Source organism: Hibiscus syriacus, unplaced genomic scaffold (genome assembly GCF_006381635.1).
Source record: "Hibiscus syriacus cultivar Baekdansim isolate YM2019G1 unplaced genomic scaffold, ASM638163v2 tig00110548_pilon, whole genome shotgun sequence".
NCBI lineage: Eukaryota > Viridiplantae > Streptophyta > Magnoliopsida > Malvales > Malvaceae > Hibiscus > Hibiscus syriacus.
Window position 1 is genome coordinate 6242104 of NW_024062775.1, and position 144179 is coordinate 6386282.

At 35.2% G+C, this 144179-nt stretch overlaps 11 protein-coding genes, 2 long non-coding RNA genes and 5 pseudogenes across 15 annotated transcripts; 8 read left to right on the plus strand and 10 right to left on the minus strand.

Annotated features, from left to right (window-relative positions):
- The first annotated feature begins 5371 nt into the window (after nt 1-5371).
- On the plus strand, nt 5372-11910 carry LOC120130922 (transcription factor bHLH155-like). The gene is given in 12 exon segments (XM_039148070.1): nt 5372-6118; nt 7293-7463; nt 7736-7820; nt 7919-7960; nt 8301-8360; nt 8931-9050; nt 9173-9523; nt 9525-10352; nt 10435-10536; nt 10793-10933; nt 11280-11405; nt 11644-11910. Coding segments are annotated over 12 exon segments (2217 nt in total). The 5' UTR covers nt 5372-6008; the 3' UTR covers nt 11725-11910.
- Nucleotides 11911-17012: 5102 nt separating this feature from the next.
- Nucleotides 17013-18590, minus strand: LOC120130497 (cytochrome P450 94A1-like). Its single transcript, XM_039147733.1, has one exon. The coding sequence runs from the start codon at nt 18573-18575 to the stop codon at nt 17061-17063; it is 1515 nt and encodes a 504-aa protein (XP_039003664.1). The 5' UTR covers nt 18576-18590; the 3' UTR covers nt 17013-17060.
- A 1971-nt stretch (nt 18591-20561) lies between these two features.
- Nucleotides 20562-23174, minus strand: LOC120130700 (probable myosin-binding protein 4). The gene is given in 5 exon segments (XM_039147881.1): nt 20562-21397; nt 21400-21602; nt 21894-22259; nt 22322-22877; nt 23073-23174. Coding segments are annotated over 4 exon segments (1860 nt in total). The 5' UTR covers nt 22875-22877; nt 23073-23174; the 3' UTR covers nt 20562-20659.
- A 585-nt stretch (nt 23175-23759) lies between these two features.
- LOC120130576 (histone H1-like) lies at nt 23760-24873 on the minus strand. Its single transcript, XM_039147789.1, has 2 exons — nt 24585-24873; nt 23760-24498 (listed from the first exon to the last, which is right to left on the minus strand). Exons 1-2 carry the CDS (start codon nt 24783-24785, stop codon nt 23860-23862), a joined length of 840 nt encoding a protein of 279 aa, XP_039003720.1. The 5' UTR covers nt 24786-24873; the 3' UTR covers nt 23760-23859.
- A 7462-nt stretch (nt 24874-32335) lies between these two features.
- On the minus strand, nt 32336-33375 carry LOC120130808 (probable WRKY transcription factor 21). The gene is made up of 3 exons (XM_039147965.1): nt 33089-33375; nt 32877-33002; nt 32336-32573 (listed from the first exon to the last, which is right to left on the minus strand). Exons 1-3 carry the CDS (start codon nt 33373-33375, stop codon nt 32432-32434), a joined length of 555 nt encoding a protein of 184 aa, XP_039003896.1. The 3' UTR covers nt 32336-32431.
- A 2387-nt stretch (nt 33376-35762) lies between these two features.
- On the minus strand, nt 35763-37845 carry LOC120130807 (probable WRKY transcription factor 21). 2 transcript variants are annotated; one of them, XM_039147964.1, is made up of 4 exons: nt 37641-37845; nt 36656-37439; nt 36444-36569; nt 35763-36140 (listed from the first exon to the last, which is right to left on the minus strand). In XM_039147964.1, exons 2-4 carry the CDS (start codon nt 37402-37404, stop codon nt 35999-36001), a joined length of 1017 nt encoding a protein of 338 aa, XP_039003895.1. In that variant the 5' UTR covers nt 37405-37439; nt 37641-37845; the 3' UTR covers nt 35763-35998. The 2 variants fall into 2 exon arrangements, with proteins under 2 accessions (XP_039003895.1, XP_039003894.1); XM_039147963.1 differs by lacking the exon at nt 37641-37845 and having other exon boundaries at nt 36656-37626.
- Nucleotides 37846-42152: 4307 nt separating this feature from the next.
- Nucleotides 42153-42845, plus strand: LOC120130737 (PRA1 family protein E-like). Its single transcript, XM_039147901.1, has one exon. It carries the CDS (start codon nt 42238-42240, stop codon nt 42781-42783), a length of 546 nt encoding a protein of 181 aa, XP_039003832.1. The 5' UTR covers nt 42153-42237; the 3' UTR covers nt 42784-42845.
- A 1011-nt stretch (nt 42846-43856) lies between these two features.
- Nucleotides 43857-51935, minus strand: LOC120130834 (annotated as a pseudogene).
- A 3896-nt stretch (nt 51936-55831) lies between these two features.
- LOC120130573 (probable galacturonosyltransferase 6) lies at nt 55832-60409 on the plus strand. Its single transcript, XM_039147786.1, is given in 10 exon segments — nt 55832-56002; nt 56195-56229; nt 56327-56368; nt 56474-56618; nt 56693-56769; nt 57396-57583; nt 57740-57936; nt 57939-58090; nt 58541-59062; nt 59829-60409. Coding segments are annotated over 10 exon segments (1746 nt in total). The 5' UTR covers nt 55832-55890; the 3' UTR covers nt 60105-60409.
- A 323-nt stretch (nt 60410-60732) lies between these two features.
- Nucleotides 60733-61443, plus strand: LOC120130574 (photosystem II reaction center W protein, chloroplastic-like). The gene is made up of 2 exons (XM_039147787.1): nt 60733-60915; nt 60989-61443. The coding sequence occupies exons 1-2, from the start codon at nt 60831-60833 to the stop codon at nt 61312-61314; spliced, it is 411 nt and encodes a 136-aa protein (XP_039003718.1). The 5' UTR covers nt 60733-60830; the 3' UTR covers nt 61315-61443.
- A 1156-nt stretch (nt 61444-62599) lies between these two features.
- LOC120130726 lies at nt 62600-64326 on the plus strand (annotated as a pseudogene).
- Nucleotides 64327-65069: 743 nt separating this feature from the next.
- LOC120130701 lies at nt 65070-67089 on the plus strand (annotated as a pseudogene).
- A 6-nt stretch (nt 67090-67095) lies between these two features.
- On the plus strand, nt 67096-67742 carry LOC120130727. The gene is made up of 3 exons (XR_005516853.1): nt 67096-67221; nt 67318-67604; nt 67663-67742. It is a non-coding gene; the product is annotated as an uncharacterized LOC120130727 (long non-coding RNA).
- Nucleotides 67743-71103: 3361 nt separating this feature from the next.
- Nucleotides 71104-73579, minus strand: LOC120130725 (annotated as a pseudogene).
- A 23276-nt stretch (nt 73580-96855) lies between these two features.
- LOC120130951 (auxin-induced protein 22D-like) lies at nt 96856-98306 on the plus strand. Its single transcript, XM_039148096.1, has 3 exons — nt 96856-97364; nt 97447-97728; nt 97911-98306. Exons 1-3 carry the CDS (start codon nt 97177-97179, stop codon nt 97981-97983), a joined length of 543 nt encoding a protein of 180 aa, XP_039004027.1. The 5' UTR covers nt 96856-97176; the 3' UTR covers nt 97984-98306.
- A 182-nt stretch (nt 98307-98488) lies between these two features.
- LOC120130952 lies at nt 98489-99955 on the minus strand. Of its 2 annotated transcripts, none has more exons than XR_005516879.1 (5): nt 99628-99955; nt 99381-99518; nt 99200-99272; nt 98985-99091; nt 98489-98794 (listed from the first exon to the last, which is right to left on the minus strand). It is a non-coding gene; the product is annotated as an uncharacterized LOC120130952 (long non-coding RNA). The 2 variants fall into 2 exon arrangements; XR_005516878.1 differs by having other exon boundaries at nt 99191-99272.
- Nucleotides 99956-101619: 1664 nt separating this feature from the next.
- Nucleotides 101620-109006, minus strand: LOC120130950 (annotated as a pseudogene).
- A 1535-nt stretch (nt 109007-110541) lies between these two features.
- On the minus strand, nt 110542-111836 carry LOC120130826 (protein ELC-like). Its single transcript, XM_039147980.1, has one exon. The coding sequence runs from the start codon at nt 111746-111748 to the stop codon at nt 110687-110689; it is 1062 nt and encodes a 353-aa protein (XP_039003911.1). The 5' UTR covers nt 111749-111836; the 3' UTR covers nt 110542-110686.
- Nucleotides 111837-144179: the final 32343 nt, after the last annotated feature.

Here is a 144179-nt window from a genome sequence, read left to right on the forward strand (position 1 = left end):
AAGATCCCACTATGTTGACCTCAGCTCTTGTCTCAACATCAGCACAACCAATGCCCCCTAATTTATTTTATTTTCTAATTTAGGCTAAATTCTTGTTAGTTTAGGTTAAATTAGTGAATGAGTACTATTTCTACATTATTTTCGCACCATAATATACCGATTTTCACTGAAATTTTTTCAAAATTTCATATTAATTTTGAATTAAAAAAAATATTGTTTCAATTTTTTTCTTGTTTATATGATTTTATAGATACCTACGTGCATATATATAATATATATATATATATATATATATATATATATATATATATATATATATATATATATATATTACATTTTTTAAACATATTTTGTTTTACTTACGTATTAAATATATATAACGTTAAATCCATTGTTTTTTAATTTTTTAATCTTAAATACCTTGGCTATTGCGGACTCTCTTGAATTTTGGAAATTGATGTTAACGTGCTTGTGTATATTACTTTTCTTTACAGATTTCCCTATCCTGATTTTTTCCCTAAAAATGTCTAAACGAGCCCGTTCTTCTCGATATCCTCCTCCTCCTCCGAATCCTAATCATAACCCCATTCCTAACTCAAATGAGCTTATCATTCAAAATTTGTGCTTTAATGAACCTGGTCGCCAAAACCTTTTGCATCAATACTATGAGTTTTTCGAGACATTACCCCTTAAGAATGAGTGTATGCCCTCTTTTTCTGCTATGACTAAGTTTAATTTGAAATACTTTCTGCAACTTTGTTCTTGGAAGGTAGACAATACCTTTAAGATCAAATCGATTGTCTTTCAATAACTTGTTCGTATTTTCTACTCCAATGTTGTTTGTGTTGTTGATGACACTCTAAATGCCACCGTTAGTATTCGCTCCTATCTCACATGACAATACATTCATATTGATCTCTCTTCTATAGCCAGAGATTTAGGACTAGAGGTCAAGGGCATAAATAACGAAAGATATTTTGCAAATCCCCTTATAAGGTTGGTCACACTGAAAATACTCTAGATATTCATGAGCGCTTCTTGCACCTTATTATTTCTTGGTGGTTTCGACCATCCGGTGGTAAATTCTCTACCTTTCGCACTATAGATATTTGGTGGATCCATTGCTTTCAAGACTCTGATAAAATCATTTTTGGCAAGCTTGTCGACGTCATTAATAATTTCTAATCTAAGAAATTCGATACCCTTGTGTATAGTTGCATTCTTAGTCATATCTTTCTTAAAGTTGGTATCAATATCTCTCTCAATCTCGCTATTCCTCTATCCTCCTACATTGATATTAAATCTCTTCAGAAATCGGGATGGGAAAAGATTGGGATACTTGGATAAGGAAAGGGAAGTAAGCCCTAGGCTCTACCTCTGCTGCTCATTCGCCTCTAGATGATGATTCGATTCGAGACGTCGATGATTCGGTGAAGTATATTCCTGTCGATCCCCCTCGAGTCGGTGGTGACAATGCGAGTGCGATTCTACCTTACTTCCAGATATTCATGGAGACGATGGACATGAGGTTTACCACTATGGAGTCTCACTTCTCATATTTAGGGACTTAGGTTTCTGATATTGATCCTAGAAAATTATCTTTAGAGGTGATTTATTGGATTCCTGACACGATCTTCATGCTAGATTCAACACGGTGACGGATAGGATTGACGTTCTTTCTCGCGACTTTGCTCCATTCTGTGCTTTATCTTTGGATCATGATCCTCCTCTGTCGGATGCCTGATCATTTTTCCTTGATTGATTGTTTTCTATTTGCTCATGTTCGATTGTGCATTTTAATCATTTGGATGCCTTTACGCTTTTGGATGTTATCCTCTGATACTTTGATGTTCAGTTATTTAGATTATGTTATAATTGGATGTTAATTTACTTTGCTTTTGGATTAGGCTATTTCATGCACATGGATGCTTTTATTTAATATTTATGTTAGTTTGGATGCTTATTATGGTTAAAAATGTGATGTTTAAGACATGTTTTACTTTATGACCATTATAATTGCTTAAGAATATTACTTGTGTTGACTAACCTTGTTTCGTTCATTTGATCTTCACTGTTCCTATTTATATTTTGGTTTTTTAACTTTTTGATTTAACAAAAAGGAGGAGAAATGTTAGAGTAAAGGGGGAGTAGTTATTTTGAAGCAAATCTTAAAATCTTTCAAATGTTTTGTTATATAAGAAGGGTGAGATTGTTGAACCATGCTTTGAGATTTTGATATACCAAAAGTACATATTTTTTAAGAAAATTTAAGATTATTTTTAATACAATTCTCAAGTTTATATTTGATTCAACCATTCAAATATAAAAAATTCTTTTTAAAGTCAAAAACTCTATCTTTACTCCTTACTCTTTTGAAAAACTCAAGTCATATACTGGAAATAATTTTCAAACATTTTGCAAAAGGTTTCAGATTTTAATCGAGTTAAAAATCAAATTTTAACCTTAGAGTATAGATATTGCAAGAACAGTACCAATATTGTTATAATGGTACCAATACAGGTATCGATACCAATGTGTAAAAATACACAGGAGTACGATACATATATTTATACTAGTGTGAAAATTAAATAGTAGTACCGATACATGTATCGAAACTCCCTTTAAGTTTTTAACAAACACGATTCCAATAGTCTATTTTCGTACTAATACTCTCTGAGTATCGATACCGGTACCGATACTCTATATGGAGTACCGATACTCTCATATTCTTAAAGGTTAGATTTTTATAATTAACGCATGTAGTACCGATACTCCAAGCCCGAGTATTGGTAAATGACTCTATTCCCATAACAACCTAAATGGCTAGAATTGAATGAAGAGATATAAAAAAAAAAGATTTCAAGTCATATGTGAAGACAATAAATCATAAAGAAAGCCAAAGCAATCAAATTGAGCAAAAAATCAAGTCAACATTCTTTAATATTCTTTTTACTTTCAAAGAACACTTTTGTACTCATTTGTTTCATTTTGTTGTGTGTTCTTATTTGTTCTTGAATTGTCCAAACACATCCTATGAGATTTTCTAATTGTAGTTTATTCTTAGGAATGATTGTACACTTAAGACTTTGGGGGTATAAGTTTAAGTGTGTTGTAAGGTTACACCTTGTCCTAAATGTTTGAACAAATTAGTGAATTTGTTGAAATCCTTAGTGTGAAGGCTAAGGTAGTGGATGTAAACTTCATTGAGAAAGTTGAACCACTCTAAAATTGTTTGTGTTCAATTTTTCATTTTTCATGTGAAAAACTTCCATCAATTTTTATTTGCCAATTCACCCCCTCTTGGCTATTTCATTGGTTCGATTGACTCAACAACACCGCCGTGAATCAAGCTTCGACCAACGCCAATGGCCACTGGAGATGCTAAAACTCCCCCTAAACATTGTTTCTTCTCCAAAATGTTATTTCCTTTCGACCAAGACCCCCGAGAACCTACTGCCACACACAAATCGACCCCCTTCGACTTTCGACCACCGCCTATGGTGGTCGGTACACTAAATCGAGTCCTAAATAGAACCCAAACTACTTTTTTCTATTCTAAACCCCGAATTAATACCCACAAATGACATGCAAGCCCCAAAACGACCAAAAAGCCCTAACTTAATGCTTTCCGATGACTTTCTACTCTGGTGAGACCCGATATGAAAACCCAAAACTAAGATAAGTCCTCTACTTTCCTTTTTTCCCGAAAAACCCAAACACATATGCACAAAACATGTAATGAAAATAATAATAAAAACATACCTTTAAAATATTTTTTTGGTATTATGTTTTTTGACTCTTTGTTTTCCTCTTTTACATTGATTTGTTTCTTGGGTTTTAAACACCCATGTTGTTACAATAAAAATGGAAATCTAAAGCTTTGTTTCTTTTCTTATGTCTTGGTTGAAAATGGAAATGGAAAGGCTCGGCTCAACGATTAGCGGTGCGGCTCAGGATGTGATATGGTTGTTTACAGCGGCGGTGCGAGCTAGAGGAGGCCATGCGGCGGCTGGAGCAAAGGGTGGCTATTAAGGTTTCTTTGCTTCAAAATGTATTAGGCTTGATGGTCTTTAGGGTTTTCTAGTTGGGTTTAATATTTATATGTATTATCATTTTTTATATTTGTTTATAATAATAATCGGATAAAAATTTGGTGATTACAATTTTGAATTTAGAGGTTTAGTAATGACATTGTATATAGATAAAATAATAATATTTCTAAAGAAAGTAAAATAAATTTTAAATTTGAAAAGTAGTTTTTATGTTGTGTGAATATTTACTTTATTGTTTAATTACTTACTAAAAAATTCAAAGACAGTTATTTATTGAAAATAAAAGTTACTATTTCATAATTATTTCATAATTGATGAAAAAAATAATTTCACAAGTAATTTTTAAATGATGTAAGTATTGACCGTTCAATTAACCATTAATCAATTAATCGTTTTCATTTAGAAAAAGTTATCTTGACTAAAATTAAAACCTTAAATGCTAAAATTAAAAAAAGCAGAGACCAAATATATTATTTCAGGCAATTGTAAGGATGAATTTTGACATTATGTATTTAATAAATCAAATATCACCTAAAATTATATAATATATTTATAATATTATTTTTTAAAGAAAACAATCAATGAATTAATGAGAATAAATATTTTGAAGAAAGTTACAAATAGAGGAACAAATTGAATGAAATATAAAGTTAGAGATCAATTTAAAAAAGAGAAGATTACTTTCGAAAATAGAATTTGAAGTTACACCTTTATTCTCTAATGGTTGAGAAACACGTGGTTCATACTTGATCATAATAAACTTAAAAAAATGAAAGAATTACACGAACAATAAGATCGGGGACTCACTAAATGATCAAACAATTAAATCACTTAACAAAAGATCAAAATGACACTTTAATTTTTAGTTTTTTCAATTTTTTAAATTGAAATTTAAACAAAATATATTTTAGTTGAATCAAATTATTTAAATAATTTAAGAAATTTATTATAATGTTGTATTTGTTCATAATCTTTTTAATTATTAATAACACATACACACTTTACGGATACAACTGATTGAATCCAGAACATATAAAGATTAAAGAGAATAACATTTCTTTTAATTACTAAAGTCGTTAGATAAAAAATTTTAGAAAAATATTGTTAATTAGGGTTTTGAAGTTAAAAGATGGAATGAAAATTTATTTTAAAAAGAGTGAAAATTAAAGTAACTAGATCAACCTAGTGAAGGGAGCTAACATGCACCGGGTGCGTAGACTAATAAAGCAGCCCAAGGTCGCGCATGTTATAAAAAGTCACTCAGCGCCCATTTTTGTCAGATAAAAAATAATAAAAACTTCAGAGTTGTTGAAATCTGCTCTTTCCCACCACTCCATTAAGCTTTGATCGTCCGATCCCTTTTTTTCTCATCTTCTAGTTCAGTTCTTTGTTGAATCTCGCGTTCAACTTAAAAAAAAAACAATTTTTGTCGAAAAAAATCGATCTTCAAGGAGTTCAATTATCCATGTCGTCGGATATAAGCTAGACTTCTCTGCTAAATTTTCGTCGTTCTCTGTAGTTTTTTTCACTTTCTCTTTCCGACGACTCGAGGAGATTTTCGTTCTAAAGATGGCTGTACGCAGCAACGACTTCAACGGAGTTAATTGCGAGGAGAGTTTCATATTTGATCTCTCGAGTTTGATCTTGTAATTGGCATCTGTGAAGAAAACCTCTAAAAGGTCATTTTTTTCTTTTTTTCTTTTTGTTATTGGACGCAAAGGAATGGGAACGGATAGTTTGTTACTGCCAACGGTTGGACCGCCAATTAAACCGCGAGCAGGGTTGAGGAGAAAACAGGCTGGAAGAGGCTCTTACAGAGGAAGCTAGGGGCTTTATTGCAAACAGAAGATAGGTTGGGGGAGTGCTTTTGAATTGAAAATTTTGTTACTTTTAGTTGGGGGCGGGGGCTTTTCGAACAAAAAAAAACTTTCTTTCTGTTTTTGAGGAGAGATAGGGATGGGCAGCAGTACAACTAGCAGTGGTTTGCACCAGATACTGAGAAGTCTCTGTCTCAATACTGAGTGGAAATACGCCGTTTTCTGGAAGCTTAAGCATCGAGCTCGAATGTCAGTAACCTGCCACTTTCTTACCTTTTTGTTTCCTTTTAAGTTGATCGCCATTTGCTTTCAATTGATTGATTCGCAGTATCTTGTTTGTTGCGTAGTTTACAAAAAAAGAACTTGTGAATATTTTGTCCTGCTCCTTGAGGTCAGCTAATTCGATGTCTGTATGCCATCTGCATCTAATTATCTGGATTTTATGATCTAAGATGATTTGGGGTTTTTGTTTAATTTTGGAATTATGGTTGGCATGTTATTTAGGTTATGATGGAATGGGTTTGACCCCTGGATTTGGCATAAGATAACCTATTTTCTCCTTTCCATTAGTATTACTAAATTGCAATCTGCCAATTTTTCAGAAGTTCTGGAAATTAACATACTTGCCTTTTGTGTTCTTCTAATTCTCTTTTGTCTTTGGATATGCTTTTCTTGCATTAATAGAAGGAATCAGGTAAAACTGTTACTTGCAAACAGCCAAGTGATGCTATACAGAGATTACTCAAGTATATCTCATGCTATACAAAGATTTATATTCACACTTTCATTCCTGTTTATCCTTTTCCCACTAAGTCTTATGCTAATAGTATTCTTTATCAGATTGAAAATCTCCATTTCACTAGCACCAACCTTTGAAACTGTCTTTTTGTTCCAAATTTTCCATATAAAGTAAATTAGTGCATTCCAGGACAGCTTTAATATCAGAGTAATCAGCGACTTACCGTGAAATTTGCTGCTCACACACTGAAATTCCTGCAGCCAAGCAAGCATTCTCCTATTGAGATTACAGTGTTGCAGAATCAATTCTCTAAATTTATTTCTAAAAAAAACACCCAGAAAATAGACGATCCCTGTTTTCTAAATGACCTTGACACAAAAGAAAAAGGCCATCATTGCCATTCCCAAACTGTGTTTAAGGATTTTCCTCCAACTCCAGGCATAACCACCTTCTAATTACCTTTATAAAAATAATTTTAGGAGAGAAAAAGTGGATCAATACCAATTGATTATTTGGAGATTGTTTTTCTTTTTTTAACTTTTGAAATATTGTCCTAAGATTATCAGGAGAAAACTAATCGCTCTTCTGTTTTACCTTTAATTTTGTGGGATGTTACGCTGGTCCTTGCGAAAATACTTTGGCGTGTTTGGTTACTTACAATCCTTAACGTTGAACTTATAACAGGGTGCTGACTTTGGAGGATGCATACTACGACAATCATGACCAATGTGATCCTTCAGGGAACAACAGTTTCCGAGATTCATTAGAAAACTTGCGCAGTGGACATTGTTCACATGACCCCCTTGGTTTAGCATTGGCAAAGATGTCTTATCAAGTATATTCACTAGGGGAAGGGTATGGCTCAACCCATTGATAAGTTTGTTGTTTCATTGTTTGGAATGTTTTTGGCATTGTTACTACAGTAGTTAAAGAAAAATGATACAAGGATGCAACTGATTGAAAGTAGTGTCTTGTTACCCTTACAATCTTCTTGCACCTTTAAACAATCTCAGTATTTGATTTTAATTATGATTATGATAAGTATCAAATTTCTGAATCTGCAAAGAAGTGAGCACATGTAGCTTATGCATAAAGGTCCCATTTAATATGTATTCCTTGTTATAAAGGATTGTTGGACAAGTGGCAGTTTCTGGAAAGCATCAATGGATATTTGCAGATAAGCATGTTAACAGCTCCTGCTCATCGTTTGAGGTGAGGAGCTTTACCAAGCACTGATGTCTAGCATACTGTTTCAGAGTAGATTTTGTTTTCAATACTCACTTCACTTTATGCCTTGATTTGAATTGCAGTTCTCTGACGGTTGGCAAAGTCAGTTTAAAGCAGGGATCAGGGTATGCTATGCATGCTTTTACTCTGTTTTTTAGTTGTGATGATTTCCATGGTTCAACACATGGAAGTCAATAACTGATCATGTTTCTAGGTTAAAGGTCCATATCTTTTTGGTGGAGAGTGAAGGCATTTTATTCCAATTTACTTTTGCAATTTATTGGGCTAGTTTGTTTGACCTTTGCGTGAAGTGAAAATAAGTTTCAGCTCGCTTAATTTGTATTCTAGGAGTTTGGAAGCAAATGCCTTCCATAATGTTGCCTGCAACAGTCTTTTGCCTAAAGTTTATTTCCTTTCCTATACGTTTATGCTATTAATAGAAATATTTGTCATTTTTCCTTGTAGACCATTGTTGTTGTTGCTGTTGTTCCACAGGGAGTTGTGCAGCTTGGCTCCTTAAATAAAGTAAGATGAGTTCCATTGTTTTGGCGCCTTTCTACTTTATGAATGTTTATCAATGTATTTACTTTAAGTTGATGTTTGTGCAACTTCTTTTGGGGGTTCTGGCATGAATATCCTTAACCTCATAAGATTTTTGTTTTATACGAAAATGTCTTGCTCGCTTGAAAGATGTTATCTACTACTGTAGTAGTGTTAATAAAGGATTTGGCCTCTAAAAAAATTAATATTTTTGTGTGGATTTCTCCTTGTAATTTTTTGATACTTTTTCTTCGGCACTTTTACCACTGGTTGAACGATTTTGATTCTCTGAATTCTCAACTTTACATTTATGTTTATATTTGATGGTACACTGAAAATTATGTAAGAAAACTCGCGCCTTAATAAGTTAAAAGCATTTATAACATGATAAGGAGTTACTAAAGCATGTTTTAGTATGGCCAAGTCCTAGAAGCCTAACTGGATTTGACATTTAATATGATTGGCAATAGTCTGTTGCTTTCTGTCCTAGTTCTTTTGAGCTGGTACTCTAGACTGAAATATGATATTCAAGTTCTATTTATCTGAATGGAGCAGGTATTTGAGGATGTGAAGCTTGTGAGTCTCATCAGAGATATGTTTTTTTCTCTTCAAGATTCTTCTCTAGGGCATATTGCCAATCCAATAGAATGTAGCATGAAGAGATCAGTTTTTGAGGTATATTTCAGTTTCTCCTTCATTTTATGTATCGGTATGTGTACATGCATGCAACCTTGCACAACACTACATGTGCATTTGTTTGTTTATGTTATTAATACTTTTGGATCTTCATTTTTCAGCCTGGATTACATACAAAACTATTAGATTCAGAAGTTATTTCTTTAGATAAAGCTGTATACAAAGAAGGACCAGATTTTTCGTTGCCTGAGTTTTCACATCGCCAAAAATGCAGTGATAGTTCATTTGTTTTTCCACTGGCCAGTAATAATCAGAGAAGGGCAGTTGATGTGGAAAATAAGCATAAAGGACATGACCTATCCTCAGCAGGGAGTGATGAGACTGCTAAATTGCTGACACCAAGATCAAATGTTTCCGACTCGGAGCATCTAAATCAGTTGGGGAGGAATTTGATAACAAATGGGGTATGCAAAGGGGAGACTAGTGGGTGGAAAAGTTCAAGTATGAGACCAGGAAAATGTTTACACAAACCATCCCGTTACCGACAGTACAAATTTATTTAATGTTGCACTTCAAGCTGAACAGTATGAAGCTGATCATACATTATACTCAAACTTCCTTCAATCTGCAATTAGTGATACTGTTAAGGTGAGTGGTTTGAATTCTTATCAAAATGAAGTGTGGGACACTCCTGAATCTTCAGATGTAAAATTTCAAAAGCACTTGAAGTTGGGGAATCAAAATGATTCAAGTGACTTGGACTCTATAAACACTTCTTCAAAGTTTTCTGTTGGGTATGAGCTTTACGAAGCACTTGGACCTGCTTTTCTGAGAAAGAGTATCAATACCAACTGGCAGGTAGAGAATATGGAAGTTGGAGCTAATATTGAAATGCTAGAGGGGATGAGCAGCAGCCAGTTAACTTTTGAATCTGGTTCAGAGAATCTCCTAGAGGCTGTAGTGGCAAATATTTGCCATAGCGGAAGAGATATCAAAAGTGAGAGGTCATTTTGCAGATCAGCACCATCGTCAGTGACTACTGGAAATACACCAGAGCTTTCAAGCCAAACAAAACATACTATTAGTTCAGCTGATTATTCAATTGATCAGTCCTCTTTCAAAGAAAAAAACACACATCAATGCTTGAGTTCGTCAACTTTAATTGGTGCATTGTCTTCAAGAGGGTTTTCTTCTGCTTGCCCTGGCAGCTGTAGTGAGCCAGCTAAGAACAACAAAAAGCGGGCTAGACCTGGTGAAAATCCCAGGCCTAGGCCGAGGGACAGACAACTCATTCAAGATCGTCTTAAGGAGCTAAGGGAGCTTGTGCCTAATGGAGCAAAGGTAAAAGTGTTGGGTTCTGATATTTTACTTTTCTGTCCTTAGAAATGTCAATATGCTAAAATTTATAGAAAAAAATATGCAGTGCAGTATTGATTCATTGCTGGAGCGCACAATCAAGCACTTGGTCTTTCTGCAAGGCATCACAAAGCACGCTGACAAGCTCAGTAAATGTGCAGAATCAAAGGTAAGGCAGTGTACTGGTTAATGATTGTTTTGGCTCAGTAAACTAGAAACCAAGAAGATTTCACTGACCTGATTGATTATTGGGGTAATAAATGAAATGATCTCATTCAACTTCTACTAGAATTTTTGGGAGCTTGCACCTTTTGGGCTTTGTAGGCATATATTATAGATTCTTGTTGTTTGTCATGAAATGGCAGCATAATTACTGTACACTAGCTGTATTCAAGTGTTGTTACATATTCGTGCCGAATTTGTAGATGCATCACAAGGGAGCTGGCAGTCTCGGATCATCCAATTATGACCAAGGTTCAAGCTGGGCAGTGGAAGTGGGAAGCCATCTAAAAGTTTGCTCAATAGTAGTTGAGAATATAAACAAAAATGGGCAGATGCTTGTAGAGGTATGTACAGAGTCTGTCTAGGTGCATGATACTGTTCCACCTGTTGACATGATTATTGGTAATTGTTCACTGTGATTTCATGGTGGGTTCGCTGCTTGGTGTATGATATTATCTCACTGATTATAGTTATTTTTTAACTAAGTTTATGATTACATTGGTGGAATCACCCAATGTAATCACCGCTTAGAGTATGTTAGTTTAGGATATCTTGTTCATTAATTCACCTGTGACAAATAGAAAATTAGGAAGAATTAATTGAATATAAAAGAACGATAATCTGAAAATGACAACATGATAGCTTTTTGTTTGTTCTTGGTTTTAAAGTTATTTTAGTTGATCCATGCAGCTGTTGTGTGAGGAATGTAGTCATTTTCTTGAGATAGCAGAGGCCATCAGAAGCTTGGGCCTGACAATTTTAAAGGGGGTTACAGAAGCACGTGGTGAGAAGACTTGGATATGTTTTGTGGTTGAGGTAGGCTTTATGATATTTATGATGTTTTAAGCTTGGCCATCATTTGTTGTTTCCATTTTGTCTTTTCTGCTGTGTTTTCCATATGATATTTATACGTTGGACGCATTATAAGCTGTACCTCCGAAACTCCAGGCGTGCTTGAACTGCGTTATAAGTGCCAAACGATTCAGTTCTTTAATCTCCTTTCAAATTTGTTTTCCATTTTATAATCTAACACCCAATTTTGAAAACATTGTAGGGACAGAACAACAGAGTCATGCATAGAATGGACATCTTATGGTCACTTGTGCAAATTTTGCAATCCAAGGCTACAAGCTAGCTGCAATTGCTTGCCACCACTTGGAAGTAGTTATATTGGCTCCCACTATAACATATTGTGAGTGTTTTGTGATTTTAGATTGGCTTTATGGTTTTTGCCTATTGTCTTTATCTTCCAATCCCCTAAAAGAATATTTAAAGCAGGGGAAAAGAAGAGAACATCCTTGAGAAACATTATGTGAAGAGTTTTTGCTTCTGTTCTTCATCATAGTTTGTGGAAATGGCATCTACCATTTTCTTTTATCCTTTCCCAATTTATATCAGACATCATCAGCTATTTGCAAGTTATGATAATAATCCAATATGGGGTGCCGTTGCTGGATATTCTCCGGCAGTTTCTGCAATAAACTTTGTTTCCCTAGTTATGAACATGTAGATTCAACATTCACCATTAAAAGGAGAAACTGTACATGAGAAACAGAAGATTGGATATCATAGAATGTTATTAGCTAAATTACATACCACTTTATATGCGTACTCCTTAAAACGGTGATCATGTAGTATCATTGCACCATAGGTTTATTGCAATTTGAAGTGAGGAAGGCTCGAGTTCCCATCCAGGCCTTTGGCCTTGAAATAGGCCATATATTAAGTGATATGAGTTCATTGGTAAATTACATACCCTTATATGCGTACTCCTTAAACGGTGATCATGTAGTATCATTGCACCATAGGTTTATTGCAATTTGAAGTGAGGAAGGCTCGAGTTCCCATCCAGGCCTTTGGCCTTGAAATAGGCCATATATTAAGTGATATGAGTTCATTGGTATATCGGTGGATTATGTTCCGTCGGAAGCTCTCTTATTGGTGCACATGGTGTATGTTTATTTGCAGTGCTTGGATAGAAAAACCATGCCACTGATTCCCGATTCCTCTGCCATTATAATTATTTGTTCTGTTTAGATGTATAAAGTATTTGCTAAACCCAAGATCATGGATTGTTAATGAAAAGATCTAAGTTTATATACTTCATTTCAAAGTATTTCCATTCTTTTTATTCTTTTTTTCTCGGGTATGTTGAATTTGAAGTTCTCTTATTGGTGCATATGGTGTATGCTGAATTCTTTAATTCAAAGTATCTGATAGCTAATAGTATTTAATTTTAAGTTGGATACTGATACTCGAACCCTTTAAAATAAAAATAAATAAATTTATGAGTTTAAATGAAGATAATTCAAAAAAAAAAAAAAAAATCCCCGTCCCACACATTCTTCATATTCCTTTCTCTTCCCTCAATCTCCAAGGTCAAGCTGTTTGTGTAAGGGTTGGAAGGTATTCGGTCTATGGACACTAACCCCACGTTGAAGCAGACAGTCATTTGGAGGGGATCTCGTCTTCTCTCTTTCCATTGTCGAAGCTTCAGTGTCTCTTTCCTCGTTTATCCCATAGATTCAAAATTTTCGTTTATTTGAAAGCTTCATGAGCCATGCAAACAAAATCTTCATCAAACACCTTTAATTAAACATGATTTTTCTCATGAGATCTGAAAGCTTACCATAGGAAACATGTGACATAAAACGCAGAAATGTTCAAAGAATTAAGCCTGTAAGCATTAATGGAACAGATATCGTGTGGCTCATTCAAACAAAATCTTCATCCGAACCCAGTTTATGTGTACTGTTTAGAGTCTTTGTTTCTCGATTTATAGTCCCATCACGAGGCCACCCACACCCCATTTTTTACTTTTAATCTTACATGGTTATTTTCTCTCTCTTCTAAGTCAAGGCCCACTTGTTGAAGTCGTTCAAGTTGCCAGGGCTAGATCACATATAAATACGCCTTGCTCGCAGCCTTATTATCTTCAATTTCAGGACCGGATCGATCCTGGCTATCTACAATATATTTTCTAGCTAGTTTTGCATCATATACATTACGATGAAGAACCTACATCATCTCCTTGTCATTGCAGCTGTGATTTTTCTTGTCAGCAACCACTTGTACGACGTTTCTAGGCGGATTCTGAACAAAGACGATCTTACGTTGCAGGCTGTCCAAAAGGCCAAGGGAGTACATATCCCTCCCCCTGGACACAATGGCTGCACTCACTTTCGTGGCCGCAGAGGCCCGCCTTGTGTCGGAGAGGAGGCCTTTGCAGGCCGTGTTGCGGCCAGTTCCAGTGGCTCCATTTCATGATGCAGCTTAGTCTCAAATGAGTCTCTCCTTTTGTTATAGATAGCAACTTATTAATACTTACTAAGATGATTATATTTATATTATATTTTTTAGTATTTTATTGATTTAGCTAGTGATAATAGTTCATGAACATGAAATAAGTCCCCCAAATCCCCGATTTGTTTTCTCTCTTTCTTACGATCGATATTAAATAAATTAGCATACTTTATGTTACGTTTCTCCTAGGTTAACTTTTGATTTCTCCTAGGTAGGGGTGTATTTGGTTCGGTTCGGTTCGATTTTTTTATCAAAAATTAAACTAAACCGAATCAAAATAAACGGTTTTTCAAAATTTAAACCGAAATCGAATAGTTAAAAAATCGAAATCGATTTTTTCGGTTCGGTTCGGTTTTTTAAACGGTTCGGTTCGGTTTATCGGTTTTTCAATGAAAAAATCACTTGAAACTATAATTTTTTTAAAAAAATTGCCTATTCGGTTCAATATGGAATAAATGGGTTCCATATGAAAAACTCGAACTAAACCGAATCAAAAGAATTGAGACTTTTAAACCGAACCGTATAATACCAAATCGAACCGAACCGTTTTACTCGATTCGTGTCGATTTTTCAATTTTCTCGGTCTCGTTGCTCAACCTTACTCCTAGGAATGTAACAGACCCTAGTCCAATCAATCAGATCATGAACCATATCCATTAATTGGGTCCACGAAACAAACTTATGGGCTAGATATAAGGGGTTTTTTTTCCAAATACCCCAAGCTGTTAATTATTTAGGGTATTAGGCCAATATAGATTTTATTTTGAAAACTATTACAATTCTCTCTGATGAACATCGAACTCGTCACCTCGAGGTGATAAGTTCCTCAAGAAATTATTTTTAAATTATCCTCGTGTAGTGGGTTTTACGTGGATCATTATTTTATTACCATTAAAATGACTCGTCACCTAGTGTGACGATCTCATTTAAAAAATATTTTTTAATTAAAAAATAAAATAAAATAAGTATAAATTAAAAAAATTGCGTGAAACTCGTCATCTTGACGTGACGAGTTCCTTCAAATTTAAAAAATTAGTCGTTGGTCAACGGCTATATGGGCAACGGTCATGGCCAACGGTAAATTGGAACTCGTCAGGTGAGGAGTTCGGCCGGATAAAATTTTAAAAAAATTAAAATAAAAGTAAAAATGAATTTATTTATATTTTAAAAAATACAAAGTAATTAAATAATTGGAAAAAATAAATATTTACAAGGAAAATTTATCTATATTTCCTAAGTTCTTGACGATGTCACGGAGTAGTCGAATGGTAATGTCGTAGGGCTCATCGAGTACGCCGGAGTCGTAGGCGTTGATCACCGTCTTTATCGTTGTCATCGTCTTCCCGATGAGGTGTATTTAACACACTTTACGATCCACCTTCAAAATACGGTGATAAATTTATGACATTTAAAGCCATCATTGTCGTAACTACGTCGACTTGGCTTCAAAATGCGGTGATAGATTTATGACATTAAAAGCATATTATGTCGAAGATGCTTGAGTGCATTGCGATGCATCCCATGAGCCTCCAACCCAATTCGATCGAGTCTCGGTTGAATTATGAAATGGAGGATAAAAACTGAAACTAGCGTGAGATGCATAATAGTACTCTTCAACTGCAGATGCTGAAGCAAAAGAAGACGATGATGTTTTATTCTTGGACTTGGACTAGGCGCATGTAGCCTGATGATGTTACCATTCTCCCCTCTCTTCCGGTGTCGTGAGATATGGTTCCTCATTTGCTTCGTAATTTCGAAGATAGAGAGAATAGTCGAAATCTAGGTCCAGCGGTGTAATGTCGAGACGCGGGGGAGCGATTGTTCATTCTGGTTCCATGCGTCAATGTATATAGCGTGTTTCACAAGCCAATTTTCGGTATGTTTCCCACGCGTATCAATTCTATAGAGCACATCCATATCAACCACCTACGTAGGAATCAGCTGATGCGACGGAAACTGTCGCATCACTCTATTAGCAGCGTGTCACTCAACAATCACATAATTGAATAATGGCGTCACGACACACCATAAGTGGGACCCCTCAAAAATCCCCTTGGTAATAACCGGTTGATCTCCTCGTCAACATACGGAAGCCAAGAGAACTGTAAATATTATATATCAAAATTAGTATATATTAAAAAAATTGAATATATATGTAGACGTAAACAAAACTTGACTTTAAAAATCAAATTTGATTTGACGCCAAAAAGATTAATTTGATTAGACTCGTAATTTTATAAATTCAGTCAGAAAAGATTTTAAATAAAGTTCGAGTTATAAAATATAATTCATCAATTTAATTAATTAAAATATGTTTAGGTAAATTAGACGTTTAGTGTATAAACTATCAGTTTTGATCTATTTTTATACCTAAACTTTTAAATTTTTAAAAATCATACCTAACGTTTAGTTTTTGTTTTATTTTAGTATCTCGTCATTAAAAACTTAATGGATGGTCTCGTCGGTCGATGAAGCTCAAACTTTATATCTCGCACCTTTTTCACCCCCTGAATGTGATTCTGACCTCCATTTCACCGAAAATGCCTCAATCTCTCCAGATCGACGACGGACTCTTTGACTTCTTTATCCTCCGATCTTCATCGTCAATCGTCTGATGGTCCTGAAATCAGACTATGTTAGTGGCCTTGTCATTCTCTCTTGGTCCACTGGAGCTATGTCATGCCAACCCATCCGTTAAGTTTTTAATGACACTGTACTAAAATGTAACAAAAATTAAAAGTTAGATATGATTTTAATTAAAAGTTTATATACCAAAACGGACCAAAACTGATACTTTAAATACTAAACTCGTTATTTACCCTATTTGCTTTTACTTTACTCAATTAAGTCAAATAATCACCTTTACTTTAAAATAAAAATTCGAAACTAATACCGAAATTTTTTTAAAATTTGGATTAAATTAAGATTATTATTATTATTATATTATGAGGCTTTAACCTCCATAAAATTTAACAAATAATCAGCACAATAAACACGATATGATTATGATTTATAAATTTAATTGTTTAATTAAAAGTAGTTGTTCTGCTTATTACATCCGTACTATGTTTATAATTTATAAATGGCAGTGGAACAAAAAGAACAAAGACCAAAATTAATATAAAAAAAATTAAATTCACTGGCACGTTAATCTCAACGCATTATTAGCTACTCGACATCTCCCCTTTCCTCAATCCTCACTGGGAAGCCACCTTTCATCTTCGACGTCAGGGAAACAACAAACGATGGTTCAAACCCATCCTCCACCGCCGGCACAACCTTGAACCGTCGTAGAACGCCTGCCGCCACCCTCTTCATCTGCAGAAACGCCATCTCCCTTCCCAAACAAACTCTGGGTCCCGCCTGGAACACTGGATAAGTGTAAGGATCTCTCCCCACAAAGCTCCATTTCCCTCCCTCGTCCCTCTGCAACCACCGCTCCGGCTTGAACTCTGCCCAATCCGATCCCCATAGCATCTTCATCCTCCCCATTGCGTAAGGATGATACGTCACTATCGTTCCTTTCTTCACCACCGTCCCGTCTGGCAAAACATCGTCGTTCTCCGCCGTCTTGCCGTCCACCGGAACCGGAGGGTACAGTCTCATAGTCTCGCAGAGACAGGCATGCGTGTAAACCATGTCTTTAACTTCCTCGAACACCGGCATGCCGGATTTCCCTTTGATTTCTTTGAGAATCTCTTCTTCAACTCCAGGGTTCTTGGACAATAGCCAGAAAAACCACGTCAAAGCAGCCGACGTCGTGTCGCGGCCGGCGAGTATAAAGCTGATGACAATATCCGTCGCGAAATTCTCGTCCGTGAGGCCGGAGCTCAAAAACCTCGATAGAAGATCAACGGATTCCAAAGACGATTTATCAGCTAATTCCTGTTTCTTTTCCCTTACGATCTTCATCGCAAAGTCACGAACTCGAGAGACCGCAATTCTCAGTCTCTTCTCCGATCCCACATCGAAAAATCGCATGATTTTCCAGGATAAACTAAACAAAGCACGGAACCTTGTGCCACTTATTTTAGTAGCATCTTCAAACGCTTCAGCGAACTCCGCCGCCGGTGACGACGGCGAAACACATGCTGGGTCAAACCCGAAAGCGATCTTACAAACATTGTCAAAAGCGAATCTCTGAAGAATATCTTGCAAGTCAAGCACGTTCTCATCAGCAGCAACACCGGAAAACATCGGGATCAAACGCCCATTAAGCTCGGTATCAACAACGTCTTGAATAAATTTACGAAGAGACTTGGTGTTGAACTCGTGGCTGGAAACTTGTCTCTGGAACTTCCACGACTCGCCGTCGACGTTGAAGATTCCGTTGCCGAGAAAATCGAAGAGAACGCTGTAAGACGAAGGGCCTTTCTGGTAGTTGGAGAATTGGGTTTTGAGTACGTGCTGGACATTGGCTGGATTCGCCGTGAAAATATGCCGACCACCGAATAAGAGGTGGAAGGTGAAAGTTCCAGAGGGAGAGTTCTGGAGGATTTGTGCAGTCCATTGCACACGATCTTCTTCGTGGGATTTGAGGGCTAAAGAAGAACCGATTATCGGATAATGTTTGGGGGGAATTGAAGGATCAGATTCTTTGGATTTTGATGTTTTGGTGATGATTTTTAGGATGACAAATGGAAGAATGAGAAGAAAAAACGAAGTAAATAGCTGAATCAACATCTTGCTAATGATCCTGTGAGGGTTTGCTTCATAAGATTCTCAACATGTTCAGCTCTATTTATAGACCAGTTTTTCTCTGTTCCATATACGATAAAGTTTCTAGAATCATGAGCATTTCAATATACATAACAGGGTAAATTATGTCAAAATGAAATTAATTATATACATTAAATTATATTAGTTGACATGGGAGACAACAACTTTTTTCTAGGATAAAATATGTTTGATCTGTTTTAGTATTTAAATTTTTTTAAAATTCATAATTAACGTTTACTTTTTTTTTATTTTAGGGTATCGTCGTTAAAATCTTAACACAACTAGTACTTGAACTATTAATTTTGATCCGTTTTAGTATTTAAATTATTAATTTTTTTAAAAATTGACGTTAAATTTTGAATAGAGTACTAAAATAAAATAAAAGCTAAAGTCTTTAATGGTGGTTATTAAAATGAAATAAAAATTAAAATTTTTAATATTAAAATATATCAAAATTGATAATTTAGATACTAAATCCGTAATTTATTTATTTTTCCTATCAAAGAGACCAAGGCAACCTCTTTTAATGTCAAAAAAATTAAATTGTTAGCACCAATCCGCCGGCCTCTAGCTTAGGTAATTTAGAAGTTTCTTATAGCTTTTTTGTCGTGTTCAGGGAGGAACCCTTTACTACCATAAGCTACGCAATAAATAATTAATTATTTCGATCTCAATAAATTATTTTTCTAATGAGTCCTCCATCTAAAATTTCGACTCCACATTAAATTAGTTTTTCTTCCTTAAAAATTGAAAAATAATTTTGATGTCAATAATATATTAAAGGTTTAAGGGTTGTTTTATTACTGTGTATACCTAATTTATTATTTTTTGCTTATATCATATTTTCGTATTTATTTAACCTCCAAAGATGTTTAATTACATCATTTTATATATTGCTTCTAATTTAAAACCTCAAATTATAAAACTTAAATTAAAATTTAGAGTTTATGATTTAGAGATTGAAATTATAGTTTAGAGTTTAAGGTTTATAATTTAGGGTTTTAAGTTAGGAATACGATATAAAATAATATAATTAAACAACTGCGATGACTAAATTAATACGAAAATACGATACGATGAAAATGATAAATTGAATGTGTTACCCGAGCAAAAATTACCCCTTTGCCGGTAATAAAAAATAAATTAATTAAATTTGATTGATATATTTATTAGAATGCAATTTTATAATCATATTTCTTGGGGGGGGGGGTTAATACCTAATGATTAGGAACGTTCATGGTGTGAAAAGTGTTGATGTTTTTTAATTAAATATCGTCATCGATGATTGAGTTTGAGAATTAGAGTACACAACAACTACGTCAGTCTTCAAATTTTGACTCGGTGTCCATGTAAAAGGAAATTTAGGGCCGGCGGACCACTTTAAGGCTAAAACGAGTGTGAACAAAAGAATGGCGGTCGGCGATGTTATAAACGTAAGCAAAGACGTATACTTAATTAAATTATTAAAATTTTAATTTTATTTTAATCAAATTATGAACCTTTATTCGTTAATATTTAATAAAAGTGTTCTTTTTATTAACCGTCAAATTAAATTATATATTGAGATTTTCTCAGTTTACAATTGAAATTAAAAAAAATGGTTGAACAAAAGAATCACGCCAGTCTACAACTTAGCCACACGCGTGTTTCAGAAACATGGGTAAGTAATCACTTTTTTACTGTTTTACTCCCATATCTGATCCACTCTAGGGCGTTGCCTTGTGTGTAAACTCATGCCCTTCTGCTACTAGCCAGTTACCCTCAAGTCTGGGATGCACCTGTAATACGGTGAAAAATCAATCGGATTATAATTCAGGGTTCAGAGGTTTAGGGTTTAAAATGGCATACCCTTTTACATAGAGCTCACAGGAAGACGGGTCCATGGTCTTTAACCCCGTTTTATTTACTTCACGTAATAGTGAAGTATCTCCTGCGTTAAAACCAGCCCCTCCTTTCCTTGTTTCAGAGAGCTTAATGAATGCTGAAGAAAACTACTACAGTCTGCCTCTAGTGCTTCCAACCTCTCATTCAGCTCTGAAATTTCGTTTTCAAGAGAATCCATGATTTTCGTCGTCGGAGTGTTCGTTGTCGGAAAAGTCTCGTGAAGCCCCATACTGAGCAAGCCTGCTAAGTTTCTTCTCTAACTTTTGCAACAAGTGAGAGATGTACAACTTCTCGTCTTCGATTTCGGACAATGCGGTTATGACTACGGGTTCATCGTCGACTAAAGAAGCCTCGGGAAATCCTGTTTCTAAGGAATTTTCCATATCAACTTGCTTGGAACATGTTGCATTCACCATCCGAACATGTTCGTTGTCTAAGTCGACACTAGCGTCCGGTCCCGGCTCGTCCGGTGTTTCATCAGGGAACTTCCGTCTGTAATAATCAAGCTCAGCTTCAAGATCTTTTAATTCCCTTTCCTTTTCTGTCAGGAGATCGTTAGCTTTCTCCAAGGCTTCAACGTCGTATTCGGCTTGCTCTTCAATCATCCTCAGGTACTGCAGGGCCTCCATGCGGAGAGATGCCTTCTCTTCTCGCAACCTTGTGATCATTGCCATTGCCTGATATGCAGCAATTGAAGAAGCGTTTCTTTCTTCCTCTAATTCCTTAGATAACGCATTTATGTCCTCCCGGGCATTTTCGAGCCTATCCTCACTTTCACCTTCAATGACACTGCTTTCATCGAAAGTTTTGAGGCCAGGGGATTCACTTATTGCCTCGATGAAAAGGTTCTTAAGATTCCGAACCTCAATGGAGTTCGAATTGGTTCTCAGCAATTCAGTTGCACACGATCTTGTAACTTGGGACTTAAATAGTTCAACGAAATTTGATTACCTTCTCCGGTACAATTATGTGCCGGCAATGACTTAACATCTTCATTAACTCCCTTGTTTTTAGTATCATCTACTAATCGATCAGTATCGAGACCGGTGCTTATTGACTTCGAGATTTCATCGTTCTTGATGAGAGAAATATTTTCACTTCTATTTGCTGATGATGATTTGAGGTTTCCACTTGCCCCATTAGTGTAAGGTAGCATATATATTTTATAACAAACTCGGGTGCACTCCGATCCCCAGCAATTAAATTCAGCCTGGATGTATTGGTCACCACTCAGCCAGATTCGAGACGTGCTCCAGTTGATGTGTTCATGATTTTGTCGTTGTCGACAGAAATATTTTCAGTATTACTTGCTGCCATTGCAAACCGTTCCGGATATTAGTCATAATAACATAAGACCTACAAAACATAAACACAGGGAAAGAAACAGAGAGTGCATACAATTGTCTGAAAATGGTTCAATAGCATCCTTACTATTATCGGGATTCGAAGTTTCAACCATAGAAATAAGATCAGCCAGTACTGCAGCACTGAATCTCGGATCTTTCGTAAGGTCAAATGAAGGACAATCATCAAGAGAAACAAGCCCAGGCAGTTCATTGAAATTACCCTTCTCATCTTCCAGTTTCTCTTTATTCACACTCTCTGGAGCCAAACATCTCACAACACGAGATTCATTAGCATCGGGTTCGGGCTGTTTTTTAGGCTTGTTCTCGATTACATCACGAACTACGCTGTTGCTGTTGAGATCATCGAACGACGGAAAACAGAATTTGAATTCAGAAGTGATCTTCAGCTCAGTGTCTCCTACTTGATATGCCAACACATATGGCTCATTTTTTTCAAGTCATTTGAAAGACTTAGGCTACGATGTATGTTCAACTTCGGAACCATCATGTCATGTGATTTTAATTGAAGTAATCTATGTGAATCTGATCTTCCAGCCCACGGTTTGTTGCAGCACAGGCATAACCTTATGACCCCATCGAGAACCGAGCTTCGGGAACCAAATTTTCCATCATACCCTAGTTTTCCTCCAATGAGTCTTCTGCATTCCAAGTCGGATTCATGTCCCCTGACATGTGACGACAGACATTCGTCACACAATCCGCGACCATCGACGAGCTTGTCGTGGATGTTGCAGGAAAGCAAGAACGAAATTTCCGATCTATGGTGGCGGCAAAACAGATTCCGATAAAATCCATCTTTTAGTTTCCCGAAAATATGATCGGGCCGCGTGCATAGAATGCAAGGGCTTTGCAGTTCACAGTAATTTGCAAAACTGGTGAGCATATAAGATAAGGCACCATCAACAAACAGCAGAACGATGAGAATCCATTCACAAGCAGCATACTTTAGGACCTGTGTAAACCCCTTCAAATTCCTTTGTAAATTGGGAAATGAAGCGGCGGTTGCAGTCATTTTCTCGAATTGCTCTTGGGACTGGATGATAATCCAGAAAACCTAGCAATGCAAATCTGAGATAAATGCACCATAAACAAACCCAATTAAATTGGAATCCAATACCCAAGATCTAACCTATTAAATTCGAAATGAAAGAAAACCCAATTATGAGAATCTATTGATTCAACCCTAACAAATACAATAATCGAAGATGATTCAAAGATGAAGAATACCTTAGTTGGATTATCCAACGCTGATGATCACTGTTATTGAGATTCGGGATGACAGTGTCAGATATACATATACATGCAAATATGTTTATATATACATATATATCCGACACCGGCAATGTTTTCGTATATTTAGAAAAGCATCACCGTATCCCTGAATCCGAATGAAATTGATACGAAACATCCATCTCGTAGATGTTAAATAACGAAGAAGAAGACGGAGAAAAGAGAACGGGGAGTACTTTTGTCCGGGGAAAAATGATTCACCGTTAAAACTAACTGTCGCTATTAGTCTTGCTCCAAATAAAGAAAAAGCTTTATGGTCTTACATTTGTTAAGCTTTCACGTCGTATATTAAAACCAAATCTCTTTTGCTTCTTTGGAATATATGTTGAATCCATTTTATTGCCAAAACTAGAATTAAAAATTTAAATAATTGAATAATCTAAATTGATGTACATATATATAATTATTTATTTTGGTTCACTTCATATTTGAATACTTAATACTATAATTAAACTAATTATATTTAGATTAAAATATATGATATGTTAATCCATTGTGTATTGTACCATGTAGAAGACGATCGGAAAACATAGAATGCAAGAAATCAGAGAAAATTTCTCAATAATACATTCCATCGAAAATTACATCTAAAACTGTTTCGCAATCATTACGTAATAAGAAATCTGACTAAAATATATAGAAAATCACAGCGGGATTAATTGCACTCTAATTTACAACACTAGCGCCAAATTAACTAACCATCCTTCTCATTTCTTCCCCCTCCTCGACGTGGCTTTCTTCGCCGGTGACTTGACGCTCTTTGGCTTTACACTCTTCGCCAGAGCTTTTTTAGGTGCGGCAACCTTCTTCGGAGCAGCCGCTCTCTTCCCCGGGGACGTCCTTGTTGAAGTCCGAGCAGCTTTGGTCGGCTTCTCCGCAGGCTTGGCCTTAGCCTTGGTCGTAGCTTTTGGCTTTGCAGCCGCGGTTTTCTTCGGCTTCGCGGCAGCCGCGGCCTTTGTTTTTGTGGTAGTAGACTTAGCCTTGGTGGATGGCTTCGGTTTAGCCGCCGCTTTGGACTTCGCCTTAGATACAGATTTTGTCTTCGCCGGAGCTTTAGGAGCCGATTTAGCACTCTTCACGGACTTGGCAGCAGGCTTAGATTTCGCCTTGGTAGCAGCCGGTTTCTTCTTCGCCGGAGCAGAAGCAGTTGTCTTCGCCGACGGAAGCTTAAATGAGCCCTTGACCTTAACCAGTTTCCCAGCAGCTACAAGCTTCTTCAAATGAAAGAGCAAAAGCTTCTTGAAATTTCCAGGAAGATTCTTCTGTTTCTCTTCAATGAATTTAGTAATAGCGTATTGACTTGAACCCGTCCTCTCTTTCAAACTAACGATCGCTTCTTTGATCATCTGCGTTAAATCGAACCGTTCAGATCCAAAAACACCAAGCAGAACAAAATCATACGAAGCTTCTGAAAATCGAATTACGAAAATACCTCTTCGTAAGTAGGATGAGCTCGTGGCTTCTTAGAAGCCGGCGCTTTCTTGGCTTTAGGTTCTTCGGCTTTCTTGGCTTTAGATTCTTTGGCTTTCTTCGCCTTGCCCGGCTTCGAACTGGCTTTCGTCTCAGCCGGCTTGTCTTCCGCCGGTACGGTGGCGACCTCGACCACGGCGGTCGTTTCTTCTTCAGTGGCCATTGCAGCCAAAAGGATGCGCAAATAGGGTTTCGGCAATTGGGAAATTAGATTGAATCTAATTTCAGTCGACCTCTATTTCCGTGGTGCGAGGAAGGTAACGGCAATGAAGGGATTTAAATAGTTAGCCTTGAGAGAGCCGGTACCCGTACGATGAAATGTGATTGGCGGGGACAACTAGCACGCGGATCACCATCTTTCGTAAAATTTAAATAAAAACCGTTGGATAATGCCTTTATCTACGGTTCAAGACGAGGAATTGAAGGGAATGAGTAGTTGAAGTGTGTTTTTGGTCTCGATTGATTTCATAATAACTTGAGCTATAGTTGATTAAATTTTATAAGGTTTATTCCATCATGTAGGTTATTTTGTAAGCTTTCTAACGAATATTTTCATGCACATTTTGAACAATTATTTTGAAAGAATTTTAATTTCTAAGCTGCGTTGGTCCAAACGAGAGTCTAATTCGATACTATGGTAGTTCTAGAGAATTTTAAAACAATGCTCGATATAAAATTAAATTTTTTTCATCACATTTGATAATAGATTAACAAAGGAATCTAATGCTTCAAATCTTTTGAAAATCAAATAAGAATTCGATAGAAAAATATTACTCGAGATGGTGTTGAAGTTGAACATGTCCTATTGATGTTGAATGTGTGGTATCACATACAACACATGTAAACTAATTTATGAAAATAAAAAACTCGTGCTATGTATTATTAATACGTTGCATACATTAATCATCGATGTAAAATCAATCAAATAAAATTTTATGATTATTAATCGATATAAACATAATTAAATCGTGTTTATTTTGATTTACGAACATTTGCTTTGTATAATTTTCTGATGAAGTTTAGTATCATATTTCTTATATTTATATATTCGTTTAATTAAGATCTAATGATACTAAATCATCATATTTAATCATAATCAATCATAAACATATCAAATTATTCCGTTAGAATGTATATAAGAGATGAAATGATTTGATTTGTTATGTCATTCATTCTTTGATGGTACCATGACATCATATCTCATCGAAATGGCCTAAAAGAATGTATTATTATCATCATTGATCAACTCATTCAGTTTTCGATCTAAAAAATTTACGTAAAATCTTATAAACCACGACTCCCACCTCAACAATCTCGAACATAACACTTGACTCGAACTATCGCGAGCCCCCGGTTAGATCAAACATGTCATTGCTTAATTCTTTGCCTAATTGCAGGCATAGTACAAATGAAAGTAGGTAACAACATATATAATTCTTGCCTAATTGTAGGCATAGTACAAAGGAAAGTAGGTAACAACATATATAATTGTGTAGGCAGTTACCGATACACCCTTACTCATTCACTCAATTTGCTTAGCAAGACCAAAAATTTTGCATCTGTTGCGTTTATCTTTATCGTCGTTCAAAATATTTCATGATCATTTATAAATTTTAAAAATTTAGTGATATTTTATATATGTTATCTAAAATATTTCAATATTATGATAATCAAATGGATAACTAATTAAATAAGGTCTCATAAAAGGAAAAAAGATAAGACACCACATGAGTTATGAAAATGTGAAAATATGTGTCATACAAACACTTGAAAATGTGGGATCCTGAGAATGTAATTGTTGTATTACCAAAATAAATGAAAATAAATCCTAAATGATGAATTGTATTTTCTTTGATTATCATATTCTTAGAATCATAGACCGATGTTAGTTGGAATTTTATATTTAAAATATCTATGGCACAAGTGAATATGTTTCACATTGGAAAGAGAAAGTGTCATGTAAATCCGCTAACCTAATGGTTAAATCGAGATCAAGTTGAGAAAACATCTAAATGAATGTGACTAAAGCTCATAAAATTTAAAGGTGTTATGTGAAGGAAAACTCTACCTTGTTGATTGGAGATATCGAGATCTAGGTTCAAAGGGACAACCTAATTGCATAATTTGTGTATAATCACTATAGGAGTTCCTTATCCCAAGTCAATTTCAATGATGTAAACAATTACCAAAGTGGTATAGGCTAAGCAAAAAGCTTTTAATGATCATTGTGTGCTTCGATGAGCCGAGCAACATAAGTCACCTATGTGAGAGTGTAGTGGGTCTGCTTCAAAGAGACTATTGGACATAATTCTTTCAAACTCTTACAGAACCAAGCAGATGTTCATGACTTTAAGGACATACCCATGAGAACTAAATTCCTGTTAGAGGGATAGTTATGTGAAGTATGTCGTCGTTTACACAAACGGTGGAATAGTTCAAGGACATTGCATCTACTGTTTAACCAGTAAAGTAAAAATAATATCACAAGGAAAGGTTCAAAGGATAACACCTACATATCCTATGCAACTATTAATTGTAGAGGCTATAACCACATCGTGCCGAAATGTTTTTGATTAAATCATCAATTTCATTCAAGTGGGGGATTGTTGGAAAATGAGTGAATTTAATTGATGGATTTAATATTTATATTAAATTCATAATCCCTTTGGCTATTAAAAATTAAAAGATAATTTTTAATTTGAATATTAGTAAGATAATTACTCTTTTAATAAGTTAAAAAAGGTATTTGTTATCATTTTATTTTTGAATATTAAAAAATAATTATATAATTTTTGTATATTTCAAATTAAAATGATATATGTTTAAGTTTGAATAGTAAAAGGAGTTTATCTTTTGACCATTGTAAATTAAATATATTATTTAATTTGAATATTAGTAAGATAATTACTCTTTGAATATGTCAACTTAAAAAGATATTTGTTATCTTTTTTACGTTGAATATTAAAAAAATTATATATTTTTGTATATTTCAAATTAAAATAATACATATTTAAGTTTGAATGATAAAAGAAGTTGTATCTTTTGAATATTTCAAATTAAAAGATATTGTTATATGTTTAATGTTGAATATTAAAAGATATTTAGTTTGATTAAATCTCTTTTGAAAATCTCTTATCAATAGTGAGCAAACTTGTTAGATTTTTCACATTTTAACATATCTCACAACTCAGTTTTCAAGCATTTCTCTTATCTTGAAACTTTTTTCTTTTTCTTAGTTTTTTCGGTGAAAATCGAAGGTGATAATTGTTCGTGATCTGTGCAGATATGTTACTATAGTTGGTCATTAGTTGTTGTATATTGTGAGACAGATGACCAACGAACTCTAGCACTAAATGAGTGGCTGAAAATCTGTCTTAAAGAAACTGTGCAGTTACAGCCCTCAACTGATTCCGATCGATAGATCAAAATAAAAAGAGTATTTTATTTCCATTTATTTTATCTCTTCTTCTAAGAAGTTTAACATTTTTTATTTATTTTATCGAGATTAATTTTATCTCAAATTATTATTTTAAATAATAATTTCAAGATAAAAATAAAATCGTTCTATCTCTTATCCCTTTATTCTCTTTAACTTTATAAAAAGGGATCGACTGTACAACCATTTGCTCTCGTTCCAACATCTTTGCTTGGTCCAAGTGAAGATGGGTAGGTCTATTCCACCGTCTGGTACTAATAAAAGGGAAATAGGCCTATCCCACCATCAGGTCCTAATAAAAAAGGAAACAGGTTTATTCCACCATCTGGTCCTAATAAAAAGGGAGATAGGCCTATCCCACCATCAGGTCCTAATAATATGGGGAATAGTCCTATCTCACCTTCAGGTCCTAATAAAAAGGGAAATAAGCCTCCAATGTAATCCTAAATATGTTAGTCTAGCAATGATTTAAATTTTAAAATACTGCAAAAGGAAGTTTCTATTATACCATCTACTTTTTTTCTCCTTTCAGTTTTAAAGTTTAATCTTGATTAATCTAATTCGATCTAGGTCGAACATTTAATTTTAATAAATGAATCTTTCGACATTGATTTTCTACATATACAAGAACTCGAACCTGAGACATTACTTAAGCGATAGTCAATCTGTTTAACAGCGGGAGGATTGTTCGGCTTTTCTTGCAACTATTGTAAAAAACGATTCGTTACTGGATTGATTAATGCATTTTGGGCACCCTTTTTTACTTGTAAAAACTCAACCTTGTGTTGGTACGAGTTTTTAAGAGACCGCTTTAAAAAAAAACATTGTATACATTTTCAAAATTATATTTAAAAAATAAAACACTTGCATAATTAAAAATATGTATTTGTGAAATTATTTTTATGTGGATCTAAATACAATTGTAGTTCTCAATTTTATGTGTACGAGGGGATTTTGTTTGTTTGAGCTTTAATCGAATCAAACTTTATATAAGATCGTATAAAATATAAAATTATTTTATTATACTATAATAGAAATTGAAAAATATGCATGATTTTAGTCCTAATTTAACTTTCGAATTATAATATTTTCTCCATTTTAGTATTTAAATTCTGCAATTTAATCTTGCATAATTGTGTAGGCAGTTACCTATAAGCCCTTATTCTTTCACTCAATTTGCTCAACAATACCAAAAATTTTGCATGTGTTTCATTTATCTTTATAATCGTTCAAAAATTTTAATAATTATTTTATAAATATTTTAAATTTAAGGGTAAAATATACATTTAGTATCTAAACTATTAGTTTTAGTCCATTTTACTACCTAAACTTTTAATTTTTTTTAAAATCATATCTAACATATAATTTTTGTTTCATTTTAGTACTCGTGGTTAAAAATTTAATGCATTTAGTATTTAAATTATCTTATTTGATCTATTTTAGTACCTAGACACTAAAAAACGCACCCTCATTCTCCCCCGGCTTCGAACTCTTGGTGCCGATCACTGCTTCATCTTCAAGCCATGGTCTCGCCATCGTCTCTAGCTTCGCTTCTCTCTCTTTACTTCCAATGTTGCATGACTTCCTAGATCGTTTTCTTCTAGTTTCTCGGGATCCAAACACGGTCATAACACCGGTGCATTTTCTATGTTTTCGTCTCGTTTTTGTTTAGGCGGACGTGGATGCCGATGCTGCTGGACCTGGTGTACCAAAGAAGAGAACGTTCAAGAAGTTCAGTTTCAGAGGCGTCGATCTCGATGTTGCTTTCATGCGATTGACTAGACATATATAATTGGTATTGACGGTCGTCTACAGTTTCCGAAAGCTTTCTAGATTCAATAGCCGGTGGTCTTTTGTTCTTAGAAGTTTTTGATGTTCACTTTTGTTATATTCCAAGGATCTGGTTTTCTGTAGTTACTACCCTTGGTAACGTATTACCATATAATTTAACAATGCAGTCGTTTTCCCCTCTTGATTGGTTCTCTTGAGTTGTGAACTTAATTGAGTTTACTGTTGTACGAGCAACTTGTTGGGAAGCTTATGATGTCAGGGACTCATGGTTGTAAATTGTAATAGCTTGATCAGTGATGGATCCACTGAGGCGTCAGGGTAGACATCAAAAATTTTATGTTGTTAATATATATTTATGCGTATATGCGCTTGCACGTCCACCCAAAATATTTTTGGCACCATCAGTGAGCTTGTTTGCTATTTTTTAGATATCATGGTACTTAAAACTATAATTTTATGAGTATCTTCCTTTCTTCCTTGCCCTTCTTTGAGCTATTATTTAGTATCATCTTCAGAATCTCAGTTTTATGAGATTTTTGGCTTCTGTTGCAGATATAGTCAATGATGTACACAGATAGCCTCATAGCCATGAATCATGATTATTCATTGATGTATTATACTGATTTAAATTTCCAAGTAATGACCAAAGTAAGTACTAGTAATAGATAGCACCATATACTGAGACTATTATTCTGCTGTCTTGAAATAGAAACGTGAGGCTCCTCTACTTGTGAGAAACCTGAGCCAGTTAGGACACACCTCCGTTATATGATTATAGTTCCCGAAATGATCGGCAGTATCATCGGTGTTTACAATGGAAAGACCTTCAACCAAGTGGAAATTAAGCCAGAAATGATTAGCCACTATTTGGCTGACTTCTCAATCTCATACAAGCCTGTAAAGCACGGAAGGCCTGGTATTGGTGTCACCCATTCCTCCAGGTTTATTCCACTCAAGTGAAGGTTATGCATGTGTTATCATTCTCGGTCAATCTTCAAAGTTGATGAATCTCGCGTTCTGTAAAAAACGAGATCCTTAAATTACGTTTTGTGGGACTCGAGGTAATCTTATGTGTATAATTTAAGATATTTTTCTAATTAATGTTGTTTGATGTTATTTTTTCAATAAAATAATAAACGGTTTTTTTATATATAATAAAGCCTCAAACTTTTTTATAGTTCGTACCCAAAGAAGACTTGGGAAAGCCAGCCCACATTGCCCAACCAGAAACCAAAGCTTCGTAAGGCATTCCATACGTGACTTGATGTTTTAGTTGACAGATTTGACTCGTGTCTTCTGATTGGGCATCATCTTATTCTACAACTAACCCATTGGTAGCTCGTCTCAACTCATTTACATGTTCGACCCATCTTACTTGTTATCTAAGTCTGTTGCATTAGGAGTTGTTTGAACACCAAGTTCTTTACCCAAAATTCAACCCTAAGTGTTACTCCCATCATCATTCCTTTGACTAACAAGAACCAGACTGGTTCAGGCTGGTTCGGTTTCAAAGCACTCAGTCAGGTCGAGTTTTATCTTCTCAAATTTAATAACCTCACTCGAAAATCGAAAGGTTTTACTTATTCCGATCCGATTTTCTATAATTTTTCACCCGACTCGAATATGACCCAAAATTTTAGGATCAAAATCCACCTCGACCGACCTCAGCACAAAATTTTTTGATTTTTTTTCGTTTTTTTTTTGTTGAAAATAGAAAAATATGTAAACATATGTGAAATATATATATATAGAGACATTATAATAGTTTACCTAAATAATAGAAGAGAGTTATATTATTATCCCAAATTGGATAAAATATTTTAGATCCCAAACTCAATTCCAACTCGACTTTATCCATCTGAAAATCCGATCCGAACATAAAATTAAAAGGGATCATTCATATAAGATTATATCCAATAAAAAATTAGGATAATTTGATCACTCGAGACATGCAATTGGAATGTGTTGTCGAACCGTGTTGAGCTCACATGCATTGTTGCAAAGGCTCACTAGAGTTTCACTTGCAATTATATATATATATATATATAATTGGAGGTGGCTAACTCAGCCAGCCAGTTTCGTGTACCCTGGTTATGTCATTTTCATAAGTTTCCAGCTGTACGTGCAAGGTTCACACAGAGACAAATATAACCCAGAACGCGAACAGAAAACTTCAAAAATTCTGACCAAAACTGGTTAGTTGGGACAATTTTTCCACAATTTTAGTTTGGTTCCAAATATAACCCAACTGGCATGTTGCAGATGAAAGAAATCCAACCCCACGAAAGAAAAAAAAGACCAATAATATAATCTTCAGAAGCACCACCAATGGCATTTCAATTAATTCAAAAAGTTCATCTCTTTTCAAGCTTTGATTGCGGTTCTTTACAATCTAGACCCCCAATTCCACAATTTCTTTTGGTTCGGCACTCGGCTTAATGCCGACTACCTCATTTGTTAAAATGGCTTGAAAAAACCTGCTCCGATATGCCCCATGCGAAATATTTACACGGCCGAGTCGAGCCAACCATAATAGATTGAACATTGAAGACTTGAATTCTTCAGCAGAGTTTCCATCGAGACTATGCCGTCGTTTGTGACGGTAACTTTGGGTGGTTATGCTCGCCTTCATAGGTAACGGTAAGCATGGACGGCTCTTCCAGGCACCTCTCGACGTGCTTCCTTGCAGGGCAACCTCTCATACTGCTACATTTGTAATATCCCCTGCACCAGTTAAAAAGGAAAGGCCTCTGAGTCGATATTTTGCAGTGGATTCGACAAACCGCGCACACGACAAATTAACAAGCTTCCTATGAACATTTTAAACAAGGAACGGAAACCAGCACCGCCATTAATCAACGACATAAACACTAAGAAGTTAAAGGCATTATATGTGGTATGCTTAATGGAAGTGATAATCAGATATCACAGACGCAAAATTTGTAATGTCATAAGCAAAACCGAACAGGCAACACCGAAATTCGATTTGACGATATATCATACCATACATAAGATGATAATGATTACCTAGGGTGAGGAGAACCCTTGATCGGCTTCTGCCCGTATTTCCTCCACGAATAATCATCGGGAGGGATATCGGCAAGCTTGTTACTGACAGCAGGCACCGTGATTGATCTCTTCACTCTATGTTTCCTGCCAATATAATGCAACCAATAAAGCTTAAAAACAATTATGAGAACTAATATCAAAACCATAATTCTATAAAGAGAGGATCTAACCTCTTTTTCGAGCAATGGCATTTACCACTAGTCCCATATTTGATACTCGCATCTTCACCCTTGACGATACACTTCTTCTGGTGTCGGGAACCCTGATCCGGTGATCGAGGTGCCCCGATCAAACGGAAGGCGTTCCCGTTGTCGAAATTAGCCACACTACCATCTATACTAAGGGAAGAGATGAAAGACCTAGTGGATGACATGGTAGGTGTGCAGCTAGAGCTATCAAAGTTCAAGCTGATCCCACTATTACTCTTCCTAAACAACATTTCAGCTTGAGGTTTCATTTCCTAGTGGATGACATGGTAGACGTGGATGCCGATGCTGCTGCACCTGGTGTACCAAAGAAGAGAACGTTCAAGAAGTTCAGTTTCAGAGGCGTCGATCTCGATGTTGCTTTCATGCGATTGACTAGACATATATAATTGGTATTGACGGTCGTCTACAGTTTCCGAAAGCTTTCTAGATTCAATAGCCGGTGGTCTTTTGTTCTTAGAAGTTTTTGATGTTCACTTTTGTTATATTCCAAGGATCTGGTTTTCTGTAGTTAACAATGCAGTCGTTTTCCCCTCTTGATTGGTTCTCTTGAGTTGTGTACTTAATTGAGTTTACTGTTGTACGAGCAACTTGTTGGGAAGCTTATGATGTCAGGGACTCATGGTTGTAAATTGTAATAGCTTGATCAGTGATGGATCCACTGAGGCGTCAGGGTAGACATCAAAAATTTTATGTTGTTAATATATATTTATGCGTATATACGCTTGCACGTCCACCCAAAATATTTTTGGCACCATCAGTGAGCTTGTTTGCTATTTTTTAGATATCATGGTACTTAAAACTATAATTTTATGAGTATCTTCCTTTCTTCCTTGCCCTTCTTTGAGCTATTATTTAGTATCATCTTCAGAATCTCAGTTTTATGAGATTTTTGGCTTCTGTTGCAGATATAGTCGGTGATGTACACAGATAGCCTCATAGCCATGAATCATGATTATTCATTGATGTATTATACTGATTTAAATTTCCAAGTAATGACCAAAGTAAGTACTAGTAATAGATAGCACCATATACTGAGACTATTATTCTGCTGTCTTGAAATAGAAACGTGAGGCTCCTCTACTTGTGAGAAACCTGAGCCAGTTAGGACACACCTCCGTTATATGATTATAGTTCCCGAAATGATCGGCAGTATCATCGGTGTTTACAATGGAAAGACCTTCAACCAAGTGGAAATTAAGCCAGAAATGATTAGCCACTATTTGACTGACTTCTCAATCTCATACAAGCCTGTTAAGCACGGAAGGCCTGGTATTGGTGTCACCCATTCCTCCAGGTTTATTCCACTCAAGGGAAGGTTATGCATCTGTCATCATTCTCTGTCATCATTCTCTGTCAATCTTTGGGACTCGAGATAATCTTATGTGTATAATTTAAGATATTTTTTCTAATTAATGTTGTTTGATGTTATTTTTTCAATAAAATAATAAACGGTTTTTTTATATATATAATAAAGCCTCAAAGACTTGGGAAAGCCAGCCCACATTGCCCAACCAGAAACCAAAGCTTCGTAAGGCATTCCATACGTGACTTGATGTTTTAGTTGACAGATTTGACTCGTGTCTTCTGATTGGGCATCATCTTATTCTACAACTAACCCATTGGTAGCTCCTCTCAACTCATTTACATGTTCGACCCATCTTACTTGTTATCTAAGTCTGTTGCATTAGGAGTTGTTTGAACACCAAGTTCTTTACCCAAAATTCAACCCTAAGTGTTACTCCCATCATCATTCCTTTGACTAACAAGAACCAGACTGGTTCAGGCTGGTTCGGTTTCAAATCACTCAGTCAGGTCGAGTTTTATCTTCTCAAATTTAATAACCTCACTCGAAAATCGAAAGGTTTTACTTATTCCGGTCCGATTTTCTATAATTTTTCACTCGACTCGAATATGACCCAAAATTTTAGGATCAAAATCCACCTCGACCGACCTCAGCACAAAATTTTTTGATTTTTTTTCGTTTTTTTTTTCGTTGAAAATAGAAAAATATGTAAACATATGTAAAATATATATATAGAGAGACATTATAATAGTTTACCTAAATAATAGAAGAGAGTTATATTATTATCCCAAATTGGATCAAATATTTTAGATCCCAAACTCAATTCCAACTCGACTTTATCCATCTGAAAATCCGATCCGAACATAAAATTAAAAGGGATCATTCATATAAGATTATATCCAATAAAAAATTAGGATAATTTGATCACTCGAGACATGCAATTGGAATGTGTTGTCGAACCGTGTTGAGCTCACATGCATTGTTGCAAAGGCTCACTAGAGTTTCACTTGCAATTATATATATATATATATATAATTGGAGGTGGCTAACTCAGCCAGCCAGTTTCGTGTACCCTGGTTATGTCATTTTCATAAGTTTCCAGCTGTACGTGCAAGGTTCACACAGAGACAAAAATAACCCAGAACGCGAACAGAAAACTTCAAAAATTCTGACCAAAACTGGTTAGTTGGGACAATTTTTCCACAATTTTAGTTTGGTTCCAAATATAACCCAACTGGCATGTTGCAGATGAAAGAAATCCAACCCCACGAAAGAAAAAAAAGACCAATAATATAATCTTCAGAAGCACCACCAATGGCATTTCAATTAATTCAAAAAGTTCATCTCTTTTCAAGCTTTGATTGCGGTTCTTTACAATCTAGACCCCCAATTCCACAATTTCTTTTGGTTCGGCACTCGGCTTAATGCCGACTACCTCATTTGTTAAAATGGCTTGAAAAACCCTGCTCCGATATGCCCCATGCGAAATATTTACACGGCCGAGTCGAGCCAACCATAATAGATTGAACATTGAAGACTTGAATTCTTCAGCAGAGTTTCCATCGAGACTATGCCGTCGTTTGTGACGGTAACTTTGGGTGGTTATGCTCGCCTTCATAGGTAACGGTAAGCATGGACGGCTCTTCCAGGCACCTCTCGACGTGCTTCCTTGCAGGGCAACCTCTCATACTGCTACATTTGTAATATCCCCTGCACCAGTTAAAAAGGAAAGGCCTCTGAGTCGATATTTTGCAGTGGATTCGACAAACCGCGCACACGACAAATTAACAAGCTTCCTATGAACATTTTAAACAAGGAACGGAAACCAGCACCGCCATTAATCAACGACATAAACACTAAGAAGTTAAAGGCATTATATGTGGTATGCTTAATGGAAGTGATAATCAGATATCACAGACGCAAAATTTGTAATGTCATGAGCAAAACCAAACAGGCAACACCGAAATTCGATTTGACGATATATCATACCATACATAAGATGATAATGATTACCTAGGGTGAGGAGAACCCTTGATCGGCTTCTGCCCGTATTTCCTCCACGAATAATCATCGGGAGGGATATCGGCAAGCTTGTTACTGACAGCAGGCACCGTGATTGATCTCTTCACTCTATGTTTCCTGCCAATATAATGCAACCAATAAAGCTTAAAAACAATTATGAGAACTAATATCAAAACCATAATTCTATAAAGAGAGGATCTAACCTCTTTTTCGAGCAATGGCATTTACCACTAGTCCCATATTTGATACTCGCATCTTCACCCTTGACGATACACTTCTTCTGGTGTAGGGAACCCTGATCCGGTGATCGAGGTGCCCCGATCAAACGGAAGGCGTTCCCGTTGTCGAAATTAGCCACACTACCATCTATACTAAGGGAAGAGATGAAAGACCTAGTGGATGACATGGTAGGTGTGCAGCTAGAGCTATCAAAGTTCAAGCTGATCCCACTATTACTCTTCCTAAACAACATTTCAGCTTGAGGTTTCATTTGCTGTTGGAGCTGTAAGCTTTGTTGAAACTGCTGCCGTTGTTGGTGGAGGAAATGATGGTGACCGTACGGTGACCGTTGAGCGAGTTGAAGAGGGGTTTTGGCATTTGAACTCAGTTCCAAAGACGAGTTCCCCAGACAGAGAGAACTCTTGGCATGTAAACTCAGTTCTTGAACTGAGTTTCCATGGAAACCGAGCTGCAAATCCTTGAATGGATGGTGTTGATTATCCAAAAGGATGCTCTGAGGAAAAGGGGTTTGTAATTTCCTTTGCTTCCTAACTCTTGCATGTCCCAAACCAGCGTTTAAAAGTGAAACTACTCTTTTGAACCTGAAAACAGCTTCACCGGTTTCAGCCATTAAAGTTCTGTGATGAGCTTGATCTTGAGGATGAGACAAAAAGCTCAAAACTCTATGGCAGATCTCAACTGCTGCCTTGTTAGCTTCTTCAACCTCCTCCATATCACCGCCAACCCCAAATCAGATCTTTTCAAACACTAAAACAAAACAAAAGAAAGACCCATCACTCAAGATTCAATCTTCAGATCACCCAAAGGCTCAAACAAGGATTTCATCAACAGAATCAATACCAAATTTAGCTTAAAAGGCCAACCTTTTTTTTCATTTCCCAGTACAGAGAAGGCCAAGATATGAGAATAAGGAAGCTAATACAATAAAGGGGAGAGAAAAACCCAGACCTTGTTGGACTTTGAAGTTGTCAAAACCTAAATTCTTCACACACACACCACGTTTTATTTTTTATTAATTTCCTGAGATTGAAAGGTGTGAAAGAAAAGACTTTGTTTTAACCCATTGAAAGAAATCACAGACGGCCACAACACAAACAAAAAACTCCCATCTTTTTCTACTATATTATATTACTAAGAAAATAAATTCTAGACAGAGAAGGAGACTCGAATGAGAAACTCAATGGAACGAGAGATTTAAATAAGATGGAAGATGAAGCAATGAAACTGCCGTCTCTGTCACAGATTTGAGAGTGGGACCCAATCAAAAACCTTGGCTTCATTCATTCTTTGTTTACTTATTTTTTTCTGCCATTTCTGGGTATTTAATCACTGCTCAAGACTACCATTTCAAGTTCCAGTTTTTTTATTGCCACTTGTTCCGGAACCAGACAAGCTTTGGTGGTTCCTTGTGGTTTGTCTTGTACTGCCGTAAATCTGCAGAGTTGTTGAGAAACTGTTCAAGACTTGGGGACATTGAGGCTTACCCTTCAATTCTCTTCCTTTGTTCTTTTTTACTTTTTACTGTTGACATTATGTTTTAACTATTTGATCCATCTACACCTTTACTCTCTGGTAAAATCAAATCATTTTTATAAACATTTTTTACTTTGTGTTGTTTTATTTAACATTGTTTTATTTATTTAGATAATAAAATAATTATTGATATTTTTAAAATTTTAAACTTGAATATTAATGATATAAATATTTACTATCAAATAAATAAAATTTATCTTTAAACAAATATTATTATATTATGTAACGTTAAATAACACGAACCAAACTTCCCTATTTTGTAAGCTTTTCAATATTTACTTTGCTTCGAAGCGTTTTCTTTTTATTTTTTATTTTTATATAAAAGGGTCTGCCTCAAAAATGGGCCCCAGATCCGGTAGACGAGACAGCATCCGAATTAGCCGTTGATGCACTCGCCCAATTGAAGCCTGACACGTGTCCACGTTCTGCCTCTTAAGCCTAAACACGTATCCCCAAGATAGCGGCGCCTTTTGATCGCTGGGACGATCACGTCGGATAGCTAACTTGCGCCCGGAGGACACTGCGAGAAACCACATGTGTAGGGTTAAGATTCGATTCATTAAAAATTCAAGGTAAAAAAATATCAGAGCATCGTGTATTTTTGATAAAAATTTAATGTGATATTCATATTATTTTACTTTTTAATATAACCCTTTAAACTTAGAAAATAAATTTAGTATGGTCTTTTAATTAATATTTTTCGTCTTCGATCTTTATATTAGTGGCATGTAAATTCATGATGTTAAAGTGGTAGTCCACGGTGCTGATATAACAGTTAATTTGTTATGTTTGAGTTATCAATTTAACTAATCTATCATGTCATCCGTCACGTTAATCTGCCACCTTAGACTACCATGTCAGCACCGTGAACTGTCATGTTAGTATTGTGAACTGTTATATTAGCATCGTAACGATTAACGATGAAAAGCGTTGGTAAAATGACCACATTGAGAGATAAAATAATATGAAAGTCATATTGATTTTTTTTAAAAGTACATAGACTTTGAATGCATTTTTTACCAACATTTAATATAGTGATAAGTAGAATCTATTAATTGTAAAAAAAATATATTATTTTGTAGGATAAAATATACAAATAATTATTGAACATAAGACGTTACTTTATTGTGACTATTAAAAATTATGAAATAGTCTATCGATTATAATACATTGTTTTGTTGAGTTCTCCAATTATTAAAAATTATAAAATAGTAACCTGATTATTCATATGTTATAAACTCATCTTTTGTGTTAAAAATTTGATGTCGGTCTAAGCTGAGTGTTAATCTGCTGACTGTGATACAATAAATATGATATCAAAATCTAAAAAGACTATTGTATCTTAGTTAACAGGTTAACGTCCAACTTAGATTGTCATCAATTTTTTAACGAAAAATGACGAGTTTGAAACATATGTCATCAATTTTTTAACGAAAAATAACGAGTTTGAAACATATGAATAGGCATGTGACTATTTTGTAACTTTTAATAGTTTAGAGACTTAACAAAATAACACCTCATAATTAGAGATCATTTTGTAAATTTTGTAGTCGATAGACTCGATAAAACAATATTTTATATTCGAGATATCATTTATGTATTTTACCCTACTTTTAAAAGAATTTTGGTCATAAAGCGATTCTATATATATAATGCATCATCAGTAATTAAAATTTATTTTAAATAAATATTATTTTATAATCAATTAAAATATTATATATATATATATATAGATAGATAATATTTATCAGTAATTAAAATTTATAATAATGGTCATTATTATAACTTGCTCTCATGTTTCAGGTTTTGAACCAAGCTCCATGCCCTCTTGTCATTCATCCTTTTTCTCTGAATTTTCATTTCAGCCTCTGTTCTGTTCTGAAACCAACACAAATCAGAGGCAGAGCCCACCGGCTTGCAGGGATCACAAAGTATAGTACATCGCCCTGTCCATTGCCAGCCGGCGTCCATGTTCAGTTTTCACCATCAATCGGCCAGAAAGATTCGACACGAGTCGCTTTTGAACCTCTCTGAACTCATAGTTTAGCCCAGATAAACCAGAGCAAATTGACCACACTGCAAATACACAGTTGTTTTCTGTCATTGCTGAAAATGAAAGGGATCGGATTTTTTGGCTCTTTTGTTTTCCTTTGCTGGGTCTTTATGACTCTTGTGCCAGCTCCAGAACAGGCTGAGAATTATTTGGCCCATATGATTAATGTGTTCCATTCTATCTTTTGCAGGCTGTTTACGAGCACTATCACAAGCATGGCACACTCACCCTGCAACATTTTATTATTTTCTTTGGGGTTTTTGAGCTCTTCCAGTCTCAGCTACCTGATATCCACTCTTTAAGATGGGTGAACGGGATATGCACTTTCAGCACAATCGGCTTTGCCGGTACAACCATTGGTGTCTCAATCTACAAAGGTAGTCTCGGGACTCGATTCTTGTTCTTAGATGTGATCTTCAATATCGCCTCTAGGATCGAGTGCTAAATTTCGACAAATTTGTAGGTAAAAAGATCGATAGGGAGTTGATCGGTTACGGTTTGCAGGGAAGCTCATCTGCAAAGAGATTTGCAGCATTCAACGCTCTTGGTGCAATTGCCTTTTCATTTGGAGATGCAATGCTTCCCGAGATACAGGTTTAAACATAAACCATTATTATCCCCGGAATACAGTGAGGGAACCTGCACTCAAAAATATGTACAAAGGTGTATCAGCAGCGTACAGTGTCACTGTGTCAACATACTGGCAGCTTGCTTGCATTGGATACTGGGCATTTGGATCACAAGTCCAGCCTTATGTAGTGGCTTCATTAACCGTCCCCAAATGCACAATTGTCATGGTCAATATCTTTGCTGTGATTCAAATATCAGGATGCTATAAAATTAAATAAGATTATAAATTAATCATCGTATTTTATAAAATTAAATACAAGTCACTCAATTAACTAATTATAATGATAGAATTAGGAATGGAAATGGATAGGATTAGTAGGGTTTTTGACTCACCCAAATCTAACCCGAACATTATATTCCTCCACTGTCATCTGACTTGGCTTGGATTTTGAGAGATCCTAACTAATCTAAAATCCGATCCGATTTTTTTTAAAAAAACCAACCTAATCCAACTCAATAAAAAAATATTAAAATACGAGCCTAATTGAAATTATCACTAATAATTTAAAGATAATTAGATTATATCTCGAGTTAGATCAGGTCGAGTATTTTTCACCTAAACTTGTCCCGACCCAAATTCAATTTTTACCTAAAATAAAATACTATACAAATTTAAAACATGCATTAACTTTTTTAAAAATAAATTTGAGATAAATACAATGTAATATCTGCTTAAAGATCGTCAATCATTTGATAATGAATGCTCATACCTTTATATATGAGGTGTTTGAGCCCAAAACAACAACAACAACAACTCCCTTAACCACTTAGATAACGTAATTTGTGCTACATTAATTTTTAATTATAATTAAATCACTCTGTTTTTTTAATTATAATAATTAAATCATTTCATTTCATTTATAACTAGATAATTAACATCCATTATACATTTAACAAAAAGTAATCTGATTAATTACAAATGGGGCCATTCTATTTTAATAGTTTTTTTATAAACATATAGTACTTTTTAGGCATTAAAGTTTTCGTAAAGATGTCATATTCTGTTAATTTAATTTAATTGCCAATTTGCCATCACATTTTTTAGGTTTTTAACAGTATATAATGGACAGGTCGACATGTGAAGATTCCAAGTGAAACGGTGCCGTATTAGAAGATCTCACTCAAACGAAAAATAATTAGAAAAATACAATACGTAGAAAAGGTCAAAGTAGTCCCTCTGCCCTCAAATATCTATCGCTTTACTGTGTTGTTTTTTTTCTTCCTCGCGAAGCGAAGCTTGGAAATAGAAAATCAGCTGAAATTACTTATATTCAGTGCCTCTCTCCTGTCCTGTGTTTCTCTCTGAGTAGGGATTCTTTGGCGCCAACGATGACCTCGCAATCCCCTCCGACGACGGCGTTTTTAACGCGCGCTACTCTCTCGATCTTCACTCGCCGCCCGTGGCGGGAGTTCCTTTCCCGTTCGTCATTCGCGCGGCCCATGTCCTTCGGCGAGGCCACCGCCCGTATGAAGCGGAACCTCAACTACTTCCGAGTGAACTACGCCATGATAATCCTGGTAATCCTCTTCCTCAGCCTCCTGTGGCACCCGATTTCCATGATCGTCTTCTTGGTCGTCTTCGTCGCCTGGTTCTTCCTCTACTTCTTCCGCGACAATCCCCTGGTCATCCTCAACCGTCGGATCGACGACCGTATCGTGCTGGCGATCCTCGCCGTGATTACGATTGTAGCCCTAGTTCTGACCGACGTTTGGCTGAACGTGTTGGTTTCCGTTTCGATCGGGGCTCTTATAGTGGCTCTACACGCTGCGTTTAGGGGAACGGAGGATCTGTACTACGACGAACTTGACGGTTCCGAGGGTGGACTGCTTTCGGTTGTCGGCAGCCCCATTGGAGCTGGATACACCCGCGTTTAGACCCAAATCGTTAAATTTCATACTGATACATTCATTACTTTAGTATTCATTTTTTTTCTTCATCCTTATAAAAAATTCTGTATGTAATGCTTTCAAAAAGAATAGGTTTTCAAGTCTTCAGAATGGTAATTTTGTTAAGCTTAGTTTAATAATTTTCTTTCTCTTTCTGGGTTTTGTTTAGAGTTTGTATTTATGTCTTTACCATTGTCTTAAATTAACAGAATCCGGAAGTATAGATGTTTTTTTATGGATGTAGTAAAGTTTGAATGTCTTGGAACAGGGATCCCTGTATGAACAATGTTTATGCTTGTTAATGAGCGATATAAGGGCCAGTTTAGTTGCCAATGAAGGAGGCTTTCATTCATTTACGTATATTTATGTTATTGTGTGTGTTTATGTAGGCCCGTAAAGGAATTGAACGAACATAAACGGGTATGTTCATATTCTTTTCGTTCAAGTTTAATTGAACAAATGAATAAACACGAATATAAATTAATAAAATATTTCTTATTCGTGTTCGTTCGTTAAGGAATATAGTTTGTTCGTGTTCGTTCATTTAAATAATAATTGAATATAAATGAACGAATATAAAAGATGTAAAAGAACACAATAAACGAACGTAAACGAACATAATAAATGCACATAAACAAACATAAATTAAAATATTTTTTTTCTTCTTTACTAATAATTTTAAGATTATATTTTATTTAATTATTTTAGGCTTTTTTTATTTGTATTTAAAATTAATTGAATTTTAAAATTATTTATTAGTATAAGATGAAAATTTATTGGCCTTTAATATTTTAAATGGATCTAGAGAGATTGGGCTAAACAGAAATGAATTCACGTAAACAAACATATTATCGAACGTTCACAAACGTAAATAAATGAATAAACCCTCTGTTCGTTTTCGTTCATTTAATTAAACAAACACAAAATATAGTTCATGTTCATTTGTTTGATAAATTATTAAACCACAATTACGATAATTTTTTTCTAGTTATATATAGATCTAGTTTTTATCTGATCATATTATGTTATGTTAATTCTGATTATCACTGAGATTTAGGGTTTAATCTATAACAAATCATTACTTTTTGTCTTGATTGAGATTTTAGCTGATGCTAAACCAACTTATAGGGCTTTGGGTTGGTGTAACGTTGCCATCTTTCTCTTCTTTTTGTCTTGTCAAATTTCTCTTTAAAAAAGGCTTGATTGTTGGTTTGGCAGTTACCGTAAACGATTTTGTTTAATTACACGTACCGTATACTATGCGATGTGGAAACCACATGTTGTCCCATACATTTGATGTCAACCTGCAAGAAATGCATGTCAAAATCTACTTATTTTAACAGCTATTAAGGCATATGCATCAAGAGTTATGGATCATATCAATAGGTTAGATAATTTTTATGGACCTGCAGTTGGAGACGTGGCTATCAGAACAGAGGATGCTTCAATGAGCTGATCTCTCTCATGGAGACTGCTTTAGAACTCCAACGTGCACTTATGGGGAGCACATAAAAATTTATGAATAAATTTGAGATTTATTCCTGTTCTTTGTTATCTTCCAAGTAAAAAAGAACCCAATTAGTATCAAGCAACATCCGAAGTATCTCATATGGGTGTTTGTGTATATATGGCAACATAGTGATACTTCATAAGCTTATCTGTCAAATGCAATTACCAATAGGAGGAACGCCCATCCCCTCCCACGGACCATATTGTCCACAAATCATGATAAATTGATAATATTATAGCATGCAGTGGTTCACCTGATATTCACATGACTAAAGCTTCACCCGGCTGCACCAAAATATAAACGGTAAGGAATTCATTTCAGTTTTACTTTATCTTCTGGTGCATCTGCAAACACGGCCGTGGCTTTATCCCGATCGACAGCCTCAAACTTATTCTATGCGACTTCAAGACCCAATGAGACCCTTGTGTCTTGCGTAGGACATTATCAATGTGAATGTCGAAGTGCATAGTAGTCCAGTGAGCATGACCACCTATGTTCAAACAGCATATTTTTTACTAAAATTCACGACAAAGAAAGCGAATACTTTGGGGAGATATGAAAAGAAATGTAATAGTTTGGTTCTGGTATTATATACTATGGTGATCATAGGAGACATACCCATTTAAACATGTATACATGGCCCTCCCTCCATGTATAAGGAATGCTCATTCCAAAGATTGCAGCAACCAAAGAATATATAGACAAACAAACAGTCCCAGAACTTAAGAAGAGCACTTGCTGCCACATACAGTGATAACCCGTGAACGGAAATACATGCAGATGGAAATATTCTATATCGATCGAAACCAGAACATATAAGTGCTTGGAGGCTAATTTTAGAGAAGCACCTGAATAAGCTGATTTCGATGGTTGTCAAGCTGCAACAGAATGCATTCAGAATTATCAAGATCTCATACTAGGTCCTGATATTTGAAGGCGGTAAATTGCCTCAGGGAATTTTGAAAGCTAAAGAAAACTTCCAATCAACCATCAAAACCCTCCTTCAGCAATCTTTCCACCTTATTCTTGTTTACAATAGTAATTTGTTTAGCTGATCACCTGGATATTGATATAGTCTTCTGTGTCATCAATGTGTTCACGCAGCTGGTGAGAAAAAGAATAAATATATAAGAGTATCTTTGGGATTAGAGCAGGCGTAAATGTTAAAAGTAAGGAGCATACCGTGGTCAATTTGTTCAATGTACTATCAATCTGTGTAAAGTAAGCCTGCAGAATCCAGAAAAAAAAATAAACATTTGATTTTGCATTAACTAACCAAAACCCAAGACATCAATAACCTCCAGCAACATTTCAAGCTCCTCAACTTGTTCTTGATATATTTGAACCTATAGTTGGCAAGGATGGATACCAATATGGAGCACCAGAACCACTTACAGGAGAACATGCTCCTGCCAACTTTCTCGATAAATAAAGGCCTGCCATATCATCATCATCATCATCATCGTCATCTAAAAGTTGTTCAAGTTCATCCCTGACCTAAAATATCAGAATACTTACAAAGAGTAAATCTTAAGTGGATAATCTTTCATCTATTCTTTTTATCAGTCATTCATGCCCAAAGGATTGTCAATGTTGAGTTCACTGGATAATTTATTTTAATTTTCATTCTATAATCAGCTGGACCATTATACATATTTGCCAATAAGAAAAATCTTCTCATGTTACTGCATGGGTGATGTTTATCAAAAGTCATCTGGTCACCGAAAAACTTAACCAGCTTAAAATATTTTGGCATTGAGCCAAATCAAAAACCGACAAAGAAACTATTCATCCACCAGGAGAAACTGAAATTGCACTGATGTTTAGCTTCCAGAAACCTAAACATAGTCACATACCTTTTGGACCCGATTTGTCAGCATGGTCATTGCACTTTTCAGTTTACGCACATGGTCCAAGTTACGACTTACGACTGCTAATCTGCACATAATTACAGTTCTTGCATGTAATTGAACTTATCTTACAAGCAAACCTAGAAACCATTGGCATTGAAATATGAAACTCTTGGCTATTCATTCAATAGCATTAAGTAAAAACAAATGAAAAACTATAATATGTATAACCATATTTCCATGTTATATACAAGTGATCGTTAAACAACTGAATTGCAATGCTTCATAGTATGTTGTAAGACCTTCTCTTCAACATTCTGGTTATTACAGGGGGGAAATCAAAACATACCAGTCATATCTCATTGCATTAGTCATTGATGCCTCTGCTGTTAAAACAAATTATGATCCATTAAAGTGCAGCTTGTTCCGGTGACAATCTAGACTTGCAGGTGGTAATAGTCATTCTAGCAGCTACAAAGGAAGATAACCTTGACACTGATAACACGTTTCATTTTGAACTGATACATGCACCTGCTATATTAACAGCTTTTTGCTTTGATTTCCTCTATCTCACTTAGCCTCATAACTCCAATTAAACTGCTTAGGTACCACCATAGAAAGTAATCATTATCATTAGTAAGGCAGGTTTGACAAAAGGAACAATAGAGCATTTGCTCTGACAAAAAAATACATGCAATCAAGACTTCTGCTGCAGAAAAATCATAAGCATACCCAAGTAGCTGATGAATGCTTCGACTTGTTACAACCTAAAGTCGTTATAGAATTTCACTTCTGCATAGAAAGATTGATGTATTTTCTATGGTTTCATTTATTCATGTAATACTGACTTTAATCCTTTCATCACTTTCACAAAGAACAAGCATAAAAGCATTAACACGATTACATTTGTTGAATAATAAGAAGGTAGAAAATCGATAAAATAAACTTTGCAGAACTTCGAGAGCCAAAATTCTACCTCTATAGATATATTGTATGTTGTATAAAATTCACTATTAGCTTCAAATGAAATATTTGAAAGAATAATCAGTCAGCAATGAACAAATCCAGAGAGAAAAGGTGAAAATACCATGGAGGTCAGCTCATCTAAAGCTGGATAAGTATCAGTCTCCAGCTCCGTAGTGCGCGCATCAAGAAAGCCACAAATTGCTTCTAGTGCTACTTCTAATTCCCAGAATTCAAATGGAAATTCTACATGAAACGTACCAAAATCGTGGTGAAAAAAAACAAACACTCGATAAATGATTTCAAACTAGTAGTTTTAGTATTACCATTTTCTTCTCCATTGTTTGTATAGTTGCGCAAACCAGGGTGTTCTTCTTCTCCTTGGCCTCGACATGTGAGATTTTCTTGAGGCAATCGCCTTTTAAGTTCGGCGACAATAGGTATTACATTATCATCAAATGGGGTCTCTAAGCATACCTATCACAAAAATAAAACGATCTTAATATCATATCAAATAAATATTGAAAATTACTCGATTCTACAAACTACCTCTTCTGCTGTTATTATAGCTTTAATCTGCTGGAATCAGTAAAATCAGCTTAGTTACACATCTAATTAAAACAATTTTGAAAGGAAAAACAAAATCAAAATTACCTCTAAATTGAGAACATGGCCTTTTCTCGCCCAGAATAGTGGAAGGAGGATAACATTGGATCAAGAATACGAAGATCTCTAGCATGAACCTGAAACGGCGCATATAGCTACTTATCGATGTCGAAAACCCGACTTCCCTTTGCATCTATCGAAACCAGCTCGTTGTGACCGCCGTCTTCTTCTTCACCGAAGCCACTCGAATCTTCGCCGCCGGAACCAGATACACTTCTCCTGCCATTCGAACAGAACGGAGATGAGGTTTGGAAAATTTACAGAGTTTGGGTCTTTGGATGACATAAAAGGGAGTGTCAGTGTCTATGAAGGAGAGGTGGGGGCAGATGATAAGGAGATATTTGCTGGTGCATAGGGCCTGCAATTGCTTCGGTGCTGAAAATTGGGGTTATTTGACGCCTTTAACGAATATTTATCTTTTTGACACCGTTTAATATATATTTTTTGAAGTTGTACCCTTTCGACTGAACTGATGAAAGGTGCGTTTTTGGGTACGTTTTACCCGTGTTTTCGCTGAGTTGGATGTCACGTGTGGAAGGCGCATCCCCAGGGACGCGCCTTTCGCCAGCTCGACTGCCACGTGTGGAAAGCGCATCCCCAGGGACGCTTCCATTAAATGTCAAATGCCCCCATCGTTTTCCCTAACTACCCCCTCCCCTATATAAACCCCCTCAACCTCCTCATTCTTACACCAAAATCATATTCTCCTTTTTATATAACTTAAATTCTTCAACAATTTGAGTTTTAAATTTGTTATTAGTGGTAAGAAATTTTTTTATGTTAGTATGTTTTTAAATAGTTATATTTATATTAATATATTTATGTAAATATTATTTTTATTAAAATAATATTTATATAATTATTATTTATTTAGAATTATTAATTTTTGTTTGCTAATTATTGTTTTCTACAGTTATGGAAACGAAATGCTGTTGCGATTGGATATGATCATATCTCCAGACATTTTTAGCGATATGGTATATTTTTTATAATTAATGTTAATGTTAATTTAAATTAATTTATTTTAAAGTTATTATGAATTTATTAATTTTATTTTTTATAATGTATATTATTTAGGATACTGGTCGTATTTTAGAGACTTTATTAAAAAATCCACGTATACCGACACCGGAATATTTTTTCATATTTGGCTTCTGCCGGGTTCGGGTATATTGCACAATTATAGGCGATTGCAACTCGAACCTGTCCTATTTCTGCACTAATTGAGAGGTGGAGGCCCGAGACACACTTTTCACCTTCCATGTGGAGAGGCCACAATTACATTGGAGGATGTCTCTATGCATATGGGGCTTCCGTAGACGGAAAATGAGGTGTGGTATGGCGGATGGTGATTGGCAATCAATGTGCATTGATTATCTTGGAGCTGCTCCGCCAGAGTTTAATGGAGGTAGAATAGCTTTATCTTGGTTGAAAGCTAATTTTGAGGTTTTAAATGAAAATGCTTCAGAGGATCAAGCAAAGGCATGTGCTCGGGCATATATTCTACGAATAATTGGAGGATTAAGCAAAGGCATGTGCTCGTGTAACCGAAATGCCACGTCCGCTGCAAGGGATTGGAGCTAACTCTTTCAGAGTTAATCTGCAAGAGAGGTGGTGCGATTGTGGTTTCTTTCAAGCACTCAAATATCCATGCTCATGTCATTGCTGCTTGCTCACATTCGCATTTGGACTACAAAAATTATGTTGATCCGTACCAACTTTCACAAGTATTCAAGGTATATGAATTGAGTTTCCGCCCATAGGAAACGAAAGAGACTCAAATGAGATTCAAATTTGGCTTACAATTGTACCAGATCCATTGCTATTGAGGGACTCAGGTCGTCCAAAATCTACTAGAATACATTGTGATATGGATATTCGGGAGAAGTCAACAGAACAAAACGATGTGGGCATTGTAGAAACATCGGGCACAATAGAAAAAATGTTCAGCTCTGGTATCATCATATAATCGTTAACTCTTAGTAATTAAATTATATTTAAATGAATGTTTTGTTTATAATAATTTAATGTTATTACATTTATAATTTGTCAATGTATGTCACCTAAATAATTTTTTTTAACTTTTAAATACATAAATATTTTTATATTTATTTAATATAATAAAATATTAGTTATAATTTTTTTAAAAAATAATAATAATTCCTTCTAAGTAGAGAAAATATTAAATTAAACAAATAAAAGTTATTAAAAAATTTATGTATACGATGACACATTTCATGTTCTGATTAGAGGATTAAATTTATTAAATTAAATTTTCAATAAGACTAATTCATAAATAGTAAGTCTTGAAGATTAAATATGTATTATACTAATTTATTAACTATGCATCAATATTTTCGTTAAATATTGATAAGAGATGACTAGATTGATAACATTTAAATAATTAACTGATAAAATTAATAAATCGATAATCAAAATCAAAAAAAAATAATATAACCATATGTATTATAATTTCATACATTTTTCCTATACTACAATAAAGTCAAAATGGTTTTCATATATTGTTATATCATATTAATGTAGATAATTCACTCCACCTTTAACACACATTAACAAATACATTTGATAATTTCTATAATCGAAACACTTTACATAATAATTATTAATTTATAATAATAATAAAAATAAATATTATTATTAAACAAAATACGTGACAGTCGAGCTGGCGAAAGGCGCGGTCCCGTGGATGCGCCTTCACACGTGGCATCCAACTCAGCGAAAACACGGGTTAAAGCGCGTCCCCAGAGACGCGCCTTTCTCCAGTTCAGCCGAAAGGATGCCACTTCAAGAAAATATATCAAACGGTGCCAAAAAGATATTCGTTAAAGGCGTGTCAGTTTGATTAAAGTCGAAAATTGGAGGGCAAAAGGTTTTTTAAACACACAAATACGTGACAGTCGAGCTGGCGAAAGGCGCGTCCCCGTGGATGCGCCTTCCACACGTGGCATCCAACTCAGCGAAAACACGGGTAAAGCGCGTCCCCAGAGACGCGCCTTTCTCCAGTTCAGCCGAAAGGATGCCACTTCAAGAAATATATATCAAACGGTGCCAAAAAGATAAATATTCGTTAAAGGCGTGTCAGTTTGATTAAATAGTCGAAAATTGGAGGGCAAAAGGTTTTTTTAAACACACAAGTTTCCTTGCTTTTTTTGGATAATGTGTCACTAAACTATTCTTAATTGGTATTTTCTGCCATGGAGGTCAGCTCATCTAAAGCTGGATAAGTATCAGTCTCCAGCTCCGTAGTGCGCGCATCAAGAAAGCCACAAATTGCTTCTAGTGCTACTTCTAATTCCCAGAATTCAAATGGAAATTCTACATGAAACGTACCAAAATCGTGGAGTGAAAAAAACAAACACTCGATAAAATGATTTCAACTAGTAGTTTTAGTATTACCATTTTCTTCTCCATTGTTTGTACAGTTGCGCAAACCAGGGTGTTCTTCTTCTTCTTCTTCTCCTTGGCCTCGACATGTGAGATTTTCTTGAGGCAATCGCCCTTTAAGTTCGGCGACAATAGGTATTACATTATCATCAAATGGGTCTCTAAGCAATACCTATCACAAAAATAGAACCGATCTTAATATCATATCAAATAAAAATATTGAAAATTACTCGTATTCTACAAACTCACCTCTTCTGCTGTTATTATAGCTTTAATGTGCTGGAATCAGTAAAATCAGCTTAGTTACACATCTAATTAAAACAATTTTGAAAGGAAAACAAAATCAAAATTACCTCTAAATTGAGAACAATGGCCTTTTCTCTGCCCAGAATAGTGGAAGGATAGGATAACATTGGATCAAGAATACGAAGATCTCTAGCATGAACCTGAACACGGCGCATTATAGCATACTTATCGATGTCGAAAACCCCGACTTCCCCCTTTGCATCTATCGAAACCCAGCTCGTTGTGACCGCCGTCTTCTTCTTCACCGAAGCCACTCGAATCTTCGCCGCCGGAACCAGATACACTTCTCCTGCCATTCGAACAGAACGGAGATGAGGTTTGGAAAATTTTACAGAGTCTTTTGGGTCTTTGGATGACATAAAAGGGCGTGTCAGTGTCTATGAAGGAGAGGTGGGGGGGCAGATGATAAGGAGATATTTGCTGGTGCATAGGGCCTGCAATTGCTTCGGTGCTGAAAATTGGGGCTATTTGACGCCTTTAACGAATATTTATCTTTTTGACACCGTTTAATATATATTTTTGAAAGTGGTACCCTTTCGATTGAACTGACGAAAGGCGCGTCTCTGAGGACGCGTTTTACTCGTGTTTTCGTTGAGTTGGATGCCACGTGTGGAAGACGCATCCCCAGGAACGCTCCTTTCGCCAGCTCGACTGCCACGTGTGGAAAGCGCATCCCCAGAGACGCATCTTCCACTAAATGTCATAAATGCCCCCATCCGTTTTCTCTAACTACCCCCTCCTCCCCTATATAAACCCCCTCAACCCTCCCTCATTCTTCACACTAAAATCATATTCTCCTCTTTTATATAACTCAAATTCTCCAACTATTTAAGTTTTAAATTTGTTATTAATGGTAATAAATTTATTTTTATGTTAGTATTTTTTAAATAGTTATTATATTTTATATTAATATATTTATGTAAATATTATTTTTTATTAAAATAATATTTATATAATTATTATTTATTTAGAATTATTAATTTTTTGTTTGCTAATTATATTGTTTTGTCTACAGTTATAATGGAAACGAAATGCTGTTGCGATTGGATATTGATCATATCTCCAGACATTTTAGCGATATGGTAATATTTTCTATAATTAATGTTAATATTTAAATTTATTTTTATTTTAAAGTTATTATGAATTTATATTAATTTTTATTTTTTATAATGTATATTATTTAGGATATTGGTCGTATTTTAGAGACTTTTATTAAAAATTCACGTATACCGACACCGGAACATATTTTTCCATATTTGGCTTCTGCCGGGTTCGGGGTATATTGCAACAATTATAGGCGATTGCAAACTCGAACCTGTCCTAATTTCTGCACTGATTGAGAGGTGGAGGCCCGAGACACACACTTTTCACCTTCCATGTGGAGAGACCACAATTACATTGGAGGATGTCTCTATGCATATGGGGCTTCCCGTAGACGGAAATATGATGTGTGGTATGGCGGATGGTGATTGGCAATCAATGTGCATTGATTATCTTGGAGCTGCTCCGCTAGAGTTTAATTGAGGTAGAATAACTTTATCTTTGTTGAAAGCTAATTTTGAGGTTTTAAATGAAAATGCTTCAGAGGATCAAGCAAAGGCATGTGCTCGGGCATATATTCTACGAATAATTAGAGGATTAAGCAAAGGCATGTGCTCGTGTAACCGAAATGCCACGTCCGCTGCAAGGGATTGGAGCTAACTCTTTCAGAGTTTTGAGTTTCCGCCCATAGGAAACGAAAGAGACCCAAATGAGATTTAAACTTGGCTTACAATTGTACCAGATCCATTGCTATTGAGGGACTCAGGTCGTCCAAAATCTACTAGAATACATTGTGATATGGATATTCGGGATAAGTCAACAAAACAAAAACGATGTGGGCATTGTAGAAACATCGGGCACAATAGAAAAAAATGTTCAGCTCTTGGTTCATCATATAACCGTTAACTCTTATGTAATTAATATTGTATTTAAATGAATGTTTTGTTTATAATAATTTAATGTTATTGCATTTATATAATTTGTCAATGTATGTACACCTAAATAATTTTTTTTAACTTTTAAATACAAAATTTTTTAATATATTTATTTAATATAATAATTAATATTATTAGTTATAATTTTTTTAAATATAAAAATAATTCCACATTTTAAGTAGAGAAAAATATTAAATTAAACAAATTAAAAGTTATTAAAAAATTTATGTATACGATGACACATTTCATGTTCTGATTGGAGGATTAAATTTATTAAATTAAATTTTAAATAAGACTAATTTCATAAAATATGTAAGTCTTGAATATTAAATATGTAATTATACTAATTTATTAACTTATGCATCAATATTTTCGTTAAATATTGATAAGAGATGACTAGATTAATAACATTTAAATAATTAACTGATAAAATTAATAGATCGATAATCAAAATCAAAAATAATAATATAACCATATGTGTAATATTATAATTTCATACATTTTTCCTATAACTACAATAAAGTCAAAACTGGTTTTCATATATTGTTATATCTATTAATGTAGATAATTCACTCCACCTTTAACACACATTAACAAAATACATTGATAATTTTACATTATCGAAACACTTTACATAATATATTATTAATTTATAATAATAATAAAAATAAAATATTTATTATTAAACAAAATACGTGACAGTCGAGCTGGCGAAAGGCGCGTCCCCGTGGATGCGCATTCTACACGTGGCATCCAACTCAGCGAAAACACGGGTAAAGCGCGTCCCCAGGGACACGCCTTTCTCCAGCTCAGCCGAAAGGGTGCCACTTCGAGAAATATATATCAAACGGTGCCAAAAAGATAAATATTCATTAAAGGCGTGTCAGTTTGATCAAATAGCCGAAAATTAGAGGGCAAAAGGTTTTTTTAAACACACAAGTTTCCTTGCTTTTTTGGATAATGTGTCACTAAACTATTCTTAATTGGTATTTTCTGTCACTAAATTTCTAAAAATTATAAAATAATCATTATAATTCCTATTATATTTTTGAAGCATTTGGCCCCCAACATTTCATTTTAAGGTAATAAGACCCCTAACATTAACAGAATAATCATTTTGTTCTTTATTTTTTATGGGGTATTTTAGCCATCAACGTTTCATTTTTAGGTTAAAAATTGATCTTATTTTGGAACGTTAATCGTGTGTTAACTAATAGTTTTCATCTATAGATGAAGCTTTTTGGCTTAAAGTAAAACATTGGACGCCGAAATGCCAAAAATATATTTACTTTTTTTTATTAATTCGGGGTAAGTATAAGATAATATCTGTTCAAAGATAACTCTCAACCTTTCGACATAGAACACTTATACCCCTAGCATTTATAATGCTCAAACCCGAATCCTCAAGAATAACAACAATTCTTTTACCACGAATATATTTGGTTCGTGGACAAACTACTTTGAAACAACACAGCCAGAGACTAACCACATTGAAAATTGATACAGTTTTCCAATAGCAAGAGAAAGAGCCCACAAAATCCAAGCATAAAGAGAACTTTAAAGAAATGTAACCTAATATAAGGCTAAAAAAAACGCTAACGGAAATATTAATATTTTTTAACATTTCTGATAGAACGCTATTTAAAATATTATTTTTTTCTATCAAAAATATTAATATCAGACAATACCTAAAATATTATTTTTTATACCAAAAATATTAATATCAATAATATTCATTTTAAGTAATAAAATTAATATTTTTAATAAAAAATAATATTTTAAATAAAATTCTACTAAAAATATTTAAAAAATTAATATTTTTGATAACTTCTTTCCTTATATTTTTATTAAACTGTACTACCTATAACTACAACGGCAAGGAAAAGTGTAAATCCATCATCTCAGCCGCACTCTCACAGTACTAATATTTTCTGACTACAGTCAACTGTCAGTAAACCTCGGTCTTATAATCATTAAATGACAGCGGCACCACCGTACATCACGCTCGTATTTCTCGCGATTCAATCTCTTCCTGCGAAAGTTCGAACCCCTAGATTTCATATATAAATCCAGAATTTCAGATCAGAAGACATTAAATTCCAGATCAAATAGAAAATAATAATACTAATAAATAGCTGGAAACTAAGATACAATGGAAAAGGAAAGACCATCTACTTCAGCCGCACGCAAAACGTGAACGAACCTCTTAAACTACCTTTTTTCCCTTTGGAAAGAGCAGCAAGATCACCACTAGAAACCCTAGTTTTTCCAGGCATCGAATCGATGTCGATTTGAACCTTTGAAATTTGGTTGTTTTAGGAGATCGATTAGGAGAGCAAAAAAAACTCGATTAGCGATCGTCATATTTTACTTTCTGTTTGAGAGTTGAAGGGATTTTTTTAGCGGTTTTTATTCATTCATGAAGAAGTGTCGTCATTGGCAGAGGATTCTAATCCTCTCCTTTCTCTCTTTCTTTGTATTCGCCCAATTCGTATTGGTTTCGCAGAGACTTAAACCCATAGCTTTTATTGGTAATATTCTTCAAATCTATTGATTTTAGATTAATGAAAAGTACTTGATAGTTTGAAGTTGAAACAGGCAACCTTATTTGTGTTAAAGAGAAATTTTGATATTTTTGTGTTTGCCCTTTTGTATTTTTATTTAATTTAACTGTCGAGATGTTGACTGTTCTTGTTTTTGCATTTATGATTCTATTAAAGCAGGGCGGAAGGATTTTGTGGGGGAATTAACCAGTATTGTACGGATCTCTCTTGCTTGGATCTATTGTATACTGTTTTTTTTCCTTTCATTTTTTGGTCTATTTCTAATGAGTTCATTTGCTTTGTTTGATACAGAAGTATAACACAGATGATAGAAGACTTAATGCAATTGAACAGGTAGCTTTGAGATTTATGAATCTAGTGCAATTTGCTTTGAACATTTTTTTCCTTGAAATGGTTTTTGACAGATTGCATTCCTGTCTTTGTTGATTTGTTATTTAGGAAGCTGCCAAAGGACTGAAAGGTCCAAAAGTAGTTGTTTTCAAAGAGAATGATTTTAGTTCTACAGTTGATCGCATGTCTGATGGGAATCATGATTCGGATCGACCAAGGGATCCAAAAGATGCTGATATTCTAGAAATGAAAGGTGAGTATTACTTGGATGCATAAAGCGTCTTTTATGATTGACTCAACATTACTCTGTTTTGCTCTACTTTATAGATTCAGAAACTTATGGTAAAGGGAACGATGAGCATCCAAATATGCAGAATATAATACAGATGAACTCCAGGGAAAAGGTATGTATTTGAATTGTGAAGTGTGATGAGATGCTGGTATTGAGATGGTTGCAGTATTGTATGCTTTTTTATTCTTGTGGGTGAAAGCAAATGTTGGTTTTCTAGATCTCTCATTCTTTCTGAATCAATACAAAGAGTAGATTTGGTTTGCTGCACCAAAAAACTGAGCTGGTATTGAGATTATAAATGTATTTCAAATTTCAGCGGACCATCCCCTTATATCAATTTGTATCACAATCCCCTTTCGTGGTATTTGAATTTGCTTCCCACTAAATTTACAATGTGTATTGATTTGCTTAATGCAAAAACTGGTGAAACAATGGGTCATATCTAATGTCTGGGCTATGCCAGAATACAGTACGAGAATAAGAGAAAAGGAAGGCTATTTTTCCACCACAAATTTCTTTGGTAACATTGCCATCAAATTGATGCCTGATGGTTATTGTTCTTATTGGGTGGTGCGGGGGTGGGATGGGGATGTGGGTAGTTTTTTTTTTTGCAAAAATGGTCATAGCTAGAGCAGGTCATGTTAGTTTTAATATGTTTGTAACATATAGTTAACACTAATTTATTTGTTGCAGGAGCAATACAATCAAAAAACTGATAGCCACGATCAACGTTTCCAGTCTCAATCACACAAGGTAACAGATGAGAAGGTAAAGCAGATGAGAGATCAGGTCATTAGAGCAAAAGTGTACCTAAATTTTGCACAGCCTGGTCATAATAACCACTTGCTGAAAGAGCTGCGAACACGAATTAAAGAGGTTGAACGGACAGTCGGTGAAGCCAGCATGGATTCAGAACTGCCAAGGAGGTAAAAAATGGAAATAATTCTTTAATAATATTTTTATGAATGTATTTTGTATTCAATAATAAACCCGAATTGTTGAATACTATTAAGTGAATTGCTTAAATTTAGGGTTGCATTGTGTCGTCTGAACTTTATATCTGAAGAACGTCTGAATTTCAGGGTTTCACAGAAAATGAGATCTATTGAGGTTTTGTTGGCTAAAGCAAGTCAAGTATTCCCTGACTGCTCTGCGATGGCCAGAAAAATTCGTGCCATGGCTTATAATGCTGAAGAACAGATTCGGGCACGAAAGAGTGAAGAGTCGTATCTTGTTCAACTTGCTGGAAGGACTACCCCTAAAGGCCTTCACTGCCTCTCCAGACAGCTGAATATTTTTCCCTTCAACCCGAGGAAAGGCAGTTCCCTAACCAAAAAAAAATTAATGATCCAGACCTTTATCACTATGCAGTATTTTCTGACAATGTCCTCGCTTGTGCTGTGGTTATTAACTCCACAATTTCATCTGCAAAGGTAAGATGCCTTTGACAACTTTCATTATTTGCTCTTTTGATTTTCAATAAATTTCAATATTTTATTTTATGATATTAAACATAGTTGCTTATAAAAAGTGTTTGCCATTCTAAACAATCACATAACAGAATTGTGAGGATAAATCAAGCTAGGAAGCTTTGTGTGCTGTGGTTTTACATTTCTGGACAATAATTGATACATTTGGAATTTATAATGAATAGTAATGGATTGAGCTTTTCCAAAGTTGCCATGGAGTTCTTTATCCTTTCCTTTATACACTAAGCTTATCCTAATTGCCATTAGATCAATTTCCCCTTTAAAAAGACAATACAATTCTGTCATTACTCCTTTTACTTTGATGAATTAGCTACAGTTGACTCAGGATTGTCCCCTTGATTTACCTGTTAGTGGATGTAATATACCCTGGTTAACTAATACATGCTTATGCAGGAGCCGGAGAAAATTGTTTTTCATGTGGTAACCGATTACCTCAACCTCCCAGCAATTTCAATGTGGTTTTTATTAAATCCTCCTGGAAAAGCTACAATCCATATTCAGAGTATAGAAAGCTTTGATTGGTTGTCTACCAAGTATAACTCAACATTGAAGGAACAAAAGTCCTATGATCCAAGATTTACTTCAGCCATCAACCATCTGCGGTTCTATCTGCCAGACATCTTTCCAGCACTGAATAAGATTGTTCTCTTTGATCATGATGTGGTAGTGCAAAGAGATTTAATTGAAATTTGGAGTGTTGACATGAAGGGGAAAGTAAATGCAGCTGTAGAGACTTGTCTGGAAAGTGAAGCCTCTTTTCGTTCGATGCCTATTTTATTGAACTTTTCAGACCCATTTTTGGGTAAGAGGTTTAATGCTAATGCCTGCACATGGGCATTTGGTATGAATTTGTTTGATCTCCAAGAATGGAGAAGAAAAAAGTTAACCATGCTCTACGGAAGTTACCTGCAACTGGTATGGGGCTTGTACTTTCCTTCGTTTGTTTTTTCTTTCACTCTGTGCTTATAAAATATGCTTGAGAATTTATTTCGGCTCTATTTAATCTGAAGTTGCATATTGATTCATTGAAAAGATAGTTAATGTCATCTGGTGCTTTAGCTTGTTTCTGTCAATTGGAATTGTTATCAGCTTGATAAATAGAGATTTTACCTAAAGTTTATCCGTCTAAATTTTCAAAATAGATCTTCTTTCTTACCCCTTTTCCTCTGTTCCAGAAAGTTCTATATCTATCTAAACCACTAGCACTGTCTTAATGTGAATGGTGAACAATGACAAACAAAAATCTTTGTGGTTCTGAATTTATCCTGCCCTAAGAATCATTATCATCTAGCTTATACATTCATATTAGTTCTTTGAAGTATTTTGCATGCTGTAGTATATCTGCTCCTAAATTGATTTAATTTATGTATTTATATTCAATTCAATGTTCGGGAAATAAACTTTTATGGATGTGAAACTTGTGCCCTGTGCATCACGAGTTTGACACTTGTTGTTTGCTTCCTGATGTATCCGTAGCATTATTTTGAATTGATACCATTGCTTTTTTTCTTTTTTGACGCCGTATTGTTCTATTCTGATGAATCTGTAAGAATACTAATTCAAAGCTGGTTGTCAATATTTATTGTGCATAGCATAATTATAACAATGTTTTTACGGTAGGTATCCAACATGGTGCGTGCTGTATGTTTCTCATGCTTGTTTGTGTGGTGGTTTTGTGCAGGGACTTAAGAGGCCATTGTGGAAGGCAGGAAGCTTGCCCTTAGGTTGGATTACCTTCTACAACAATACCGTGGCTTTAGAAAGGAGATGGCATGCACTAGGGCTCGGCTATAACTCTGGCCTTCGGAGGGGTGATATCGAGCAGGCGGCAGTTATACACTATGATGGAGTCATGAAACCCTGGTTGGAAATAGGAATTGCTAAATATAAAGGTTATTGGAGCAAACATTTGTTGTACGACCTCCCTTACTTACAGAAGTGCAATATCCACGAATAATTGAAGATTTCGAAGCATACAAGTGGAATTATTTGATTCATAACACATTACCAGTTGCATCACTCGGAAACCATTCCTATTAATCCGATTCTTTAACGATCTTTCATGTAATTTTTTGACTCATTCTTCTCCCCAAAATAGTTCAGGCGGCAGTAACATTTCAGGGGTTGAGTAAATTTGTGGCAGTGGCCAAAGCTAATAAGTTTCTGTAGGATGCTCTGCATTGCAGGTATACGTCTGTACATAATTTTGATATAATCACAATTCCACTAGGTTCCAATACGGATACTTGAAATGAAAGAGGAAGCAAGTAAACTTTTTATTGTTATGAAGATTTGTTCACTTTCAGGCTATTGTTTTCTTTGCTAATTTCATTACAGGTCCCTCTTCACAACGAGAATTGCAAAGCTCTTGAAAATGGGAAATCAATTTAAATAATTCTATGGTCATTAACTTTGTCGTGTTATGATATGACCACCACAGAACGCTCCTGGATCAATCTTTGTTATATAGAAGGGATGACATCACACGTGGATGAATTTGGTTGGTTCTATTTAGATATGGGATAACAAAACGAGGGACATTCTATCTACCATCTGTCCGGTGTGATACTTGACCAATTAATCTTTGTAGACGTTGTTTTAAAAGGTCTATGAAATCAATTGGCACCCTCCGGATCCAACTGCCGCTGTTCTTGAAAAATCTTCAAACTGAAGCAAAGAATCCATGGCAACCATGTCGGCTACTGCCACCACCCCTACAGCCCTTGTACACAAGCCACTGCCGAGTGTTGCATCGCCTGTTGCCATTGGTAAGAATTTTCTGGTTCTTAAATTGAAAGGGTCATCTCCATTTTCACCTCAAACTGCAAATTTTACTTCCAGGGTTGCCGACAATGGCAAAGAAGGGGAACGTGAAGGTGATGTGTAGCATGGAGAAGAAGGGTACTTCATTTCCAGAGGAGAATGGTTCAACTATGGGCAAAAGTGCATCTTTGGTGGCAGCAGCTTGTGCAGCGACCGTGTCGAGCCCAGCCATGGCTTTAGTGGATGAGAGAATGTCGACCGAAGGAACCGGACTTCCCTTTGGATTGAGCAACAACAACACTCTCGGGTGGATTTTGTTCGGTGTATTTGGCCTGATTTGGGCACTCTACTTTGTCTACACTTCCTCCCTTGAAGAGGATGAGGAGTCTGGATTGTCGCTCTAAACGCCAAACCTTTTTCCTTTTCCTTTGATTGTTGTTCATTGCAAAAATCATGTGTTCGGATGAATGTAGGAAATGGAAATCAAAGGAGTTTGGCTTTCCTATGTTGTAATAGAACTAATACTTTTCTCTTTTCATGGATGAAGTTTGCTCTGTTATCCTCTTTATTTTTGTTTGTCTCCATTGTTCCCCCGTTTGATGCTTGTTGGGCTTACATTAACATGTACAACAGGGAATTCGCCGCAACTTCTCTATGATATAATCATAATTAATCATTATAAAATACATGGTAAACTATGCATTTAGTATCTAAACTATCAGTTTTAATCCGTTTTACTTAAAGTTTCATTTTTTTCAAAATTATACAAACATTTAGTTTTGATTTCATCTTACTATACTGCACACATTTAGTACATAAACTATAAGTTTTGACTCGTTTTAGTACCTAAACTTTCATTATTTCCAAAATTTAAAGTTAAATTTTGATAAAATGAAATAAAAATTAAAGTTTTTAACAGCGAATACTAAAATGAAACAATAACTAAACTTTAGGTATGGTTTTGAAAAAATTGAAAATCAAATACTAAAACAGACCAAAATTAATAGTTTAAATTTTAAACACGTAATTTACCCTAAAATACAAATCAACAAATCAAAAGTTTTTTTGAATCTAAATCAAAATAACCCATATATAAAGAGACTTGAATCAAAATAAATTTAAATTAAGAACATACATGCACTATTTTATAGATGATAAAATTCGAACATTATTCAGAGTTAATTCAAAGTACAAATAGATATATTAATAATCAAAATAAGTTTTAAAACAATACTATATTATAACACTTAAATCAAAATAAATTTGAAATATTATTTTTAATTAAAATATATTTTATTAAATTAGATTCTCACTTCGTCCGTAGTTCCATTTCATTACCACCCTGTATATATACTACACTGCGGCAATATTTGAAATTAGAGCTCATTTGCGGCCAAGAGAAAACAAGGCTGTGTCTTGTACTTGATCTTTTGTTTCTCGAATGCTTTCCAAGCTTGCTTCACGGTCAACTTCTCCGGCGAGCGGTACGTTTGGTTTCATTGTTTTTCCTTCACTTTTGCTTAAAAAATATTCTCGAGTTTCTACACTGTCAAATCTACTGTTTGCACTTTACTGCCTATCACATGTTCGGAATGATGCCTCAATGTACATGTTCATAAGGTTGTTTTTGTTTTTGTTTTGATTCTCAGACTCTTGAAAATTTGAAAACGTTAAAGATAGCTAAAGGAAATGTTCTATCTTACCTTAATCGAACACACTTTGCGGTTACCGCCCCATTTTCTTCACCTTCCTCTTGATGAGGCTATTAAGGCAGAGTTGGGATCCCTTTTCATTGATAAGTTTTGTTGTACCGTAAATCTGCCAACGTATTCATTGTTTCAATGGGGGGTTTTCTTTGGTTTTAACTATGCTTTGATAATGATTGATGAATGCTCGTGAATTATATTATAGGTTATTGCGAAGTTAGGACTGTATTTCGGTATATGATATCAGGTCAATTAAAGGTGGCTTTGTCTTCCCCGGGTATGGTGCTTCCACCTATACGGTAATGCCTCTCTTTTTTTGGGTATTAAGTTGCTGTATGCAAGAAATATTAGCTTGTTTTATTGTTTCTCTGAAGTTTGACGATTTTTTTTGTTTTTCCTTTTTCACTGTTGTGGTAGGTTGAATTCAGATTGATCGTGTTTCGTCCGTTTATCAGAGAAGTTATCGTTGCAGCACTTAAAGAATCTGATGCTAATGGCTTGCGCTGTAAGTCTGGAAAAGGATACTTTTCTTATTATTTGGTGCAGACAAATCAAAGTTCATTATTTCATATATCTTCTTTGAGTAACTATTGTCAATCATATTTACGATTTTAGAAGATTCATCTTTGTTTCACTTCAATGAATTTTGAAGGTTATGGCTATCTACAAGGTTCTGTAATTTGGAGTGTCACTTGGATTTTTTTTATGACATTTACATACCTGTCGACCAATTGCCGAATCCATCTCGCTTCGAAGTTGTCCCTAATACTAGGTAAGAACTAGTTGATTGTTTATTCCGCTCTGATATAACCAGAGTTAGAACCTACAACTCCTTAAATTTCCTTAATTTATTATTCTCTTTATGCTGGTATGTACGTCTAATGTGCTCCTTGTTATTTTGAGGATTGCAGAAATCAAGGCAGATGGATATGAGACTTCGGAGGAGGAGAAAAACAGTAGGATGAACCGCGATTTGTTATTGATGGGTGAGATCCGGTATGTGTTGTGATATTGTTGCAAAAATTTCATTAACTTCTGATATTTTACCTTTAGTGAGTTGAGATCTTCTTAATCACAGATTAAATTTCGAGTTCAGAGTGTTATTTATCATTCAATTCCACTTGAACAGCCAGAAAACTCGAAACCATTTGCCCCAATGGTGATCACTGTAAGTTCATCTTTTCACAATTATTGTTCCATCATTGCCCGTAGTGTTAGGTTTCTCTCCCCGAAGCATCTCTCCTTGGCTATTTGACCAATGATTCAGCTTGCTCCTAATCTTTGCAATGAGAGGTCGGCAGTCTTTCTCAGTAAGCTTTCGAGTGGCCAATGGTACTCCCAAGTACCTGATTTGGAGCTTTCCAAGGTTAAACCCAGTAGCACACTGAATACCCCCCAAATCCATCTCTGGAATGCCAACCATGCAGCAAATAGAACTAAGATAACCACACTTGTGTAACTTTTGTTTCACCGTAGGTGCCAAATATTTAGTTCTGTGATTGATATCTTATTTTCATTCATTTCAGGGATCGCTAAACCACGATGGTTTAGGGCCGGTTTCATGGTGGGAGGAAGCAGAAATGATCGACGATGAATCTTAAGTTTACAGGCTCGTAAACTTATTAGATGCTTTATTGGTCATAGATGTTTATAGTTACGTAACAAAACCAGGCACTTCAAATGAACTTTTATCAAAACTTGCTTTGGCCACCTGCGGTGTGTGTTTCCCACTCTTCTCCCTAATGTCCGGAGTACATAAGCGCCATGTGCTTGGAGATTTGAAATTGCTAAATAGAAAGCTTCATGTCTATTTGTCACAATTTTATACTTGGATTATTCAGACTAATATAAGAACAAAAACCTTGAAATCGACATCAACGTTTTTTTTAAATGCGTTCGGGTTGGGTGGGTTCGGATTTATTGTAAAAATACTCAATCTGACTATAAAAATAATGTAAATTTACCTTATATATTTATGAATAATTACAATAATAATATTTTATATATTATTTTTTCAATTAGATCTCTATTTTTTTAATAAAAATAATATTCTTTTATATTTATTCCGGGTCAGGTCGAGTTTTATCTCAAAAAATCGGGTTGAGTTTGGATTGGGTGAAGTCACTCCTAAATTCAGGTTGAGGGGTTTTAGGTGGAGCATATACACTTTCGGGTTGAGTTGGCCGAAAATTTGATTCGATCCATGCCAATCCCTAAGTACATCTCACAACCTCAATGATAATAAGGGTAAGTTACACATTTAGTACCCAATTATTACTTTTGTTTCATTTTGATCATTCAACTATTTTTTATTTCAAAATTATACTTAATGTTTACTTTTGATTATATTTTAATTATTCATCATTAAAAAATTAATGATTATATTAATTATAAGATAATGACACGTGATTATTGAATTAGTTAAAGTATAGTTTGGTGATTAAAATATAGAAATGAGTAATAGTTTGTTGACCAATGGGTTAATTTGCCCACAGCCCCACATTTCGTCTTCGCCTCCGCCTACTCTTCCGCCGCGGTTTTCGACTTCAAGGAGGCCAAACGACGCGGCAGTTACAATTGGGGCAGATGTGGGCTTCCCAAGAAAGGCCATGTTTGCCAAGTCAGCAGTGGCGCCACCCCTACTTCAACTACCACTCCTACCTCGAGTCCAGCCACCGTCACTACCGTTGAAAATTCCTCATCCGCGTCCCGTCCGCTTCAGCTTCCGCCCCTGCGTCAGTCCTCGCACCTCCGACGTCGACATCCGCTGTGACTCGCCGGAACGCGATTTGGACAGCTATAATTCTTCTCATCCGGGTGCGGATCTTGATCCGGATGATGAGATGGTCTCCGGTGGGTTGCCGGCTGGGTGTTTGTTGGAGGTCTTGAGGAGATTGCCGCCGCCGGGGATGTTGGCGGCTGCAGGAGTGTGTAAAGTTTGGAGGAAAACGACGAAGAGGCTGTGGAGGAGCTGAGACTTATGGTCCCACCTAAGGGTCAGCTCAGATTCATGGGATCGGTTTTAAAGAAATGCCCCAGGCTTGTTGGACTTTCTCTTAAGATGCAAAGGTTCAGGTCTATGCCAAACTTTAACAGATCTAGGCTTCTACTGGTTGGATCGGTTGATATCAACGAAGATCAAAATAAATTCATAAAATGAGAATTAACCTGGCTATAATATAATGACATCTAAGCAGTAACACGAAAATTGCCTACCAGTGTTTGATCTAAGCACTCTTCCAGTTGTGATATTTTTGTAAAACTTAGATAAAAGGAATCCCAATACTTGAGAGCTAGAGCCGATGCAATAACTAACAAAGGGTTGGAAACTTTTTGATAAAGAATCAGTAAATGGTCGAATTTTTACAATTCTCTGGCTTTCTGAAGATGGTAAGATTTTCATCAGGTACTTTTTGTATTTTCAAGTTTTTTTTTTTTGTTGCCTGTGAGTCAATTTGTGTTCATATGTGCCTTCTATTGTAGGTTTTTAACTGTCCCAATTTGAAAGAGATATCCTTAGAGTTTTCTCGCCAAGAAAACGATACTACCGATCTTACAACCATGGTTGATGGAATGGGCAGAACTTGTCCGAAATTGCAAAACACACATTGCATCAGTTCGGCTTTCACATGCTGTTGTGCTTTCTCTTACAGCTGCTAATTTGAGGTTTGTTGAACCTTTATGAATCTGCAGGCATTGCTTTGCCTTATCAGGATCATAGTGATTAACTGGGCTTGCTTTGTTCAGTTTTCTAGCAATGCCATGTTTTGTTTCATGGATATCTGCATTTAGATGGTAAATAATCACTAGTTTATTAACTTTTTTCTTTCAGGGGCTTGCAAATGCATTCACTCGTTCTCGGCTCAGAAATCACTGATGCATCTGTTGCTGCAATCGCATCTATCTATTCACGATTAGAACTGCTTGATCTCAGCGGGTATGTGAGCTGGTTCTAAGGGGTTACTTTATTTGTCAGTTGATCTTTAGCAACATATTCCTGATGCTCGCTGCTTCATTTCAGGTCTAGCATCAATAACGGTGGCATTGGAATTATCTGCAATGTTTTCCCGAACACATTGTCAAGACTCCTTGCTCTTTGTCCCAACATAACTTCAAGTAATCCTCGTGTCTTCGGCTCACACCTATGTCTCCGGCACAGCTATACATATCCTGTAAATGCCATATTCTACCCTAAAGCTACTCATTAACATGTTTCTCTGCATTTCTCAGGTGGAATTCAGTTTGTCACATCTCAACTGCCTCGTCTTGAACTCATGGATTGCGGGATGACCATATGTGATCCTGATTCCCAGAATTCACCTAGTGATGGAGATGGTGACAATCAACTTCCTAACGCATTGAACAATAAACTGCACCTTATGTACCAGATGCTTATCATCAAACACAACCGACTAAAAAAAATCAGCTTGTGGGGTTGTTCTTGCTTAGATATAAGCTCTTTTAGTCCCTAATCTTGAGCACGTTGCTAGTTTCTTCTTAATATCCTATGTGGTTCTTTTTTGTGAATCTCAATCCAGGCTTTATGTTTGATTTCGGCGGAACTCAACGACCTTAACCTCAACTCTTGTAAAAACTTGCATCCGGGTATGCTAAGCTTTAATCTATCTGCTAGTTTGGACAGTTGAGTATGTTCAGCTCGTATGATTTAACAACTATCGAATAAACTATTTGTTTTCACAGAGAGATTGCTCCTTCAATGCCCAAGTTTACATAATGTGCATGCGGCAGAGCCATCAAAGGCCAGGTAGGAAAATATAGTTTCATTGAGCTCCATTTTCTACATGCTAAATCAAATCTTCAAACGGCAACGATAATCTCATTCATTTTCGCCGTTATTTACGATTCTTTTCCTGTTGTTCTCATCATAAGTGATTGATAACATGGCATCTCTGGAAAACCGATTTCAATGTAAGCGACTGGCCAACGGCTCCAAGAGGGTTTGTGCACCGGATTGTCTGAGTCAACAGGTAATGTTTCTATCAATGATGGTTGCCATGATGAAGTGTGTTTTGTTTTCTTTTGCAGACAAGTGATGATAATAAACGGAGGAGGGTAATGGAACGGCAATGCAATGTGCTTGTGGACTAAAATCTCCATTTTTGTAATAAATATATGTCCTGAATAGTTATCTACCACGTCTCTAATAAATATATGTCCTTTATGGAGGACTTTGTGTTTCTTTTTATCCAAAAACAAAAACCAAAGGTGATTAATGTTTGGGTAAACTATGCATTTAGTACTTAAACTATCATTTCAGTCTGTTTTAATATTTAAATTTTCAATTTTTTTTCAAACCATACATAATGTTTAGATTTTTTTTATTATAGTACCTCGTTAAAAACTAAACATGTTTAGAACCTAAGCTTTCAATATTGGTCTATTTTAGTATCTAAACTTTCAATTTTTTTAAAAAAAATAATGTTAAGTTTTAAATGGAGTACTAAAATAAAACAAAAATTAACTTTTAGGTATGATTTTGAAATAGTTGAAAGTTTAGGTATTAAAATGGATTAAAATTGATAATTTAGGCACTAAACATGTAATTTACCCTTAAGGTTTTGTTTGAAATATCAATGGTCTGCAATGCACAATCAAATTGCTATTTTGTTTTCCTTTTTGTTAATGGAGGATAGTAAAGATTAAGGGTCAAATTTGACACTTTCTAAAGGTCTAGAGTCAAATTTATAAAAGAGGGAAAGAGAAGTGTTGTTTTTAAATTAATGTGATGAATTTTTTTTTTTTAAAAAAAAACAATTTTTTATTGGAATATGAAAATATAATTTTTATCAAATTATAAATTGTAACTAACTTTTATTTCTAAAAGGGATTATATAAATTTGTCATTGTTGCATCTTGTTTTCTTCTCCCCTTTAATGAATCCCAGTCCAAATGAATAAAGTTAGGGTAAAATATGTGTTTAGCATTTAAACTATTAGTTTTGGTATGTTTAGTACTTTAAACTTTTAATTTTTTCAAAATGACTTAACGGTCACATTTGCGTTGTAGTAGACCTAATTTATTATTTTCGTCCCTATCATATTTTCGCATCAATTTAACTCTTGAAGTTGTTTAATTGCATCATTGTATATCGTACCCTAACTTAAAACTCTAAATTATAAATCATAAGTTAGGGTTTAGGTTATGAGGTTATGGTTAAGGGTTTAGGTTATGAGATTATGGTTAAGGGTTTAGGGTTTAAGATTTGTAATTTAGAGTTTTAAATTAGGGGTAGAGTATAGAATGATGCAATCGAGCAACTTTGATGGCTAAATTGATGCGAAAATATGATAAGGGCATAAGTTATAAATTGGGTCTACAAAATGAGTAAAACTTACCCTTTTACCTTTCAAAATCATACTTAAAGTTTAATTTTTTGTTTCATTTTATTATCCCTATTCAAAATTTAACGTTAAATTCTGAAAAAATCAAAAGTTTAAGTACTAAAACGAACTAAAACTGATAGTTTAGGTATTAAATGCGTTAAATTTTTAACGGCGATATACTAAAATGAAACAAAAATCAAACGTTAGGCATAATTTCGAAAAAAAAATAAAAGTTTAGGTACTAAAATAGACTAAAATTGATAATTTAAGTACTAAATGTTGAGTTTACCATAAAGTTAAAACCGTGAAGAAATTTCATCAATGATATGGTATCGTCAAATGTACGAGGGATTCATCAGAGTTGTCAGTTCCAATATTATATAAGCCTATCGGTGATAATCATGTAATACTAAACAATTACTATTTTTTATTTAATTATACAAAAAAATATAATATGATAATATATTAGAATTAATTATTTAATATTTATAAACAAATCAATATATATTGGGATGTCATATGAATTTTATTATATAAAATGATTATTATATAGGTGATATCCTATATGAAGAACAGAAGGATTCTCCCTTATTGTTATAAAAAAGAGTAAACTATACATTTAGGGGGTGTTTGGTTCAAGGATTGTGGCATTCCCATGTTTGGTTGGCCGGGAATTTCATTCCCGGTAATGTTTTATTACCAATAGTAGATTTTTTGGAGTATATTACCGGGAATGTCATTACCTCCCTTCCCTTAGGTATTGTAACATTACCGGCGTTTTGGATTAAAATGTCCTTAAATTATTATTTTTTTAAAAAAATATCATTCTTTTGTCATTGAATAATAAAAATTCTACGAAGGTTAAATTACAAATTTATCCTTAAATTATTTTAGATTTATAAAAAAAATCTATAATTAAAATTTTATATGAAGTTCAAGAATTAAAAAAAATTACCCTTTCATTAAACCTTTTTTATATTTTTAATTTTGTAAAAAAAATTATATAAATATTACGAATTTAATTTTTTAAAGAAAATATATAAATATTTTATAATTTGTAATATTATACAAATATATAATAAGGACAATTTGGTCAAATATACATTCCAATAATCTTTTATTCCTTTAACCAAACACGATAATCTTACATTCCTGCTAAACCAACCAAACACAAAATACAACATTCTCAGTAATCATATTCCCTAGTAATCGTTTATTCCCACTTGTAATCTTACATTCCGTGAACCAAACGCACCCTAGTACATAAACTATCAGTTTTGGTATGTTTTAGTATTTATACTTTTATTTTTTTTCAAAATCATATCTAACGTTTAATTTTTCTTTTTGTTTTAGTATCTCACTGTTGAAAACTTATCGTGTTTAGTACCTAAAAAACTAATAATTTAGGTACCAAATGCATAATTTATCCTATAAATTGCTCCCATCTGTTCAATTTAAAAGTGAATTATGATCGACCAATCGACCTATTATAATTTTTTGTCCATTAAATAATTATTTCGCTTGTTGAATATCAATAATGTTTTATTTATGTTGAATATTCACTGATTATTATTGTTATGAAAATAATTAATTTTTTTATTCAACTAAAGAATAAAAGTCAAATACTACTATTTATCGACATGCCTGACCAAAAGCCAATGGGCATTAATAAATGCCCACATTACATTGTTGCCCTTTCCATTTCCAAATCCAAAGGCCCTCTTCCTCCGACCTACGCACTACTCTCAACAAAATAAAGGGTAAATTACGTGTTTAGTATTTAAAGTATCAGTTTTAATATGTTTTAGTACCTAAACTTTTAATATATTCAAAATCATAGCTAAAGTTTAATTTTTGTTTCATTTTAGTATCCCGTTCAAAATTTAACGTTAAGTCTTGAAAAAAAATTAAAAGTTTAGGTACTAAAACGGACTAAAATTGATAGTTTAGGTACTAAACGCATTAAGATTTTAACGGTGGGATGCTAAAATGAAACAAAAACTAAATGTTAAGTATATGATTGAAAAAATTAAAAGTTTAGATACTAACACGGATCAAAAATTAATGGTTTAAATACTAAATGAGTAGTTTACCGTAAAATAAAATACAAATAATAGAAGAACAGAAAAACAAAATAATAAATTTATAACTACAAACATATACATTATTCATTCATTTATTTATAACAAGTATTGTTTTTATGTTAAGCAAAGCCATAATGAATAATAACTAAGAGCAAAGCTTAATAACACCAAACAAAAGCAAAATACGACAGCCCAGAGTTCTTGCCGCCATACATACAGTAATAGTCATATGTTTCTGTCCATTTTCCATAACATCAAATACTTAATTACCACCGTTATGTCTCACATTTAACTTATAATATTATATATATTAATGCTTAATTAACACAAAAACACCATAATTATTAATAATGATAGAAGTAATAAAGTCAAAATGTTCCATCCATCCATCCATCCATCCATCCATCCATCTATCTATCCATCTATATGTTGCCTCTTATATTTTATGATGATAATGATGATGTGGCCATGCATCCAACACGCGACCACATAGATTAACAAGAGCAGGTCACTCTCTTATCTCCCTTCAGCTCCTCTTCTTGCATTTCTCCACTACTTTTGGTGCTGAAATTAAATCCACCAACATTTTCTTGTGTTAGAATTTAGGGTAAATTACGTAATTAGTATCTAAACTATCAGTTTCGATATGTTTAAGTACTTAAACTTTCAATTTCTTCAAAATCATACCTAATGTTTAGTTTTTATTTTGTTTTAGTACCCCGTCTTTATATACTTAATGTGTTTAGTAACTAAGCTATCAGTTTTGGTCCATTTTAGGACCTAATCTTTTAATTTTTTCAAAATTTAACGTTAAATTTTGAATGTGAGTACTAAAATGAAACAAAAATAAGTTTTTAACGATGGTACTAAAATGAAATAAAAATTAAACTTTAGGTATGATTTTGAAAAAATTAAAAGTTTAAGTACTAAAACGGACCAAAACTGATAGTTTAGATACTAAATGTGTAATTACCCTAAAATTAATTATTCTAATAATCAAATTAAATAAACTCAAAAGAAATTGGGTAAACTACACCAATAAATCACTCAAGTTTGGATAAAATTTTGTTTTCACCGATGAACTTTTAAAGATTACGTTACAGTCACTAACATTATCAATTTATAACAAAACGGTTATTTCGATAACGTCGGTGATCGTGATTTTCAAACTTCAGTGGTGAAAATAAAATTTATCTAAATTTAGTGACTTTGGTGTAATTTACTGTTTTTAAAAATACCGACCAAGCCCGATTGCCTCGGTTCCTTTCATTATACCCAGCCTTTTGCAAGATTCAACGAACACCCTGAATTAAAAAATAATAATAATTTGATTATTTATGTGAAAAAGATTGAAGTTGTTAAATTGAGAAGATTTATCTCTGATAATGAGTAAATTTGGAAGGACCAAGTGAATTAGGGAAAGGACAAGGGGTGCATACTCCCAAGGGACATCACCAACAAGCATCCAGTCACCATCTTTGTCCTCATAGGTAGGAACATAATCAGAGCCATTAAGCAGATCCATAAGCTTGCTCTCATTCATGAAATCCATCATTCCTTGGGATCCACAGCTTCCTTCATTTTTCATCAACATTGTTATTAATTAATCACTGCAAATTATAAAATAATGATAAATTCTGATAAATTTGAGGACTATATTATAATAGTTCAATAATTTCAATGATCATTTAGTAATACTTTGATAAATTTTAATGATCATTTGTATATTTTAATAATATTTTGTTATATAAATTAAATTTTACTACCCACACATACCAAAATTTGAAATGCAGCACTGAGTGAGTAAAAGTGGTGAATAATTTACTAACCGATTGTGAAAGAGCTGAACATCTTGGCTAAGGCCACACAAAGTTGCTGGTAACTAGTGTACATCCTCAAGTCCACCTTGCGGAGGTAAGGCGCACCGTCCATGCTCACCTTCACGAACGCCGCCTTCTCACCGCCGCTCTCGTCGCTGCTGCTCTTTTGGGTGGCGGTGATGGCTAACATGTTCTTTCGGAATGATCGCACTGGTGGCCATCCCACAACTTGCGCTCTAAAATCATTTATGTTATTAAACCCCCCCCCCCCACCCAAAAAAAAAACACCCAGAATAACTTTTAACAGGAAGAAGAAGAAGAAGAAAGGGATGGAACTACAACTTACTTGGCTGGAGGCTTAGCAGGATCAGTTGCAGCCAAACCAGTCAACTTCCCTTCATCGGGATCGATGCCGGAGGTATCCTGCTTGGAGGAAAGGTTAAGCTTCAAATCAACAGTTTCGGAGAATCATCTTTTCCTCACCACTTCACCGCCGTCTCCTCCGCCGCCGGGCAACCCTAGCCTCAGCTCAGTCTCTTCAAACCCCATCTTCTCCTCCTCGCAGCCTCCGACATGATCTCCCCCTCCTCCTTTCGTATTCAGCCCAATTTCCATGTCTCTTTCCTTCTTTCTCTAATTGTTTCTCTTTCCTGGGTTTTTCGAGTTCGGTTTGATTCTTCGAACAATAATGATATTAACAGCAACGTTAGGGGGAAAGGAGAGTGTTTGGAGGGTATTAATAATGTTAACGTAAGAGTGCACTGTCGGTTTTTACTGTTGAACTAAGCTTGGGGATGTGGAAACGTGGCAATACCTGTGAGCTGGATTATCCTAACTTGCTGGGATAGTTGACGACAAGGTTTGTTATTTTCCTGCGTGCTGAAAAAGAAAAAGAAAGAGGGAATCGACAACCCTTGCTGGCCGCCGCTGTTCTCCCCCGTTTTTAAAATTAGGGTTTGTCCCACCCCCTCTTATTCAAGTTTAATTCCTTAATAATTCCCTTAATTCATAATTAAGCACTAACGAGATGGTAGTGTTTGTATTAATTAGACTGCCACCTAGTGCCGTAAGTGATATAAGATTGACAGTGAGCAACTCCAAATCGGCTCGGTCAATGTTTGATAAAAGGTCAACTCGAATGGCCTCGACTCAAGTTCTTAACGAGCCGAAACGAACTACTTGATACTTGAATCGAAAAGGTCACGAACAACTCGAAAAAAAATTATATATTAAAATTTTATTTTTAAAAAATTAAATTATTACTCCTTTTCCATCTAAATGTGTCTCTTTTGAATTTTTAAAATTGTCTTGTTCAAAATGTCCTACTAGAAAAGTCAGTAAACAATTACATTTCCTTTTTTTTTCCTTTACATGTCACACTCTTTTACATCTATCAAATCAAATCTATTATATCTATTAATCATCTTTTAGAGATAATTTTGTCATTTCCCTTATTCAAATATATCTCCTAAAACTATATGCATAATCAATATAAGTCACAAATTATGGGGCGGAGGGAGTAACATTTATGTGCTTATTTTGAGAGAAAAATATCGTAGAAGGTTTTCATGTACTTAAGGATCAACTTCGAATTTGAGCTTTAACCGAGTTATGTTTAAGATTTTTTTATTTCGAGCTTTTTTGAATTTTAATTCATGATTTGGTATTCGAGTCAACTTAAAAATTTTATGCTCATGAATTTTTGAACCAAGTCGAGATCCATTTTAAAATTTTTGAGGCAAATCGAATTCAATAATATTCGAACTCGACTCGACTGCCGGAAATGTGGGTTCAAAAGGAGAAACCATGAGCTATAATTTGACTGTGGCATCGGCACGCGCAAAAAGGGGTTCTCTTAGCTTAATTCCCATCCCTAATATATTGCAATCCGATAATATATTTATATTATATGATGGTTTTTGGTCAATATAGTTCCAATTGCATGTACACATGGAGGCCACGATCCCGTTTCATAAAGCCCGCTCACCATCAAGGATGGACCGATGGATCGAGGAGCGGGTGAAAATCTATATTTTAATTTTTTTTATAGTTTTTATTAAAAAATTATTTTTATTTATTTTAAAATTTAATTTATTTTTCTAAATTTAATTTCGTTTCTTAATATAAAGTTTTACGTCAGCTCATGTTTTTATAGTACGCAGTAAGATCTTTTCTTAGCGCGGTTCAAGATATTTTACGTTTCATCAGCCAGCAAATCTTAACAACTATATAGTTGGTATTTTCTTGGGGATGCTCAATATATTGAGTTTATGAAGTTAGTGCCGACGAGGTTTTGGTTGTGACATTTGTTAGGTATGGCTCAATATATAGAGATGTAACTTAGACCTAAAATATCATTGAATAAAATTTTTAGCGCCGTCTAGGCACCGAGGACGTAAGCACATTGTCGAACCTCGTAAAATTCTCGTGTTCTTTTGTTTTCTTTACCCATTTTCGTCAACAACATTTTATATAGATTCTTAATTCAATTTTATTCTAATTCAGATCAAAATATATTTTGAAAAATCAACCATCGGTTGGTTTCGTTGGATGAATCACTAAATTCTTTAAACAAGATCAGGGGGTAACGAGTCTCTGCAAAACTCGATATGATTTAGTCGGTCAATAGATTGAATACCGATGATTAATTAAAAAAAATAGAAAGTATAGTTGGTACTTATCTTAGTTAACTAAACATTAAAAATTAATGTCCGATGAATTCCTACACTATCCATAAATTCCTTTAACTAATGAAATTGAATGATATGTATTCTAACTGATTCATTCGAAAAATACCAACTAATTACAGTATAATTCAATCGACGTTAATAATTAATATGCACCGTTACTTTTTAATATCCATTCAATCATAAAAGGTGATCTCTGTGATAAATAAATTATTATTATTCTTTGATGATTCGAGTTCGAGCATCATAGAAGTCAAGAGTGTGAGCATTCAATGTCAAAAGGTTAAGAGCTATATATGAACATATAAAGTCTTGTACTTACCCTAGATTAATAAAAAAAATTATATGTATTGAATTAAATTTTATTAAGAGTCAATTGCATCACAAGTTTCCAAACTATAACATTTATTTTAAATTGGTCCCTAAAATTTTGAATATTTTAATTTCATTCCTAAACTATGATTATCATTCTAAATTAGTCCTCAAACTTTTGAATATTTCAATTTCAACCCCAGATTATGGCCATCTATCTAAATTGGTCCCCAAACTTTTTTAGCATTCCAATTTCATGGCAACCTACATGTATATTCTATTCACATTCCTCGTTCATAAAATTGTTAGGCCAAGTTATATTACTATATGTTTGGAGGAAAGCAAAATTTAGTTTAAATTATGATTGAAACTAATTACATATTTGGGTCAATTTGGGGATGAAATTGGACTATTCAAAAGTTTAGGGATCAATTTAGAAAGGGAGTCATAATTTAAGGATGAAATTAGAATGTTCAAAAGTTTTAGAACTAATTTAGAATAAGAGTCATTATTTAGGGATGAAATTGAAACATTCAAAAGTTTAACAATCAATTTAAAATGAGAGTCATAATTTGAGGACATATGATGCAATTAACTCTTTTATTCATATTTGATTGAATTTTAATTTAAATGGTAATATTTTATTATACAAAAATTAATGTTTATATATATAGTTATTGAAGATAATTAAAATAATAAGTTTAGTTATTATTATTAGGGTAAACTACACATTTAGTATATAATCTATTAATTTTGATTTGTTTTAATACTTAAACTTTCAAAAAAAATCAAAATTATATATAACGTTTAATTTTTGTTTCATTTTAGTAATCCACCGATAAAAACTTAACACATTTAGTACCTAAATTTTCAAAAAAAAATCAAAACTTAACATTAAATTTTGAACAAGACACTAAAATGAAATAAAAATAAACTTTAGGTATATTTTTGAAAATTTGAAAGTTATATATTTAAACTGATCAAACTTGATAATTTAGGTACTAAATGTGTAATTTACCCTTATTATTATTTTATTTAGATTGAACGACGGTTGGTTGAGGAAATGGCGACCAAGTGTGAGAAAATAGAGAAAATCGCCTCAGTGACCAAAAATCCCATATAATATACGATTTTAACCAACTTTTTCCGGATTTGCCAAAATGACCAACAAAATCGCAATGCGATCGCTAATTCGCAACGCGATCTCCATTATCACAAATTCGCGTTGCATTTCGCGTTGCGATAGTTGGAAATCGCGTTGCGATGGTCTACAGTGTCGTTGCGATTTTCCCAATTCGCAATGCGAATAAGTAAATCGTAACGCGAATTGGGAAAATCGCAATGCGATACTTACTATCGCAATGCGATAATACAAAATCGCAACGAGATACTGACTTTCGCAACGCGATTCTGACTTTCGCAACGCGATAATTCATAATCGCAATGCGATTTTCAAAGCGTCATTAGTATCCTGGCCAAGTATTTTATTTTTAAATTCCAAACACGAATATTAATATATTGGAACACTGAACCGTCCACAGTATATCCCGTAATCGCAACTCATAACCTAAAACCTAAAATCACAACTCAGTCTCATCTCCATCTCTCACTCTCTCACCCATCTCCGACGAAATCCGTCCCCATCTCCGGCGAAATCCGTCTATCTCCATCTCTCAGAGCCACCCTCACAATAAGAAATGGAAAATCAACCAAATCAACCAACGAGGGTTAGTTTTTTTAATTATTTGTTTTTTGAAATTTTTGCATTATTATTAGGTTTTTCATATTGAAATTGATGATAAGTTTACTGGTAATTTCAATAATAGATTAACCATTTCACTTAGATTGCTTATTAAATCAACCGAGAATCGCAACGCGAAATGCAAATCGCAACGCGATTTTAGTTTCGCGTTGCGATTCTCTCGTTGCGATAGTCAAATTCGCGTTGCGATAGTCATTTTCGTGTTGCGATTTTCATTTTCAGAAACTATTCTTCTTCTGCAAATTGAAACTTGAATGAATTGCATTACTTCAACCAAAAAACAAAGACAAATGCGAAATTCACAGTGTTGCAAATTTAAGTTTGAAGAATAAACTACTACTCTTTATGTTTATTATTGTTTTTTGTATATCTTCACAGTGTAGTTTTTGGTATATCTAACTTAGTATGTTTATTGTATTTGTAGAACTTTTATTCGGCTCAATTGACCTTAAGAAATAAAGTCAGCCTGGCCAAAACAATTGCGTCGAAGCTTTCACCTGCACAAAGAAAAATGTTTGAGGATACATGCTTCGGGCCATGGCTGAAAGTACAACATCCCGGTGGAGATGCGATGTTGACACACCTGCTTCTTCAAACCATGACTAGCGATCTACCAGAGACTATACAACGTCGTGATGAAGAGATATGGTTTGATTTTCCACCGGCGTATACGTGTTTTGGGCGGGAGGAGTTTTGCTTAATCACCGGTCTACGCTTCGGACACGATGATGTAGGTCGGTACACTAGACACATTACCCGCTCATCATGGCTATCCCCGGTTTTTCTTGAGTTGGAGAGGCCGAATCTACACGTAGAAGACCTGACAAGATTGTTGAATAAGAAAGATGGTTTTACTCGGATGGATGACGTCGACGTTGTCCGAGTCTGCCTTCTAATTCTTTTGCATGCCGGCTTTTTAAGCAGAGAGGCCAGACAACCTATTCCAAATGATCTAATCAAATTGGTAGAAGACCTAAATGCGTGGAACCTGTTTCCGTGAGGCTCGTATTTATGGAAAGCTACATGGAATAAGTTATCGTCTGCCTTGGATGATCGAAAAAGTTTGCATGGCGATGGTTCCAAATACACTTTGACATGCTTTATTTGGGCCTTTAAGGTAAGAATTTTTATATAATGTTTCCAAAATTATAAGTAATTATTTAACAATTACTAATGTTTGTTATTATATTGTTTGTAGATTTGGATATTTGAGGCCTTTCCCGCCATAAAGACATATGCAATAAAAACTTCAAATGATATTCCCAAGGCTATTTCCTGGAAGAGGAAACGGACCTTGCAATGGGAAGATTTACTACGGTATACGACAATAAATAATGTAAGTTAACATAAATACTACCATATGTTTATAAACAAGTTATTACTAGTACACGTTTAACTTTGTTTGAGCTTTTATATTGTTATGAGGCCAACACTCCTCTACAGAGGCTGACACCCACGGAAGCTGAGCTTGCCACTGATTGGTGGCAAGCTAGTAAGCGTTTTTTTGATGGAACGGTTGATGAGCAGCCTCCACTTCGGGAGCCATCACCTCGCCCAGAGCTATCACCTCACCCAGAGCCATCATCTGATCGACCCGACTATACACCTCCACAACGACAGCCATCACCTATTCTGTCACATCATCGAGCCTCTTCTTCACCATCACCGCAAGATAGGCGACCGGCAAAGATGCCACGACGTTTATCTCCCTGTTCTCCACCTCTACCTCAACAGGATGAGTTAGGGGAGTTACGTGATGAGGTCAATGCCTTGCGTGAGGAGGTCAGTACTTAACGCAAAGACGATGGTGCATGGCGTGTTGAGGTGTCTACATTACGCGGTGAGGTAGCCGCTCTACGTGAGATGGTAGCATCGTTGTAGAATGAGGTTCATACTCTACGCAACGAGGTAAGTTTAAGATTTTTCATACTCGTAATTCATTCGGTTGCTGCCAATACTGCTAAACTATTTTTATTAGTATTTGTTTTTGGTTTTGTTTTTGTCTTTTGGTTGAAGTAATGCAATCCATTCAAGTTTCAATTTGCAGAAGAAGAATAGTTTACTTTCGCAACACGAAAATGACTATCGCAACGCGGAAATGGCTATCGCAATGCGAAATAAAAATCGCAACGACAAAATCGCAATGCGAAATGAAATCGCAACGACAAAATCGCAACGCGAAACACAAATCGCATTGCGATTTTCATTTCGCGTTGCGATTTTGTCGTTGCGATTTCATTTCGCATTGTGATTTTGTCGTTGCGATTTTCATTTCGCATTGCGATTTTGTCGTTGTGATTTTCATTTCGCATTGCGATAGCCATTTCCGCGTTGCGATAGACATTTTCGCGTTGCGATTTTAAGTTTCGTGTTGCGAAAGTAAACTATTCTTCTTCTGGAATGTTTATATATGTTGTCCTTTTAAATGTTTATATAAGTGCTTACTTCTGGAATGTTATCTGAGCATTTTGTGAACTATGATAGAATAATGACTTGGGTGAATACAATGCTAGTTTGAAACATATTTGTCTTTGTTTAATATCATGTCTGTTTATTTACTGAATTATGTATTAATTTTTTTTAGCGGCCCGATAAGGTGGATGCTTTACGTCGGGTTTTCCTTGCACGACGGAGTTCACGCATCAGACGGCGTGGACGTGCTATTACGTCTCCGTTCACCCCAATGGTGCGAAGACTCCGCAAGAAGAAGCCCGACTCACCTGTCATCCCTCAAGAGTCCCCTCCAATCGTTCAAGAGGCCCCTATCCTCCCTCAAGAGTCCCCCCCACCGTTCAAGAGGCCACTGTCATCGTTGAAGAGGTCCCTCCCACCATTCCAGAGTCCGATTCATATGGGGTAATATATCGAAGTATTGAGAAACCCCCACCGGTTCTGGACATAATGGATGAGAGTTGGCTCTCGTATGAGTTACCGGCTAGTACCCTTCTAGTATCTGAAGTGGAGAGGAGACAACTACCGGAAACAATTGTGGATAATACCCTTTGGGCTAAGACCGCAGTTGATTTTTATCTACATGAGCGGAGCCAAGGGTGTTACACTGACATAAGCAAACTCAACGATGAAATGTTTTTGTTGCTTGATCGGTCTTGGTGGGGTGTGCTATTAGGGGTTGAAGACAGTGGCTATTTCTATGGGGAGGTAAGTCTTATATTTGTCTTATATATGATTTTGATTAATTTTTTTAAAAATTAATGTAATTCACTAATATATGTATTTTTTGTAAAACAACATATCGATGCGTGGGTGTCACGTCTACTAATAATAAGGAAGCTTAGGAAAAATAAAAAAATTTTGCGATATACAATAATGCCGGCGGCTTTTCACGTAGTTCACTTGAAGAATCAACGAGATGAATCATTTTCGTTGGGCAATGGACAAGCTAAACTTTATCCTGCATGGTGGGAGGCCGATAAGGTTAGTGTTTATTTTTTAAATTTTTTAAAGGTGTTCATAAATAAGTGCGCAAATAAATGAATTATTACTTATGATTGCAGGTGTTTATCCCTGTTTTGGAACGTCGTCATTGGCTTCTCGTCCAACTTCAGCTCCCATCCCTGAAGATAATAGTGTATGACAGCATGATAAATTACATATCACTGTCTGATTTGAGAGATATGATCAAGGGATGGAGCTCTCATTTGGCTAAATTCTTGGATGAGATTAATTATTGGACTCATTTTGGACACAAGAAGCCAAAGAAGTTCAATGTCATAGTTGTCAGAGACGAGACCGCGCCACAATAATCGCCGGGAGCCAGAGGGGATTGTGGTCCTCTCGTATGCTTGTGCTTGGTACGTTTGACGACGGGAAGCATAGAGTTTCTACCTCCCACCGATAGAGATAGAGCTGCAGTAGGCTTGTGGTTTCGGCATTATATGGCTAGAGAAATATATTCGAGACGCTGCCTACCTGCATCCGCCTTATGAAAGTGTCCATTGTTAATTGGTAAGTCAAATGCAAGTTTTGTTAACATATATACTCCTTTTGGTTTGAAAATGTTTGGTTAAGTACCTAGAATTCAATAATTTGTTGTTTGTAGGTTTTAGATGTGTAGGAAGTCTTGTTTGAGCAAATGTTTGGTTTCTGCAGGTTAATCCTTAAGTGAGCTGCATGAAATGGATGTACGGGGTCACAAAGTTGTTGATTCATTGATTCAATTATTTATGAAGAAATAAGAATTATTATTATTTTTTGATTGTTTAATTGATTTGTAAAAGATGATTTGTAAATGTTGATTTGTTTAATTGATGTGTACATAATTCTTATTTGTGCTTGTTTAATTGATTGAAATGTAATAGTTGATTTGTTGATTTTCAATCTGCATTATGTTGAAGGCAAAACTGACTATCGCAACATGAAATTGACTATCGCAACGAGAAAATCGCAATGCGAAATGAAAATCGCAATGCGAAATGAAAATCGCAACGAGAAAATCGCAATGCGATTTTCATTTCGCATTGCAATTTTCTAGTTACGATAGCCATTTTCGCGTTGCGATTTTTCATTTCGAATTGCGATAGCCATTTTCGCGTTGCGATTTCCCCGTTGCGATAGTCAAATGAATGTCTAATAAGTGATAACAACTGAACAAATCATAGCAATGTTCAAACTCAAGTTACTAATACATGCCTAACTGAAAATGTTAAAAGTGCACACATAAAATACACATAATACAACGTTTGCATTTAAAAATCACCTAAGTTAACAATCCCAAAAGGTGAAGCCGGTTGTGATTGGGATTTTGAAGATGATTGCGATTTTCAGAATCTCGTTGCGAAAGTCAGAATCTCGTTGCGATTTTGTATTATCTCGTTGTGATAGTCAGTATCGCATTGCGATTTACTTATTCGCATTGTGAATTAGGAAAATCGCAACGCGATACTTACTTTCGCAACGAGATAATACAGAATCGCAATGCAATTTTCAAAGTTCGCAATAGGTTTTAGTTTCGTAACACAAATTTTTTGTGTATATATCTACGCAGAAGCAACAACTCATAACCTAAATCCCTAAATCGCAACTCATTCCATCTCCATCTATCACTCTCTCCGGCGACATCCGTTCCTATATCCGTTCCTACATCCTTCCCCATCCGGCAACAGGTCTTAGTTTCGCAGCTCGTTTGTTTAGTAAATTAATTTACAACCATGAAATCATCTAATTTTGATCATGTTTGGATAGATTTGTGTTTTGGAGGGTCATGGGAGAATGTTCATGGTGTTTTACAATATATGCCTTTACCCATGAATCTTCAACTAAAACTGTCATTAAAAAAGTTAACTTATGAAACTCTAATGTTACGTGTTTCAAAGAAATTGAATTTAGAGCCCCTAAGTGGATTTAGGCTATCTTATCAGAGGAATGGTAAAGTTTATTTGTTAACCGACAATGAAGATGTTGAACGATTCATTGCTTACATTAGTGTTTCAAGTGATGATGTTACATTGTATGTTGTTGAACCTAGAAGTAGTATTGTTGGGTCAGTAGCGGGTAGTAATCAACTAAGTTTTTCTCAAAACCCACAACCTTTCTCTAATCCAAATCCCAATCAACTTTCAGCACCAAATTCCGGTTTTCGTATTGACCAATTAGACGATGATGAGCTAAGAGAAAAAATTGTGAGTACTAGTCAGTATTCGAAATTTGATCTTGGTCAATACCCAGACTTTGATATTGGTCAATACTCGGATTTTGATGATGTTTCAGAAGAAGAAACAGACCCTGCGTGTAATGATTTTGATATTGGTCAATACCCGAATTTTGATGATGAAACAACCGTTGCCGAGGAAGATGTTGTTGATGATAATGAGGAGGAAGTGGAGGCTGTGAATGAACATGTTGAACATCCATTCTGTAATTCATATAATCCTGAAGAAGAAAAAGAAGAAGAAAAAGAAGAAGAAAAAGTCCCCGAAGAAAAGAAAATGCCACGGGAGTATAACTGGAATATGCCAGAATTACTTCAGATACCGGAAGAATAGTTGGTAAAGAAAGCAGTTGATTGTTACACAAAAGCTATTCGTATCAAGAAAGATGATTGTTTTGATACAAAGGAAGACTTGAAGATAACTTTGTATACGAAATGTGTGGAAGATGGCTATCAACTAAAAGTTAACAAATCAAGCAAAGATCGTTTCGAAACAAGGTATATGATTGACAAAAACTGTATGTGGCGTATGATTGCAAAGAGGATAAAAGATTACGAAATGTTTCAAGTTAGGACTTTTATTGATAAACTTACATGTTCAAGAACCCAAGTTTTTCCTAACCATAGACAGACAAACAAAAAGGTGTTGGGTGGTTTTTTGGCTGAGTTAATGTTTTTGAATGACAGGGTATATCGGGGACATGAAATTATGACTGACATGAATGCTCGGTTCAAGATTAGTATATCATATTCTCAAGCTTGGAGAGCCAAATGTTATGCCTTGGAATTGTTGAGGGGGTCGCCAGAAGCATCGTTTGCCCAACTGCCGGCTTATTGTCACAATTTAAAGCTGAAAAATCCTGGGTCGGTAACTCATATCAAAACAGATAGAGATGGACGCTTTGAGTTGCTGTTTATCGCCATTGGTGCTGCGGTTAGTAAATCAATATAATTCTGTTGACTCATTTCTGTAAGTTACATGCATTTCACATTTAAATGATTATATTTCTTGTGTATATTATTTTGTAGATTCGTTCGTTTATTACTTGCATGCGCCCAGTTATTATAGTTGACGGAGCACATTTGAAAGGTCGATACCTTGGAATAAACTTATTAGCAGTAGCCATGGATGCTAACAATGGGATATTGCCAATAGCTTACGGGGTTGGCAAATCTGAAACCTCTGATTCATGGACATGGTTTATGGGGCATCTTAGGGATTGCATAGGTCCTATTAGCAATCTGACAATCATATCCGATAGGGCAAACTCAATTGACAACGCTGTTAGAAGATGTTTCCCAGATGCTTTTCATGGACTTTGTGGTGTTCATTTGTATAGAAATCTAAAATCAAGGTATGCTGGTATAAAAAAGCACAAATGGACATACTGGAATGCTGTAAAAGCTTATCGGAAAGTGGATTTCAATAAGCATATAAACTGTTTAAGACGTGTTTTGCCTCAGTGTGCTCAAACACTAGAAGATGTCGGGTTTGAAAGATGGTCAAGAGTACATCAACTTGGAGCAAGATATGGTTTCATGACGTCTAATAGTGCAGAATCAATCAACGCTCTAAGTCGTCATTCCCGGAAATTACCCATTACTATGTTAATGGAGTTTTTTCGAGCCTCTATTCAACAGTGGTACTACAAGAAAAGAAACCATGCAGGTATTATTTCTTTGAATTTGTAACTTATCATATATTTTACTAAGTATTATTTATTTAAATTTACAGGAACATTGGAACATCGTGTTACACCATGGACTGAAAAAAAGATAACGAAACGTGTTGTGAAGTCAACGTCATGGAGAGTTGAACCATGTTCAAACACTTTGTTTGAAGTATTGGATAATAACTTAAATGGGCTTGTCGATCTAAATGCAAGGACGTGTAGTTGTATGAAATTGCAAACATATGGTTATCCGTGTGGCCATGTTATAAAAGTTGCTCTTCATCTAAACCAAGATGATTCAAGCACATACGCTATGGATTGCTACACTACAGAAGTATATCGACAGACTTATGCCGACATTGTCTACCCTATTCCACATCCTTCTGAGTGGGACATACCAGATGACTTACAAACAGTTTTGCCACCAGCCATGGACAGAAGGCTACATGGCCGACCAAAAAGTCACGATCGTATGCCGTCTAAGGTTGAAGAGAAGAAGAGATCGACATGTAGTCGGTGCAAGGAAAGTGGTCATACAAGGTTGACATGTGGATCACCAGTGCCATCACAATCATCTTTTCCTATACCAAAATATGGATCATCATCAAAATCCAAAGCTCATATGGTGTCAAGAAAAAGGCAATCAAAATCGCAATCATCTTTAAAATCCCAATCACAACTGGCTTCACCTTTTGGGACTGTTAACTTAGGTGATTTTTAAATGCAAACGTTGTATTATGTAGATTTTATGTGTGAACTTTTAACATTTTCAGTTAGGCATGTATTAGTAACTTGAGTTTGAAAATTGCTATGATCTGTTCAGTTGTTATCACTTAATAGGCAATCATCTTAATGTCTATCGCAACGCGGAAATTACTATCGCAATGCGAAATGAAAATCGCAACGAGAGAATCGCAATGCGAAATAAAAATCGCAACGCTAATTTCGCAATGCGAAATGAAAATCACAACGAGGGAATCGCAATGCGAAATGAAAATCGCAACGCGAATTTAATTTCGCTTTGCGATTCTCTCGTTGCGATTTTCATTTCGCGTTGTGATTTTCATTTCGCATTGCGATAGTACTTTTTGCCTTCAACATAATGCAGATTGAAATCAACAAAATCAACCATTACATTTCAATCAATTAAACAAACACAAATAAGAATTATGTTAACATCAATTAAACAAATCAACTTTTACAAATCACCTTTTACAAATCAATTACACAATCAAAATATAAGCAATAATTATTAGAGAAAATAACACTTCTACTATTGAATCAACTTTTGCAGCCATACATCATTTTCACGCAGCTCACTTCTGAGATTAACCTGCATAAACCAAACATTTGCTCAAACAACACTTTTTACACATCTAAAACCTACAAACAGCAAATTATTGAATTCTAGGTACTTAACCAAACATTTTCAAACCACAAGCCTATAAACATACCAATTGTTTATGGACATTTTTATAACGCGGATGCAGGTAGGCAGCGTCTCGTATATATCGATCTAGCCATATAATGTCGAAACCACAAGCCTACTGCAGCTCTATCTATATCGGTGGGAGGTAGATACTTTATACTTCTTGTGATCAAACGATCCAACGCCAAGCATACAAGAGGACCACAATCCCCTCTGGGTCCTTTCGTTTGTTGTGGTGCGGTCTCGTCTCTGCTAACTGTAATATTGAGCTTCTTTGGCTTCTTGTTTCCAGAACGAGTCCAATAATTTATCGCATCCAAGAATTTAGCCAAATAAGAGCTCCATCCCTTAATAATATCTCTTAAATCAGCCAATGATATGTAATTTATCATGCTGTCATATACTATTGCCTTAAGGGATGGGATCTGAAGCTCGACGAGAAGCCAATGGTTACGTTCCAAAACAGGGATAAACACCTGCAATCATAAGTAATAATTCATTCATTTGCGCACTTATTTATGAATACCTTTAAACTCAATCTAAAATAAACACTAACCTTATCGACCTCCCACCATGCAGGATAAAGTTTAGCTTGTCCATTGCCCAACGCAAATGATTCATCTTGTTGATTCTTCAAGTGAACGGCGTTAAAAGACGTCAGCATAATTGTATATCGTGTATTTCTTTTATTTTCCTTAAGTTTCCTAATTATTAGAAGACGTGACACCCACGCATCGATATGCTGTTTTACAAAAAAAGACATATATTAGTAACTTACATAAATTTACAAAAAAATAATCAAATTAAAATATAAGAAAAATATAAGACTTACCCCTCCATCAAAATAGCCATTATCTTCGACCCCTAATAATACGCCCCACCAAGACTGATCAAGCAACAAATAGATATCATCGTTGAGCTTGCATATGTCAGTGAAACACCCCTGACTTCGCTCATGTAGATAAAAATCAACTGCGGTCTTAGCCCAAAGGGTATTATCCAGAATTGTGTCCGGTAGTTCTTTCCTCTCCACTTCAGATACCGGTATGGTACTGGTCGGTAACTCATACGAGAGCCAACTTGAATCCATCATGTCCGACACATCAGAGGGTTTCTCAAGAATCCTACATATGACGCCATGTGAATCGGGCTCTTAAATGGTGGGAGGGACCTCTTCAACGATGACAGTGGCCTCTTGAACGGTGGAAGGGGACTCTCGAGGAATGATAGGGGCCTCTTCAACGATAGGAGTGGACTCTTGAGGGATGACAGTGGCCTCTTGAACGGTGGGAGGGGACTCTCGAGGAATGATAGGGGCCTCTTCAACGATAGGAGTGGACTCTTGAGGGATGACAGGCGAGTCGGGCTTCTTCTTGCGGTGTCTTCGCACTATTGGGGTATACGGAGACTTAATAGCACGTGCACGCCGTCTGATGCGTGAACTCTGTCGTGCAAGAAAAACCCGACGTAAAGCATCCACCTTATCGGTCTGCTAAATAATTAAATACAAATATCAGTAAATAAACATACATGATATTTAAACAGTGAAAACAAAGACAAATATATTTCAAACTTTCAACCAAAAGACAAAACAAAGACAAATACTAACTTCACAGTGTTAAAGAATACACAGTTTAGCAGAATTGGCAGCAACCGAATAAATTTACTTCAACCAAAAGACAAATACTAACTTCACAGTGTTAATAAACAGTTTAGCAGTATTGGCAGTAACCGAATAAATTTACTAAGCAATCTAAGTGAAATGGTTAATTTAAGTGAAATTACGAGTAAATTTATCATCAACTTAAATATGGAAAATCTTAAACTTACCTCATTGTGTAGAGTATGAACCTCATTCTGCAACGATACTACCATCTCACATAGAGCGGCAACCTCACCACGTAAAGTAGACACCTCCATACGCCATGCACCATCGTTATCGCGTAGAGTACCGATCTCCTCACGCAAGGCATTGACCTCATCACGTAACTCCCTTGACTCATCCCGTGGAGGTGGAGAACAGGGAGATAGAAGTCGTGGCATCTTTGCCGGTCGCCTATCATGAGGTGATGGTGGAGAAGAGGCTCGATGATGTGACGGGATAGGTGATGGCTCTCGTTGTAGAGGTGTATAGTCGGGTCGATCAGGTGATGGCTCTGGGTGAGGTGATGGCTCTCGAAGTGGAGGAAGTGGAGGTTGCTCATCATTCATGCCATCAAGAAAACGCTGACTAGCTTGCCACCAATCAGTGGCAAGCTCAGCCTCCGTGGGTGTCAGTCTAATTAATGGAATGTTGGCCTCCTAAAAATATAAAAACTCAAACAAAGTTAAACGTCTACTATTAATAACTTGTTTATATATGATAGTATTTGTGTTAACTTACATTATTTATTGTCGCATATGGTATTAAGTCTTCCCAATCCAACAGACGTTTCCTCTTCCAGGAAATAGCCCTGGGAATATCATTTGAAGCTTTTATTACATATGTCTTCATGGCGGGAAAGGCCTCGAATATCCAAATCTACAAACAATATAATAACAAACATTAGTAATTGTTAAATAATTAATTATAATTTTGAAAATATTATATAGAAATTCTTACCTTAAAGGCCCAAACAAAGCCTGACAAAGTGTATTTCGACCCATCGCCCCGCAAACTTTTGCGGTCATCAAAGGCAGATGACAACTTAGTCCAGGTAGCTTTCCATATATACGAACCCCACGGAAACAGATTCCATGCATTTAGGTCCTCTACCAATAATATTAGCTCCTGAGGAATAGGTTGTCTGGCCTCTCTGCCTAAAAAGCCGGCATACAAAAGTAGTAGAAGGCATACTCGGACAACATCGACGTCATTCATCCGAGTAAAACCATCTTTCTTATTAAACAATTTCTTCATGTCGTCGACGTGTAAGTTCGGCTTCTCTATTAACTCATCAGGAAAAACCCTGGATAACCATGATGGACGGGTGATATGACGAGTGTACCGGCCTACATCATCGTGTCCGAAACGTAGACCAGTGATTAAGCAGAACTCCTTCCGCCCAAAACAAGTATACGCCGGTGGAAAATGAAACTATATCTCTTCCTCACCACATTGTATACTGTCGGGTAGATCGCTAGTCATGGTCTGAAGCCACAAATGGGTCAAATTAGCATCTCCACCCGGATGTTATACTCTCAGCCATGGCCCGAAGCAGGTTTCTTCAAACAATTTTCTTTGTGCAGGTGAAAGCTTCGAAGCAATTGTAGTGGCTAGGCTAACTTTATTCCTTAATGTCAATGAAGCCGAAAAAAATTTCTACAAAAACAATAAACATACCAAGTTAGATATACCAAAAACTACACTGTCAAGATATACCAAAAACAATAAACATAAATAGTAGTTTATTCTTGAAACTAAAATTTGCAACACTGTTTTGTCTTTTGGTTGAAATGAAAATTGCAACGAGATAATGAGAATCGCAACGCGGAAATGACTATCGCAACGAGAGAATCGCAACGCGAAATGACTATCGCGACGAGAGAATCGCAACGCGAAATGAAAATCGCAATGCGATTTTGGTTTCGCGTTGCGATTTTTATTTCGCGTTGTGATTTTTATTTCGCGTTGCGATTCTCTCGTTGCGATAGTTATTTCCGCGTTGCGATTTTCATTCTCGAAACTATTCTTCTTCTGCATTACTTCAACCAAAAGACAAAACAAAGACAAATACTAACTTCACAGGCTAAACAGTTTAGCAGTATTGGCAGCAATCGAATGAATTTAATAAGAAATCTAAGTGAAATGGTTAATCTATTATTGAAATTACCAGTAAACTTATCATCAATCTCAATATGAAAAACCTAAAATAATGCAAAATTTTCAAAAAAAAAAAACTAACCCTCGGAGGTTGATTTTCCATTTCTGAATGATTGTGAGGGATTTTTGACTGTGAATGGTTGTGAGGGATTTCGCCGGCGATGGGGACGGAAATCTTCGGAGATGGGGACGGATTTCGCCGTAGAGAGTGAGAGATGGAGATGGGACTGAGTGTTGTGATTTTGGGTTTGAGGTTATGAGTTGCGATTACTGTGGACGGTTCAATTTCCGATTTATTAAGAAAAAATTTGTGTTTGGAATTTGAAAAAAAAAATACGCGTTAATACGAATGGCGCTATGTAAATCGCGTTGCGAAAGTCAGTATCTCGTTGCGATTTTGTATTATCGCATTGCGATAGTAAGTATCGCATTGCGATAGTCAGTATCGCATTGCGATTTACCCAATTCGCGTTGCGATTTACTTATTCGCATTGCGAATTGGGAAAATCGCAACGACACTGTAGACCATCGCAACGCGATTTCTAACTATCGCAACGCGATTTCCAACTATCGCAACGCGAAATGTAACGCGAATTTGCGATAATGGAGATCGCGTTGCGAATTAGCAATCGCATTGCGATTTTGTTGGTCATTTTGGTAAATCCAGAAAAAAGTTGATTAAAATCGTATATTATAAGACATTTTTGGTCACTGAGACGATTTTCTCGAGAAAATAAACTTAAAAAAGCATGTGATAAGATTCATTTGTTTTGGGGGGCCCGGGGTTGAAATAAAGGGACCCACAAAGTGGCCATGTGAACTTGTTTGCTTATGTATGTGCATGTCGCCTTCGTCTCAAACTCAATCCCATGTGCGCCGCTACAGGGCATCCCACTTCCCTCCTCCCCCCCCCCCCAAAAACAGAATTATATTTAATTAATTGAACAGTTTTTTAATTATTTTTCACTATACCCCTAACTATAGCCCTAATAAAGTGTTAATTATTAGGGTAAAGTATATAAATGGTCCGCGACTATAGATTACTACTTTATTAAGTCCCTTGATTATTAAAAGTTACAAAATGATCCTCCGATTATAGAGTGTTGCTTTGTCGAGCCCGTTGATTATCAAAAGTTACAAAATGATCACCTGACTATTTATTATGTTCCAAACTCGTCATTTTCTGTTAGAAAATTGACGGATGTCCAAGCTGAACCTTAACATGATGATTGTGATATATAGTTGTTTGAGATTATGTGATCATATTTTATCATATCGCAGTCAACAAATTAACATTTAACTCATAATTTGTTAAATTTTTAATAAAAAATGACGAGTTTGTAACATTATGAATAGTCGGGTGATCATTTTGTAACTTTTGATAGTCAATAGACTCAACAAAGCAACACTATATAGTAGGATGATCATTTTATAACTTTTAATAATCGAGAGACTTAATAAAACAACACCATATAATCGGGGACCATTCATATACTTTACCCTAGCTATTAATTAAATATATTTGCATTACGAATTAATCCATTTTCCTCCAACTGGTAAAATTGATAATGCTAGAATTCAGAGGTAGGTTACAGTACAATATGCCCATCTGAAACTAGTAGTCACTCATTCATCCTTTTGTTCGTTATTTTAAAATAATATAAATAAACATATATATCATCATTGATAATAATCGTAATCCAACGATCAGATTTCTTTAAATTTTGGGTAACTTATACCGTTCTTCACTGAACTTTCCTCTCTCCTATTTTCTTCAACTTTTAATTTGCTCAATTTGCTTACTGAACTTTACAAATTGAATCATTTTGCTTACTTTATCGTTTAGTAGTTAACGATGTTATGACATGACACAAACATCAAAATGACGTTATTTTGAAAAACTCAAATATACACAAAAACGACGTCGTTTTGAAATCTATATTGAAAGTACGGTGAGTAAAATAGGAGAGAAGTAAAGTTCAGTGAGGAATTATGTAATTTACCTTTTTTTTTTCCTTTTCTTCTTCATTTTCTCTCTGCCAGCCACCACGTCATTTTCATTCCGTCCATCGTCATTGAGGGTGGTTATTTGGTCTCAAAATTCATGGGTCGGTTTATCTCGACCCCCTGAGTCTGAATCTGGTGGTCGTTTCACCGAAAAATGTCCCAAAACACGTGAATATGGACTGAAATGTTTTGACTTCCTCACTTTCAATCTCAAATTCATGGAATTCGAAGCAAGTTTCGACAAAATGAAGGTTGGATTCGAACTCGAGGTGTCAAGGCGAAGCGACACATGAAATTTAGGACCAAACGACCACCATCTACGACTGCCGACGGTGACATCCAGCCACCTTATATATATTTTTAATATTTTTAATTATTTTATATTAAAAATTTAAAAAAAATGCCACATCATTCAGAGGTTAGAGAGAAATCGGAGGCGTGAGAAAAATGATTCAATCTGTAAGTTCAGTGAGCAAATTGAAAGTTGGCTGAGGAAAATAGGAGAGAATACAGTTCAGTTAGGAACGTGTAATTTACCCTTAATTTTTTTGATAAAATAATAATTTCTCTATTATTGGCAACACATTTTGTTATTTTGTTTCCTATTGGCGGTGGTCATGTACTTGTGTTCATCGATATTTAAATTTAATAATAAAAAAATTAATTAAAGGTCAAATGGCTAGGGTTTGGGGTTCAGAAAGAACCCGAAGAAACTAAAATGGTCAAAAAAGAAAACAAATACATTAAAGAATCTTGTTGCAGCTATATTCCCGAAAATTTATGCTTTTAATATAAATTAGGATAAATTACTTATTTGGGACCTATTTATTATTGTATTTCAGTTTTAGTCATATTATTATTAAGATTTGAGAATTAAAAAGATTATTATATTATGTCACATCATCATTTTCGTTAATTCAATAATTAATAGTTAAAATAAAAAATAAATTATATGTGCTTTTATTTTAAATAATTGAATAATTAAACTAAAAACACAAAATAAATGAGGAATTAAATAAATAATTTACTCTATAAAATATTATTACAGTTAATTAATGAAATCCCAGTTTAACAACAGATCCATTCCGAATTATTATTATTAATAATAATATGATTTTTTATATATAAAAAAGTGTGTTTGTGGTTTGCACTTATGATAATGAAATGATGGCATGTTCGCATCTTAAGAGGCTAAACGGAGGCTACGTTCAGGGAAGTTTTCTTTTTCGATATAGGTAACTACAAGACGATATTTATTTAAAGATAACCCTCGATTATTTAATATTGAATGTTTATATTTTGATATTTTTATGCTCGAATTCGAAACTTAAAGGTATAACAACAATATTTTTTACCACACAGATCACTTGATTCATACCATTTAGGAATACTGGAAGCAAAAACATTGTCCTCCTTTTTATCACCTCAAATTTTATAATCAAATAGATCATATATGATGGAATTTAGGGTTTTGATACATAAATTATGAGGGAAAATGAAATGGTTTGAAATGCAATGTATTTTCCACCTAAAGGCTAACAAATATAAGTGTTAAATTCACCAGCTTAGATTTTTTTTTAATAATTTAGGGTAAATATATGATAATATTTGTTTAAAAGATAACTCTCAACCATTTGATATTAAACTCTCACACCTTTAACATTCTTGGCGCTCGAATTCGAGATCTCATAAAATAACAATTCTTTTACCACCGATATCGCTAAGTTCGTCTCAGTATAGATTATTCATGCAATCATAACCGTCCTATTTAATGCAATCGGCGACTGTTGCTCGAGGACAAGGCCCTAATGTTATGATACCCTTAATTAATCAAATAGATTTAATATTGACCAAGTCTTAGTTTCTTTGAACTTGGAGTCATATATACGTAGTTTACGAGTCCAAGTTCAATATTGATCAAATTCATTTATCGATGTGGTCACTCGGTTCGTGCTAAAACTTAACGTTAGAACAAATGTACTAAAATGAAATAAAAATTAACTTTATGTATGATTTTGGTAAAAGTTTAAAGTTTAGATACTAAAACATATCAAAACTGCTAATTTAAGTACTAAATGCATAATATACCCAAAATTATAATATATTTGTAAGACTCGAATATAAAAATAATAATTTTTTTTTTTCGTGAGAAGAAGGCCACGTGGACGAGATAAAATCGAATTATTAAAGAAATAATGGGTGATTATGATACCAAAAGAGAATGAAACCAAGAAAGTATTAATGGGTAGTGTCTCACCTATAGGTTGCCGGAAGGGGCCAAAACCGGAGAATTCATCCGATGCATAGAGGTATGAAAGTGGGAAGGTTGAGGCCAATGTAAGCAAGGAATGGCCCATTTACTTCTATTATTAGGGGTTGCACTCATCACAATTAATGGAATTAGTACCCACATTCACGTGTCATTGCTACCAAGTCAAGGTTTTTGAATTTGAATAAGGATTTTTTTTCTATGACTGAATTTCTTATAGTTAAAAGCGTTCGATAAATGAATTGTTGTTATTTTTTATTTTTTGAGATATCGAGTTCGAGTACTAAGAATAGAGTTGTGAGCGTTCAATATCAAATGATTGAGAGTTATATTTGAACAAATATTACCTTGTACTCCCCCATATTAATATAAAAAGAATTTAATACGTGCTAACAACTTGTAGCTTTTCCCCTAAGTATCGTGTTTATAACAATTTTTAGGGTGAAGTATATAAATGGTCACTTAATTATAGGGTACTACTCCATTAAGTATTTCGACTATTAAAAGTTACAAAATGACTCTATGACTATAGGGTGTTATTTTATTGAGTCCCTTGATTTTTAAAAGTTACAGAATGGTCACCTGACTATTCATATGTTCATAACTCGTCCTTTTCGTTAAAAACTGATAGTTGTTTGAATTGGATGTTAACGTAATGACTGAGATATGATAGTCGTTTAAGATTAGGAGATCATATTTTATCATATCATATTTAGCAGGTTAACGTTCACCTCAAACTGCCATCAATTTTTTAACGGAAAATGACGAGTTTGTAATATATGAATAATTGAATAATCATTTTGTAACTTTTAATGATCGGGGACTCAACAAAGCATCGTACTATAGTCGAAATATCATTTGTGTACTTTACCCTAATTTTTAAAGTTGAATTTAACGTTGCCTCTTGATTTAATATTTGTTCACTTATCTTATTTATTACTGTTTTGGAATCTCAAATTGATTAGTTTATGTTGATAACTTATCATTATTAACTATATATCACAAATGATCTATGATAAAGTTAATTTGTCAATATATCATCATGTTATATGTATTTTATGTTAGTGTCGATGATGTTTATCCTTCATTACATGCAATGGTATTTGTTTGTATCATTAATTTTGTTGGATCTTATTTTATTTTTTTAGTAATTAATTTGTGCAATGTTATTATTTTAGAGAAAATGATCATTAATGTGATTAATTTTTTGGCATATTCTTAATCTTACTTAGAGGGAAAGGGAAAGAGACGAGGAAGGAATGAGAGTGTTCTTAGTGAGTTAAAACTCATTATCTAAGGGGGTTAGGAAATAAAACTCTTTAGTTTTACACAGATTTATGATCGTTGGATAAGTGAAAATATATGGCTGAGATTAACTCCTTGTTTCTCCCAATAAATATTTTGACATTTCATACTTTTAATCTCAACTATCTATTTTCACTCATCCAACGATCCCAAATTAGTGTAAAACTAAAAAAAATTTACATTATGTAACATGATCATACCCCTTCTAAGGAGAATAATAATTTGAAAGAACCCATATAGAAAATGATGGGTTGAGGTGTTTACATATGATGATGCATGTATGTATGTATTTGAAAATGGTGATGTGATGGCATGGTACGATTGATGGGCATGGGAAGCAAAGGCGAAATACAATAATTAAAGGGAAGGATAGGTGGGGGAGGTGATCTTTAATGGTAATTGGGCTTATTCTCCATGTAAGAGTCCAAATTTCTTACTTTAAGGCTTTGCTTTCTGGCCGCCACGTGCGGACGTAGGCCCAGAGGCCTTTACCGTCAGCATCATCATTTATCACACCACACGTGTGCCCCCTTTCCCCTTTTACCCTTTTACCCAGAGGCAGCTCTTGCTTATCCTCCCATTTTCCAAAAGGCAAAGCAGGGAAATGAAGGATGAAAGCAATCCAGTTCTAATTTTACAATTTTAATATAATATTTTAATATTTTATATTTATAACATAAAATTCAGTGTTTATATTACCGCCAAGTAAAAGAGGCCCACTACCCAACAAAGCTGTTTTGGGATGGTTTCAAAGTTTGGGCTGGCAATGCCCCAAGACCTTAAGAGTGAAGCCAAGGGTACCATATTGCCACATTTCATGTGTCCCAATGAATTAAAACGAAGGGCCCCACGTGTAAATCAGCCATTAGGTAATGATCGATATCCACGTGGGATCCTCTTTTCTTCACATGAGATGTTCTCGTGATCCAACGCTCCTGGATTCACTCTCAAAACTACCCCATCTCAGCCGTCCATTTTGGCCCACAGTCTTCAATACCATCGGCTGTGCTTGTCTCTCCTTTGTCCCCTTCACTTTGGGCACCCTAACTCAACGCTGCCCCCACATGTGACAGGCAGCCATATCTGTCGCTGTCATAGTATCCTCCCCACGCGCTTCCCCTCCATGTAACCCCATTGATTGGCCGTCAAGGAAGCGCGTACGACACCGCGTGCGTGGGGTTATGGTTTCCCATCTATGAGAACGCATGCAGAAGCTAAGATCATTAGATATCGTCGCCTTGAAACAAATCCACCCCCTATAAAACAAGCTTCCTTCACCTCTCTTTCCCATTATCAACACACGGTTTTTGCAACATAGTAACAAAGAAAAAGATACTCAAAGGAACAACACCTCACAAAATCAAAAACCAACATCCCCAAGTGTTTTTAGCTTTGATAATGAAAGTGAATTATGATAATGGTCTCAATCTCAAGGCAACGGAGCTCCGATTGGGGTTGCCAGGAAGCGATGAACCGGAGAAACAAACGACCCCTAGGCCAAACAAGAGAACTATATCGGAGATCAGTAGTTCCGACGTGACAGACGATGGAAACGATGATCATCAAGACAGTGCTCCTCCTGCAAAGTAAGAGAAACCTTGTGTTTTTGTAAACTTTTAGTGGAATCAAAGTTTAGATTGTAATGGTTGACTGTTTGTATGAACGCAGGGAACAAGTTGTAGGATGGCCGCCGATCAGATCATACAGGAAAAACTGCGTACAAGACACAGGGGGGTATGTAAAAGTGAGCGTTGACGGAGCTGCTTATCTCAGAAAGATTGATCTCAAGATTTATAGAAACTACCCTCAACTCCTCGAGGCTTTGGAGAACATGTTCAAGCTCACCATTGGAGCCTACACAGAGAGAGAAGGGTACAATGGATCTGAATATGCTCCCACTTATGAAGACAAAGATGGTGACTGGATGCTTGTTGGAGATGTTCCCTGGGAGTAAGTTCTTTCCCCAAACCTGTTTCTCTTTTACATATATATGTTGGGGGCAACCTACTATCTTACCTCCCCCTTACCCCATACATATGGGAAAAAAGGGACAACCAACCATTATATATGCTTGTATGTGTTCCTTCTGTTCTTTTACAATAAACTCGTCAATATTTGCTTTTGTTTTACAGAATGTTCATCTCATCCTGCATGAGGCTGAGAATCATGAAAGGATCAGAAGCCAGGGGCTTGGGCTGTGTATAAGCCTCCCACAAAGAACAAGGAGATTTTCTTTGGCTTAGATCATCGAAATCCCACGAGGAAGATTGATTTGTTCTTCCCGGGAAGTCAAGGGCTCTTTTTGCTGGAAGAAAGTTTCGGAGATTAACAAGACGGCCTCCATTACTTAGAGTATCTGTACTTTATAAATAACATTCAGCACAAGAACAAAAGGCAGGAAAGCATGTAGAAATATACTTGAGACTTGACTGTACATAGGAAATACTATAGATTGCTTTACAATTTTCCCCAGGAAAAGCATATGTAACAATATGATTAAATCAAAGGCAATAATTATTAAGGTCTAATTGTCTTGCTTCTTACAACTCCAAAGAAGGCATGGGGTGAAACTTGAAAACAACAATATCAAATATTGAATCATCAATATCTTCATAGTAATTACAGCGAAAGGCAACCGTCCGAGTACAAATATGTTCTACAGACATTAATAGTTAATGATAGTTTCGAAACTCAAAATGCATGCACAGTTTTACAGAACAACATCTTCCGGCTATTGAGACTTACAAAAACTTACACATCCAGAATGCAAAGCACCTTGCCAGATTAATCAACCTATAGCACCATCATTATACACTACTAGTATAAACCATTAGAAAGGCAAGAGATCGTCACCAGCCATCAAAGAAAACTTCCTTTCATCCTCATCTTGCAGAGAGCTTATTTTAGAATCTAGTATCTCCAACTGGGATTTCACCCAGTGGGGAGTATTCCTACCTTCAATCCACAGAGCTTCTCCAGTGTCCTTGTGTTTAAAATCCGGATATTTAGGGTTCCTCTGCACATAGAGGACATAACATCAAGTTAAAACACTTGATATAAAGGGCCTGAAAAAATGTTTTCAATAGTAAATCATTTATTTCTATAGGTTCAAGTGTGTCACAACCATAAAAGCATATACAACAGCATAAGACCGCATCAAATAAAAGCAAAGCACTTCCAATTTCAAAATGAGACCGAACAGCTACCTTGTTCTGCCTATTATCCCACCATTCAGTAGGATTGGCAAAAGAGGCTTGTCATAGTTCCATAGGAGATCCGGTATTATTTGCACCATTGTTGCCAAATTTCCTATCTGCCATAATTAAATCCCAGTTAAAACCAAAAATGTAAACCAAAAGCACACTGCAATTTACCAAAAACTGTTTTGGTCATTCGGAAAATGACTTACTACCTGACTTACCACCGAATACACGTTCATATGAAGCCGCAGAGGACGAGTTCCTTTCGATGAAATTTATTTGTTGGACAACTATCTATAATGCAATACCAAATACAAGAAAAGCAATAAGAATATAGTTATATTCATCGATGAGCTAAGAAATAGAAACAAAAAACAAAGGGTTCATAGTGATAGTAAGTACCTTGTAATAGTTTGCAGTTTGCCATCGTCGCTTTCAACCGTATCCGAAACCAGACGACCAGATACATATAGTTGTTGCCCTTTCTCAACATGCTGATACGCAGTATTAGCAAGCTCGTCCCAGAATGTCAAATTAATCCTAAGCATTAATTTTGGTAAATGAAAAATGACAAAATATGGGTAACAAAAGCCAAAAGGTACAAATTTGAACTAAATTTTCATATTCCCTAAAAAGTATAGAAATTTACCAATTAGTATCGGTGGCGGATTTTCTGACGGCAAGTCGAGTCCAGGCGAGGACTTTGCCGGAAGGCAAGTGTTTGATTCCGACGGGGGCACCAACATTTCCGATTAGGTGCACCGTATTGTAGAGGTCCTTGCTCCACGGGATTTCTGAAGGTCTTGGGTACGAAGCTTGAAGGTTGTAGTTTTGGTCTCTGTAATCGACGGAGCATTTAAGTGTTCGGAAGGAAAAACGCTGTCTTTTGTCAAGGAAAAAAGACGAGTTCCGGGGAGTTGGAGATGGGAAGAAAGGAAGGGTTTTGTGGGACGACGGTGAACAACATGTTTCTGCTTGATATTAGGGTTTGCCCAATCGCCATCGTGGCTAGGGGTGAGCAACGAAATCGAGAAAACCGAAAAATCGATACGAACCAAGTAAAACGGTTCGGTTTGGTTTGGCTTTAAACGGTTCGGTTTAAAAGTTTCATTTTTTTGATTCGGTTCGGTTCGGGTTTTCCATATGGAACCCATTTGTTCCATATTGAACCGAATAGGCAATTTTTGTAAAAAAAATTATAGTTTCAAGTGATTTTTTCATTGAAAAACCGAAAAACCGAACCGAAAAACCCAAACTGTTAAAAAACCCGAACCGAACCGAAAAAATCGGTTTCGATTTTTTCGGTTTTTTAACTATTCGGTTTCGGTTTAAATATTGAAAAACCGTTTATTTCGGTTCGGTTCAGTTTTTGGTAAAAAACCGAACCGAACCGAACCGAATACACCCCTAATCGTGGCTAGGGGGTGTAAGCCGAGAGTCGTGAATTCGACTCGATTCGAAAATTCTGAAATGAAATTCGATTCAACTTGAAAACTCGCGTGCTTAAAATTTTTAAACTCGACTCGAACTCGAAATTTTGAACTGAAGCTCGTGAGCAGCTCGAAAAGACTCGAAATAAAAAAAATCTTAAACTTAACAAGATTGAATTTTCAAATTCAAATTCGAACATAAACCTTAAATACATGAAAGTCTTATTGTATTTTTTAAAAAAATCAACACATAAATGTTAATATTATTAATAATTTATTTTTAAAAAAATAAAATATTAATATATTATATTTTCGAGCTATTCACGAGCTTTTCGAGTTAAGTATTAAGTAACTCGTTTCGGCTCGTTAAAAATTCGAGTTGAAATTAAGTTCGAGTTGAATCCATTCGATCCGAGTATTTATCGAACTTTAATCGAATTGATCTCAAATAACTCACGATTTGTCTCATCTTATTTACGGTATTAATCGTGCTCCTCCTTTTGGCGCCAAGGTGTGATCTTTCTCTGCATTCTCACTTCTCAGAATGATTAAGTACGGCGTCGAGATATTTCAAGCTGGCCTAATCCAAATCCCAAACTGAACCTATTTTCCTCAAGGCCCGATAACTGGGCTGAGTCAATGCGGCCGAGCAAACCCAGCCGCTCATTTTGTTTCATCTTCTTCGTCTCTTCTTCGTCTGTCCTTTTGCTTTTTTCTACTCATTATTGAGTTTAACGAAGGAAGTTCTTAAAAACTCCACCTTGGAAATCCGCCTGTGCCTTTCTCCAAGCTTAATCCCAACGAAAACACTGTCTTTGAAAGTTTAAACCTCCACCGCCACCGATTTCACCGAGATGCCCGGCGCCATCAGCTGAGTTGAGCTGCAGAAACATTGGCGCTCCAACTCGCACGCCCGTTCCAGCCAATCCACCGTCGTGTCCTGCTAAGCCCCGGTGAGAGTATGCGCAAAGTTGGGCAGTACGAAGATTTGCACGAGGAAATCATCTGCCTAAACTGATGACTAAATCAGCTAATGCCATTATTAAAAGACATCTTCAGTCTGCAGTACAAAACGTCAATGCAGTTAACTCTTATATGCTGTCTGCAAACAGAAAAAAAAAATATTCAAAAGCACTGATAATAATTTTCATATATAAACAGTTCATCTTCTATAAAAACAAGAGGGGAAACTGAAGCTATTAAATAATTGGCATTTGAAACAAATCAAATGATCATATTAAGATAATACAAATGAATTTGAGTTAAAAATGGTACAGTAAAAAGATACTATAGAGTTTGGCTGCCTTTCTGCCTCATCTTCTCATTCTTTCCCGGCCTTAGACTCGACTGATCTCAGATCATCATGAGGAACAAGATATCGTTCGACAGGCCCTTTCATACGAGAACTAAAAATATCGAAAAAGGTCGCCCCAGGTGATTGCTCAAAAGCAAGCCAAACCAAATGGCACGGTCAAAGCAGATGGTTCTTCATTAATCTGATCTTGGTCTATTTGAACCACTTTTCTGATGGCCGTTGTACAGAGGTAAAAGCCACGGCGACCCGTGTTTCCTTCTTCCACAGTAACACCGGCAATATAGTATCCCTACTGCTATCAAACAAGCAATGGGAATGGCCCATCTGCCAAAACAAATACAAGCATGTAAGATATGAACACAGAAAGACCGAGTGGCATACAAGAACAAGCTTGTATCGAGAAGCAAGCGAAGGCAATTATGTTAAATATTATTACCTGTCCAAATCAAGGAAGGGGCTATAGACTATCGTTTCCCAAGAGGCTACGATAAAGTGCCACACAGGGTTGTAGTAAAGAGACTCCGCTGACCAGAACATCCTTGTATACGTCTCTAAGAAGATAAACAGTACCCAAGCTGCCATCTCGACCAATATGAATTTTATGATGAACCGACCAACCACCACCATGACAAGGGAGAAGGCCACCAACCAATTGAAGAGCCTTTGATTATATTCTTTGATAAATAGAGAGCGTGCCTTTCCCATCATCTGCAATTACATCAGAGGAAAACATATTATGTAGCAAAGACGAAGAATACAAATAGTTGTAATTTCAACTACAAAGCACCATAAATGTATCTTTTCCATTTAATAAGCAAGTTTTGAATGGCATTCCCCACTTCTCATCTACAGTTCCTTCAAAAGGACAGGATTTCGTTGAATTGAGATTATTTTGGTTTCAGCTCCATCGTTGGAGATCGAAAAAAAGTTATTCAACAGGGACAAAGAACTTCAGTAATACAAGCATTAAATTGATTAAGACTCATTTGAAACGATTCCGTCCAAAGCTTTTAATCACTAAATTTGAATGAACACTCTTCATCTTTCCAGCTAAATATTGCACAACAGAAGGAAACAATATTTCATAAGAAAAAAGAAACAGAAACAGAAAAGAACTGCAAAGGTTCCTGATTACCTTCATCCTCCTTTGCTCGTAATTTACTTTTGAAGGCCCAACACAATCCTGGTCAAAGCTATTGTTACATTGCTGGAACCCTGCATTAAATTTTGCCATAGAAGGAAGCCTAAGAACTTGAAGTTGGTCCATTGCATCCTCGCATCGGGTATATAGTTCCTCACAGAGCTTTGTCGACTGATATTCATTCGCCATAAGGACATTCTTAAATGCCTAAAAGAAATTTTCCGCATTCAGGACATGAGAATTACAAAAGCTTGTATAGATCAGACTACATACAGAACATATTTAAGAAAATCCAGGCAGACGTGTCTATCAGATACACAAGAACACGCCTAGCATGATAAATAGCTGAAATTTCATAAAAGGCAAATGCAATGTCTTCTATAGTAAAACTTCTCATATGATTGTCCATTTTAGTTTGCCCCCCGTGTCCCATCTGTAAACAAGAATTTGAACTGTTGACAAAAAGAACCAAGAATTTGAATGCCCCAGGTAAAAAAATTTAAATGTACGACATTATGAATTATCATTGATAAAAAAAAATAAATGCCCCTCAAAGAATCAGTCAATACCTCCATTTCTTCATCCAGTTGCTCAGCAGATTTCTTCGCATAGTGACGGCCAAAATGTTGTTCATCAAAAGCATTCATTGCTTCCTCTCGGGATCTTTCATGGGCATCTTGTAAGGTTTGCTCTGGCATAGGTAAACCTAATTTTCCCATCCTTTCATTGTATAGGTTCAAACATCGCTCGAGAATACCTTTATTGAAAACCTCTACAAGAGAGCCCGTAGATGGGATCTCCCCTTTGTTCAAAGCATCGAGTATCTATAAGATTAAAAATAAAAATGCATATTAATAAAGCTAAGTTCAACATCAATCAATCACCACCCAAGCAATGACTAACTTAAGAATTCTCTTTGTAAAATCCAACTTATAAGGTCTGAGAATGTGTAACATAAACTAACTTGCTCGAGGAATGCAACAAATTCCTTTCCATTTAAATGCTTGCCCTGCACAATCTTTGGGCGTATAATACTAGCTACAAGCCCTTTCAGTTGATCTCTTTTCTTAACATACATGGGATCAAGGTCATCATCCTTCAAGTCGCAAAGCTTCGTTCGCATGAGATGAGGCTGTAAGTTCAAATTTCAAGCAATTAGATGTTAAATGCTCGGGTTTAACAATAATTTTATCCATTTGCCATCAAATAACATAGATATACAGCAAAAGGCATATATGTATTCCATCATCCTAAATGTCACTATTAGCGCCCACAAATGTCTTTGCCTTAACATTCACCACCACATAAAACAAAATATAAATATTGACCAAAGTTATGATTTCTAAAAAGTCTATGTTACACGATGTCATAATTCTTATGCTCGATGCATGTTAAAAAACATGTACATCATACACATCAAACATCCATTTAATTTTCTGTTCAGAACGACAACAACAATGGGAACGGGGAGAATAGTGAAGGAGCCAAGGTAATATTTGAGCAATATAACAAACATATTTGGAACTCATACTTGTGGTAAGCTAAAAGCTGTGCAGTTATCCCCCATTACAGCTAAGGAGTCCCGAATCTGGTTAACCTGATAACGTTCCAGGAATTGTGAAATTTTTTATCCAAGAATAAGAATAGTCAAGTTATAGCCTACAAGTATGGTCATAGAAGGAATACCTGATCAATATTTTTGTCACCTGAAGATACAAAAGAGACACACCATCATAAGATTATCTCAATAAGAATGCAAGATTAACATAAAGAAGCATCTGTTCAACAATGAAGCAGGATTGAGTAAACTAACCATAAGTATTAGGAACGTGTCTAAGTGCCTCATCAACCATTTCTTTCACTGATTTTCCTTCTGTATGAAATCCAGGAAAATTTCAGTGAATTGTCCCTATATCGTGCCTAATGGTACACACTTTACCTCCAAAAAGAAAGCATCGAGTTCAAATTTGCTCTCATTAACAATCAAATTATTCAATCTAAATGGCAAAAAAAAAAAAGATGCACCAATAAAGGAATGGTAAAAAAGGAAAAGTTAAACCAGACATACATACAAGCCATAAAATCAATAGGAATCTGATTTAGAATAGAAGCTAGAAAGGGATAACTCAGATGCAGATATAATGTTACAGGCAGAGGCAGTGCAATATAAGCTATAGCATTCCCAAAGTCATTGGCAATTAAACTAACAGGACCTTATTACACTTCATAAATCATATGCTGGAAGGCAATTATGAACTTACGCAGAAAATCACGCTGGATGAGCCACAAAAGTGTTGCAGGTTCAAAAGCGATGTCTTGCCCCTACAAGAATACAGTTCCTCATGAATTGCATAGCAAATCAGTATAAGCATAAAAATGAAAAATATTTAGAGAGTCTTAAATTACCTTCACTCTGTTCTCAATGAAATTTGGGTCATGCAAACCACAAGAGAGGTTAGTGTCGGGCATTAAAAGTAAAATACACCGAGCTTGCTCAGTCCATGTAATCAATTGATATTACTTTCAATTCAGCACATGAAAGAAGTGCAAACCTTCCATAAAATTCTTCAGCTAGTTCAACAGCAAATGACAGTCGAGATATATCAGCTTCACGAATCTAATGACAGAATGGCACAAAGAAGAGTATTAATAGAAAATCAACCCATCAAAGGCAGATGGGAATTCTATGCTTCAACACTTTTGACTCTCACAACCTGATGGAAAGACTGCAATGCTAAACAAAGACCTTTAATGCTAAAATACTCAGCATCACTTTTATAAACTTATAGTAAGAGAAGTCCTTAGAAAATACCAGGATAGCACATCAATTTCAGTCAAGAAGAGGAGGCAACTGTGCAGAATTTCTTTTATTGCAAGACATTATTCAATTTAAAATAACATTTCATGAAGATAAACCAATTTCTTTTTAACCCCAAGAATCTCGGACGTAATTAACATTTATTATCTAGCAAAACTAACATTCATATGCAGTGCCCTAAAGCAAATTTTAGTCAAAAGAATAATTTAATACATAACGAAGTTGTCCAAATTTTATATCTCCAGAAACATTTAGACTCATGGACTTTAACTTGAATTATAGAGGTTAAAACACTAGCCTTTTCAACTTCCAAATATGGCAAATTTCCAGATCAGAGCATCTAAAAACTAGTTATAAAAAAATAACTAACCGTCTCAGGCAGGTTATAAATTAGCACAGAGCTCATAACAGTTGCCAATGCAAAAATTCTGCATCAACAGAAATCAGAAATGCAATATAACTACATATATACCATAAAAAGAAAGTTGAAGCACAGATGCAGTGACATGCTGAAATTACCTATCGTCATATACATTAGACTTCCCAACACTTTCAAAACCCTCAGTGTCAAGGTAGAAAACAGAAGTTCGTACTCCATCAATATCCATTTCTAGCGGGGTTCCCCAAACCCAAATCCCTGATACAGAAAAGTGTAAACATCAACTGTGTAACCATTATGCAAAATTGTAATATCATTACAGTCTCTTACCCTTTGTTTTTGTGTCACGCATGTGTCCAACACCAAATCCTGAGGGGTGAACAGGAAAAAGCATTAACAATAAGTCATCAAATAAATCTCAATTAAAAATATAAAAGAGTGCTGAAAGTCACTACAAAATAGCATATGGCAGTGAGAATGCACCTTCATCACAAGACAGTGAAAGAAGTTGATTTAGAAGAAAAGATTTGCCAGAACGGTAGGGACCAATGACCTGGATGTACAAATCCAAAAAGATTAAGTGTTGGAGAACAAGACCAATGGAATTATTCTAGAAACAAAATTAGGTAGAATTTCAAGTTTGATGTGAAATAACTTGTTTGAAATCATTGAAGAGATCAGTAAATATTGTATGATCTGAATCCTAAATTTTACAAACATTCCAGTATGATAACTATAAATTATCAAAACCAATGATTCAGTGCGTCAAATTTCCCCAATTTACCTCCCATCAAGATTTCAACAATCATACTTGGGATGAATTTCCCAACACCCGTACTAGCATTTTCATAACATCAGCAAGCTTTTTTTTTCTTTTCTTATTTGCTTGGGTTGGAAAAGGGGGGTGTACAGACTTTAGCACTTCACATTTTCAGTCTAAAAACTACTTGGAGTCTTTCTTATTTCTTTTTTTTATATAGGAAATAGGCCTCGTTAAAAAACCCCTTCTTAACCGTTAAGATACTTAACGGGCATTGGAAGGAGGAAAAGAGTCTTTCTTATTTCTTTGTAGTGACATTTGCTTTAGCAGTTCACATTTTGAGCCTAATGGATATTTACAGTTGGTGGACAAGAATAAACTGCAAGAATGGCTTCTATAACTTACAGCAACTGCTGAAATTGGGGTAGTTATTCTACTGATAGCTTCCAAGCCTTCCCTTGAAAGTCGAAGCTTTGTATGGCCAGGATCAGGCTCCACTATAGGAAACCTGTTTATATATAGTAAAAGAAAGGGAAAAGAGACCAGTGTCAGATAAAGTAAAGGCATAAACTACTAGCAGGCCACTTCTAAATTCAAATCCGGTTCCAAGATGGCATTTGTCTGTCACATTTAATTTACACTTGAAAGAGAGGGAAAATCAAAATTTTCCTGCAAAAGCACATATCTTTTAGCTATTATTGTGCATATGCCCAAAAAGTTGGCTACAAGAGCACAGTATTTTTTTTTGGAAAAGTAATGCAACTTCTTGTGCATAAGCATTATACTTATTGAACGAACTGGAAACCAAGCATCTAATGACTATAATTTTCAATTCTGTGGAACGGATAAGAAATTCTCCCCCATATTAAAGCAGCAAAGCACATTATTTAGTAATGATGCAAACCAAGCACAATCATATGGATTTTATCATATAGCTTCACTTATTTAGTTGCACTACAACACAAACTCAATCAATGAATGTCGCTTTACCCTCCAATAGCAATTTGCCTCTTCATAGATAATTCCTAATAAGTATCGATTCGTTCATGTAAACCTACACTAATCATAAATAGGAACCTACCAGGAATAAGTGAAAGACTCCAAGAATAAAAAAATCAGGATTAGTTCAATAAGAAGAAGGAACTACAAAAAACAACACCACTGAGAAAGAACCCTTAACTGTAACAAGAATTCCTGAATCTCAATACTAAAAAAGTCACTTCATCAGAAGATTGATACCATGATCCATCTGACTAAGCAATTGCATGTTTAATTTTAATCAAGGTGTAATTTTTTATTTTCAAAATTTCTTATGACTGCATATGAATACTGTTCAACTATGTATTTATGTATTTATTTATACATGCTTTGCATTTTATCTATATTTTTAATTTTCTGACTGTCGGAGGTCTTCCACGGAAGCTACTCTCAACCTGGCGTTGGGGCAGCCTACTACCCTACCTCCCCTTACCCCATTGCATATGGGAATTGGGTTTTGTTGTTGTTGGGTTGTCTGTTCGACAGAGAGGCCAACAAACTTGATTCAAAATTGCCTCTCAGAACATTACACCAAATCAGTAATATCATTGGGAGCTAGCATTCAAGCCTAACTGTATTATCCCAAATCAGGAGCACATCCAGAAAAGGAAAAAAAAACTTTTAAGTTAATGTCCTGATTACAAAAAAAGTAATTGGCGGCAGTAGCTACAAAAGAAATCAGCAATGTACCAGCGAGATCTTAAAGAAATGCAAACGAAAGTGTCACATTTCAATGCTAATAATAAACAAATCATATCCTAATCAACTCTTGACTACTCCTTACAATAATGTCAATTCAGTACAATATCAAAATTTAAAATTATAAACAAATATACAGAAACAAAGGGAACTTACGGTTGGTGAAAATTTTCAATTGTGGAAGACCCGGGGCCAAAAAGAGGAGGGGAATCGAAAAAACAAAGATCCAATAAGAAACCTCCATTGTTAGCAAAGATGCCTATTTTCCCAATGCAGATATAAGAAACTGTACGAACAAGGCAAACATGAAACGAAAGAAGAAAAGGGGTGGGATTTGAAAATAAAAAAGGCAATGCAATGGCAAGAACGGGATCTAACGAGACCCAACAAATGGGTGTACGTTAAGAATCGTGAACCCGCAAGAAAGGAAATTTCTGCTGCACCTACAGGCAAATTCTGAGACCACGAAAACAAAAAGAAGGAACAGGGGAACAATCTGAGCCTATAGCAGCGGATCCGTACCTTTTCCGGATTAACGGTGATGATAAACTTGAACTTGAGACCACTCTGGCGGTCAAATGTACACGTGTCCCGTTGTTATTGATTGTTGACAATAGTACTTCACCAAGGTTAACCGACATTAATTAAAATATCAACTTTTTAAAATTAATATCTAAAATAAATAAATCAAAAATAAAAGGGACCATCGGTGTAGTTTACTCTCTTTCTACTTCATTCGCTTGGTCAACTCTTTAGAGTATTGACTAAGTTTTGTTCATCCTAATTTAGAAACTAAAATCTAATTATCATTGTTGGTAAATAACTTAAAATTTAAAAAAAAAATTAGAAATATTATACATGCAGAAGGCTTTTGTTGAGAGATTTATCTATCAAAATTAAATATATAACATTAGTCAATTCATATTAATCATGATAAAATCTTAAATAATTGAAAGGACAATAAAAAATTAAACAAATTCGACTTGCGATAATAGTTTGCATGAATAATTAGTATAATATTTTTATATATTTTTTAATTATATTTTTATTTATAGAATAAAATAAATATATATATATATATGTCAAATTTATCCTTAAAAAATTAAATCAAATAAAATTGCACCTTGATCAAATAAGCTATCAAACGGAAAAAGAATAGTCGAATTGGTCGAAAAACATTGACCGTGACCATCCCTAGACGAAAATAGATACGCATAGATGTGACTAGAGTAAATTACACATTTAGTGTTGAAATTATTAATTTTGATTTATTTTAATACTTAAATTTTTAATTTTTTAAATCCTATTTAAAATTTACTTTTTGTTTCATTTTAATACTTTCGTTCAAAATGTACTGTTAAGTTTTGAAAATTTTGAAAGTTTAGAAACTAAAACATATCAAAAATGATAATTTTCGTACGAAACGCATTAAGTTTTTAACGGTTAAATATTAAAATAAAATAAAAACTAAATATTTTGTATGTTTTAAAAAAATAAATATTAAAATATTAAAACATATCAAAAACTTATAATTTATGCAATAAATACATAATATACCCATATTAATTTATGCCTTGACCTTTTGTCTACTCAATAATTAGAGCCGTGGACCGGTCACTTACATTGAGGAACTTGAAATACAAACGATCTAGTCTAACTATATGCCATATTTTAGTATCATTATTCAAATCGAATCACAATAAAAACCTTAATTTTCACGGATTAATTCAAATAATAAATAATTTAATTTTATTTAAGTAAGTTTCAAATTTAAATCCTTATAAATTTAGAAAAATTTTAGAGACTCGTTCACTAAAAACATATATACAACTTGGGTCCGTTCAGGACGGAACCACTAAGGACTTGGGAGGGGTTGTGACCCCCACCCAGCCAAAAGTTTATTTTTTAACCTTTAATTTATATATAAAATTTAAATATTTATAGGATAATAATGCAATTACCTCTATATTTTGGAAAAGTTATAATTTGCCCCCTTCAAATCAAAATCTTAGTTCCTTCTCTGGGTCCAAATTAATCAATAAGAAACCTTAACAACTGAAAAGGTAAAATAATAATAAAAAAACCCTTTACTTTTCTATATGAAAAATATACACCGTCGGGAAATCTTCTATGGTCGTGACAATGGCTGAAGGTGGTTGGTCGATTCATTTAGTTCCATTTCTTTATGTTTATGGAAGAACTGTTCTCTGGCCAAGCTCCTCACCAGCTTAATATACGAATCGAAGCTCAGTGCTTCCAGTTCAAGTGCCTTGTCCAATTTATACAGCACATCTTCGATAGCCAAATCGGCGGCCGAGGTTTCTAGCCTGGCTCTCGACATCTCATCCATCTCGAACGCATCCTCGACTCCCACATCGCCTGCATCCAACCCCATTATGGCTCGTCCATCGTTAACCCTCAACCAGTTCACCAGCCGATCCTTTTCGTCGGCCCAATCGTCGGCTCTCTCTTTCAGCCGCTTCCTCTCCTCATCCATCTCATCGATCATGGCCGTAGTAAACGAATCACGCCTCTTTAATTCTTCTTGCAACAAAGACAGATTCTCTATTTCATCACACGTGCTGGCCTGCAACGCAACCATGTCGTAGTGAAGCATGCCGACGAGTCTGTCGAGGGCTTCCTTGTGAGAAACGAGGGACGGGTGAGCTAAACTCTTCGTCTTCTTCGTCGTCGTCGTTATCGCCGGTGTCGGTGTGTACGAGAAAGGATGATCGATGCTAAAAAGATGGACGAGGTTCCGCAATAGACCGGTGAGGTCACACGAAGGGTGTTTCCATGTTATGAGGTACGGCGAAGACGCCTCACCGGAGGTGTTGTCTACGAAAGGATGATGGCGATGAATCGGGGTCTCGGGGTCGATCGAGACGAAGACCAAAGGTGCCCTTTGAGGATAATTCTCATGGAGCCAAATGACTAGAGGAACAGGAGGAGTTGAACTTGAATCATCGGAGACATGGATGAACCCAGTGGCACGTAGAAGGTTAACCTCGGTCCCATCGTTTTGCATGTACCAACCAGTCGAGGGCTCGAAACCGGGGAACTCTTGAAGCAACGAAAGGAGGTGTCTCAGAATAAGCCATTTCTGTTTGGAGTCCGAATAAGATAGAGCATAAGGACCGGCGGCAAAAAGAGCTGCTTCTATGATCTCCTTTGGAGATGGAGGTGCCATTGAAGGAGCTTGAAATGAAAAGTGCTTATTGGCAAAGGGCGAGACTCATCTTAGATATAAACAAATCGACCTGATCTATTTCAAGTCAATCAAGAAGTTTTCCGGTAACTGTTAGCAGGTTTCCTACTGCCTTCCACCAGTCAACTATATATATATACATATAAAAGTAAACTGAAAGCGAGTTTCTCCGGTTTTGTCTCTAACCTAACCTCCACGGCATTATTGCATTCAGTTTAACAATTAGCTAATGATATCGACATGAAAACGATGAAGTAATCAACACTTTGTCACCAAGGAAATTTCCATAAGCTTTCCTTTGTAGTTCCGGCGGGCACGTCTATATATATCAACTATATATGGTTTGACATTATAATATTAGAGTAAATATACAAATGAAATATGATTATAGAGTATTTGTCGTAACCGGTTTTCGCCCGGGCACGAATTTTTTTACTTGGTTGAAAAAGTGATGTGAATAAATGGTTTTGAAAAATAATTTGGGAGTCACCATCGGCCTTTTGGATCAGGTAGGTCGAATACCTAAAAATTATCTTTTAAAAGAGTTTTTAAGAAAACATCATTTAAAATATGAACTGATCTGCGTTTTATAACCAAAAATTCGTTCTTTTTAATAATAAAAAGGGATTCGTGGTCGGTTACGTTTAGGGAAGGATTAGCACCCCTACAACGCCCAAAATTGGTACTTTTTAATTATAAATTGTCTCTATTATTAAAATTATAAAAATTCAAAAATATATTTAATTTATAATCCTATTATTTCAAAATTATATAAAAAAATATTTATTTATTTAAAAATATCAGAAAAGAACTTCTAGGTGCCTTAAGACAGCTCTTTTCTTTGATATTGATAAATATTAATTTAAATAATATTGTTTAAAAAATATCAGAATAGGACGTCCAGTTGTATTAAGACTGTCCTTTTCTTCGATATTTAAAAATAAACATTAAAAAATTTATTCCAGATTTATTATATATATATTTATGAATACATAAAAATATTTAAAAATATAAACAAATAAAATTAAAACAATAAAAATACCACTAAAATAATATATTTTAAAAGCAATAAAATAAATGAAAACTTATAAAATAAATGACTAAATTATAGTAAAAATAAAATTAAAAACTTAATTCAATATTAATCAAAGTATTAGGGATTAAACATGCTATTTCTTTATTTTATTTATTTAGTGACTAAAATAAAATTATCTAAAATTCGGATATTATAATAAAATAAATTAAAAATATAAACTAAGGATTAAAATATTATTTATTAAAATTAAGGGATTAAATCTGCTATTTATCCTAAATATATTATTTTAATATAAAAGACTAAAATGAATAAAATTAAAATTAAAGAACCAAATTAAAAGGATTATAAATTTGATTTAGTGACTAAAATGTAAAGTTTACAAGTTGGGAGGACTGCGGACGGGGTTTAACTATTGTTTAATTACGCGCATAGTCCTTCCCGAAACGACGTCGTTCGGGAAGGCCTATATATGGTCCAAAACCGGCTGGCCCACATTTTCCCTCTCTCTCTCTTCTCTGAGAGAGAGAATTTTCTCTCGCTTCTCTCTAAAACAGAGAGAAGCCCAACCGGCCGGCAGCCGTCAGTCGGCGTTCGTCCACCGTCAACCACCGCCGCCGGGCACCGTCTTCGGTGGCCGGAAAATTTTTTTTACATCTAAATGTAGATCGGACCGTCCTAATGACGGTTCCGATGTTTTTTTTCCGTTAAACGGCTCCCAATCGGAGCAAATCTAAAAGAATACCTTCGGCTTTTCGAAGGTTTTGGTGAGATCTGACGTTTGGCCTCCTCGGTAAGTCTTTCTCCTCCTTTTTCTTCTGTTTTTGGTTGCTGGATGTTTGACTGAGATCGTTGGTTTAGTAGTTTTTTTTTCTTTCTCTGTTTTTTTTTCTTTCTCCGGTTCTGTCTCTCTCTTTTTTTTTTGTCTCTGGTTTTTTTTTTCAGGTTGGGATGGTGGGTGTGGCCGTCGGACCGGTCCGACGAGGGGGTCTCGGTGAGTCACCGGACTACCAGTGGTGACTCACCCCGTAGCCATGGCGTGGACGGCTGGTGTTCTAGCTTCTGGAGTCTTCGGTTGGGACGTGGCAGCGGCGGAGGCGGCGAGATAGCAGCGGCGGCCGCGTGTCCCTAGGGTATCAGACCCTAGGGTTTCCATCTGGGGCAATCTGGACCGTTGGATCTCTCAGATCCAACGACTGTGATGAGGCGGCCGGTTAGATTAGGGTTATGAAACCCTAACTGGAACCCCAAATGTTTAGGGTTTCTGGTTTAATTTGGACCGGTTCTGGTTTGTTTGTAACTAGGCCGGTCCAGTTGTAATTGGTCTGTAATTATTTATTTATATATATTTATTTAATATATATTTATTAATAATAATAATAATAATGATAATAATAATAATAATAATAATAATAATAATAATAATAATAATAATAATAAAAATAAAAATAATAATAATAATAATAATAATAATAATAATAATAATAATAATAATATGGATAAAAAATTAGTATCTTCAGCTGCCCCTCTTTGCTCATTCTTGTATTAACAAGAATAGGGCAAAGATGAAAAGATAATAAAATTTTTTATCCATTTGGCTTTACTTTGATCATAATGGATATATTGAATAAATTCTTCTCTCTCTCCAGATGAGTTCTTCTTATTATGAACTTTCTCTAGAAAGGCTGATGCTAATCTATCTCCTTCTGTGATAGAATTATGCAAAAAGTTGAACAAGTTCTTCTTATTATGAACTTTTTCTTTCTTCTTCATATGAGGAGTTCTTCTCATTATGAACTTTCTCTGGAAGAAATAATCCATCCAGTGATGAATTCAGATAAAAGGTTGAACAAATTCTTCTCATTATGAACTTCTTCTTCCTTCTTCAGATGACGAGTTCTTCTCATTATGAACTCTTTCTGGCAATGTTGATCCATCAAATGATGAATTCAAACCAAAAGGTTGAACAAGTTCTTCTTATTATGAACTTCTTTTTCCTTCTTCAGATGATGAGTTCTTCTCATTATGAACTCTACCTGGCAATGTTGATCCATCAAATGATGAATTCAAACCAAAAAATTGAACAAGTTCTTCTCATTATGAACTTCTTCTTCTTTCTTCTTCATATGAGTTCTTCTCATTATGAACTTTCTGCTGGGGATGATGCTCCATCAAGTAATGGATTCATGTAAAAGGTTTGAACAAATTCTTCCTTCTTTAGATGAGTTCTTCTCATTATGAACTTTCTCTGGAAAAGCTGATCCATCAAATGATGGATTCAAGTAAAAGGTTGAACAAATTCTTCTCATTATGAACTTTTTCTTCCTTCTTCAGATGAGTTCTTCTCATTATGAACTTTCTCTGGAAAAACTGATCCATCAAATGATGGATTCAGGTAAAAGGTTGAACAAATTCTTCTCATTATGAACTTCTTCTTCCTTCTTCAGATGAGTTCTTCTCATTATGAACTTTCTCTGGAAGAAATGATCCATCAAGTGGATTCGAAATCTTTGCTAAAATCTTTGAAATTTCTGTTAAAAATTCAGCAAGAATAAAAATGAATGAAAATGCATCTATTTTTGCAAATGCCTAAATATGATGCATGAATATTAAGTTGTTTGATTTCAGACTGGTGAATTGAGTATTTCTTCAATTGTAAAAACCCAATATATCTGTCTTCTTCAAATCAAAGAATCTATCATCTTTGACAAATGTAGATGTAGATATAATGTCACAAAACCTCTTGAGAATAAAACTCAATAGTATAAACTCTTGAAAAGCTTGCATTCAGGCAACATGTTGATTCTGATAACAACTCATCTGATTATGAAGTGACCTTTCAAGATGATTTCACAGATATCGATAGTTCTTTTAATACCGAGAAATCTTGAATTCTGATTCTGATGAGGAGAATAAACTGTTATACTTGACAAAAATGGGATTCTTAAAGGCTGAAGCTTCAATAGCCATGTAGAGATGTGTGGTCCAAATTCATCAATTGCAGAATTGGCAAATTTTATATGTGCTGCTTAAATGACTAAGGCTGCTGATGTACTTCTTCTAGTAAAAGATAGGAAGTCATTATGCAATGATCCCAATTACAAGCAAAGGCAAAACTTGGGCTATGATTTTTGAAAAGGAAGAAGCAGAAGAAGCTTGAAAATAAGCTTCTTAATGAAGATGATCATGCAGTTCATCTTTCAATTCCAACGATCGGTTCTGGGGTTCCTACTGAATCAGATCAGATAACTCAAAGAACAATTCCAGAAGATGCTATGAACACATTCATCTTCTAAACTCAATGATTGTTCTGTCCAACCAGATCAGATAACTCAAAGAACACTTCCAGAAGATGATATTGGCAAATTCATCTTCTAAACTCAATGATTGGTTCTGCCAAACCAGATCAGATAACTCAAAGAACACTTCCAGAAGATGCTATGAACACATTCATCTTCCAAATAATTGTTCTGTCCAACCAGATCAGATAACTCAAAGAACACTTCCAGAAGATGCTATTGACAAATTCATCTTCTAAACTCAATGATTGTTCTGTCCAACCAAATCAGATAACTCAAAGAACACTTCCAGAAGATGCTATGAACACATTCATCTTCTAAACTCAATGATTGTTCTGTCCAACCAGATCAGATAACTCAAAGAACACTTCCAGAAGATGCTATGAACACATTCATCTTTCATTTAATTGTTCGGACTAGGATATCACTATGCTTATTTGATGTAGAGCCAGAATTTGTAGATTCGAAGCATTTCCATGTTATTACACTGAAAAGGGCTATATTCATAATTCTGCCAATTAAGAACAGAGTTTCTCTTATTCTGCTTCCTCCATGTGCTGATGCTTTTCCATTGACAAAGAAATGATGGCCTTCTTGGAATCCAAGAACAAAGTTGAATTGTTTATAAACATGTACAGGAAGTGCCAAATTGACAGAAAGGATCTGTAAGGTTCTTGAAGCTTATGTCAATGAGCCACCTTCGAGTATCCAAAAGTATGTTCTTGATGAGTGCTGAAAATGGAATCTAGTATGGGTTGGAAGGAATAAAGGTGTTCCACATGAATCTGATGAGGTGGAAATGCTTCTAGGTTTCCCTAAAAACCATACACAAGGATCTGTATAGAGACATGTTCCATGGTGGTATCAATGTCCTGTCTCTTTTCTCTGGGATCAAAGCTACAAAGGTCGCCTTATAATGTCTTAATATATCTTTGAAAACAGATGTGCAAGAATTGAATGGTGATTGGTTGGAGCAACTGATGAGTAGATTTGGCGGATTCGACCTTGTTGTCGGTAACATCCCGTGTAACAATCTTGATGTTCATGGCTTTAAGATGGTGATGATTTGCTTACTTTGTATTCCATGTATTTAAAAGTATTAACATAAAGTGATATTCAGAAATCTTTAATTTATTTCAAAATTATGTTAAATCATAGAAGAATAAATTGAATTTCCCAAAATAAATTGAATCTCCAATAAATTGAACTTTAAATAGATAGAATTGTATTCAAAGTTATGGCAAACATAAGAATGATAAAAATTCAAATGTCTCAACAAATTATAAGCATAAGTATTTCTAAATTAATCAAGTTGACACAATTTAGAGATGATGTAAGCTTTTGTCTGGAAGATCTCAAACGTTGTTGAAATGCTTGTAGATGTGAAGTTTCTTCCAAACTGTCAAAATCTTAAGATAGTTCAATTGCCAGATGCCTAATATCAACCTGCATTTGAGCCGCCTTTTCAGGTTTTCAACTCAAATCCTTCCTTTGGTTACAAGATGCCCTTTGCGGGTTTTCACCTTGAACCCCCCTTTTTCTTTTTTTCTTTTTTTTTTTCAAGCATAATATTTCTTGACAGAATCCGAGTTTATTGGATTTCTCAGAATTTTTCCATCCATTTCTGCCAAGATCAATGCTCCTCCGGAAAAGGCCTTTTTCACAACGTATGGCCCTTCCCAATTAGGCATCCATTTCCCACGGAAATCTTTATGTATATGCAAGATCTTTTTTAGTACTAGATCACCCTCTTGGAATTCTCTTGGATGTAATTTTTTGTCATGAGACTTCATCATCCGTTTTTGATACATCTGTCCATGGCAAACAGCTTTCAATCTTTTCTCTTCAATAAGGTTCAATTGATCAACTCTAGCTTGGATCCATTCAGATTCATCTAATTTTGTTTCTCTCAATATTCGAAGCGATGGAATCTCAACTTCAATTGGTAAGACTGCTTCCATCCCATAGACTAAAGAAAAAGGCGTTGCCCCAGTAGATGTTCGGACAGTAGTTCGGTATGCATATAGAGCAAAAGGTAACTTTTCGTGCCAATCTTTGTAAGTTTCAGTAGTCTTTGTAATGATTCTCTTGATATTCTTATTTGCTGCTTCAACTGCCCCATTCATTTTTGGACGATACGCCACTGAGTTTGAATGTTTGATCTTAAACTGTGCACAAAGTTTGGTCATCATTTTGTTGTTCAGGTTCAGAGCATTATCTGTAATGATCCTTTCTGGTAGACCATATCGGCAAACTATCTCTTTCTTTATGAATTTACAGACTGTGGACTTCTTAATATTGGCATATGAAGCAGCTTCGACCCATTTGGTAAAATAATCAATTGCCACAAGGATGAAACAATGTCCATTCGATGCTTTTGGTGTGATTGCTCCAATGACATCTATTCCCCACATAGAAAATGGCCAGGGTGCTGTCATTACATGTAACGGAGATGGGGGTACATGAATCTTGTCTGCATATATCTGGCATTTATGACATTTCCTAGCATAATCAATGCAATCTGTGTACATGGTAGCCCAATAGTATCCATATCTCATTATTTTTCTGGCCATGGAAAGACCATTTGCATGTGTTCCACATATTCCACTATGTACTTCTTCAATGACGTTTCGAGCTTCGCTGGTATTTAAACATCTCAATAGCATTTGATCATTGCTTCTTCTATACATAATCTCTCCATCAAGAAAATATCCAGCAGCCATTCTTCTCAAGGTTTTTTTATCAATTTCCGATGCATTTGGTGGATAACTTTGATTTTTGATATATTGTAGGATATCATGATACCATGGTTTACCATCTACCTCTTCTTCCACACTATAACAATGTGCAGGAATTTCATACACTTGCATTTTGATTGGCATCATATCAACTTTCTTAGTTGCCTGAAACATAGCAGCTAATGTAGCCAAAGCATCTGCCATTTGATTTTCTTCTCGAGGGAGATAATTGAAGGTAACTTTCTCAAATTCTTTCACTAATTCGAGTGTAAAATTTCGGTATTCCAACAATTTGGGATCTTTTGTTTCCCATTCTCCTCGCAATTGATACACCATTAATGATGAATCTCCATATATCTTGAGAAATTTGATTTTTCTTTCTATAGCTGCTTTCAACCCCATGATACAAGCTTCATATTCCGCCATGTTATTGGTGAAAAAGAACTCCAGTCTACTTGTAAAGGGATAATAAACATTTTCTGGAGAAATTAACACTGCCCCAATTCCTCGTCCCAAAGCATTAGATGCTCCGTCAAAATAAAGCTTCCAAGTTGCAAATTCATCATTTGTTCTGACTTCTTCATTCATGGATATGCACAACAGATCTTCATCGGGAAAATTAAAGTTCAAAGGCTGATAATCATTTGATACACGACTGGCCAGAAAATCAGCTATGACACTTCCTTTTATCGCTTTTTGGTTGATATATACAATATCAAACTCAGATAATAACATCTGCCATCTAGCCATTCTGCCTGTCAAAGCTGGTGATTCCATTAAGAACTTTAAAGGATCAAGTTTGGATATCAACCAAGTAGTATGGTATAACATATATTGTCTGAGTCTTCGAGTAGCCCACACCAGGGCACAACATAATTTTTGTATTGGTGGATATCGAACTTCACAATCAGTAAATTTCTTGCTCAGATAATAAATAGCTTTTTCTTTCCTTCCTGATTCATCATGATGTCCTAGTACACATCCCATCGAATTTTCGAAGACCGTCAAGTAGAGAATTAATGGTCTATCAGGCATTGGTGATACTAAAATTGGGGCATTGGATAAATATTTCTTAATAATATCCAAAGTTTCTTGACATTCTTCATTCCAGACTTCAGGATTGTTCTTTCGAAGTAATTTGAACACTGGATCACATTTGTCAGTTAATTGAGAAATGAACCGAGATATATAATTTAATCTTCCCAAAAAGCCTCGTACTTTTTTTTTGTATTGGGTGGTGGAAGATCTTGAATTGCTTTGACTTTATCTGGATCAATCTCGATTCCTTTTTTGCTGACCACAAATCCCAAAAGTTTCCCAGAAGTTACCCCAAAAGTGCATTTTACGGGGTTGAGCTTTAATTGATATCTCCTCAATCTCTGGAAAAGCTTTCTCAGATTTTGAATATGTTCTTCTTCAGTTCGGGATTTGGCAATCATGTCATCTACATATACTTCAATCTCTTTGTGCATCATGTCATGAAACAAAGTTACCATGGCTCTTTGATACGTTGCCCCTGCATTTTTCAATCCAAATGGCATCACTTTATAACAGAATGTGCCCCACATGGTTATAAATGTTGTTTTTCCATGTCTTCAGGATTCATTTTTATCTGATTATATCCTGAAAATCCATCCATAAATGAAAACCATGCATGCCCTGCAGTATTGTCCACCAATGTGTCTATGTGGGGTAAGGGAAAGCTATCTTTCGGACTAGCTTTGTTGAGATCTCTGTAATCCACACACATTCGAACTTTCCCATTCTTCTTTGGTACGGGAACAATGTTGGCTACCCATTCTGGGTATTTAGATGCCTGTAGGAAACCTGCATTGATTTGTTTCATCACTTCTTCTTTGATTTGCAACAACATTTCTGGCCTCATTCGTCTGAGCTTTTGTTGGATTGGTTTATATTCTGGATTTATTGGAAGCTTGTGTATTACTATATCTGTGCTTAAACCGGGCATATCTTGATAAGACCATGCAAAGATATCTTTGAACTCTTGAAGGAGATTTATCAATTCTTGTTTTATCTGGATGGTCAGAGTGGTACCAATTTTCACCTCTTTTATTTCTTCATCTGTTCCCAAATTCACAGTCTCAACCTTTTCTTTGTGGGGTAGAATTTGTTTGTCTTCTTTTTCTACCAATCTTAATAGTTCAGTAGGAACATCACATTCCAGTTCATCCTCACACCCATTGATTTCTTCCAGACATATGGGCTGCTCTAAATTTATCACTGGATTAAATTTAGGAATAAACATGCTATTAACATGGTGACACCTGCAAATTTAAGTCGGACATATTTCCGAAAGAATATAGTAAATTTATGAAATAAATAAATGTAAAAATGTAAGAAAATGTAAAGAATGATTGCCATATGAAAATTTTAAAGAAAATTCCTTATATTTAACATAATTTCCTTTACAAGATAACAAAAAAGTTTTCATATTTTTGAGCTAAACATAAAGATTAGTTCTGAATATTACTCTGCATTAATATTAAAAACTATAGGAAGATCTTCAGTGGTCCAATTGGTGAGTGTTTCTCCAGGAAGACATGGTCGAATCCTATCCAAGTATTTGCCAGTTTTGTTGTCATTCATGATCATGTTGATAAATAATCCATTAATAGCTTCTTCAACTATGTCTTGATCTTTCGTCAACTTTTCTTCTTTAAAGGCTTCAACAAGCTGCTGTTCTACATTAATTGTTCCCCCTGATCTGAATGTTGTCTTCAACTGTGGGAAAGACATGTGTTTCCAAAGGATTTCTCCCCCTTTCAATTTTGCCTTTCTGTCTTCACATCTTCTTTGCATCTCTTTGTTCTTTTGCTGAAGATTGGGCTTAAACCCTAGCCCAAAACGGTCTTTCTTCATCTTTATACTGACAGGAACTGAAATCCCTTGAAGATTCTTTCCTAGACCTCTCCCAGCTTTAGCTCCGATGCCTAAAGTTTGTTGTACCGTCATCTTGGTGCAATCAGACAATCTGGGATATGGAATTTTGCTTCCTTCTGCAATAAAGGTTGCATTTACAAATTCAAGAGCTCGAAAAGAGCATTCAAGAGCATCATCATTGGTGTCAATATATGGAACATCGCTTGTTACAGACGCAATGATTTCTTCTTAAGCACCAACGCATATTAGTTGTCCATCAACAACAAATTTCAATTTCTGATGTAATGAAGAAGGAACGGCTCCTGCTGAATGAATCCATGGCCTCCCTAATAGACAATTATATGTGGGGTGGATGTCCATCACTACAAAATCAATATTGTACACGACTGGGCCGATTAACAATGGTATTTCCATTTTCCCAAGCACTTCTTTTTGAGTACCATCAAATGCTCGTACCACATTCTGATAACTCTTCATGTGTGATTGATCCAGAGGCATTCTTTGAAGTGTAACTAGAGGCATCAAGTTGAGAGCGGATCCATTGTCAATCAATACTCCTGGCAACACATGACCATGACAATGTGTCGTGATGTTCAAAGCTTTTACTGACCCCATTCCGCCTTCCGGTATTTCATCATCTGTGAACGTTATGTAATTGTCAGCAGCTATATGTCCCACAATTCTGTCAAGTTTATTGAGGGATATATCTTCGGGGATAAATGTTTGATTGAGGATTTTCATCAAAGCATTTCTATGTGCTTCTGAATTCATCAAGAGATCAAGAATAGAAATTCTCGCTTGTTGTTTGTGTAGTTGTTCAACCACACTATACTCACTATGTTTCAAAAATTTCAAAAATTCTTGAGCTTGTTTTTCTGTCACAGGCTCATTAAATGCTGGAAGGGATTCATCCTCAAATACCTTCTGATGTATTGCCATGGCTTTTCCTTTTGCTTTCACTTGTTCTGAAGCATTGGATGTTTCGGGAGAGTAACATCTCCCACTTCTTGTAAAGAAACCGACCTCGCTCACTGCTTCAGACGTCGATGTTGTACTCAGGCTTTGTATTTTCTCTTCTGTTTTTTCTAAAGAAACAGGTCCTCCTACCATTGAAACATTGGTAGTATAATTCCAAGGTACCCTGCGAGTATCTTTGTATGGAAATGGTAGAGGAGTGGTAATAACTACTTTCGGCTTTATTGGTGCAGGAATCGCCGTAGATGATTTCACATTAATGATCACAGGATCATTTATTCTTTGACTTGGTTTAGAATCCTCTGATGAGCAAACATCATCTTCTTTTTTCTTTGGTTCTTCTTCAAAGAATTCTATTTCTCTGTTGTTCATCAATTTTTGCACCAAATCCCTAAACTCAGGACATAGTTGAATTTTATGCCCTTTCTCCTGATGATATTCACAATAATTCTTGCCTTCATTCTGCTTTGGCTTGAATTGTTGTGAAATTATACCGGCTAAAGAGAGTTGCTGGAATACCCAAACAAACGGAGATTTAATTTCAGAAATATCAGTCTTTGCTTTCTTTCTGTTCTCTTCCTGAATTGCATTTACGTTTTTATCTCCATGATTTGGCAATGGATGATTTGATGCAGATGATGTATTGAATTCCAACTTCCCAGTGTTGATCAAATTTTGAACCACCCTTTTGAATGCTAAACAGTTTTCAATGGAATGACCCGTAATTCCTTCATGGTAAACACAGTGTGCCTTTGTATCATACCAAGGAGGGAATGGTGGTTGCATGGGAACCAAGGGATAAGGCCGTATAACATCTGCTTTTAACAGCGAATCATAGATCTCTGCATACGGTACTGGTAAAGGTGTAAAAGACAACCTTTCATTTTCCTTTCGAGATCCTCTGGACTCTGTTCGATTAGTGTTTGTTTCCTCTTTCTTAACCCTTGGCTGGGTTATTGTAACACTTTTCGATGAATCTTTGCTGTAAGAATTTGCATTGTTGACTTCATTCTCCTTTTTCCGGTATGTAGGTCTTTTGGAACTAGACCCATTATTCGATTCAATCTTGCCGCTTTTCAAGACATTTTCAATTAGTTCTCCAGAAATGACTAAATCTGCAAAATTTCTGGTTGCATTCCCCATTAGATGATTTAAATAAGGAGCCTTCAAGGTATGAACAAATATTACTGTGGCCTCTTTTTCTGACAAAGGTGGTTGAACTTGGGCCGCAGTGTCACGCCATCTCTGGGCATACTGTCTGAATGTTTCATTATTCTTTTTCTCCAAATTTTGGAGAGTCCATCTATCGGGGACCATGTCTGTTACATGGCGATACTGCTCTAAAAATGCTTTAGCCAAATCTTTCCAGGATCTAATATTGGCTTTGGTCAATTGAGTATACCATTTTAAAGCCGGTCCTGTCAAACTATTCTGGAAGCAGTGAATTAACAATTTCTCGTCCTTCACATATCCTGTCATTCTTCGACAAAACATAGTAATGTGGGATGAAGGGCATGTAGTACCGTCATATTTATCAAATTCGGGAGCTTTGAACTTGATGGGGAGGATTAGGTCTGGAACCAAACTCAACTCACTAGCATCAAACCCATAGAATGATTCAGTTATTTCCACGGATTTCATTCGTTCTTCTAAGTTCTTGATCTGTCTGGTCAGTTCTTCATTTACTTTTTGTTTCTCATTCAGCTCATTCAAATCCGGGATCAAATGATCAGTATTAAGATCCCCTATTTTCACATCTGATATAAGTGGATTTTTGCTTGAAGATGCAGGATCCACTTGTTGATCTTCATGTGGTTTGACTTCTTGTAATGCAGATGTACGAGCATTGATTTGTATAGGTGTAGTACCAGAATGATAAATTGGTTCTGGTGGAAAACCTAGAGGATACATAGATTCTTGATCAAAAGATACCAGATTTTCAGGCATTTTTCCAATAATAGCCTGCCTTTTAAACATATCCTCTATTTTCTTCATCATACTGTCTTGTGAATTTGCAATACTGGCTTCAATTTTTTCCAACTTCATTCTCATTTATTCTTGTTCTTTATGATGCTGTTCTTCAATACGCTGTATTTTATCCTCCATAATTCTCTTAGTAGCTTGTCTAGTACCGTAGTGATGTAGTATTTCTCTTTTGGCCAGAGTAACTGCGATTGAAAAATCTTTTAATATTATTTTTTTCAACTTTTAATTAATGAATTTTAACTTAATAAATAAAATAATTCATAGCGAAAATTATGAAATGAATGATGAATGTATGCAAAATGTATGTATGCAAAAAAGATATTGATCCCAAAAAGTTAACTGTCATATAACAACTTTCATCGGCATACAAAAGTTTCTTTATAATAGTTCAGAACTACAGATAAGGCGTAGCTTTCCTATTAAGCTCTATAATTTCTTTCATTAACCATGACACCTTCTTTCCGCACTTAGAAACTGGATCAACGTGATGCTCAATTATTTTGGCTTCAACAGATAGTTCCCCAACATATCTAGCAACTTCGCTCATTTGTACCATGGCCTCGAACACCATATTACTTCTTTCTTCAGTTCTTTCAACATAGAACTCAGTTGACTTTTGCCATTGTTCATTTGTTCCTTCAAGAGTTTGTTCTAACTCAGTGATTCTGACTTGACAATTGTGCAGAATTTTTTCAAGATCTCTAATGCGTCTCCGCAGTGAAGCATTTTCCTCATTACTTTCTTTGAGATCATTAGGCCCTAGACGAACCTTTTCTTGAAACAACGATTCCTCAAGTTGCAAAATGTAAGCATTAAACTCTGAGTTTTTATTTCTAGACTGATCCAGATCTTCTTCAAGTTTTGTTCGTGCTTCTTGCGTTCTTTGATTAAGCTTCTGGATCTGAACATCTTTGTTTCTGCATCTTCGCATCCAATTTCTAGCCACTTCCTGCTCTACCTCAAGTCTGGTGTTGAAATTTTTTCTTTCCAGCTCCCATTTTTCTTTTTCAACATTGGATTCTTCCATCTTTTGGCCTCTGACTTCAAGTTCAGCAATCAACTGGTTCATTTCAGATTCAAATCCCTTGAACATGATATTTTTCTCACCTTCAAATTTATTAAAGATGTCATTCTTCATCTCTTCTAAATCTTTGGCTCGATCCCTTTCTCTTTGCATTTCATTCATGATCTCGCGGTGTTCAGCCTTGTGTTTTATAATTCGCTCTCTTCTGTCGACCTCAAAATCTTCCATTTTTTGCTTTCCTTTCTCAAGGCTTTTGAGTAGACGGCTATTCTTTCCTTTCAGATCTTCAACTCGTCTTTTCTCGATATTCAATTCTCTAGTCATCTGTACCGTCGATTGGTTGGGTCCTGATGCTTTTCGGGATTTATATAACTCCTGGTAATTTTTCTGTAAGGCTCTGTACTCATCCTCACCTTTTTCTTTATCTTTTCTCAACATTGCACATTGTGATGAATGAAAGTCAATGTCAACCCCCAACATAGCTTTATCTTGTCTCATTTGCTCTAATTCTTTCGACCAGCCTTCTCTTTCTGCTTCAAACTCAGCTCTCAAGATTTCAATCTCTGATGGAACCACCTTAATGCGATCTTCCATAGAAATATCCTCATTTTGATCTGGTAGAGGAATATTTTCGTTTTTTCTGACAGATCTCCAATCTTCATAATCAGGAGTTAGCATTTCTTTTGCTGCTTTAGCTCGGATACAAAAAGTTGTTTTCCAAGCTGTAACGGCTTCCATGATATTTCTTTTATAATTTTTGTTGTGGAATGCGAATTCAGATGACTGTAATCCAGCAGTGATAGGTACAAATTGACGACCTTCATACTGTCTTATAACCAGAAGTGGTGCATATCCAATTCCTCCCCATAATCCGAGCAGCATTATCCAGTTGTAATCACCACACCTGTAAAAGAATTCCCTTTGTATTTGCCACGGGGCTCGCCAAACAACGTCATTGCTTTGCAGGTTTCGAAAGGCATTAATCCACATATCTTTCTTAATTTCTTTAGGCCATTCCTGCTCCAGAAATTCTTTTAATGGTGAATAATATGTATTAAAGCGTCGGTATGAAACCTTTTCTGTCCTCCAGAAATGACTACGGATCCAAACATATAACAACTGGGTACACCCTGAGAATCGTCCACCTCCTAGCCTTCTACAAGTATTTAACGATCTGAAGGTCTCTGCTAGGATTGTAGAAACAGGATTAATCTTTTTCGGTAGCTGTTCAAACAAATCTACCACTGCAGCTTCAACATATCCCAATACTTTTGGGAAGATGACCATACCATATATACCCAGAGCAATTAAATCGAATCGTACTTTATAATCTGGATGGCTCTGAATAATTTCTCTAATGTTGGTCCAAGCAATGCCTTCGCTTTCGCCTTTTTGTTTTGTACGGGATGCCACCCATTCTTCTCGTACCCCAGCAATCTTTGCTAATTTAACTCGAAAGGGTTGAGTTTTAATTGACTTTGAATAGATTCGATTCTCCAAAACCCCATCTATATGTAGCAAAGTTGTGTATTCTTCAATAGTAGGGACCAAATCCTCTTTATTGAGAGTGAAGCAATTGTACCCTGGATTCCAGAATTGAATTAGGGCTCGGAGTAATTCATCATCAACTTATACATAGAGCAAATATGGGATGTCTCCGTACGTCTGATAAAACTGCAATTTTTTGTTTGAATCCCAACTTTCCCAAATGCTTCGCAAATCTTGCGTATCATTTCTTTTTAGTGAAACTGGAGCATAACTGGCCAAGTCAGATACATAATCATCCTGCAGACTATCTCCTTCTTGTCTTTGTAAGTCCTCAGCCCACTGTCGTACTTCTGAGTTTAGAATTACTTGATTTGAACACTTTTTATTCATAGATGAAGGCTTTCCAATGAGACAATTAACACAAGGATCAATGCCTTTTATCCTGTATGATGCTATGCAAACAGAAAAATAAAGAACACACAAAAAGAAAATAAATTAGTTTACATAATAATAACATTTACATAAATATTCTTTATTTAAACATGCTTTTCTGAATTTAAATAATTTAAATAAACATGTAATTTAAACAATAGGAAAGTCAGAATTCATTTCTCCTGTGTGTACACCTATTTTGGACAAAATTTCGGCATGACTTCTGATCGGAAGAGTTTCTAAGGTTCTTTATATGCAGGGTTTCAGATCTAAGAATCAAGGTACCCGAATTGTCCTTGTTAGTGCCCCCTTGGGTTGCTAACCCTCAATCCTAGTCCATCACAGACTAAAATGGATCGAGTTCAATTCGAGGGGATACATTTCTCTATGCCTGACACGGAGAATAAATTCTCACGAAGACAGAGAGCATATGAACCCCGGAAGTTACTTGCTAGGTCTGACACGGAGAATAAATTCTCACGAAGACGTCGCTTTCACTCCCACTTAACAGGGACAACTCAATTATAGAGCTTTATGTTATGCAATGCAAGTGTTGTGTGTGAGGAGAAATGTTTAAACCTTTGACAGAAAAATAAATAATGAAATAAAATACTTGCAAATAAAATAAAACATATAAATATTATAAAAATAATAAAAAATAAAAAAATTGAAAAGAAAGAATTAAAAATTAAATATATTAACTTTTAATTTTTAATTAATAGAGACAATTTATAATTGATTTTTAAAAGTTTGACCGGTCCCCAGCGGAGTCGCCAAGCTGTCGTAACCGGTTTTCGCCCGGGCACGAATTTTTTTTACTTGGTTGAAAAAGTGATGTGAATAAATGGTTTTGAAAAATAATTTGGGAGTCACCATCGGCCTTTTGGATCAGGTAGGTCGAATACCTAAAAATTATCTTTTAAAAGAGTTTTTAAGAAAACATCATTTAAAAGATGAACTGATCTGCGTTTTATAACCAAAAATTCGTTCTTTTTAATAATAAAAAGGGATTCGTGGTCGGTTACGTTTAGGGAAGGATTAGCACCCCTACAACGCCCAAAATTGGTACTTTTTAATTATAAATTGTCTCTATTATTAAAATTATAAAAATTCAAAAATATATTTAATTTATAATCCTATTATTTCAAAATTATATAAAAAAATATTTATTTATTTAAAAATATCAGAAAAGAACTTCTAGGTGCCTTAAGACAACTCTTTTCTTTGATATTGATAAATATTAATTTAAATAATATTGTTTAAAAAATATCAGAATAGGACATCCAGTTGTATTAAGATTGTCCTTTTCTTCGATATTTAAAAATAAACATTAAAAAATTTATTCCAGATTTATTATATATATATTTATGAATACATAAAAATATTTAAAAATATAAACAAATAAAATTAAAACAATAAAAATACCACTAAAACAATATATTTTAAAAGCAATAAAATAAATGAAAACTTATAAAATAAATGACTAAATTATAGTAAAAATAAAATTAAAAACTTAATTCAATATTAATCAAAGTATTAGGGATTAAACATGTTATTTCTTTATTTTATTTATTTAGTGACTAAAATAAAATTATCTAAAATTCGGATATTATAATAAAATAAATTAAAAATATAAACTAAGGATTAAAATATTATTTATTAAAATTAAGGGATTAAATATGCTATTTATCCTAAATATATTATTTTAATATAAAAGACTAAAATGAATAAAATTAAAATTAAAATTAAAGAACCAAATTAAAAGGATTATAAATTTGATTTAGTGACTAAAATGTAAAGTTTACAAGTTGGGAGGACTGCGGACGGGGTTTAACTATTGTTTAATTACGCGCATAGTCCTTCCCGAAACGACGTCGTTCGGGAAGGCCTATATATGGTCCAAAACCGGCTGGCCCGAAGGGCCAGCCTTCATTTTTCATTTTCCTTCTCTCTCTCTTCTCTAAAACAGAGAGAAGCCCAGCCGGCCGGCAGCCGTCAGTCGGCGTTCGTCCGCCGTCAACCACCGCCGCCGGCCACCGTCTTCGGTGGCCGGAAATTTTTTTTTACATCTAAATGTAGATCGGACCGTCCTAATGACGGTTCCGATGTTTTGTTTCCGTTAAACGGCTCCCAATCTGACGTTTGGCCTCCTCGGTAAGTCTTTCTCCTCCTTTTTCTTCTGTTTTTGGTTGCTGGATGTTTGACTGAGATCGTTGGTTTAGTAGTTTTTTTTTTCTTTCTCTGTTTTTTTTTTCTTTCTCCGGTTCTGTCTCTCTCTTTTTTTTTTGTCTCTGGTTTTTTTTTTCAGGTTGGGGTGGTGGCTTTTATAGCCACCACCGGTGTGGCCGTCGGACCGGTCCGACGAGGGGGTCTCGGTGAGTCACCGGACTACCAGTGGTGACTCACCCCGTAGCCATGGCGTGGACGGCTGGTGTTCTAGCTTCTGGAGTCTTCGGTTGGGACGTGGCAGCGGCGGAGGCGGCGAGATAGCAGCGGCGGCCGCGTGTCCCTAGGGTATCAGACCCTAGGGTTTCCATCTGGGGCAATCTGGACCGTTGGATCTCTCAGATCCAACGACTGTGATGAGGCGGCCGGCTAGATTAGGGTTAGGAAACACTAACTGGAACCCCAAATGTTTAGGGTTTCTGGTTTAATTTGGACCGGTTCTGGTTTGTTTGTAACTGGGCCGGTCCAGTTGTAATTGGTCTGTAATTATTTATTTATATATATTTATTTAATATATATTTATTAATAATAATAATAATGATAATAATAATAATAATAATAATAATAATAATAATAATAATATAATAATAATAATAAATATGGATAAAAAATTAGTATCTTCAGTATTGATTTATTATGTCAATCGATTATTAAAAATTATAAAATAGTTCATTGATTATAGAGTGTTGCTTTGTTGAGTATCTCGACTATTAAAAGTAACAAAATGATCATCTGACAATTCATTATATTCCAAACTCGTTCTTTTCCGTTAAAAAATAACAATATTTTGAGCTAAACGTTAATATGCTAATTGTGATATGATAAAATATGATCCTAGAATATCGAATGACTATCATATCTCAGTCATCATGTTTACTCCAACTCAAACAATCGCTAGTTTTTTAATAAAAAAATAAATTGGGAACCTAATAAATAATTGAGTTGTCATTTTGTACCTTTTATATTAATCTATGTACTTAACAAAACAACATTCTATCTAGGGTGTGCAAATCCGGGTACCCGGAACTTCCGGGTCGACGATTTCTCGGCCCGTGTCCCGACCCGGATGTTATGGGTACCCGGTAATCGGATACCCGGTTTTTGCAGGTACCCGGTAATCGGGTACCCGATACTCGGTTTTTAATTTTTTATTTTCAAATTATTAATTTAAAAAAATATATACACAAATTTAAATGTTCGAAACTTCGAATTACATACTCTAATATCCGAACATAAAATTTAAAAGTTTGAAATACAAAATATAATAATCCAAATATAAATAATTCATTATATTTTATATAATTATATATAAAAAAAATTAATAAAAACTAACCGGGTACCCGGAAAAACTAGATTTTGTGACCCGGGCCCGACCCGAGAAATGTCGGGCCGGGTACCCGACCCGGCCGGGTAGTTTTTTTTAGAGAATTACTCGATTTTTTTATATCCGAGGTGGCGAGTCGGGTCAACCGTGTCGGGTAATTTTGCACACCCCTAATTCTATCATAATAAAAAGACATTTTATAAATTTTAATAATATTATATAGGTATACATATAACCGATAAATTTACTAACTTGTTGCTTTGAAACTTTGCTTCAATTTCTATCTAGAAACAAGCTTATGGCCTTTGCACGAATCAATTTATCTTAGTGGTTAAAAAAATCATTGTCGTTCTTAAATGTCACAAATTCGAGCACCAGCGGATGCAAGAGGGTGATTGAATTTTCATTGTCATATAATTAAAAATATTTATAACAGACACTATTTTGTAATCGTCTTAGTTTAATAAAAAAAATTATGGTCTTATTGACTACAAGACGTTGTCGTATGGTTTAACTGGTTTGAGTGTAGAAGAGTGAAGAGTGAAGACCATAATACAAGAAAGGCCACATATTGGACCAATACAGATTTTCTAGCCCATGAAAGTTGGTTTCGCTTCATCGAAATCACATGGTCGTTTATAATAGCCAAGCTCAACGAACCATGCCGGCGTAACATACGCACAAAGTAAGCACCTTCATTAATTGAATAAATAATTGTTATTTTATGAATGAGGTTGACTTAAGTGGTAAGTAACTTGATATTGTTTAAGTTTGAAGTTCGAGTGTATGTAGAAAATTTCCGCTGAGATACTCACCCACCAAAATCACGTGTACGACCCGGGTCGATCCGGATTAGTAAAGACAAAACTCTGAAAACGAGGATGATAACCAAAAAAAAAAGAGAAAAAGTGATTGTTACTTTTAAAAACCTCGAATTCAAACATTAGTAACAACATGATATTATTTATAGTTAATTTTTTATTTTTTATTTTCATTGGATAAAATACGTCAAAAATATTAAATTATATTAAAATAATTATTTTGATCTTTAAAATTTAAAAGATTATATAAAATAATCATCAAATTTATCAAATTGAAACAAATTATCATTGAGACATTATAATAAAGGCATAATGCTAAATTAACCCCTAACATTTATCAAAACAATTATTTTTTCCGTTATTCTTTTTTTTGGAGCATTTTGGGCTCTAATGTTTCACTTTGTGACAAAAAGGCCCATTTATAGTTGAAATCCTTTAGTTAACGCAATATTAACGCTTTAAAATAGAGACATTTTTTAACCTAAAATAAAATGTCGAGGGTTAAAATGCTCCCAAAAAAGAATGAGTGTCAAAATGATTATTTTATCAAACATTAGGTACCTTTTTGCCCTAAAATAAAATGTTAGGGGCCAAATTTTTTCAAAAAACATAATAGGGACCAAAATGACTATTTTGATAAATATTGTGGGCTAATTTTGGTATTATACCTAAAATAAAATATAAAAGTTGAATAAATGTAATAACTATTTTATAACATTTTGATAAAATTTGATGATAATCATGTAATAATTATCGTTTTATAATTTTAGAGATTTTGATGACTAAAACAATTATTTGAATATAAATCAATGGTTTCGGGTCTATTTCACCCTTTTTCTTTTTTTGTTAAGGGAATAAAAGGATATGCCTTTGGCGTGTTGAACATGGCTTCCTGTTGCCCTTTTCTCAAGTCATCCCTTGTTTGGTGTACCTACTTCTTTAAGTAAAATCCCTTCCGTCACTGCCTTTCTTTACCAACTTACGGCTAAACAAAGTTTTGAAACAAACTAAAATATACCATACGCTTCACCAATTCCATTCCCATTAAAAAAAAAAGGGTAAATTATACAAATATTCTCCAACTATAAGATAATATTTTATTAAGTCCCTCGATTATTAAAAGATATCAAATGATATTTTAACTACAAAATATTATTTTATTAAGTCTCTAAATTTTTAAAAATTATAAAATAGTCACTCAACTATACATTATATTCAAACTTATCATTTTCCGAGAAAAAATTATAGTTGTCTAAACTGGACATTAACATGATGACTGAAATATAATAGTCGTTTCAGATTCTGAGATTAGATTTCTTTATATCACAATTAGCATGATAACGTTTAACTCATAATAATGTCAATTCTTTAACAGAAAATAACAAGTTTGTGACATAATAAACAGTCAGGTGATCATTTTATAATTTTTAATAGTCGAGAAGTTCGGTAAAACAACGCTCTATAATTAAAAAATCATTTGATATATTTTAATATTCGAGGGACTTAATATACTTTACCCTAAAAAACACCTAACGATATATATTAAGATTGCGTCCTTTATGTTTTCAGATAAATATTAGAGAAAATCGCCTCAGTGACCAAAAATGCCTTATAATATACGATTTTAACCAACTTTCTTTGGATTTGCCAAAATGACCAACAAAATCGCAACGCGAAATAAAAATCGCAACGCGATCCCCAGAATCGCAAATCAGTTTCCAAAATCGCAACGCGATTCTTGACAATCGCAATGCGATTTTCATATTCGCATTGCGATTTTCCATAATCGCAACGCGAATATGAAAATCGCAACGCGAACACATAAATCGCAACGCGTATCCGTAAATCGCAACGTGTATCCGTAAATCGCAACGCGTATCCGTAAATCGCAATGCGTATCCGTATATCGCAACGCGTATCCGTAAATCGCAACGCGATTTTTAAAGCGCCATTATAATCGCTACGCGTATTTTATTTTCAAATTACAAAAACGAATATTAAGACAAAATCCCGTAATCGCAACTCATAACCTAAAACCTAAAATCACAACTCAGTCCCATCACCATCTCTCACTCTCTACGGCGAAATCCGTCCCCATCTCCGAAGATTTCCGTCCCCATCTCCGGCGAAATCCCTCACAACCATTCACGGTCAGAAATCCCTCACAATATTCAGAAATGGAAAATCAACCTCCGAGGGTTAGTTTTTTTAATTATTTTTATTTTGAAATTTTTGCATTATTGTAGGTTTTTCATATTGAAACTGATGATAAGTTTACTGGTCATTTCAATAATAGATTAACCATTTCACTTAGATTTCATTTCGCGTTACGATTCTCTCGTTGCGATTTTCATTTCGCGTTGCTATTCTCTCGTTGCGATTTTCAAGTTAGTATTGTCTTTGTCTTTGTTCTGTCTTTTGGTTGAAGTAATGCAATCCATTCAAGTTTCAATTTGCAGAAGAGTCGCAACGAGATAAATGAAAATCGCAACGTGAAAATGACTATCTGCAACGAGAAAAATGAAAATCGCAACGAGAGAATCGCAACGCGAAATGAAAATCGCAACGAGAGAATCGCAACGCGAAACCAAAATCGCATTGCGATTTTCATTTCGCGTTGCGATTCTCTCGTTGCGATTTTCATTTCGCGTTGCGATTCTCTCGTTGCGATTTTCATTTCTCTCGTTGCGACAGTCATTCTCTCGTTGCGATTTTCATTTCAACCAAAGACAAAACAGTGTTGCAAATTTTAGTTTCAAGAATAACTACTACTTTTTATGTTTATTGTTTTGGTATATCTTCACAGTGTAGTTTTTGGTATATCTAACTTGGTATGTTTATTGTTTTTGTAGAAATTTTTTTCGGCTTCATTGACATTAAGGAATAAAGTCAGCCTAGCCACTACAATTGCTTCGAAGCTTCACCTGCACAAAGACAATTGTTTGAGGAAACCTGCTTCGGGCCATGGCTGAGAGTACAGCATCCGGGTGGAGATGCTAATTTGACCCATTTGTGGCTTCAGACCATGACATCAAATCTACCCGACAGTATACAACGTGGTGAGGAAGAGATATGGTTTCATTTCCACCAGCGTATACTTGTTTTGGGCGGAAGGAGTTCTGCTTAATCACTGGTCTACGATTCAGACACGATGATGTAGGCCGGTACACTCGTCATATCGCCCGCCCATCATGGTTATCCCGGGTTTTTCCGGATGAGTCAATGGAGAAGCCGAACCTACACGTCGACGACCTGAAGAAATTGTTTAATAAGAAAGCTGGTTTCACTCGGATGGATGACGTCGATGTTGTCCGAGTATGCCTTCTACTACTTGTGTATGCCGGCTTTTTAGGCAGAGAGGCCAGACAACCTATTCTCGGGAGCTAATAATATTGGTAGAGGACCTGAATGCATGGATCTGTTTCCATGGGGTTCGTATATATGGAAAGCTACCTGGACTAAGTTGTCTACTGCCTTTGATGACCGCAAAAGTTTGCGTGGCGATGGGTCGAAATACACTTTGTCAGGCTTTGTTTGGGCCTTTAAGGTAAGAATTTCTATATAATGTTTCTAAAATTATAATTAATTATTTAACAATTACTAATTTTGTTATTATATTGTTTGTAGATTTGGATATTCGAGGCTTTCCCCAGCATGCGTACATATGCAATAAAAACGTCAAATGATATTCCCAGGGCTATTTCCTGGAAGAGGAAAAATCTGTTGGATTGGGAAGACTTAATACCATATGCGACAATAAATAATGTAAGTTAACACAAATACTTTCATATAATATATAAACAAGTTATTAATAGTAGACGTTTAACTTTGTTTGAGTTTTTATATTGTTAGGAGGCCAACATTCCATTACAAAGACTGACACCCACGGAGGAAGAGCTTGCCACTGATTGGTGGCAAGCTAGTTAGAGTTTTTTTGATGGCACGGATGATGAGCAGCATCCACTTCCTCTAGAGCCATCACCCGATCGACCCGACTATACACCTCTAGAACGAGAGCCATTGTAACATCCTCCATACCGGGTTAGTGATTAAAGTGTAAGATTTTAATATGTCAGTGATCAAATTAAATTAATCGAAAAGTGAAGGAATTAATTAAAGATGTTGGGTAGGATGAATAATTAAGTGAATGAGAACTAAAAGGGTAAAAGGGTCATTGAGCAAAGGTAATAATTAAATAATAGATATTGGGTATTATAATATCCATGTGAAAGAAACAAGAGTTTCCAGATAACTCTTGACTCTTCTTTCTTCTTCAACGTGAAGAGCCCAAGCAAAGGTAAGTTTCTTTGTTTGTAAATGAGTTGTTGATTTTAAGGTTGGGTTTTGATTAGTAGATGATAACTAAGCTTAAGGAAAGCTTAAATCATCTTAAAAACAAAGGATGGAGGGGTTAAGAGAGATTAAAGATTTGGAGTTTTTATATGAAATTTTGGAAAGGAATTGATAAGTAGAATTTGAAGTAAATTTGACTTGTCATAGTTAAATTAGAGATTTGGAGTGATAGAATTTGATTTTGAACACATTGAAAATTTGGTATGATTTTTGAATCTTATATGGAAGATAGAATTTTGAGTTTAAAGAAGTGATTATGGAGTAGAATGAGTTTAAGTATGTGTATGAAAGTTAGGAATATTAAAGGAGATGATATATGAAGTGTTTGAGTGAAAATGAAGTAATTTCGGGTTGAAAATATGATTTCTGGGCAAGGGGAATCGGTACCCATTCAAGGGGAACCGATACCCCTTCAAACGACAGAATTCCAGAATGTCTTGAGGGAATCGATACCCCCATGGTAGGGAACCGATTCCCCCTAAAGAAAAATGTTAATATTGGTTTAATAAGTTCGTTTAAGTTGTATCCATTACAAGGTGTAGGTATCTAATGATTACCTCGAAATGTACATTATGTAGATTCTACGCATAAAGAATTCCGGAACGTTTGGCAAGTAAGATCGATCAAGGGGAAAGATAGAGATTGGAATTGACTAGTGAGGCCAGTGAGTGCATATTAATTAGTTTATGGTGCTAAATGGAAACAGGACTTGCGACAAGTCTATTTCCTCTGTTAAAATGCATGAATATGATTATACGTATGAATGACATGAATTGTAGGTATGCATGATTATATGTGTTAACATGCTTTGAATGTAATGTTACGAGAAGTATGTGCTATGTAATGTATATATGAACATATGTGAACTGAACTATGTGACTGCATGAGAAAGATATGAGCCATACGACATGATATATGTGAACATGAGAAAACAAAGTATAAGATATGAACTATGTGATCCTATGAGAATATGAAAAGAAGCTATGTGATTACATGTAACATATGATATTAGATATATGTTTACACGTACATGTGATACGTGACTGAAAGAAAAGCTATGGTATAAGAGAAAGAATTGAATAAGTAATGTGAACTGTTATAAATGATAATGCCCATGTTATGTGATATGAGAGCTAGGGGTATAGTTGGCATGCCAAGGTCGAGGGTTTACCTATGTTCTTCGGGACATATGGACTGTTTACCTATGTTCGGGACATATGGACTGTTTACCTATGTTCTTGGAACATACGGACTGTTTACCTATGTCCTTCGGGACATATGGACTGATTACCTAGGTTCTTCGAATCTATGGACTGGTCCTTCGGGACATTGATCGAGCTGTGGTGACAGCATATGTGTGCACAACCTCAATGTACTCACATACCTTAAGTTCTCATTAGTACATGGGCTAATAAAGTGATTAAACAAGCATACTGAAGTGATATGTATACGATGGGTTATAAGTGGTTTGAAATGTGTTACGTGAACCCTATGATGTTGTGTGTGTATAGTGTTTGATTGAAAAGGTTAACAAAAAAGTATGTGGTTACATGATAAACTGTTAATGATGAATTATGTGTCTGTATGTATTTACTGTAATTAATCTGATGATTTTATATGATACGAAGAATGCATGAATTGGTATAACATGATAGAACAGAACATGCATGTATTGATATGTTATGAAGTGCATTGTAAGTCGTTATGCCTCACTAAGTCTTCGACTTAGCGTGTGATTGTTTCACACGTAGGTTTTCGAGAAGAGTAAAGAGTAATGCGGAGCAAGACAGGTCAGTTTTCCTTACAAATGTCAGATCAGAAAAAAGTATGTACTGTTTACAGAGTGTAGTTGGCATGTAGTCTAAAGATATAAATGGTATGAACTCTGATATCTGTTGTAAACGTTTGAAATAATTTAAATGTTATCAAAGTTTTTAAATTACCCATGATTTTATACGAATACATGTTTAAAAAGTCAATGTAACACTTCGGACTCGTATCCGGGTCGGATACGGGTTGGGGGTGTTACATTTAATGGTATCAAGAGCTAAGGTTTAGCCGATTCTCGGCATAAACCGAAGTCCAAAGTGTCATAAAAGGGTACATGCCAACATAGATTGAAAAATTTCTGATCTGATTGTGTAAGGAGTATGTTGTCTTGCTAATAGAATAAGAATAGTTTAATACAGTAGAAATCCGATCGTGATAATTTCAAAGTCAGTTAAAGGTGATATTCCTGATTGTGATAGCTATTCACTTGCCTGGCCAGCAGGATGAAGAGTGGACACCTCAGGAAATGCCTAGTAAGATCAAAAGTTGATTTCAGAAAGCTGAAATCATATCTGAATAATGATAGAAAGTTTTCATCGTTTGGAATCGAAAACACGATATAGAATATTTTTGTTATTATGTGGATAAGATAGAATATGGTGAACAGGTATCACCATAAGAATGTTCAAAAGATCTACTGACGTGATGAGTACGTATAGAAGAAATCAAGGATAAGTGCATCAGTGACAAGCGTATAAGATGTATAAGTCAGAGCTTATGAGTTCGAAATGAAGGAATAACATGTGTATAAGCAGAGCGTTTATATGATGATGATTTGCAGTTAAAACGGAAAAGTTAGCGTTAGCTAACAAGAATATGCGATGGGAATGTACTGGAATTATAAGATATAAGATATTGTCAGGATATGATAGCCAGATCTGCATGGATCTGGATATAGTTGCATATTTGGATTATAGTAAGTGGTATAGTAAAGGAAAAGGAAGTAAGAATTTGTATATTTAAGTAAAGCTGAGGATTGATAAGAAGAGTTGAGAATGTGTATATCGATGATCAGATTATAGGACACAGGAAGTCAGAATGTTGAGTTTGAGTAAAAGAAATTTCAGGACGTATGAGAATAGAAGTGAAATTGATAAGTTGAGTAAGCGAATGTTAAGATAATTTAGATTGGAAAGAATGTATATGATTGGTAAAGAGGGCTTGTGCCCTAGACTGAACCAAAGTTATTATCTAGCTGTCAGAGTAAAGGTGCTAGAGTTATAAGATTGGAGAAAGATAAAGTTGAGTTAATTGATTATGATATGAATTTGAATATTGTATATTCTGAGCAGATAGCTATAATGTAGAAACAGAGAAGTATTTGCATGGAACCTTCAGGAAGGAAAATACAATTATAAGAAATGAAAGGGATTGATTTAAAAGAATCAGATACGATAAATATGGAAGTACAGAGGACAGTTTTGATATAGAATGAGATGAATGTTACTGTCAACGTGATGAGTGACATATATGGAATTTTAGAAAGGTCAAAGGAAAATGCATAATCGATGAGAGAAAAGACAACAATGGTTGGTATTATTGGTTATTGTTTATATGATAAACAACAGAAGATGAAGGTATAAATGAAAAGATAGTCGAAAAACTAAAGGATTGAAAAGTAAGTTTCTGATGATGACAAGAAGAATAAGTCAGGGAAGCAACATAAGAACATTAGAAGATATGTTCTTATTAAGATGTGCAGTGAAATTCGAGACGAATTTTCTTATAAGGAGGGGAGATTTGTAACATCCTCCATACCGGGTTAGTGATTAAAGTGTAAGATTTTAATATGTCAGTGATCAATTAATTAATCGAAAAGTGAAGGAATTAATTAAAGATGTTGGGTAGGATGAAATTAAGTGAATGAGAACTAAAAGGGTAAAAGGGTCATTGAGCAAAGGTAATAATTAAATAATAGATATTGGGTATTATAATATCCATGTGAAAGAAACAAGAGTTCCAGATAACTCTTGACTCTTCTTTCTTCTTCAACGTGAAGAGCCCAAGCAAAGGTAGTTTCTTTGTTTGTAAATGAGTTGTTGATTTTAAGGTTGGGTTTTGATTAGTAGATGATAACTAAGCTTAAGGAAAGCTTAAATCATCTTAAAAACAAAGGATGGAGGGTTAAGAGAGATTAAGATTTGGAGTTTTTATATATGAAATTTTGGAAAGGAATTGATAAGTAGAATTTGAAGTAAATTTGACTTGTCAATAGTTAAATTAAGAGATTTGGAGTGATAGAATTTGATTTTGAACACATTGAAAATTTGGTATGATTTTTGAATCTTATATGGAGATAGAATTTGAGTTTTAAAGAAGTGATTATGGAGTAGAAATGAGTTAAGTATGTGTATGAAAGTTAGGAATATTAAAGGAGATGATATATGAAGTGTTTGAGTGAAAATGAAGTAATTTCGGGGTTGAAAATATGATTTCTGGGCAAGGGGAATCGGTACCCATTCAAGGGGAACCGATACCCCTTCAAACGACAGAATTCCAGAATGTCTTGAGGGAATCGATACCCCCATGGTAGGGAACCGATTCCCCCTAAAGAAAAATGTTAATATTGGTTTAATAAGTTCGTTTAAGTTGCTAGTATCCAATTACAAGGTGTAGGTATCTAATGATTACCTCGAAATGTACATTTATGTAGATTCTACGCATAAAGAATTCCGGAACGTTTGGCAAGTAAGATCGATCAAGGGGAAAGATAAGAGATTGGAATTGACTAGTGAGGCCAGGTGAGTGCATATTAATAGTTTATGGTGCTAAATGGAAACAGGACTTGCGACAAGTCTAATGCATGAATATATGATTATACGTATATGAATGACATGAATTGTAGGTATGCATGATTATATGTGTTAACATGCTTTTGAATGTAATGTTACGAGAAGTATGTGCTATGTAATGTATATATATGAACATATGTGAAACTGAACTATGTGACTGCATGAGAAAGATATGAGCCATACGACATGATATATGTGAACATGAGAAAACAAAGTATAAGATATGAACTATGTGATCCTATGAGAATATGAAAAGAAGCTATGTGATTACATGTAACATATGATATTAGATATATGTTTACACGTACATGTGATACGTGACTGAAAAGAAAAGCTATGTGGTTATAAGAGAAAGAATATGAATAAGTAATGTGAACTGTTATAAATGATAATGCCCAGTTATGTGATATGAGAGCTAGGGGTATAGTTGGCATGCAAGGGTCGAGGGTTTACCTATGTCTTCGGGACATATGGACTGTTTACCTATGTTCTTCGGGACATATGGACTGTTTACCTATGTTCTTCGGAACATACGGACTGTTTACCTATGTCCTTCGGGACATATGGACTGATTACCTAGGTTTCGGAATCTATGGACTGGTCCTTCGGGACATTGATCGAGCTGTGGTGACAGCATATGTGTGCACAACCTCAATGTACTCACATACCTTAAGTTCTCATTAGTGTACATGGGCTAATAAAGTGATTAAACAAGCATACTGAATGTGATATGTATACGATGGGGTTATAAGTGGTTGAAATGTGTTACGTGAACCCTATGATGTTGTGTGTGTATAGTGTTTGATTGAAAAGGTTAACAATAAAAGTATGTGGTTACATGATAAACGTTAATGATGAATTTGTCTGTATGTATTTCTGTAATTAATCTGATATGATTTATATGATACGAAGAATGCATGGAATTGGTATAACATGATAGAACAGAACATGCATGTATTGATATATGTTATGAAGTGCATTGTAAGTCGTTATGCCTCACTAAGTCTTCGACTTAGCGTGTGATTGTTTCACACGTAGGTTTTCGAGAAGAGTAAAGAGTAATGCGGAGCAAGACAGGTCAGTTTTCCTTACCAAATGTCAGATCAGAAAAAGTATGTACTGTTTACAGAGTGTAGTTGGCATGTAGTCTAAAGATATAAATGGTATGAACTCTGATATCTGTTGTAAACGTTTTGAAATAATTTAAATGTTATCAAAGTTTTTAAATTACCCATGATTTTATACGAATACATGTTTAAAAAGTCAATGTAACACTTCGGACTCGTATCCGGGTCGGATACGGGTTGGGGGTGTTACAGCCATCACCTATCCCGTCACATCATCGAGCCTCTTCTCCACCATCACCTCATGATAGGCGACCGGCAAAGATGCCACGACTCCTATCTCCCTGTTCTCCACCTCCACGGGATGAGTCAAGGGAGTTACGTGATGAGGTCAATGCCTTACGTGAGGAGATCGGTACTCTACGCGATAACGATGGTGCATGGCGTGTGGAGGTGTCAACTTTACGTGGTGAGGTTGCCGCTCTACGTGAGATGATAGTATCGTTGCAGAATGAGGTTCATACTCTACGCAACGAGGTAAGTTTAAGATTTTCCATATTTAACTTAATGATAAATTTACTCGTAATTTCACTTAGATTAGCCATTTCACTTAGATTGCTTAGTAAATTTATTCGGTTGCTGCCAATTCTGCTAAACTGTGTATTCTTTAACACTGTGAAATAGTATTTGTCTTTGTTTTGTCTTTTGGTTGAAAGTAAATTTGTTCGGTTGCTGCCAATTCTGCTAAACTAATACCCTGAAGTCAGTATTTGTCTTTGTTTTGTATATTGGTTGAAGTAATGCAATCCATTCAAGTTTCAATTTGCAGAAGAAGAAATAGTTTACTTTCGCAACACGAAACTTAAAATCAAAACGAGAGAATCGCAACGCGAAATGAAAATCGCAACGCGAAACCAAAATCGCAACGACAAAATCGCAACGCGAAACCAAAATCGCATTGCGATTTTCATTTTGCGTTGCGATTCTCTCGTTGCGATTTTTGTTTCGCGTTGCGATTCTGTCGTTGCGATTTTCATTTCGCGTTGCGATTTTGGTTTCGCGTTGCGATTTGGTTTCTCGTTGCGATTCTCATTTCGCGTTGCGATTTAAGTTTCGTGTTGTGAAAGTAAACTATTTCTTCTTCTGCAAATTGAAACTTGAATGGATTGCATTACTTCAACCAATAGACAAAACAAAGACAAATATAACTTCAGGGTATTAGTTTTTGAAACATATTTTCTTTGTTATCTGATGCATTTGTGAACTATGATAGAATGACTTGGGTGAATACAATGCAAGTTTGAAACATATTGTCTTTGTTTTCACTGTTTAAATATCATGTTGTTTATTTACTGATTTTTGTATTTAATTATTTAGCGGCCCGATAGAGTGGATGCTTTACGTCGGGTTATGCTTGCACGATGGAGTTCACGCATCAGACAGCGTGCACGTGCTATTAAGTCTCCGTACACCCCAATAGTGCGAAGACACCGCAAGAAGAGCCCGACTCGCCTGTCATCCCTCAAGAGTCCACTCCTATCGTTGAATAGGCCCCTATCATTCCTCGAGAGTCCCCTCCCACCGTTCAAGAGGCCACTGTCATCATTGAAGAGGTCCCTCCCACCATTCAAGAGCCGATTCACATGGCGTCATATGTAGGCTTCTTGAGAAACCCTCTGACGTGCCGGACATGATGGATTCAAGTTGGCTCTCGTATGAGTTACCGGCCAGTACCATACCGGTATATGAAGAGGAGAGAAAACAACTACCGGACACAATTCTGGATAACACCCTTTGGGCTAAGACCGCAGTTGATTTTTATCTACATGAGCGAGCCAGGGGTGTTCACTGACATATGCAAGCTCACCGATGATATCTATTGTTGCTTGATCGGTCTTGGTGGGGCGTATTATTAGGGGTCGAAGACAATGGCTATTTCGATGGGGGGGTAAGTCTTATATTTTCTTATATTTCAATTCGATTAATTTTTTTTTTTAAATTTATGTAAGTCACTAATATATGTCTTTTTTTGTAAAACAGCATATCGATGCGTGGGTGACACGTCTTCTAATAATAAGAAAACTTAAGAAAAATAAATATACGATATACAATTATGCCGACTTTTTT

What these genes read in the sequence shown, in the direction of transcription:
- LOC120130807 (XM_039147964.1), bottom strand. Translation starts at nt 37,404, where the DNA reads ATGGAGGAGGTTGAAGAAGCTAACAAGGCAGCAGTTGAGATCTGCCAT. An exon ending in TGCCATTGCTCGAAAAAGAG is followed by an intron (nt 36,570 to 36,655) that starts GTTAGATCCTCT and finishes TTATATTGGCAG; the next exon opens with GAAACATAGAGTGAAGAGAT. An exon ending in AAGGGTTCTCCTCACCCTAG is followed by an intron (nt 36,141 to 36,443) that starts GTAATCATTATC and finishes TAACTGGTGCAG; the next exon opens with GGGATATTACAAATGTAGCA.
- LOC120130737 (XM_039147901.1), top strand. Translation starts at nt 42,238, where the DNA reads ATGACCTCGCAATCCCCTCCGACGACGGCGTTTTTAACGCGCGCTACT.
- LOC120130951 (XM_039148096.1), top strand. Translation starts at nt 97,177, where the DNA reads ATGAAAGTGAATTATGATAATGGTCTCAATCTCAAGGCAACGGAGCTC. An exon ending in GACAGTGCTCCTCCTGCAAA is followed by an intron (nt 97,365 to 97,446) that starts GTAAGAGAAACC and finishes GTATGAACGCAG; the next exon opens with GGAACAAGTTGTAGGATGGC. An exon ending in GTTGGAGATGTTCCCTGGGA is followed by an intron (nt 97,729 to 97,910) that starts GTAAGTTCTTTC and finishes TTTGTTTTACAG; the next exon opens with AATGTTCATCTCATCCTGCA.
- LOC120130808 (XM_039147965.1), bottom strand. Translation starts at nt 33,375, where the DNA reads ATGAAACCTCAAGCTGAAATGTTGTTTAGGAAGAGTAATAGTGGGATC. An exon ending in TGCCATTGCTCGAAAAAGAG is followed by an intron (nt 33,003 to 33,088) that starts GTTAGATCCTCT and finishes TTATATTGGCAG; the next exon opens with GAAACATAGAGTGAAGAGAT. An exon ending in AAGGGTTCTCCTCACCCTAG is followed by an intron (nt 32,574 to 32,876) that starts GTAATCATTATC and finishes TAACTGGTGCAG; the next exon opens with GGGATATTACAAATGTAGCA.
- LOC120130826 (XM_039147980.1), bottom strand. Translation starts at nt 111,748, where the DNA reads ATGGCACCTCCATCTCCAAAGGAGATCATAGAAGCAGCTCTTTTTGCC.
- LOC120130576 (XM_039147789.1), bottom strand. Translation starts at nt 24,785, where the DNA reads ATGGCCACTGAAGAAGAAACGACCGCCGTGGTCGAGGTCGCCACCGTA. An exon ending in CTCATCCTACTTACGAAGAG is followed by an intron (nt 24,499 to 24,584) that starts GTATTTTCGTAA and finishes GATTTAACGCAG; the next exon opens with ATGATCAAAGAAGCGATCGT.
- LOC120130497 (XM_039147733.1), bottom strand. Translation starts at nt 18,575, where the DNA reads ATGTTGATTCAGCTATTTACTTCGTTTTTTCTTCTCATTCTTCCATTT.
- LOC120130574 (XM_039147787.1), top strand. Translation starts at nt 60,831, where the DNA reads ATGGCAACCATGTCGGCTACTGCCACCACCCCTACAGCCCTTGTACAC. An exon ending in TGCATCGCCTGTTGCCATTG is followed by an intron (nt 60,916 to 60,988) that starts GTAAGAATTTTC and finishes TTTTACTTCCAG; the next exon opens with GGTTGCCGACAATGGCAAAG.